The sequence below is a fragment of the Neoarius graeffei genome, chromosome 2 (assembly GCF_027579695.1).
Source record: "Neoarius graeffei isolate fNeoGra1 chromosome 2, fNeoGra1.pri, whole genome shotgun sequence".
Lineage (NCBI taxonomy): Eukaryota > Metazoa > Chordata > Actinopteri > Siluriformes > Ariidae > Neoarius > Neoarius graeffei.
In genome coordinates, this window is record NC_083570.1 from 13,294,918 (window position 1) to 13,428,845 (window position 133,928).

General features: G+C 44.3%; 1 protein-coding gene and 1 pseudogene across 6 annotated transcripts; both read left to right on the top strand.

The window, feature by feature from the left end:
- Nucleotides 1-8,911: 8,911 nt before the first annotated feature.
- LOC132881194 (tripartite motif-containing protein 16-like) lies at nt 8,912-18,531 on the top strand (annotated as a pseudogene).
- A 40,831-nt stretch (nt 18,532-59,362) lies between these two features.
- dtnba (dystrobrevin, beta a) lies at nt 59,363-121,607 on the top strand. Of its 6 annotated transcripts, XM_060913836.1 has the most exons (21): nt 59,363-59,576; nt 77,694-77,742; nt 91,354-91,421; nt 92,832-92,912; nt 95,232-95,445; nt 95,619-95,704; nt 98,037-98,191; nt 98,308-98,413; nt 100,478-100,644; nt 105,964-106,088; nt 107,033-107,107; nt 107,496-107,582; nt 107,721-107,811; nt 107,950-108,023; nt 108,108-108,221; nt 108,616-108,712; nt 108,934-108,954; nt 109,110-109,284; nt 109,427-109,516; nt 109,614-109,664; nt 116,884-121,607. In XM_060913836.1, exons 3-21 carry the CDS (start codon nt 91,355-91,357, stop codon nt 116,970-116,972), a joined length of 1,965 nt encoding a protein of 654 aa, XP_060769819.1. In that variant the 5' UTR covers nt 59,363-59,576; nt 77,694-77,742; nt 91,354; the 3' UTR covers nt 116,973-121,607. The 6 variants fall into 6 exon arrangements, with proteins under 6 accessions (XP_060769819.1, XP_060769818.1, XP_060769820.1 ...); XM_060913835.1 differs by lacking the exon at nt 77,694-77,742; XM_060913837.1 differs by lacking the exon at nt 77,694-77,742 and having other exon boundaries at nt 98,311-98,413.
- The last annotated feature ends 12,321 nt before the right edge of the window (nt 121,608-133,928 follow it).

The window sequence follows — 133,928 nt, forward strand, 5'->3', positions numbered from 1 at the left end:
AGTGAACATCCATAAAGTTTCCAGCTGCCCCGGAGTCTAACAAGGCTTGACAAGAGTGGACGGACTCACCCCAGGAGATGGAGACCGGGATGTAGACTACTTGGCCAGGGAGTTCAGGAGAGAGGGTAGGCCCGGTCACAACCCTCCCTCGGCTGGACGGGGCGGTCCTTTTCCCGAGAGCTTGGGACATGATGCTCGGAAATGGCCAGGCTTGCCACAGTAGATGCAGCACTTGTCCCTCCTTCTGCGCTCTCTCTCAGCTGCAGAGAGACGAGTACAGCCAACTTCCATGGGCTCTGGACAGTCACTGGAGGAGGTAGACGGGCTCCAGGTCGAGGCAGTGAGGCCGGGGAAGCTCAGGACTCGGCGGCGCTCTCTAATCCTGTTGTCAAGATGAGTAGAAAGTGAGATCAGAGTTTCGAGGTCACTTGGGCATCCGATAGAGGCCAGGCCGTCTTTGATGGGGTCAGACAAACCATGGTGAAAGGCTGAAACCAGGGCTGCTTCATTCCATCCGCCGACTGCTGCGAGCGTCCAGAACGTGATGGCGTAGTCCGCGACGCTTCCTTCTTGCCGGATGGACATGAGCTTCCTGGCTGCGTCTTTACTGGTGTCTGCCTGATCGAAGACACGAAGCATCTCCTCCATAAACAACTTGAAATCAGAGCACTCGGGTCCCTGTCTCTGCCAAATGGCCGTTGCCCAAGCTCGTGCCTTACCAGCTAACAAGGTTATCACAAAGGCAATCTTGCGGCGATCCGTAGTGTAGGTAGTAGGCTGAAGCTCAAAGGTGAGTTGGCACTGGGTAAGGAACTCCCGGCACTCACCGTGCTTGCCGTCATACCTCTGTGATGCAGGAAGGCTGGGTTCGCAAGGTGAAGGAGGCAGCATGGCGGGAGGCACTGGAGCGGGAGCAGATGGTGGAGCAGGAGCCGGATCAGGATGAGGAGATGCAGGCAGAGGAGTCAGCTGTGCCAGGGTTTTCCCAATTTGCTGAAGCAGTACCTCGTGGCAAGCAAGGGCCTCACGTTGGCTTGTAAGTGTTTGTCCATGAGTGTCCATGGTAGCTCCGAAGTGTGTTAAAGAAGCCATAATTCCCTGAAGACACCTCTGCTGAGTTGGTCATGATGGAGTCTTTCTGTTAGGGTTTTGCTGGGATTCAAACCCGGGTCGTTGGTGTGATAATCCAGCAAACCCCCACTAGGCCACCAGGGGGATGATTCAAGTGCAGAGGCGTGAGGCGAAAGTAGAGTATCAAAAAAAAGTTTATTTACACTATTTACAATCCAATGGAAAAAAACGAAAAGAAAATCCAAAAGCTCAGAAGATAAACCAAAATAAAAATATCCAAAGGTAAAATGTCCAAAAACAAAAGGAAAGGCAAAATGCTGAACGCTCAGAAGATCAAAAAGGTACAAAGTCCAAAGAAAGCAAAAATCTCAAAAACACAAGGGCACAGGCAAGATACGTGGGACAGAGGAAACTAGCACTAGACAGCAGAGCATAAAGACTCCGTGACAAGGGAACAAACAGAGGGGTATTTATACACAAACTAATTAAGGAACAGGGCGGGGCAGGAAACAGGCAATCAAGACAAACACAAAACACAGTGGCGGCCTCTAGAGGCCAAAACAAACATGACAAGATAAACATAACAGCGGCCTCTAGAGGCCAAAACAGTCCCAGTCCTAACAGCTGAAGCATGTCAAGTCCTGCAGGAAACTTAGGAAATTTGATGTGGGCAACCAGGAGCTGCAGCAGTCCGATGACAAGCTGGCAGTGGGGCCTGCAGTCAGATCTCGCCTGGTGGAGCTAGAGGAAGACCTGGATGCCAAAACTGTCCAGGTCTTCTTCTCCTCTGTCAGAGGATTTTATGAGGCTGCTGCCAGGAAGATGATGGATAAATTTCCATTTGACAGTGAAGTGTTGGTCAATCTTGTAGTGTTAGATCCATCTAAAAAGGATGACCTGGACTATAGTGGTGTTGTCAAATTAACTTCCTCTTTTGGCTTTTACGTGGACCTGGAGCAGTTGAAGGAGGAGTGGGAGGACTTTCAGCTTATACCAGATGATGTTGTGCCATGCAGGGCAAATAATGGCAAAAAAAGTACCAATAGATGTTGTAGTACGTTGAGTGGGTGGGTGGAGCACAGAAGTACGACAGGCCAGAACTGAGTTTGCAAAAACTCTTTATTTTCAGCTTTTCAGCTTAATACTACTCCCAGTCACACAAACAGGCACACACACATCAGTTGCCTGGTAGGGGAGAGAGCTCCCTTCCTCTGCTTTCTCTCTCTCCTTATATAGGGCGCGGGCACTGGGGAAGACACACAAACACAGATTAACCAATATCAGGTGCAGTGATTCTGCCACTTCCCTTCCCTGACTCCACCCTCCAGTCACAGACTGATACTTGACCATGCCCCCACTGCCACATACCCCCACCGCCCGACTCAGGCCAGGCAGCCATCCGGCCCGCAGTCGATTCCCCCCCCTCGACGGGAGAGGAAGTCCACCATGACCATCTGCGTCCCCGGCCTGTGCATCACCTTGAAATTAAAGGGCTGGAGTGCCAGATACCAATGGGTGATCCGCACATTGGTATCCTTCATGCGGTGGAGCCACTGGAGGGGTGCGTGGTCCAAACAGAGGGTGAAAGGGCGCCCCAGGAGGTAGTAGCAGAGGGCGAGGACTGCCCACTTGATCGCCAGGCACTCCTTCTTGATGGTGCTGTAGCGCCCCTCATGCACCGACAGCTTCCTGCTTATGTACAGCAAGGGGTGGTCCTCCACCTCCTGGGACAGGACGGCCCCCAGCCCTCTGTCCGACGCATCCATCTGCAACGTAAAGGGGAGAGAAAAGTCAGAGGAGTGTAACAGTGGCCCCCCGCACAGTGCAGCCTTCACCTCAGAGAAAGCCCGCTGGCATTGCTCCATCCACTGGACCAGATCTGGTGCTCCCTTTTTAGTGATATCAGTCAACAGGCTGGTGACATCTGAATAACTAGGTATAAACCTACGATAGTAGCCAGCCAGCCCCAGGAACTGTCTCACCCCCTTTTTGGTCTTGGGCCTCGGGCAGGCCGCAATCGCTGCTGTCTTATTAATTTGGGGACGCACCTGCCCATTGCCCAAGTGGAAGCCCAGATACGGTACTTCCACCTGCCCAATTGCACACTTCTTCGGGTTGGCTGTGAAACCCGCTCGCCTCAGCGACCCAAGGATGGCCCTCGGGTGTTGCAGGTGCCGCGGCCAGTCATTACTATAGATTATGATATCGTCCAAGTACGCGGCCGCATAGGAGGTGTGGGGACGGAAGACCCTGTCCATAAGCCGCTGGAACATAGCAGGCGCCCCAAACAACCCAAAAGGAAGTGTGACAAATTGGTGTAAGCCAAACAGTGTGGAAAAGGCCGTTTTTTCTCGGGATAGTGGAGTCAAGGGGATCTGCCAATAACCCTTTGTCAAATCCAGTGTCAAATAAAAGCAAGCCGTGCCCATGCGAGGCATTTGGTACGCATCGAATTTAGACACCGCGTTGACTTTTCTATAGTCCACACAGAACCAGACCAACCCATCGGCCTTGGAAACCAAGACCACCGGGCTGCTCCAGTCACTGCGGGACTCTTCGACGATGCCCATTTCGAGCATGGCCTTGAGTTCTTCCCAAACCACCTTTTTCTTGTGTTTGGGCAGCCTGTAAGGGAGGCTGCGCACTACCACCCCCGGGGGCAATTCAATGTGGTGTTCTATGAGGCGGGTGCGGCCAAGCAGGGGCGAGAACACATCCAAAAATTCGGTCTGCAACTGGGCAACCTCCATGAGTTGGGTTGGGGAGAGGTGGTCTCCACAGGGGACCGGAGAGGTACACGATGCCAATGTTCCCTTTGGAACCTCCGGCCCCAGCTCTGCCTTCTCTGGAACCAACGACACCAACGCCATGGGGACCTCCTCGTTCCAGAGTTTGAGCAGATTGAGGTGGTAAATCTGTAGCGCCCCGCCCTGTCCGTCCACCTCACCTCATAGTCAACGTCCCCGACTCGCCATGTGACCTCAAACGGTCCTTGCCACTTGGCGATCAATTTGGAGCTCGATGTGGGCAACAGTACGAGTACTTTATCTCCCGGTGCAAACTCCCTAAGGTGCGTACCTCTGTTGTACAGGCGGATTTGCTGTTCTTGTGCCTGCTGCAAATTCTCCTGGGTTAGGTGAGTGAGTGTGTGGAGTTTTGCATGCAGGCTGATAACATATTGAATTTCATTTTTGCTCGGTGACAGTCCCTCCTACCAATTTTCCCGCAGTATATCTAGGATGCCGCGCAGCTTACGCCCATATAATAATTCAAATGGGGAGAACCCCATGGAGGCTTGTGGGACCTCTCGCACTGTGAATAACAGGGGTTCGAGCCATTTATCCCAATTGCGTGCGTCCTCGCATACAAATTTTTGAATTATATTCTTGAGGGTGTGATTGAACTGTTCGACTAAACTGTCCGTTTGTGGGTGATAAATGCTGGTGCGGATCGGCTTAATTCCCAGTAGCCTATACAGTTCGCACAGTGTGCGTGACATAAATGAAGTGCCTTGATCAGTCAGAATCTCTTTGGAGATTCCGACTCAGGAGATGACGTGGAAGAGCACTTCCGCAATACTACGTGCTGAGATATTGCGAAGAGGCACTGCTTCCGGGTATCGCGTTGCATAGTCCACCAGAACTAAAATAAAGTGATATCCTCATGTTGACCGATCTAATGGCCCACCGAGATCCATCCCAATTCTTTCGAATGGGGTCTCGATTAATGGCAGAGGGCACAAAGGTGCTTTTGGAATGGCCACTGGATTTGCCAACTGGCATTCACGGCATGCCGTACACCACCTACGGACATCGCCCCGAATCCCTGGCCAATAGAACGGGCCATTATTCGGGCTAGTGTCTTATCCTGCCCCAAGTGTCCAGCCATGGGATTAAAGTGAGCCGCCTGGAATACCAATTCCCGGTGGCTCTTTGGGATCAAAAGCTGCGTGATCGGCTCCTTAGTCTGAGTGTCCTGCGTCACTCAGTATAATCTATCTTTCATAATGGAGAAATAGGGGAAGGACGGGGTGGCGTTTGGCTGGAGCATTTGACCATCGATTACTCTCACTTGGTCAAACGCATGCTGCAGAGTCTCATCTCGCGACTGCTCTAACGAAAAATCCGCGAGGGAATCCCTGAGAGAGGGAGGAGGAGCCTGCGGCTCCTCACTCTGACGCGGAGATGACGTAGATGGCTCTGTGACAGCTGCTCCCGCCCATGCCACACCGGGACCTCCCCCTGCTAAACTATGGCAGGACCCACTCTTCACTAAATGTGCCATTAACTCCCAAAATCCTGGCCAATCAGTCCCCAAAATTATCGAGTGGGTAAGGCGAGGATTAACTGCCGCCTTTACACTAAATTTCTCCCCTCAAAATAGAATGTGGACCGACACTAAAGGGTAGTTGTGAACATCCCCATGCACACACAACACCTTCACCAATTGTGCTCTCCCCAATGCCTCGTCTTGCACCAGGCTTTGGTGGATTGAGGTCTGATTACATCTGGAGTCCACCAAAGCCTGATACGTATCCCCTTGGACACTCATTGGTATGCGATACGCTCCGGCCCGATCGAGGGCAGTTCCTGGTGCGTCTGGGATCCGGACCACCGCGCCCACCTCCCTTGCCAAGCACTGATGCTGGAGGTACCCCAGTTCCCCGCAGCGCCAGCAAACCGGCCCGGGCTCTCTGTCTGCACTGGCGCTCTGGGGCTCACTCACCTGAGGGGGGGGAGAGACAGACACGGAAGCGGGAAACGGGAGGGCACCACGGGTGCGGCGGGCCGGCTGGGGTGGAGCCGGCCCCCGCCTCCCTGGTGGGGGAACGGGGCGAGGACGAGACACAGGAGGGGGGGTAGAGAGAGAGAGAAGGAGAGAGAGAGAAAGAGGAGATCTGCGATCCTGCCGTGGGAACAGCCGCCAAATGATCCTCCGCCAACTTGATGGCCTGATCCAGCGACGCCGGGCGATGGCACTGGACCTACTCCGCGGTTCCATCAGGGAGTCGTGTGATGAACAGTTCCAGTACCACCAGATCGACGATTCCCTTGGCGTCGTGGTTGTCAGCCCTCAGCCACCGCCGGCAGGCATCCCAGAGTTGCTGGCCAAACGCGAACAGCCGGCCAACCTCCTCTAGGCGTGGAGCGCAGAAGCGCTGGTGTTGTTGTTCAGAGGTGTGCCCCACACACTGGAGGACGGCCCGGTGCAGGTCTGCGTAGACCAGCCGGCTGTTGGCGGGGAGCTGTAGCATGGCCAGCTGCGCATCGCCCGTTAGCAGGGGGAGGAGGCGCGCCGCACGCTGTTCCACCGGCCAGCCCCAGGCCTCTACTGCTTGCTCGAAGAGCACTAGGAATGCCTCGGGGTCATCGTGCGGGCCCATCTTCTTTAGGGGGAGGGGGGAGGGCCTGCGGCGGTGGAGGTGGTGGACCCCACCGACGCGAGGAGGTGCCGGAATGTCTGACGATCTTCTTGTTGCACAGCAACAGGGCCTCGAACATTTGCACTTGCTCCTTTCAGAGGGCAACCAGCGCCTGGTGCTGGCTCTGTTGGGCCGTGGCAAGGGCGTGGATCAGGTCCGCGAAGGGGGAGGACTCCATGGGGCTGTTCTCCTCTGTGCTCCCGTCCCAGGTTTCAGCACCACTGTAGTATGTTGAGCGGGTGGGTGGAGCACAGAAGTACAACAGGCCAGAACTGAGTTTGCAAAAACTCTTTATTTTCAGCTTTTCAGCTTAATACTACTCCCAGTCACACAGACAGGCACACACACATCAGTTGCCTGGTAGGGGAGAGAGCTCCCTTCCTCTGCTCTCTCTCTCTCCTTATATAGGGCGCGGTCACTGGGGAAGACACACAAACACAGATTAACCAACATCAGGTGCAGTGATTCTGCCACTTACCTTCTCTGACTCCGCCCTCCGGTCACAGATCAATGCTTGACCATGCCCCCGCTGCCACAGATGTATATTGGGGAAAGGTCTTCGATATAAAAACTGCTCTGGGTGTTGCCAGGTTTCCAATGCTGAAACAACTTTTTACTGCTTTGCTGTGCCTCCCACATAGCAATGCAGATGATAGTGAGAGGGCTTTTTCATTGGTTAGGAAAATTAATACGGAGTCCAGAAAAAATATGGCTGCAGACACATTAACTGCATATCTGCAAATTAAAATGAACTGCGATGAGGAGCTACAATTGCTGCCCAAGCAGTGATATAGCTATATATCTAGTATAGCTAGTATCTAGTATTATAGCTAGTGCCAAATCTGCAACATCTTTGTACAACAAAGAACACTCCAAAAAGGAATAAGATTTAAATTTTTGTTGTAAATTACTGGGAAGATTTTCAATTTAACTTCATTACTTATTCATATTTTCACTTATCCTTGTTTACATAATATACTTGACGTGGTTCAGTCATCCTTAGTTGACTTAATATTGATTTAATATTAATACATTTTATTTGCAAAATTTACATCAATAATTCTGGTATTACTGATACAATGTATATGAAATAATTAAGTTTATAGTTCAGTCATTCGCTTGAGTAGATAATTGTTCACTTGACTGTACATATACTCCTTTTTAATTCAGTTGTTTTCTCTGGGATCTAAAATTTCTTTTTATTCAGTACATTACAATAGGAGTGTATAATGTGGAATAAAACAATTGGTGCTTTGGATACTGGATTTTTTTTCTCGTGTTTCAGGGCTCATGGGTGTATGTAAGGGAAAAGTACAGATTTTGTAAGGGCATGGGTAACTAAAGGTTGACATGTATGTAATAACCCTCTTAGATCTGTAATTCAGGGTTTTAGTGGTGATTCGAGGGAATTTGGGGCCCCAGGCAGGACAATGCAACAGGTTCTCCTGCTATTTTTTCCTTCTTTATTGTAATTTTGTGATCCAGATGCCTTTATAAAGGATCAATATGACTAGGCAACTCCAGGATAAGGCGGCACGGTGGTGTAGTGGTTAGCGCTGTCACCTCACAGCAAGAAGGTCTGGGTTCGAGCCCCGTGGCCAGCGAGGGCCTTTCTGTGCGGAGTTTGCATGTTCTCCCCGTGTCCGCGTGGGTTTTCTCCGGGTGCTCCGGTTTCCCCCACAGTCCAAAGACATGCAGGTTAGGTTAACTGGTGACTCTAAATTGACAGTAGGTGTGAATGTGAGTGTGAATGGTTGTCTGTGTCTATGTGTCAGCCCTGTGATGACCTGGCGACTTGTCCAGGGTGTACCCCGCCTTTCGCCCGTAGTCAGCTGGGATAGGCTCCAGCTTGCCTGCGACCCTGTAGAAGGATAAAGCGGCTAGAGATAATGAGATGAGATATATTTTGCTGCTGTAACTATGTAAATTTCCCTTTGTGGGATAATAAAAGGCTATCTTGTATGGTGGGAAATACAAGTGTGTCAGTTTTATTTCAAATTCAGCAGAAGTTGTGCTTTAGCCAATGAGAAGCCTCCACTGGGCAGCCAATCAGAAGTCTGTGTTCAAGCAAACGTCCTTTTAAAATAATATGAACAGGAGCCGCCATTTTGTTTTGGGGCGCTTCTAGGGGTGGGTTCCTTGTAGTGGGACAGAGTTTAAAAATGACTGGTGGAAGTTTAGACTTCAGTGTGTATCCTGGATATCACTCAGTGCTCAAATTGTTTTACACAATAAAAGAAAAGCGCTTTAATGTGACTTCTTTCATGTCAGTGTATTTTTGGCTACGTTTCAGGTTCAGATTTCCACAACATAATCACGTCATGAAGGAAACCACCAATCACACATGATCTCTGGACTCCTCCTCCTTCTCTCTCTCTCATTCTTTCCCCCTCCCTTTCTCTCTCCACAAGCAGGAAGTGACTCCTCATTTCAACGAAAACAAAACGCAGTCGCGTTCTCTCACTGTGTGAGCTCAGGAAAATGGCCGAGGCCAGTATTTCAATGGACCAGTTCATTTGTCGAGTGTGTCTGGATCTACTGAAGGATCCAGTGACGATCCCCTGTGGTCACAGTTTCTGTAAGGTGTGCATTAATGACTTCTGGGATCAGGATGATAAGAACAGAGTTTATTGTTGTCCTCAGTGCGGAGACACTTTCACTCTAAGGCCTGTTCTACGCAGAAACAACATGCTGGATGAAGTGGTGGAGAAACTGAAGAAGAAGACTGAAGTCCAAGCTGCTTCTCCTGCTCACTGTTACGGTGGCTCTGGAGATGTGGAGTGTGATTTCTGCACCAGGAGAAAACGCAAAGCCGTCAAATCCTGTCTGGTGTGTGTGGCTTCCCTTTGTGAAACTCATTTAAAACCTCATCTTGAAATTCCTGCTTTGAAAAAGCACAAGTTAGCCGAAGCTTCTGGAAATCTGCAAGAGAAGATCTGCTCTGAGCATGATGAAGTGTTGAAGATCTACTGTCGTACTGACCAAAGCTTCATCTGTTATCTGTGTATGACGGATGAACACAAAAGCCACGACACCGTCTCAGTTAAAGCATACAGAAGTGAAAAACAGGTGAGAAATGCAAGTCTAATTTATTCAGAGGCAGCGAGTGTGGATACAGTAAAGAAACCCGTTAAGTTGTTTTCTGATGGTTTCTGTCCTGTGCGGGCCACCATACCAGTCTTTTATAACTTCCGGTCATCAACGCCGCCTAGTGGTCAGTGTTAGGAATTGCCAGTCGTACACGCCGCCGAGTGGCGAGTGTTAGTAGTAATTACCAGTCATACACACGCCGCCTAGTGGCCAGGGTTACTAGTAATTACCAGTCATATACTTCTGTTATGCCGCTTTTCCACTACAAACGCGGCTGAGCCGTGCCGTGCTGAGTTGGGCTGAGCGGTGCTGTTGGAGTTGCATTTCGACTACAACCGCGCTGAACCGTGCTGGCTGGAAGTGGGTGGACACACTGGGTGGAGTTAGCGAAAGTGGGTGGACGTCAGGTGATGTCGTTAAGCAGCGCAAACAGTGACATCAGTTATCTTTTAAGCGGTAGTCTCACAACCCGAATAGTAAACAATAAACATGGAGGACATGGAGTCGTTAGTGTTGCTGGTCTTGGTGCTGTGGCTTGTTGTCACCGACAACGCCAACAGATACTGGCAAGAGCGTATAGATGAGGCGAGGCGCATAAGGCTTCAGAAATTCTCGTAATTCGTAATTCTTCTCCTTCCGGGTTTGCGGTGTTTACAGATCCCAGCGCGCTCGCGGGGTGTGTGTGGGTATGTGAGGACACTCCTCCTCACCAATCAGTGCACAGGGGAGTGTCTGCTCACGCCCCCAACCTCAGTCGGCTCGCTTTGGCTCGCTTCAGCCCCACTCCAAAACGGTGCGAGTTTTAGGGGCTAAGCAGGGCTGAAGCGAGCTGAGTCGTGCTGGTTTTTGGTAGTCGAAACGCGAGCCGTGTCGGGCTGAAGCGAGCTGAAGTGAGCTGAAAAAGGGTAGTGGAAAAGGGCCATTAGTGGCCAGTGTTAGTAGTAATTACCTGTAATACACATGCCGCCTAGTGCCCAGTTTTAGTAGTAATTACCGGTCATACACGCCGCCTAGTGGCCAGTGTTGGTAGAAATTACCTGTAATACACATGCCGCCGAGTGGCTAGTGTTACTAGTAATTACCCGTCATACACTTCGGTTAGTGGCCAGTGTTAGTAGTAATTGCTAGTCATGCACACGCCGCCTAGTGGCCAGTGTTGGTAATAATTACCTGTAATACACATGCCGCCTAGTGGCCAGTGTTAGTAGTAGGGCTGTGCGATATATCGAATATACTCGATATATCGCGAAAATTCTGTGTGCGATACATAAAATTATTATATCATAACTATCGAGTATTTTATGGTCATCTTCCGACTTGTGTTTGTTTAAAACCTTTTCTGGTGGTTTTCTCCCTGTCCCTCAGGCAGTAACGTGAGAGGCTGCCTAAGGGTAAAGAAAACAGTAACGTCACGCACTCGCCAACCAATCCCGGGTGACATCTCGGTGCTGAAAGGAACTTCCGGGAAGATTTTCTAGTTTCGGTTGTGTTGCCAGATTGGGCGGTTTTAAGTGCATTTTGGCGGGTTTTGAACATATTTTGAGCTGGAGAACGTTAGCAGTATCTGGCAACACTGCCGGCGGGAAGATTTCCTGGTTCCAGTTTACAGCGCTGACTCAGTTCGTGCAGTCGCTGGTGTTGCATAGGCTACCGTGTAAGCTCTGTCAATTTCAGCGACAAATTACTTCCTAAAAGAACTAGTAAGGGGTCAGTCAACTGGCATTTTTTGGATATTGCGAGGAGGACGTGGATTAGCAAATGCCAGTTTGTAAAGTGTGCAAAAAAAAAAACCCTGTCATCACGAAAGGCAGCAGCACTACAAATATGTTCCATCACCTGAAACTCACCCGGTACAGTATGAAGAGTCTCTTAAACTCCGAACTACTTGCCCACGAGCTAACCCCCCAACAAATGACCATAGCGGCCTCGTTCTCCAAAGCCACCCCATATGAGAAAACGAGTCAGAGATGGAGAGCTATAACGGATGCAATCACTAACGTCATTGCCGAAGACATGATCCCAATTAGTATAGTGGAAAAACCAGGCAATTACTAAACACACTCGATCCCAAACATGAGTTGCCTGGTCGCAGACATTTTACAGAGAAGGCAATACTGGAATTATACACATCTGAGAGTCAGAGCCAGAAAACATTCAGTTCAAAAGTGTGCAAAGAGAAAAATTGTTTTGCAGATCTCTCTCTTCTCTCCCCCAATCTCTCTCTCTATTGTGAATGTTCCAGTAGTTCTCAGTAGTCAGGTTAATAGCTTGGAGATCTATTTTTTTAAAATAATTTAATGAATGAGCACTTTTCTTATTTAGGTTAAATGTCTTTCTCAGTGTTGAGCTTGCACTTTATTGGTTTGAGCTCTGAGCAGCTCTGTATTGTATTGCCCCTTTGTTGCAATTTTCAAGATTGTTTTTGCAGTTTGTGCCACATCTTTGTTGAATAAAAGTAGTCTTATTTCAACTCAATTGTGATTAATCACTAACATGAAAATTTACAATGTGTTGTTGAAAACCACCTGTAAAGTTAACCAAAAATGTTATTTAATCTGTAGGGATTGTAGTGAAAACAGTAAAGAGTAAAAGTTAGATTTCATGGGGTCTTTTAGAGGAGATTTAAATATATCGAGATATATATCGTATATCGTGAAATGGAGAAAATGTATCGGGATATTCATTTTTTCCCATATCGCACAGCCCTAATTAGTAGTAATTACTAGGGCTGTAACGATACACCCAACTCACGATTCGATTCGTATCGCGATTTTTGACCCACGATTCGATACGCCCACGATTTTTTTTTTAAATGTTTTTTTAAAGTAGTAAATTTGACTTATTAACATTTACTTACTTACATTAACTATTTAATAACAAATAATTCAGACCACTGCAGAGAATGAGTAATATGTATGCAAAAATGAACAAATGTATATCCAAAGATTGTTTTATTTCTCAAAATAATACTGTTGAGCCGGAAGCTCTGTTTTTTTCGGTTCTGAAAAAGTCATTTTTCCAAATTGTGTAAATCCGTTAAGATTTTTTTTTGGGGGGGGGGGGGTATAGGGGTGGCTCTCTCACTGTCTCACTCTCATAGGGCCAATGATTTTCTGTGATCGCGGAAAACAGATGGAAATTACGGAATTTTTATGGTGAAACATTGCTCGCGTGTCAAAATGTAACTGCCGCAGAAGGCTTCCGCCCAAGCAGACATGCCTTCAGTGTTGCCAGATATTGCTAACGTTTTCCATCCCAAAATATGTTCAAAACCAGCCAAAAAGCACCTAAACCTGCCCAATCTGGCAACACTGCATGCCTTTCCGGTCAAGTGATTGTGATTGGCTTGTGGCACACCTAGCCAGCCAATGAGCTGCTTGTTTACAGATTTGCTCCCCGCGTCGCAACCAGAATGGCAACCGCTTAAAAGAAATGAATGCTCTGCCAGTGGCGAGTGTGGACGTTGCGTGACTCGCAGAAGATTGTCGCAGGTCGGCGAAAAAACGACTTACTAATAGATATAAAAAAATCAAAGTAATTTAAGTAAGTTTAAAATGTAATTTAAATAAAAAGTTAAGTATTCATAAATTGAAGTTTGGAAGCGCCTTTGTTTTTGGGCTGAGGAGAAGTTTGAAAGGGTGTACCGCGATTCTGCCTTCTTGTATCGCGATACGGATCGTGGCTCTGCGTATCTCGATTTCGATACGCATATCGTTACAGCCCTAGTAATTACCAACCATACGTGCCGCCGAGTGGCCAGTGTTACTAGTAATTACCAGTCATACACTCCACCTAGTGGCCAGTGTTAGTATTAATTGCCAGTCATGCACACGCTGCCTCGTGGCCAGTGTTAGTAGTAATTACCTGTAATACACACGTCGCCGAGTGGCCAGTGTTAATAGTAATTACCAGTCATACATGCCACCTAGTGGCCAGTGTTGGTAGTAATTGCTGGTCATAAAAGCTGACTAGTGGTCAGCATTGGTAGAAATTGCCTGTCATACATGCCACCTAGTGGCCAGTCTTGGTAGTATTTGCTGGTCATGCACACTGCCGAGTGGCCAGTGTTGGTAGTAATTGCTGGTTATACACGTTGCCTCGTGGCCAGTTTTGGTCGTAATTGCTGGTCATACATGCTGCCTAGTGTCAGTGTTGGTAGTGATTGCTGGTCATACATGCCGCCTAGTGGCCAGTGTTGGTAGTAATTGCTGGTCATACGTGCCTTTGTGGCCAGTGTTGGTAGTAATTGCCGGTCATGCATGCCGCCTAGTGGTCAGTGTTGGTAGTAATTGCTGGTCATACATGCCACTGAGTGGCCGTTGTTGGTCGTAATTGCTGGTCGTATGCTGCCTTGTGGCCAGTATTGGTAGTAATTTCCAGTCATACATGCCACCTAGTAGTCAGTGTTGGTAGTGATTGCCAGTCTTTCACGCCGCCTAGTGGCCACTGTTGGTAGTGATTGCCAGTCATCCATGCCGCCTAGTGGCCACTGTTGGTAGTGATTGCCAGTCGTGCATGCCGCCTAGTGGCTACTGTTTGTTTTTAATCGGCAGTCCAAAGCACCGCCTAGTGGCCAGTGTTGGCAGGTCAGTAAATAAAACAAAAGAGGCTGGCTATGATGTAAGAAAATTCTGCAACCCAGAAACGGATGGGGGCTCCGCTTTTAGCCAGTACCTAAAGCTCTATATTATTGTTTTCATTTTTAATCTTAAATGTCTGATGGTTTTCACTCTATGCAGAAGCTGCACCTTATTTCAGTTTTGTTTGTTTCTTTCAGTTTCAGTTTTGTTTGTATCTTTAAACAACTGATGAGTTTGATCGGTTCTGGCTCTTGATTGGTTGGGATGAAAATCTGCTCTTTGGGGATTAGATTGGATGACGACCTGCTTTACTCAGATTTAGGATGATATTTTTATCGTAATGATAATGTTGAAATGAGTAAGTTAATTGTGGAGTTGTTGATGCAAAGCAACATGATATTCAGACAATCCTGTCAACGGACTCAGTTTTAGCCATAATAAAAAACACATCAAGGAATAAATGTTGTTGCTGTTATTTGTGATGTAACCCAGTGGTTCTCACTCATAGTCCTGAAATACTAAAATACATTTGAGTGTTTAACTTCAGTGAACTTTCAAACCCCCAACATCCAGCCTTTTACACTTTAATAAGGTGCTCCGTAGAACCCGAGTGAACTCTAACCCTTTATCTGCAGTTAATATTCACCCACTGAGCTCATAACCTCATCATGTATAAACAGTGAAATGGATTTTATTTGTTCTCAGAGTGAGTTAAAGGAGGAGCAGTTGAAATCCCAGCAGAGAATCCAGGAGAAGCAGAAGAAGGTGCAGGAGCTGAAACAGGCTGTGAACACTATAAAGGTGAGCAGAGACAGAGCTGCTCCTAAAAACACACAACATGGACAACAAGTCATTTACAGTCCCAGTAAGAGAGGGAATGATAGATGAGCTTTAAATCGTGTGTGTGTCCTAACAGCTCAGTGCACAGACAGCAGTGGAGGACAGTGAGAGGATCTTTACTGAGCTGATCAGCTCCATGGAGAAAAAGCGCTCGGAGGTGACGGAGCTGATCAGAGATCAGGAGAAGGCTGAACTGAGTCGAGCTGAACGGTTCTTGGAGCAACTGGAGCAGGAGATTGCTGATCTTCAGAGGAGAGTCACTGAGCTGGAGCAGCTTTCACACACACACGATCACATCCATTTCCTCCAGGTAACACTCACAGTCTGATCTACAGAGCCAGCTGTTCCTCTCACACACTTGAAAACACTGCTGATTTGCTCTGATGTTATTCGTTCCTTTGGTACACTTTTTAACTTCATGATGTTTTTTCTTTCTCTCTGTAGAGTTTCCAGTCTCTCTGTGTCTCTTCTGGACGTGAGGACTCACCCAGCATCACTGTCAGTCAACATCTCTCATTTGATGGAGTGAGGAAATCTCTCTCTGATCTGAAAAAGAGACTCGAGGAATTCTGCCAGGAGGAACTCATCAAAATCCCTGAACATGGTAAGAGGATCTGTTCCTGCTGGAGTGAGGGAAGTCTTTACTTGCTTGGTGACAGTGATGTCGAGGTGTCAGTCTTCATTCCTGAGCACCAAAGCACTGCAGAGTTTAGAGTTTTTAACACTCACCTGATTCGAGTCTTGATGATGAACTGCTGATGTGAATGAGTTTGTGTTCGAGCTGAGAAACTCTGCACTCTGGTGCTTCAAGACTGAAGTGTAATTTCTGATCTCCACACATTTCTGATCTACACACAAGTGATGATTTACACAAATGTCTGATTTTATGGGTTTTACCATCAGACCATTTTATTTTTGTCTCCACAGTTGAAGACGTTCAGATTTTACTCTCGGAGCCAGAGAGCAGACACGAATTTCTCAAATGTACGTCTACAACACACACACACACACACACGTCTACAAGATGACCATTTTATTTCTGTCTCCACAGTTGAAGGCGATCAGATTTTACTCTCGGAGCCAACAATCAAAGATGAGTTTCTGAAACGTACGTCTACAATACACATGCACGCATCTACAACACACGCTTCTGTCTACAAGATGACCATTTTATTTCTGTCTCCACAGTTGAAGACAATCAGATTTTACTCTCTGAGCCAACGAGCAGAGACGAGTTTCTGAAATGTACGTCTGCGCGCACACACCAAACATATGCACACGTCTACAAGATGACCATTTTATTTCTGTCTCCACAGTTGAAGACGATCAGATTTTACTCTCGGAGCCAAAAAGCAGAGATGAGTTTATGAAATGTACGTCTACACACACACACACTCCACATAAATCTGTGCTGTGATTTAATATCTAACATGTTCTCATTTCTCATGTGTTTAGATTTCTGTGATCTGACTCTGGATCCCAACACAGTAAATTATTATCTCATTCTGTCTGAGAACAGAGTGGTGGCGTGCAGTGAGAGAGAGCAGCCGTACTCTGATCATCCAGAGAGATTTGACTCCTGGTTTCAGGTGTTGTGTAAGGAGAGAGTGTGTGGACGCTGTTACTGGGAGGTGGAGTGGAGCAGTAAGAATTATGTGTACATATCAGTCTCATATAAAGACATCAGAAGGAAAGGATGGGGTGATGAGTGTGTTTTTGGACGCAACAATCAGTCCTGGAGTCTGTGGTGTTCTTCTTCTTCTTCTCTCTCTTTCTGTCACAACAACATTAAGACTGATCTCAGAGTTCCATCCCCCTCCAGAATAGGAGTGTATGTGGATCACAGTGCAGGAACTCTGTCCTTCTACAGCGTCTCTGACATGATGAAGCTCCTCCACAGAGTCCACACCACATTCACTCAGCCTCTATACGCTGGGTTCTGGCTCGACTGGTGTGAATCAGGGTCAATTGTGAGGTTGTGTGATCAAAAAAAGTCATGAGTTTTTGGTGTTTTGTAGTCACTAATTTGTCAATTAAAAAAAAAAAAAACTATGCACATTTCCTTATTAATCCTTCAATGTGAAAAAACTGTGAACATTAAATCATATTAAAAACACTTAAATGTTAAAACTCTGCATTTAGCCTCAGTCTAGAATCATCAGTTACAGATATAAAGGAAATTAAATGGTAAGATCTGAATGTACGGGCAAAAAAAAAAATAAAACCTCCACTGATTTTCTGAAATTAGTGCAGCAAAATGTCTGAACTTTCTCTAAAGTCTGCATTTATTGGGTTTTATGTTTGTAAATATAATAATTTGTAATTTGGTAATAATGCTTTGGTTAAAATGTTTACAGACTCTCATAAGCCCTTAAAATGTGGATGTTTCGCTCAGAAATATTTCATTACTAATAACCTGTTTTCGTCTTCAGAGATCTGGTTTGTTTTTTCATGTTACATGACTTATTGATTCTCTACACATTTCTATGTACAGAGCGTCACCCTGTGTAGTGTTTTAAACAGTAAATCTGCCAGTCTGTGGCATATATGGATGTTCTCATCAAGCAGGTGGACAAAAGTTCAGATTCTTCAAGGTTCTGATGAATTGGAGCTCTGAGACCCCGATATGATCTGAAGAAAGGCGGAGGTTCTGGAAGGCTGCCGTTAATTGTAAGGATATCACAACCCAGGAGAAGTTGGAGTGAACCATCTTCTGTTCTCAGAAATGAGGATTTCATTTGTGCTTGAACAATACTTCGGTTCCGCTATGATGTGCGGAGTATTCAACAGGTGGCGCGCGCATCACTGGGTCGTTCAACAGTGTCAACAACGGTGGACGCCGCACAGCCCAGACCAACAAAAGTAAAGTGTTTTGTGGTTTGTTTTAAGTTTGATAACATCTTGTAAATTTTAAAGATGCAGAGCCATCAAGTAAATGTTTTTCGTGATGAAAATAGTCTACTTTTTTTTTTGTCTACATTGTTTTTCGTGATGAAAATAGTTTACAGTTTTACATTTACATGTAGCATGTGTATAGGTTGACCATGTTGACAGGGGGTCACAAATTTTGTGAAATACATGTATTTTACCCCAGTGCACATTTATACAGGTCACATGTATAATTTCTTCACAAGAATGAAAACATGGGATGTATGTTAATATAGTCACAATACTGTTATTTGTGATATGTGAATGACCTTGAAATTGTGATGTAAATTTTTTGGAGAAGGTATGTTGACCAGTATGTGTTGATAATGATATGATGCAAGATGAACTTAAGTATTCATGGTATTTAAGTGAATGAAACTACAGCAAACAAACTACAGCATTCTGTTTGATGGTAAAGGTTATTTATATGCTGAGGTTGCTAATGATATTTAATTTTACCATTAGGTTAACAGGGTGACGCATTTTATATTGCTTTTTTTATTTACAAATGTAAAAGCCAAAGTTCATGTTATTGCTTAAACATGTTAAATGTGTTTGAGTTTTCATACATCTTATTTAATAAAAATGCCTATTTATTCATCGTTTCTGTGTGTAATTGTCTACATACATGTATATACATTTTATAATCAAAAGGAAAATGGATTTTGATTGACAATGTGGAACAGTCAGCTTAACAAACTTTGACTCTCCAACAAAATTTGATCATCAATAATAACTGCTAAATTCCTTCAAAACTACATGTACATACCATAGAGTGACAATTATTTGGTAAAGTTGTTTGACTGTGAATAGTACAAACATTATAAAGAAAACCTTACTCAACATTTAAACATGACAAGAAAAATATCTGCTTGGTGGCAACTGGGGCCAAAAACAAAATACTATAAACCCATCTATATTCATGGCCATTTACTTTTTTTCAAATCATTCAGGCCAAGCCTCAAATAACTATAATGCCCACAAAAACCATATTATTGTTATATTAGAGTTCAACAGCCAATTTAGGCATGTGTGTTAATTTCTGTTGCCAGAATTCTTATCCCTAAATATATGAACTATAGACCCTTTTCAGTCACGTGACCTTCGTAAACGCGACCACCATTCTGGACATGTAGCGGACTTCGGCTCGAATTGGTTTGAATGCGAGGAAGGCGACAAACGGAGAACATGCAAGAAAAAGGAGCGAGATGCAGAAAACACCTTCGCTATCCAGCGACGTAGGGCATTTACAGGGTGAGCAGAGGGAGAGGTATTTGCAAAAATTGAGGTTAGCAGGCTTAGAGAACGACGTTTATCTGCTTCCGCCTGGATTGTTCACTGACGTACAGAAGGACACGAAGCCCTCGTCTTTACCTGACTTCGGCCCACATGATCTGTATACCCATGTCGTTAAAAACCCATCGCCATACACAGGTATTGATCTGAAAACTCTTGTTTGAACACTTTTATTTGTAGGCAGTGCTTAATTTGTAAAGTGGGAGGTCCCGGAGCGCAGAGGATGAGCAGCTCCGGTGCGGGGAAAAAAAGAGGGGGAGCACGGCGCTGCGCTTCTGGGCATGTTTTGTAATAACACTGCAAATTAAGTTCATCTGCAGATATTTTGTGGATGTCGTTTCATGAGAGAAATCACCAACAAGACGTATCAAAATCAGACATTAACACTAAATAAACTTGCATTTTTTTAATTTTTTTTTTTTTTTTGTTACATAGTCAAAAGAGGTGTCGGATCACCGGATCCAGTGTAAATAGCTGCCGGAGCCAACGCTCGAGGTTCCGGAGTGCGCTCCGGCTTGCTCCCCCTCAAATTAAGCGCTGTTTGTAGGACACTGCCTCTGATCTGTCCTACAGTCTACCAACAGCAAAGGAACACAACGCTAGCTAATGTCGTTAGCTAATAGCTACTACAGAAGAACAAAGCGGTTACAATGGGTTATTTTAGCCTATTTGGTTACACACTCGCCGCCACAGAATGTTAACAGCAATGTAATGCCTTTTCTGGCTAATTTTATTCGTCTTACCTCCAACAAAGTGGTCACTGCACAAGCACTGGTATGCCGAGGGCTGCCAATCTTTCCTGTTTATGGCCGCTATCCATCTACCGGGATCCGATAAAATGATAACCCTTGCCTTGTTTGTTGATGGTTACTACATCCAGGTGCACAACAATATAGTGGCATGATGGAAGTCTTGCTGAAAATAAACACTTTCTTTACTGCCGTTCCTCAGTGTTGGCTGTGGTAAACTACTGGTAGTACATGTCCAAAATGGCGGCCGCGTTTGTCGTGACGTCACGTGAAAAGGGTCCATAGAGGTTTTCGACCCACGTGACCGTTGCCATGTCAACAAGTAGCCGGCGCCATTTTGACGGTCACAAATATGGCGACTACCGGTAGCGATACACTGTTGATCATGACGAAGTCTCATTGTCGAGTATTTTATCCGGCCTAGATGACGCGAGTAAGAAGCGATATCACCAGAAAATCAATGATGCTGGTGTACGTGATCCGTACACATTACCAGGCTTTTTCTGGCTTTGCAGCGCGGGTGATCTTCCTGACCTGCAGTCAGGCGTGTGGGAAATACCAGGGAAAAAACATAAAAGAAAAAGGAGCGAGATGCAGAAAACACCTTCACTATCCAGCGATGTAGGGCATTTACAGGGCGAGCAGACGGAGAGGTATTTGCAAAAATTGAGGTTAGCAGGCTTAGAGAACGACGTTCTCATCCCAGCCTGCCCGAGCTAGCGCGCTCGCTCCCAGCCTGCCCGAGCGCGCTAGCTCAGTAAACTAGTAAATACAGTAAAGGAAAAACTTGAGACTGAAGGGTTTTAACAGTCATCCAAATGACTGAACGTAAACATTGCTACAGTAACATACCAGCTACTGTTGTTGACATTAGCTAGCTTGACCTTCAAAATGGCGGACACCGGGGCGTCACGTCACCTGTGACGTCAAGTCGAAATCCTCTATACACCAGTATAGAATCAGCACTCATCAAAATTTAAATGTATGCATTCTTTTGCTCTGTATGCATTCTTTTGAGAAAATATTTGTTTGATTATTCAAGTATGTGATTAATATAAAAAAATCAAACGTCATTATGATTTCACAATAACTGGCCCATCAATAAGCATGATAAGCACAAATATATCTTACAGGCCACGTGAAGTAGACGTGGTTACCCAGACCACAAGCCCTAACTTAAGCACAATAATGGATGTGGCATGGGTGATAATTTGAGTATTTGTACGTTTGACAACATTTTATAAGCATCTATTCCAGTTAAACATCAATAAAATGTATTAATTCTATCTTATTTCAGCGAAATAAGTATCTGATCCAGCCCTGCGATGACCTGGCGACTTGTCCAGGGTGTACCCCGCCTTTCGCCCGTAGTCAGCTGGATAGGCTCCAGCTTGCCTGCGACCCTGTAGAACAGGATAAAGCGACGAGAGATAATGAGATGAGCTGAGAAGTATCTGATCCGATAATGGCAATCGTTTGCAAAAGTTACATAAAATGCTGTGAAAACTTGTCAAAATATTGTTTTGGCTGGGAATGACCCAGAAGTGGAGGACTGATCACAGCGCCACCTGCTGAATACAGCTAAAATGTTGGGATAGCGGAATCGAGCCATTTGGAGAGATTTTTAACTGAAATTTAAAAACTGGCTGGAAAATTTCTGAGAACTTGGTGACCTGCTGGAATTAATGAAGATGGAGACCAAAATAAAGCTTTCCAGGAATTTTCAGGATCATCTCCATGTCTTCATGTCTGTTCTTTTTTATGTCTTTAGGGCATCGCCTCTCCAGAATACAATCACAATGACAAACTTTACACAATCCGAAATGTTTTAAGATCCATGTGAATAAAAAGATGTCTGTCCTCCTTGGTAATGGGTTCTAGAAACTGTAGTTACCTGCTATGGCCACTATGGGGCAGTGAAAAAATATCTTAAAGGGTCACTGCGCCAAATATGGCTTTGTGTAGAGTGGAGGCTTGGTGTAATTTGGGAACTTAGGATCAGACACACACACACAGTTTGTGTATGTGTAACTATTTATAACCTCCCACTGAGTTTTAGTTAATGATCTACTGTTAAAGGGAAAGTGTGTGAGTGGAAGAGAGGGCTCAGAAAATAAAGTAGCTCATGAGTGTGGAATGTAACAAATGGAGGAACACAAACTAATCAGCCTTAAACAGATATGTGAGTCGGGGCAGTGAGGATTATTTTGGGGTGGCAGCTGCCACCCTATTTAACCCCTGAGGCCACACCTATTCATCCTATTCATAAATACTTTCCTCTAACTCAAAATGTCAAGCTAAGAAACTGTATTATACTTTGTTTTGAGATCATGTGAACATTGGTCATGTGGGAGGTTTTGTGTAATTGGTCACATGACCCCAGATCTGCTTTAGATTTCTATAAAAGTAAGAGAGCTAGATGTTGAAATAAAGATGCTGCCTTATTTTGTGTCTATATAACTTACTAAGATTCTATTCTTGAGATATTTTAATAAAATTTTCCACAGTTTTATATCATTCTCAGAGAAATTGGAAATATGACTATATGTCGACCCTTGTAGAGAATAAGAAATTTTTGAAAAATGGTACTTTTTTGTGTTAAATAAATATAGTTACTTTAACATATTATGCAAAAAAAAGTAAAAGTATATGAGGCAAAATCTAAGGCAAGGCACTACAAGTGAATGTCATTGAGGAGGTTTTTTTTCCCCCCAGAAATCAACTGTTATTCATGCAAACAAGGCCTTGTCTAATTAATTATCCATATATTTACATACTTAAAAAATATAAAATCTTTGCAATATTTCACAGAATAGACTCTCTTTCATCAAGGAAATACATGTTTTGTTTTTTTTAAATCAGTCGTTTTGATGTGATTTTTTTCAGGATAAAATCTTTCATAAATCCAAGAATCAGTGAGGGGAAATGAGGCCGGACCGGCGGACAGTGACTGGTAATTTTCGTGTTTGTCCATCTGTATTTCAAAAGTATCAGAGCGGATGGCTCATGAAAAAATGGTAAAGATATGGGTCTAATCTACTTCTGATTTTCTTCCAGAGGTTACACTGGGCGAATACATTGTCGTAACACGGCTTGTAAAATGGGGGCCCCTGTGGACCCAAATTAAAAAATTTATAACTTGGCCATAGATAGTCCTAGCCCCACCAAAATTTACAGGCATCTCCCTCTCCCTGAGCCCTTTCAAATGACCACAGGGAGAGGGAGGTATTACAATCCTGCCTCGGCCTGTTATTCACCTCTGAAACCCCAGCACAAGCGCTGCTCACCGAAAACTTTAATATGAGCCCTGGTTTGAGCCAGCCTTTAAAAATTCATAACTCAGCCACCGATGGTCCGAGCCCTGCCAAAGTTTACAGGCACATCCCTCTCCGCAAGTGGCACACTAAATAAGACAATAATAACACACTCGATATTCAGTGTTGTTTTTATTGCACGATGCAGTTGAACTCGTGTTTTAGGGTTGACAGTATCTGATTGATCGTCAGTTGATTAAGAGTTCAGTTTACCTGAAACTTTGCAGTACAGTATTATGTTAAGTGCCAAACTACCAATCAGTGGTTATGTTAATATTGTTATTATGTAAGGAAGTAAACTGTGGAAGAAGAGCTGGAGTCCCTAAGGCAGCCTGTCATTGTACACAGCTTTGTCCTGGCAACTCCTGTGACGTCACTGGAACCATGCATACTGGCTTCTGCCTTTCCTATGGACCCTTTCAGTGACGTGGAGAGGGGAGATCTGTTGCATGGGTAACAGCCTGTCTTCCATACTCATCTACCCAGGCCCTGCATACTGAAGAGGTCACTTCAGCTTTGCTACACAGCGTCGACAAAACATGGGAAGCAGCAGATACCAGTTATAAGTCTTCTGCTTGATTGGCATAGAGCTAGATGCCAGGGGCTGCTTCCGACGGTGAGGGGGTCATCGAGCCTCATTGGGCAGCTACCGCCTGCCTCAAGCTGGGCAGCCCCCAGCCAGTAAGGTGCTGCCTTGCCACGGTCCGTTAGCCTCACTGGGTGCATGGGGCTTAGGGTGAAAACCAACAAGTGGATCAACAACTGTGCACCAAGCAACAAGCCAACAAAGAAGAAAATCTTGGCCCTCAAACTGGACACCTGGAACATGAGAACTATGACACCAGGTTTCTCTGACAACCTTCAAGATATCAGCGACATTCGCAAGACCACAGTCACTGACCAAGAGCTGAGCAGACTGCAGATGGACATTATCGCCCTCCAAGAAAAAGAAAGAAAGCAAAAGAAAGAAAGCACAACTTTATTCATCACACACTTGTGAAATTCCTCTCTGCATTTAACCCATCTGAAGCAGTGAACACACACATGCACACATACGTGAGCAATGAGCAGACACACATACCCAGAGCAGTGGGCAGCCATGTGAACAGTGCCTGGGGAGCAGTTGGGAGTTAGGTGCCTCGCTCAAGGGCACCTCAGCCCAAGGCTGTCCCATATTAACCTAACTGCATGTCTTTGGACTGTGGGGGAAACCGGAGCACCCGGAGGAAACTCACGCAGACACGGGGAAAACATGCAAACTCCACACAGAAAGGCCCCCGCCAGCCACTGGGCTCGAACCCAGAACCTTCTTGCTGTGAGGTGACCATGCGGCACGGTGGTGTAGTGGTTAGCACGGTCGCCTCACAGCAAGAAGGTTCCCGGTTCGAACCCAGCGGCCGGCGAGGGCCTTTCTGTGTGGAGTTTGCATGTTCTCCCCATGTCTGCGTGAGTTTGCTCCGGTTTCCCCCACAGTCCACAGACATGCAGTTAGGTTAATATGGGACAGCCTTGGGCTGAGGTGCCCTTGAGCAAGGTGCCTGACCCCTGACTGCTCCCCAGGTGCTCTGGTGTGGCTGCCCACTGTTCTGGGTGTGTGTGCGTGTGTGTTCACTGCTTCAGATGGGTTAAATGCAGAGGATGAATTTCACTGTGCTTGAAGTGTGTATGTGACAAATAAAGGTTTCTTCTTTCTTCTTCTTAATCACTTACACCACTGTGTTGAACCAGAATCCCGGACTCTGGATCTGTGAGAGAGAAAGACTTCACCTTCTTCTGGTAAGGGAAACCAACTGACAAGACCAGAGAGCATGGAGTGAGGTTTGCTGTCAGAAACAGCCTGTTGGGTTCTATCATCCCACCCTTAGAAGGAACCGAGCGAATCTTGTCTCTCCAACTCAATACCCCAGCTGGACCCACCAACCTCATCAGCACTTACACCCCAATGCTAATTTCACCTGCCGATGCCAAAGACAAATTCTACGATGAACTCAACACAGCCATAAGCCAGATCCCTGAGAAAGAGTTCCTGTTCATCCTTGGCGACTTCAATGCCAGAGTGGGCACCAACTACAACTCCTGGCCTATATGTCTCAGGATGTTCAGCACCAGGAGGATGAACAAGAACAGACAGTGCCTGGGATTCTGACCACTCTTTGATCAAGCTGCGCACGAAGAGACTGTGCCATACTAAAAAGGAGAGCAGACCTCGCATCAACACCAGCAAGACCGCCAACCAAGGAAAGGTTGAGGAATTTGCCACTGCTCTGGAGAAATCTTTGCCAGGCCCACCATCAGCAAATGCCTGTGACAGATGGGAATATTTCAGAGATGCAGTGTATAATGCCGCTATGGACACCTTTGGCAGAAAGACCAGCAAATCAGCTGACTGGTTTGAAGCCCACACTGAAGACCTGAGACCTGTCATTGAGGAAAAGAGGAATGCCCTGGCCATGTAAAAAGCCAGCCCTAGCAAGAGAAATCTGTAAGTCCTTCAGGCTGCCCACAGCAAAGTCCAGCAGACCACTAGGTGTTGTGCCAATGACTATTGGCTACAGCTCTGCTCAAAGATCCAGGTTGCAGCAGACACCAGTAACATCAGGGGGATGTACAATGGCATCACCCTGGCCCCAACTCAGAAGAAGACTGCCCCCTCAAGTCCACCACAGGCGAGATCATCCAGGACCGGACCAAACAGATGGCGCGCTGGGTAGAGCACTACTCCAAGCTCTATGTCAGGGAGAACGTGGTCTCCGAAGACACTCTGAACGCCATCGAGTGCCTGCCCATCCAGGAGGAGCTGGACAGAAAACCAACAGTCAAAGAGCAGAACGAAGCCCTGGACTCTCTCACCCCACCAAAGCACCTGCGAAAGATAGCATCCCCACCGAAGTCCTCAAATGCTGTAAAGAGACCCTCATTACCATGAGAGACACTAACATCACCCTCTATAAAAACAAAGGCGACAGAAGTGACTGCAGTAACTACTGCGGTATCTCTCTCCTCAGCATCGTGGGGAAGCTGTTCATCCAAGTCGTACTGAAGAAACTCTAAGCCCTGGCAGAGAGAGTCTACCCCAAATCTCAGTGTGGCTTCTGCACAAACAGGTCCACCATCAATATGATCTTCTCCCTATGACAGCTGCAAGAGAAATGTGGAGAGCAGAGGCAGCCACTCTTCATCGCCTTCATTGACCTGACAAAGGCCTTCGATCTGGTCATCAGGGACGGCCTCTTCAAAATTCTCCCCAAGATAGGATGCCCACCCAGAGTGCTCAGCATCATCAAGTCCTTCCACGACAACATGAAAGGCACCATTGTCTTCGACGGCTCAACATCCGAGTCCTTCAGTATCCAGAGCAGGGTAAAATGGCTGCATCCTTGCGCCAACATTGTTTGGGATTGTGGCAGTGGGGGCGTGGTCAAGCGTCAGTCTGTGACCAGAGGGCAGAGTCAGGGAAGGTAAGTGGCAGAATCACTGCACCTGATGTTGGTTAATCTGTGTTTGTGTGTCTTCCCCAGTGACCACGCCCTATATAAGGAGAGAGAGCAGAGGAAGGAGGCTCTCTCCCTGACCTGAGGACTCATGTGTGTGTGTGTCTGAAAGAGTGACTTTACTGAAAAGTACTAAATAAAGAGGTTTTCTTGGGGAACTTAGTTCTGGCCTGCTGTCTTTTCTGTGCTCCACCCCTATGAACTGCTACAGTGGTGCTGAAACCCGGGAATCGAGCACAGGAAAAAGAACAACCCCATGGAGTCCTCCCCCTTCGCGGACCTGGTCCACTCCCTCGCCACAGCCCAGCAGAGCCAGCACCAGGCGCTAGTCACCCTCCAAAAGGAGCAGGAGCACAGGTTCGAGGCCCTGGTGCTGGCACAGCAGGAAGACCGACAGGCGTTCCGGCACCTCCTCGAGTCGGCGGGGTCCACCACTTCCACCACCACGGGCCCTTCTCCCCTCACCCTCACTAAGATGGGCCCGCACGACGACCCTGAGGCCTTCATCATGCTCTTTGAGCAGGCAGCAGAGGCCTCGGCCTGGCCGGTGGAACAGTGCGCGGCGCGCCTCCTCCCCCTACTAACGGGTGAGGCGCAGCTGGCCGCGCTACAGCTCCCCGCTGACCACCAGCTGGTCTACGCGGACCTTCGCCGGGCCGTCCTCCAGCGGGTGGGGCGCACCCCTGAACAACAGCGTCAGCACTTCCACGCTCTGCATCTGGAGGAAGTCGGCCAGCCATTCGCGTTTGGCCAGCAGCTCCGGGGTGCCTGATGGTGGTGGTTGAGGGCCGACAACCACGACGCCGAGGGGATCATCGATCAGGTGGTACTGGAGCAGTTCATCGCCCGCTTACCAGAGGGAACCGCGGAGTGGGTCCAGTGCCACCGCCCGGTGTCGCTGGATCAGGCCATCGAGTTGGCGGAGGACCATTTGGTGGCTGTTCCGATGGCAGGACAGTGGACATCCTCTTCTTCCCTCTTCTCTCTCTCTCTCTCCCCCCCTCTCCTCCTGTGTCTCGTCCTCACCCCATTCCCCCACCACAGAGGCAGGGGCCGGCCCCACCCCAGCCGGCCCGTTGCACCCGCGGTGCCCTCCCGTTTTTCCCTTCTGTGTCTGTCTCTCCCCCCCCGGTCAGGTGAGTGAGCCCCAGAGCACCAGTGCAGAGAGGAAGCCCAGGCCGGTTTGCTGGCGCTGCGGGGAGCCGGGCCACCTCCAACAGCAGTGCTCGGCAATGGAAGTGGGCGCGGTGGTTCGGATCCCCGACGCGCCAGGAGCCGCTCTCAATCGGGCTGGAGCATATCGCATACCAGTGAGTATCCAAGGGGATACACATCAGGCTTTGGTGGACTCTGGCTGTAATCAGACCTCAATTCACCAAAGCCTGGTGCAAGACGAGGCATTGGGGGGAGCACAGGGGGTGAAGATGTTGTGTGTGCACGGGGATTTACACAGCTACCCTTTATTGTCAGTCCACATTCCTTTTCGAGGGGAAAAATTTAGAGTAAAGGCGGCGGTTAATCCTCACCTCACCCACTCTATAATTTTGGGGACTGATTGGCCGGGATTCAGGGAATTAATGAGCCATCTAGTGAAGAGTGGGTCCTGCCGTAATTTAGCAGGGGGAGGTCCCGGTGTCACTTTGGCAGGAGCAGCTGTCACAGACCCGTCTACGTCATCTCCGCGTCAGAGTGAGGAGCAGCAGGCTCCTCCTCCCTCTCTCAGGGAATCCCTTGGGGATTTCCCATTAGAGCAATCGCGAGACGAGTCTCTGTGGCATGCGTTTGACCAAGTGAGAATAATCAATGGTCAAACGCTCCAGCCAAACGCCACCCCGTCCTTCCCCTATTTTGCTATTATGAAGGATAGGTTATACCGAGTGACGCAGGACACTCAGACTAAAGAGCAAGTCATGCAGCTTTTGATTCCAAAGAGCCGCCGGGAATTGGTATTCCAGGCGGCTCACTTTAATCCCATGGCTGGACACTTAGAGCAGGATAAAACATTAGCCTGACTAATGGCCCAGTTCTATTGGCCAGGGATTTGTGGCGATGTCCGTAGGTGGTGTACGGCGTGCCGCGAATGCCAGTTAGTAAATCCAGCGGCCATTCCAAAAGCGCCTTTGCGCCCTCTCCCATTAATCAAGACCCCGTTCGAAAGAATTGGGATGGATCTCGTTGGGCCATTAGATCGGTCAACACGAGGGTACCGCTTTATTTTAGTTCTGGTGGACTATGCAACGCGATACCCGGAAGCAGTGCCTCTTCACGATATCTCAGCATGCAGTATTGCGGAAGCGCTCTTCTGCGTTATCTCCCGAGTTGGAATCCCAAAAGAGATTCTGACTGACCAAGGCACCTCGTTTATGTCATGTACACTGCACGAACTGTATGGGTTATTAGGTATTAAGCCGATCCGCACCAGCGTTTATCACCCACAAATGGACGGTTTAGTTGAACGGTTTAATCGCACCCTCAAAAATATAATTAAAAAAATTCGTAAGTGAGGATGCACGTAATTGGGATAAATGGCTCAAACCCTTGTTATTTGCAGTGTGAGAGGTCCCCCAAGCCTCCACGGGGTTCTCCCCATTCGAATTGTTATATGGGCATAAGCCGTGCGGCATTCTAGATGTGCTGCGAGAAAATTGGGAGGAGGGACCTTCGCCCAGTAAAAATCAAATTCAATACGTTATGGACCTGCGCGCAAAACTCCACACACACACCTAACCCAGGAGAATTTGCAGCAGGCCCAAGAACGGCAAACCCACCTGTACGACAGGGGTATGCGCCTTAGGGAGTTCGCACCAGGAGATAAAGTTCTCGTACTGTTGCCCACATCGAGCTCCAAATTAATTGCCAAGTGGCAAGGACCCTTTGAGGTCACACGGTGAATCGGGGACGTCGACTATGAGGTGAGGCAAACGGACAGGGGTGGGGCACTACAGGTTTACCACCTCAATCTGCTCAAACTCTGGAACGAGGAGGTCCCCGTGGCATTGGTGTCGGTGGTTCCGGAGAAGGCGGAGCTGGGGCCGGAGGTTCAAAAGAGAACACTGGCATCGCGTACCTCTCCGGTCTCCTGTGGAGACCACCTCTCCCCGACCCAACTCGCGGAGGTCGCCCAGGTGCAGATCGAATTTTCGGACATGTTCTCACCCCTGCCCGGCCGCACTGACCTCATAGAGCACCACATTGAGATGCCCCCGGGGGTGGTAGTGCGCAGCCGCCCTTACAGGTTACCTGAACACAAGAAAAAAGTGGTTCGGGAAGAACTCAAGGCCATGCTCGAAATGGGCATTGTCGAGGAGTCCCACAGTGACTGGAGCAGCCTGGTGGTCTTGGTACCCAAGACCAACGGGTCGGTCCGGTTCTGTGTGGACTATAGAAAAGTCAACGCTGTGTGTAAATTCGATGTGTACCTAATGCCTCATATTGATGAGTTGCTCGATCGACTAGGCACGGCTCGCTTTTATTCGACACTGGATTTGACAAAGGGTTATTGGCAGAGCCCCTTGACTCCATTATCCCAAGAAAAAACGGCCTTTTCCACACCGTTCGGCTTACACCAGTTTGTCACACTTCCTTTTGGGCTGTTTGGGGCGCCCGCTACATTCCAGCGACTGATGGATAGGGTCCTCCGCCCCCATGCCACCTATGTGGCCACATACCTAGACGATATCATTATTCATAGTAATGACTGGCTGTGGCACCTACAACACCTGAGGGCCATCCTTAGGTCGCTGAGGCGAGTGGGTCTCACGGCCAACCCGAAGAAGTGTGCGATTGGGCAGGTGGAACTACAGTATCTGGGCTTCCACCTGGGCAACGGGCAGGTGCGTCCCCAAATTAACAAGACAGCAGCGATTGCGGCCTGCCCGAGGCCCAAGACCAAAAAGGGGGTGAGACAGTTCCTGGGGCTGGCTGGCTACTATCGTAGGTTTATACCTAATTATTCAGACGTCACCAGCCCGCTGACTGATCTGACTAAAAAGGGGGCACCAGATCCAGTCCAGTGGACGGAGCAATGCCAGCGGGCTTTCTCTGAGGTGAAGGCTGCACTGTGTGGGGGGCCACTGTTACACTCCTCTGACTTTTCTCTCCCCTTTATGTTGCAGACGGACGCGTCGGACAGAGGGCTGGGGGCCGTTCTGTCCCAGGAGGTGGAGGGGGAGGACCGCCCCGTCCTGTACATAAGCAGGAAGCTGTCGGTGCGTGAGGGGCGCTACAGCACCATCGAAAAGGAGTGCCTGGCCATCAAGTGGGTGGTCCTCGCCCTCCGCTACTACCTCCTGGGGCGCTCTTTCACCCTCTGTTCAGACCACGCGCCGCTCCAGTGGCTCCACCGCATGAAGGATACCAACGCGCGGATCACTCATTGATATCTGGCACTCCAGCCCTTTAATTTCAAGGTGGTCCACAGGCCAGGGGCGCAGATGGTCATGGCGGACTTCCTCTCCCGTCGGGGGGGGGAGTCGGCTGCGGGCCAGACGGCTGCCCGGTCTGAGTCAGGTGGTGGGGGTATGTGGCAGTGGGGGCATGGTCAAGCGTCAGTCTGTGACCAGAGGGCGGAGTCAGGGAAGGTAAGTGGCAGAATCACTGCACCTGATGTTGGTTAATCTGTGTTTGTGTGTCTTCCCCAGTGACCACACCCTATATAAGGAGAGAGAGAGCAGGGGAAGGAGGCTCTCTCCCTGACCTGAGGACTCGTGTGTGTGTGTGTGTGTGTGTGTGTGTGTGTGTGTGTGTCTGAGAGAGTGACTTTACTGAAAAGTACTAAATAAAGAGGTTTTCTTGGGGAACTTAGTTCTGGCCTGCCGTCTTTTCTGTGCTCCACCCCTATGAACTGCTACAGGGATATGCTTTGCAGTCATGCTTAAGCACACCTTCGGAAACGCCAAAGAAGGTATCTATCTTCGCACCAGATTGGACGGGAAGCTCTTTAACCTCTCCAGAATAAGAGCCAAGTCCAAAGTCCAGCTGAAATGTCTTCGAGACTTCCTCTTTGCTGACAATGCTGCCATCACCGCCTACTCAACCGACGACCTTCAGCAACTCATGACCCGGGTCAGCCAGGCCTGCCAAGACTTCAGCTTTAGAATCAGCCTGAAGAAGACACAGGTCATGGCACAAGATGCAGAATTATCACCGCACATTTGCATCTCAAACCACAAACTGGACATTGTCCACAACTTCATGTACCTAGGATCTACCATTTCTGACTCCCTCTCTCTCAACACTGAGCTCAATAAGTGGAGGCAAAGCCTCTACCACCATGGCCAGACTGACAAAGAGAGTGTGGATGAACAGCAAGCTGACAGAGTACACCAAGGTTCACGTCTACAGTGCTTGTGTTGTGAGCACCCTCCTGTATGGCAGTGAGTCTTGGACCATACGAGCCCAACAGGAATACAAGTTCAACACCTGCAGCATGCGCTGTCTTCAACACATCCTAGACATCAAGTGGCAGGACAAAGTTCCCAACACCACTGTCCTGGAGAGAGCCAGAATTCCTAGCATGTACAGCCTGCTTAAACAGAGACACATGCGCTGGCTCAGACACATTGTGCGTATGGGCGATGGCCGGATCCCAAAAGACCTCCTGTATGGCGAACTGGCACAGGGAAAACTGCCCATAGGCAGACCCCAGCTGCAATACAAAGACATTTGCAAAAGAGACTTGAAGGCCTTGAACATCGACACAAACATCTGGGAAACCTTGGCTTCAGAGCAAACAACCTGGAGACAAGCAGTACACAAAGGACTCTCCAGCTTTGAAGAGACATTTGCCCAGCAGTCCGAAGCCAGGAGACAGAGACGGAAAGCCTCCAACCAGACTGACAGACCGTCCTCAGTCTTCATCTGCCAACTGTGCCAGAAGGACTGCCATTCCTACATCGGACTTATTAGTTACACTCGACACTGTTCCCCATCCTGATTGACAACCAGAGTGCAGACCCATAGTCTCCCGAGACTGAAGGGTGCCTACTACCTACTACTATTATTATGTGCAATTTTTTTTATTCATAATAAGAATGACAGTCAGTCATATGCTTTGTAGGATGTAGATTTATATTTTAATAGTTTTTAAAATAATTTTCTTCTATTTTCTAAGTTCTAGTCCAGCAGATTTTAGTCTGAATGCCAAATTACATAACCATGTCAAGCTTTGAGTAATTTTAAGTAATTTTTTACAAAGTTACTTGGAATCTCAGACTCAAAATTTTAACTCCATTATGTAAGAATAGTTGTGTTGTTAATGACTAAATTTCTTATAGACTTATTATAAACATTGTATAAAAATAGCCATTGTTGACAATGTTTCATGAGTGCTATTATAGTATTGTAACAGATCCCTGATGTGGGTGGAGCACAGAAGCACAGAAGGCGGAAATTGATTTCACACACTCTATTTTCTTTTGCTTTTCAGCTTTAATCAATTGCTGCTCATACATAGTCAGACATGCCACACACACACACACACACACACACACACACACACACACACACACACACACACACACACACGTGTTCTGGTCAGGAGAGACTGATTCTCTGCTCTCCCCCTCCTTTTATGTTCCACCATCCCTGCAATAAACACACACAAATTGACATCAGGTGTAATGACAGCCACTCACCTTCCCCGGCCCCGCCCTCCATTCACAAGCTGATGCTTGGCCACGCCCCCACACCCACATACCCCCACCGCCCAACTCAGGCCGGGGAACCGTCCGGACTCCCCCCCCCCCAAACGGGACAGGAAGTCCGCCACTACCATCTGCGCCCCGACCTGTGGACCACCTCAAACTTAAATGGCTGGAGGGCAAGATATCAACAGGTGATCCATGCATTGGCATCCTTCTTGCGGTGGAGCCACTGGAGGGGCGTGTGGTCTGAACAGAGGGTGAAAGGGTGCCCCAGCAGATAGTATTGGAGGGCGAGGACCGCCCACTTGATGGCCAGGCACTCCTTTTCAGTGGTGCTGTATTTGCTTTCATGCATTGAGAGCTTACGACTGATGTACAGCATGGGATGCTCCTCGCCCTCCACCTTCTGGGACAGAATGGCCCCCAGCCCTCTGTCTGATGTGTCTGTCTGTAAAATAAAGGGGAGAGAGAAGTCAGAGGAGTGTAAAAGTGGCCCCCCACACCGTGCAGCTTTTACCCTAGTGAAAGCCTGTTGGCACTGCTCCGTCCACTGGACTGGATCTGGTGCTCCCTTTTTAGTGAAATCAGTCAGCGGGCTGGTGATGTCTGAATAATTAGGTATGAACCTACGATAGTAACCAGCCAGCCCCAGGAACTGTCTCACGCCCTTTTTGGTCTTGGGCCTCAGGCAGGCCGCAATCGTTGCAGTCTTGTTAATTTGGGGCTGCACCTGCCCATGACCCAAATGGAAACCCAGATACCGTACTTCCACCTGCCCAATTGTACACTTTTTTGGGTTAGCTGTGAGACCTGCACACCTCAGCGACTCTAGGACAGCCCTAAGGTGTTCCAGATGCCGCGGCCAATCATTACTATAAATGATTACGTCATTAAGGTATGTAGCCGTGTAGGCAGCGTGAGGGCAGAGGATCTTGTCCATGAGCCACTGGAACATAGCGGGTGCCCCAAATAACCCAAAAGGGAGCATGATAAATTGGTGTAATCCAAATGGTGTGGAAAAGGTCGTTTTCTCTTAGGATAGCGAAGTCAAGGGGATCCACCAATATCCCTTCGTTAGATCCAGTGTCGAATAAAAGCGAGCAGCACCTAACTGATCAAGCAACTCATCAATGTAAGGCATTGGGTATGCATCAAATTTAGACACCGCGTTGACTTTTCTATAGTCCACACAGAACCGGACCGATCCGTTGGTCTTGGGAACCAAGACCACTGGGCTGCTCCAGTCACTGTGGGACTCCTCGATTATGCCCATTTTGAGCATGGCCTTGAATTTATCCCGAACCACCTTTTTTGTGTGTGTTCAGGTAAGCAGTAAGGGCAGCTACGCACCACCACCCCCAGGGGCGTCTCAGTGTGGTATTCTATGAGGTGGGTGCAGCCGGCAAGGGGCGAGAACATGTCGGAACGTTCCTTTTGCAGTTTGGCCACCTCCATAAGTTGGGCCAGTGAGAGGTGGTCTCCACAAGGGACCAGAGTGGTTTGAGATGTTATTTTTTTGACTTCCGGCCCCAGCTCCATCATCTCTGGGACTATCGACGCCAACGCCATGGGGACCACCTCATTCCAATGTTTTAACAGGTTGAGATGGTAAATTTGCAATGCCCCACCCCATCTGTTCGCCTCACCTTATAGTCGACGTCCCCAACTTTCCAAGACCTCGAAGGGCCCTTGCCACTTGGTGATTAATTTGGAGCTCAACGTGGGCAATAATACAAGCACTTTGTTTCCTGATGTTAACTCTCTAAGGCACATGTCCCTGTCATACAGCCAGATTTGACGTTCTTGTGCCTGCCATAAATTCTCCTGGGTTAAGTGTGTGAGTGTGTGGAGTTTTGCACGCAGAACGAGAACATATTGAATTTCATTCTTGCTAGGCGAAGGTCCCTCCTCCCAATTTTCCCATAGCACATCCAAAATGCCACGCAGTTTACACCCATATAATAACTCAAATGGTGACAAACCTGTGGAGGCTTGCAGGACCTCTCATACTGCAAATAACAGAGGCTCGAGCCATTCATCCCAATTACGTGCATCCTCACTTATAAATTTTTGAATTATGTTTTTGAATGGGCGGCACGGTGGTGTAGTGGTTAGCACTGTTGCCTCACAGCAAGAAGGTCCGGGTTTGAGCCCCGTGGCCGGCGAGGGCCTTTCTGTGTGGAGTTTGCATGTTCTCCCCGTGTCCGCGTGGGTTTCCTCCGGGTGCTCCGGTTTCCCCCACAGTCCAAAGACATGCAGGTTAGGTTAACTGGTGACTCTAAATTGACAGTAGGTGTGAATGTGAGTGTGAATGGTTGTCTGTGTCTATGTGTCAACCCTGTGATGACCTGGCGACTTGTCCAGGGTGTACCCTGCCTTTCGCCCGTAGTCAGCTGGGATAGGCTCCAGCTTGCCTGCGACCCTGTAGAAGGATAAAGCAGCTAGAGATAATGAGATGAGATATATTTTGCTGCTGTAACTATGTAAATTTCCCTTTGTGGGATAATAAAAGGCTATCTTGTATGGTGGGAAATACAAGTGTGTCAGTTTTATTTCAAATTCAGCAGAAGTTGTGCTTTAGCCAATGAGAAGCCTCCACTGGGCAGCCAATCAGAAGTCTGTGTTCAAGCAAACGTCCTTTTAAAATAATATGAACAGGAGCCGCCATTTTGTTTTGGGGCGCTTCTAGGGGTGGGTTCCTTGTAGTGGGACAGAGTTTAAAAATGACTGGTGGAAGTTTAGACTTCAGTGTGTATCCTGGATATCACTCAGTGCTCAAATTGTTTTACACAATAAAAGAAAAGCGCTTTAATGTGACTTCTTTCATGTCAGTGTATTTTTGGCTACGTTTCAGGTTCAGATTTCCACAACATAATCACGTCATGAAGGAAACCACCAATCACACATGATCTCTGGACTCCTCCTCCTTCTCTCTCTCATTCTTTCCCCCTCCCTTTCTCTCTCCACAAGCAGGAAGTGACTCCTCATTTCAACGAAAACAAAACGCAGTCGCGTTCTCTCACTGTGTGAGCTCGGGAAAATGGCCGAGGCCAGTATTTCAATGGACCAGTTCATTTGTCGAGTGTGTCTGGATCTACTGAAGGATCCAGTGACGATCCCCTGTGGTCACAGTTTCTGTAAGGTGTGCATTAATGACTTCTGGGATCAGGATGATAAGAACAGAGTTTATTGTTGTCCTCAGTGCGGAGACACTTTCACTCTAAGGCCTGTTCTACGCAGAAACAACATGCTGGATGAAGTGGTGGAGAAACTGAAGAAGAAGACTGAAGTCCAAGCTGCTTCTCCTGCTCACTGTTACGGTGGCTCTGGAGATGTGGAGTGTGACTTCTGCACCAGGAGAAAACGCAAAGCTGTCAAATCCTGTCTGGTGTGTGTGGCTTCCCTTTGTGAAACTCATTTAAAACCTCATCTTGAAATTCCTGCTTTGAAAAAGCACAAGTTAGCCGAAGCTTCTGGAAATCTGCAAGAGAAGATCTGCTCTGAGCATGATGAAGTGTTGAAGATCTACTGTCGTACTGACCAAAGCTTCATCTGTTATCTGTGTATGACGGATGTGGTGCGGATAGGCTTAATCCCCAATAACCCATACAGTTCGCGCAGTGTGCATGCGGAGAGGCACCGCTTCTGGATATCGCGTTGCATAGTTCACCAGAACTAAAATAAAGTGATATCCCCGTGCTGACCAATCTAATGGTCTGACGAGATCCATACCAATTCTCTCAAAAGGGGTCTCAATTAGAGGGAGAGGGCGCAATGGCACTTTTAGCGTGGCCGCGGGATTTACTAATTGGCATTTGCGGCACGCAGCACACCACCGACGGACATCCCTGCAAATCCCTGGCTGTAGTACTAAGAGCGGGTGGGTGGAGCACAGAAGTACGGCAGGCCAGAACTGAGTTACAAAAACTCTTTATTGTGACACTTTTCAGTCGTCCACAAACTCCCAGCCACACAGTTGTCTGGTTGGGGAGAGAGCTCCCTTCCTCTGCTCTCTCTCTCCTTTTATAGGGCGCGGTCACTGGGAAGAAACACAAACACAGGTTAACTAACATCAGGTGTAGTGATTCTGCCACTTACCTTCCTGACACACAAACACAGGTTAACTAACATCAGGTGTAGTGATTCTGCCACTTACCTTCCCTGACTCCACCCTCCGTTCACAGACCGATGCTTGACCACGCCCCCGCTGCCACATACCCCCACCGCCCGACTCAGGCTGGGGAGCCATCCGGCCTGCAGCCGACTCCCCCCCGCCCCTTGACGGGAGAGGAAGTCCGCCACGACCATCTGCACCCCCGGCCTGTGGATCACCTTGAACTTAAACAGCTGGAGTGCCAGATACCAATGGGTGATCCGTGCGTTGGCATCCTTCATGCAGTGGAGCCAGTGGAGGGGCACGTGGTCCGAACAGAGGATGAAAGGGCGTCCCAGTAGGTAGTAGCGGAGGGCGAGGACCACCCACTTGATGGCAAGGCACTCTTTCTCTATAGTGCTATAGTGGCCCTCATGCACCGACAGCTTTCTACTGATGTACAGCACGGGACGATCCTCCCCCTCCACCTCCTGGGACAAAACAGCCCCCAGCCCTCTGTCCGACGCGTCTGTCTGCAAAACAAAGGGGAGAGTGAAGTCAGGGGAGTGTAACAGTGGCCCCCCGCACAGTGCAGCCTTTACCTCAGAGAAAGCCTGCTGGCATTGCTCCGTCCACTGGACCAGATCTGGTGCCCCCTTTTTAGTGAGATCAGTCAGCGGGCTGGTGATGTCTGAATAATTAGGTATAAACCTACGATAGTAGCCAGCCAGCCCCAGGAACTGTCTCACCCCCTTTTTGGTCTTGGGCCTCGGGCAGGCCGCAATCGCTGCTGTCTTATTAATTTGGGGACGCACCTGCCCACTGCCCAAGTGGAAGCCCAGATACCGTACTTCTACCCGCCCAATCGCACACTTCTTTGGGTTGGCTGTGAGACCTGCTCGCCTCAGCGACCTAAGGACGGCCCTTAGATGTTGCAAATGCCACTGCCAGTCATTACTATAGATTATAATGTCATCCAGGTATGTGGCCGCGTAGGTGGCGTGGGGGTGGAGGACCCTATCCATAAGCTGCTGGAACGTAGTGGGCGCCCCAAACAGCCCAAAAGGATGTGTGACAAACTGGTGTAAGCCAAACGGTGTGGAAAAGGCCGTTTTCTCTCGGGATAATGGAGTCAAGGGGGTCTGCCAATATCCCTTTGTCAAATCCAGTGTCGAATAAAAACAAGCCGTGCCTAGTCGATCAAGCAACTCATCAATACGAGGAATTGGGTATGCATCGAATTCAGACACCACATTGACTTTTCTATAGTCTACACAGAACCGGACCGACCCGTTGGCCTTGGGGACCAAGACCACCGGGCTGCTCCAGTCACTGTGGGACTCCTCGACGATGCCCATGTCAAGCATGGCCTCGAGTTCTTCCCGAACCACCTTTTTCTTGTGTTCGGGCAGCCTGTAAGGGCGGCTGTGCACTACCACCCCCGGGGGCGTCTCAATGTGGTGTTCTATGAGGTGGGTTCGGCCGGGCAGGGATGAGAACATGTCCGAAAATTTGGCTTGCAACTGGGCAACCTCTGTGAGTTAGGTCGAGGAGAGGCGGTCTCCACAGGGGACCGGAGTGGTAGTCAGTGTTCCCTTTTGAACCTCCGGCCCCAGCTCCGCCTTCTCTGGAACTAACGACACCAACGCCACGGGGTTCTCCTCGTTCCAAAGTTTGAGCAGATTGAGGTGGTAAATCTGTAGTGCCCCACCCCTGTCTGTTCGCCTCACCTCATAGTCGATGTCCCCGACTCGCCGTGTGACCTCAAAGGGTCTTTGCCACTTGGGGATCAATTTGGAGCTCGATGTGGGCACCAGCACGAGTACTTTATCTTCCGGTGCAAACTCGCTAAGGCGCGTACCTGTCGTACAGGCGGACTTGCTATTCTTGGACCTGCCACAAATTCTCCTGGGTTAGGTGCGTGAGTGTGTGGAGTTTGGCGCGCAGGTCGATAACGTATTGGATTTCGTTTTTGCTTGTTGAAGGTCCCTCCTCCCAATTTTCCTGCAGTACATCTAGAATGCCCTGCGGTTTACGCCCATATAATAATTTGAATGGGGAGAACCCCGTGGAGGCTTGTGGGACTTCTCGCACTGTGAATAACAGGGGTTCAAGCCATTTATCCCAGTTGAGTGCGTCCTTGCTTACGAATTTTTTTATTATATTTTTGAGGGTGCGATTAAACCGTTCGACTAAGCTGTCCGTTTGTGGGTGATAAACGCTGGTGCGGATCGGCTTAATTCCCAGTAACCCATACAGATCGCGTAGTGTGCGTGACATAAATGTAGTGCCTTGATCAGTCAGAATCTCTGTGGGGATTCCAACTCGGGAGATGACGTGGAAGAGCGCTTCCACAATACTACGTGCTGAGATATTGCGAAGAGGCACTGCTTCCGGGTATCGCGTTGCATAGTCCACCAGAACTAAAATAAAGCGATACCCTCGTGTTGACCAATCTAATGGCCCGACGAGATCCATCCCAATTCTTTCGAATGGGGTCTCGATTAATGGCAGAGGGCGCAAAGGTGCTTTTGGAATGGCCACTGGATTTACTAACTGGCATTCGCGGCATGCCGTACACCACCTACGGACATCGCCACGAATCCCTCACCAATAGAACTGGGCCATTATTCGGGCTAGTGTATTATCCTGCCCCAAGTGTCCAGCCATGGGATTAAAGTGAGCCGTCTGGAATACCAATTCCCGGCAGATCTTTGGGAGCAAAAGTTGTGTAATCGTTTCCTTAGTCTGAGTGTCCTGTGTCACTCGGTATAATCTATCCTTCATAATGGAGAAATAGGGGAAGGACGGGGTGGCGTTTGGCTGGAGCGTTTGACCATCGATTATTCTCACTTGGTCAAACGCATGCCGCAGAGTGTCGTCTCGCGACTGTTCTAACGGGAAATCCGCGAGGGATTCCCCGAGAGAGGGAGGAGGAGCCTGCTGCTCCTCACTCTGATGCGGTGATGATGTACACGGCTCTGTGACAGCTGCTCCCGCCAATGCCACACCAGGACCTCCCCCTGCTAAACTATGGCAGGACCCACTCTTCACTAAATGACTCATTAACTCCCGAAATCCCAGCCAGTCAGTCCCCAAAATTATCGAGTGGGTAAGGCGAGGATTAACTGCCGCCTTTACACTAAATTTTTCCCCTCGAAACAGAATGTGGACCAACACTAAAGGGTAATTGTGAACATCCCCATGCACACACAACACCTTCACCAATTGTGCTCCCCCCAATGCCTCGTCTTGCACCAGGCTTTGGTGGATTGAGGTCTGATTACAGCCAGAGTCCACCAAAGCCTGATACATATCCCCTTGGACACTCACCGGTATGCGATACGCTCCGGCCTGATCGAGGGCGGTTCCTGGCGCGTCGGGTATCCGGACCACTGCGCCCACCTCCCTTGCCAAGCACTGATGCTGGAGGTGCCCCGGCTCCCTGCAGTGCCAACAAACCGGCGCGGGCTCTCTCTCTGCACTGGCGCTCTGGGGCTCACTCACCTGAACGGGGGAAGAGACAGACACGGAAGCGGGAAACGGGAGGGCACCACGGGTGCGGCGGGCCGGCTGGGGTGGAGCCGGCCCCCGCCTCCATGGTGGGGGAACGGGGCGAGGACGAGACACAGAAGGGGAGGGGGAGAGAGAGAGAGGAAAAGAGGAGATCTGCGATCCTGCCATGGAAACTGCCGCCAAATGATCCTCCACCAACTCAATGACCTGTTCCAGCGACACCGGGCGATGGCACTGGATGCACTCTGCGGTCCCTTCTGGAAGTCGGGCGATGAACTGCTCCAGTGCCACCAGATCGACGATTCCCTCGGTGTCGCGGTTGTCAGCCCTCAACCACTGCCGGCAGGCGTCCCGGAGTTGCTGGCCAAATGCGAACAGGCGGCCGACCTCCTCGAGGGGTAGAGCGCAGAAGCACTGGTGTTGTTGTTCTGGGTTGCGCCCCACACGCTGGAGGATGGCCCGGCGCAGGTCCACGTAGACCAGCTGGCTGTTGGCGGGGAGCTATAGCGCGGCCAGCTGCGCCTTGCCCGTTAGTGGGGGAGGAGGCGCGCCGCGCGCTGTTCCACCAGCCAGCCCCAGGCCTCTGCTGCTTGTTTGAAGAGTGCTAGGAAGGCCTTGGGGACGTCGTGTGGGCCCATCTTCGTTAGGGTGAGGTGGGGAGGGCCCGCAGCGGTGGAGGTGACGGACCCCACCAACGCGAGGAAGTGCCAGAACACCTGATGATCTTCCTGTTGCGCCAGCACCAGGGCCTCGAACCTTTGCGCTTGCTCCTTTCGGAGGGCGACCAGCGCCTGGTGCTGGCTCTGTTGGGCCGTGGATCAGGTCCGCGAAGGGGGAGGACTCCACAGCGCTGTTCTCCTCTGTGCTCCTTCCCGGGTTTCGGCACCACTGTAGTACTTAGAGCGGGTGGGTGGAGCACAGAAGTACGGCAGGCCAGAACTGAGTTACAAAAACTCTTTATTGTGACACTTTTCAGTCATCCACAAACTCCCAGCCACACAGACACACACACACATATCAGTTGTCTGGTTGGGGAGAGAGCTCCCTTCCTCTGCTCACTCTCTCCTTTTATAGGGTGCGGTCAGTGGGAAGAAACACAAACACAGGTTAACTAACATCAGGTGTAGTGATTCTGCCACTTACCTTCCCTGACTCCGCCCTCCGTTCACAGACCGACGCTTGACCACGCCCCTGCTGCCACACTGGCCAATAGAACTGGGCCATTATTTGGGCTCATGTTTTATCCTGGCCTAAGTGTCCGGCCATGGGATTAAGATGAGCTTCATGGAATACGAGTTCTCTACGGTTCTTTGGGATCAACAACTGGGTTGTTTGTTCACCAGTTTGAGTGTCCTGCATCACTAGGTACAATCTATCCTTAATAATAGCAAAATATGGGCAGACTGGTGTCTCGCTTGGCTGGAAAGTTTGAACATCGATTACTCTCACTTGGTGAAACGCATGCCGCAGAGTCTCATTTTGTGACTGCTCTAACAGGAAATCCTCAAGGGAATCCCCAAGAGAGGGAGGAGAGGCAAGTTGCTCCTCACTCCTCGTATCACCCTGATGCGGTGCTGACGTAGACAGCTCTGTGACAGCTTCCCAAGTCAATGCCACACTGGGATCTTCCCGTGACGTACTTATGCAGGACCCACCTCTCATTATGTGTTCCATCAATTCTTTAATGGGCGTCACTCACCTTAGGAGGAGACAACACAGACACGGAAGAGGGAGATGGGAGGACATCATGGGTGCGACGGGCCAGCTGGGGAGGAGCCGGCTGCCACCTCCGTGGTGGGGGAATGGGGTGGGGAAGGGAAAGCGAGAGAGAGGGGGAAAAAGGAAAGAGAGAGAGAGAGAGAGAGAAAGAGAGAGAGAAGAAGCAAGGAGAGGTGCCTCATCTGCCTGCCATTGGAACCACCTCCAGATGGTCCTCCGCCAACTCGATGGCTCGTTCTAGCAATGCCGAGCGATGATGCTGGACCCATTCCACCATTCCTTCTGGAAGTCAAGAGATGAACTGTTCCAGTGCCACCGGGTCGATGATCCCATCGGCATCTTCCACCCTCAGCCACCACCGGCAGGTGTCCCAGAGTTGCTGGCTGAATGTGAACGGCTGGCTGACCTCCTCCAATGCCAGCGTCTGGATGTGCTGGCGATGTTGTTCCAGGGAGTGGCCGACACGCTGCAGAATGGCTTTCTTCAAGTTGGCGTACATCAGTTGGCTGTCAGCAGGGAGCTGCTGCACTGCGAGTTGCGCCTCGCCAGTCAGAAGCGGGAGGAGGCGCGCCACATGCTGCTCGAGCAGCCACCCCCATGTTTTGGCCACTTGTTCAAAGAGGGTGAGGAACACTTCCAGATCGTCCTGTGGGCCCATCTTCATGAGGGTGCCTGCTGTGGTGACGGTCAAAGCCCCTGCTGATGCGAGCAGACGCCGGAACGCCTGGTGAGCTTCCTGCTGGACCAGCATCAAGGCTTCAAAGCATTACTCTTGCTCCTTCTGGAGGATGATCAGCTCTTGATGCTGGTTCTGCTGGGCAGTAGCAAGGGCATGGATGAGCTCTTGGAATGGGGAGTTGTTAAGACCAACAACAATAACAAGACCGCGAAAGATCGCCATTTTTAAGCATCGAGAAGCCGCAGCTGTACAAACGCGAAGTCATCCATTATTATTATTATTGTTGTTGTTGCTGCTGCTGCTTCTTCCGTGTTGTTTTTGCTTCGATATTCGCGCCAAGGTTTAAGCAAACGTAGCGACGTAACTGACATATACAGCGACGTAATGACGTGGCACCGCGAGCGATGGAAAAGCAAACTGGTTCTCAGCTGGCTCGCAAGTTGAACGAGTTGTGAACCAGCACCAGCACTGGCCCCGAACTAGCCCTGGAACTGATTTGGTGGAAAAGGGGTAACACGCACACACGTGTTCTGGTTGGGAGAGACCTCTTCTCTGCTCTCCCCCACCTTTTAGGCTCCACCATCCCTGCAACAAACACACACATTAATTGACATCACGTGTAATGACTTAGCCATTCGCCTTCCCCGGCCCCACCCTCCATTCACAAACTGATGCTTGGCCACGCCCCAACCACCACAAGTACCTATATACTGTATGAGTACCAGTAACTTGTAACCCACTGGAACATCCTTGGCCCCCCCCATACTTTTTTCTAGACATGGAACTGACCTGTGTGTGCTACTGTTTTCTTGGGTAGAACTTTAAGCATGTTTTTCTTGAATCTTCTGACACTTTCTTGTAAATTAGATTCAATTTGTAGTGTAATTAGCAACTAATGTCTAGTGTAATTTGGCCTTTGAAGATCACAAAAATCTCATCTCATCTCATCATCTCTAGCCGCTTTATCCTGTTCTACAGGGTTGCAAGCAAGCTGGAGCCTATTCCAGCTGACTACGGGCAAAAGGACAAGTCTCCAGGTCATCACAGGGCTGACACATAGACACAGACAACCACTCACACTCACATTCATGCCTACGGTCAATTTAGAGTCACCAGTTAACCTAACCTGCATGTCTTTGGACTGTGGGGGAAACCGGAGCACCTGGAGGAAACCCACGTGGACACAGGGAGAACATGCAAACTCCGCACAGAAAGGCCCTCGTTGGCCACGGGGCTCGAACCCAGACCATCTTGCTGTGAGGCAACAGCGCTAACCACTACACCACTGTGCCGCCCGATCACAAAAATGTGCTTGGAAATAACTGAGAAGCCATCTCTAGGGATCTCAAGCCCTTCAGCTTCCATGACCCACCTTAGACCCCCAGGCATTCGGACAGGCTGAAATTTGGATGGACAGACAACATTTCAGACTTGTCTGCTTAAAATTCCTTATTTCCCACACTGAAGAATGGTTAATACATATTTTGGAGAAATTCTTCACTAATAATCTTTTAATTTGTCTCTGGAATGAACCTGTCGAAATTCATGAACGCAGGTTATCGAGAAACTGAGATTTGAAGTTCTGAAGGTAGAAAAAATTATTTTGAGAAGAACTATTGTTTAACATCAATGTGATTTTCTGTATTTATACATACGTTTTATTAACAAATTGACATCTATACCAAGAAAACAAGGAATCGGAATTATTTATTTCAGGGAATATCTGAGATATGAAGTGATTGTGAAGTGGGCGAAGCTTCTATAAAGTTGCTAAGTTTCAGATATTGTGGTTGCTGCGAGTGAACAAAACTTTGACTACTGCTACACTTTTATTACTACAGATAAGTGAAGACATGTCATTAGATGCAATTTATCCCCCCCAAAAAATCTAAATTCTGTTGTATCTTTGGTTTATGGTTGTTTATTGGCACAGTAATGAAAAAATGTAAATGGAGACATTTTAAACAACTTATCAGTGATTTATTTTCCATCTGTCATAATGACAATCAAAAATTAAACTAGCTTTTACCAATAATTTTAAAATAATGTTTGTGACACAATTTATGTACTGCTCTGGCTGACACACTGGTCTGGAGCATGAGGTGGTGTGTTGTATTTTTGGCTGCTGTGCTGGAATGAAATCATGAAACATTGCTCTGCAATCCAAGCCCAGCATGATGAGATTACAGGCTACGACGGTCTCTCAAACAACAGTCTGGACACGGTGTCCCAGACAGCCGACGAGTCCCAGCCCACACACACTGGCATTGAAATAGCAGTGAAGTAGGCTTACTCATCCAAATCTGGTACTGTATCTCTCTTTATCTTCATTTTATCCGAATACACCTGCTGTTGCAAAGAAATTAATTCACACAGCTGCTTTGGGATGTGATGGAATTATTTCTGAACCAAACGTTCATCTTCAGTCATTGTCCATTTCTTTGGTTAAAATATCCGCCTTCTTTTATTCACAAAACCGCCACCAATTTTAGACATTTCCATAGCAGCCATGACAAAATGGAGAAACTTGAAAAGCACATGCCACCAAAGACATGCTATTTTCTAATTTAATTTATTCAATAATGGTAAATATATCTGATATTTTTCATTGCAGTAAAACATACGCACCAGCATGTCATCCGCAGCGTGTGTGCCCACATCCACCTACACAATGCCCACTGTTTATGCAACATGCTTTTCACAAGGAACCCAAAACCAAATCAGACCACCAACAGCACGGAGATCCATCTACCCGGCACTTTAACATACAACAGAAGCTGTGTGTCCTGCCATTTTCCTCAATTTCACACATATTTGTGAAGAACTAACATTAATCCTATTCTCATTGAACTTCACTATGACTGTATACTGACTGTATCTCCCTCCAAATCAAAGTCCAATTCAGAACAACAATATAATATTATTAATATGGTGTGCTAATTATTATTATACCCCCGCTCAGAAGTGGGAGGGATACTGGTTTACCTCTATCCGTCCGTTCGAAACACTCTTTTTCTTAGCAACTACAAATCATAGCCACTTGGTACCTGGTACCAAGCTTCAGCTTGGGGTTCTATACCGAGTAGACCGTTTTCAGGTCTGTCACACATCGATTTCCTGTTTACCAACTGAATGTATTTACGAAACATACAGCATGGATTTGCAAAATTTTTGCAACACTCTTCTCAGCAACTACAAATCACAACTGCTTGATATTTGGTGCTGAGCTTCAGCTAAGGGTTCTATACCGTTTATACCATTTTCAGGTCTGTCGCACATCGACTTCCTGTTTACTGACTGAATATATTTACGAAATATATAGTGTGGATTTACAAAGTTTTTGTAATATTTTTCTCAGCAACTACAGATCACAACTGCTTGATATTTGGTGCTGAGCTTCAGCTTAGAGTTCTATGCTGTTTATACCATTTTCAGGTCTGTTGCACATCAACTTCCTGTTTACCGACTGAATGTATTTACAAAAACATAGCATGGATTTAAAAAGATTTTGTAACATTTTTCTCAGCAACTAAAAATCACAACTGCTTGATATTTGGTGCTGAGCTTCAGCTTAGGGTTCTATACCATTTATACCATTTTCAGGTCTGTCGCACATCGACTTCCTGTTTACTCACTGAATGTATTTACGAAACATATAGCATGGATTTACAAAATTTTTGTAACAATTTTCTCAGCAACTACAAATCACAACTGCTTGATATTTGGTATTGAGCTTCAGCTTAGGGTTCTATACCATTTATACCATTTTCAGGTCTGTCGCACATCGACTTCCTGTTTACTCACTGAATGTATTTACGAAACATATAGCATGGATTTACAAAATTTTTGTAACATTTTTCTCAGCAACTAAAAATCACAACTGTTTGATATTTGGTATCGAGCTTCAGTTTAGGGTTCTATACCGTTTATACCATTTTCAGGTCTGTCGCACATCAACTTCCTGTTTACCGACTGAATGTATTTACGAAAACATATAGCGTGGATTTAGAAAATTTTTGTAACATTTTTCTCAGCAACTACAAATCACAACTGCTTGATATTTGGTACTTAGATTCAGCTTGGGGTTCTATACCATTACCATTTTCAGGTCTGTCCCACATCGACTTCCTGTTTACCAACTGAATGTATTTACGAAACATATAGCGTGGATTTACAAAATTTTCATAACATTTTTCTCAGCAACTACAAATCACAACTGCTTGATATTTGGTACCGAGCTTCAGCTTAGGTTTCTATACTGTTTATACCATTTTCAGGTCTGTCACACATCGACTAAATGTTTACCACCTGAATGTATTTATGAAACATATAGTGTGGATTTACAAAATTTTCATAACATTTTTCTCAGCAACTACAAATCAGAACTGCTTGATATTTGGTACCGAACTTCAGCTTAGGGTTCTATACCATGTGTACCGTTTTCAGGTTTGTTGCACATCGACTTCCTGTTTACCGACCGAATGTATTTACAAAACATATAGCGTAGATTTTGATGCAATTTCAAGAAGCAAAATACTCTTTCAAAATGATAGTTTACCAGGATGCTATTTGAAATCTCTGGGGAGAACACTGCTCTTTACTTACTTGTTTCAGGGTTAATTATTTGTTGATGTCAACATTTATAATAAGTGTCCTATTCCTTCAATTGCCTGCATTCTGATATAAGCAAGAGTGTGGGGGGGGGGGGGGGGGGATACGCAAGTGAGCAGTAGCTCACAGTTGATCTTGTCAATACACACATTCTCTACGTCCAGAAAACTAATCCTGTCTAAATACTACCAGATCACCAACATCAGACTCAGGATGGCCTAAATTTGAAAGGCAGGATTTTACATTACAAATGATTCAAATTATAATATCATCAAATTGCATGTATACACAAACAATGTGATGACTTAGACATGAAGCTCCTGTGCTGCTAAAATAGTAGCTATAAGATTCTATCATTCATTTTGATATATAAAATATATTTCCCATTGGTTGATGCAACTCTTCACGACTTACATCTACAATAACCATCATCATCATCATAGTCTGATGTTAGTGCTGCTGTTTACTACACAACTCAAAAGAACAAAAAGCCTACATTTGGCTGAGTGTGTGTATGTGTGTGTGAGTGTTTAAGCATACACACACGGCCTCTGTTTGGTTTTAGCCTGTCATTCAAGTAAACAGTACAATCCAAACATTCCAGTTCGGGCAAAATGAAAATGTACACAATGCACAAGACATTTCAAATGCTTGTAATTCAAATCCTTCCCTTTGCTCACACTATAGTTAGCTAGCAAGATATCTGGCATTAGCTTTGCTTCACAGGTTCCCCTCCCATGCCAGGATATGGTCTTCCCAGGCAATCTCCTGTCCCAGTACTACCCAGCTCTTGAGGCGCATGGGTGTGGCACCGATCTCCGTTTCAGTACCCCTTGGCCTTTTGCCTATTACATAGCTGGATTACAGTGGGAGGCTATTCCTCTGGTAACCACGAGAGTTTCAGCTTTCGTAAGTTCAGCTTTGGTAAAAGGTTAGTTAATGCTTCATTTTTTAAGAATGAAATCAAATTCACCAAGGTTCATGGTAGTGAGTGTTAAGCAATCACCATTGTTTTCCAACAACCAATCACTGGTCAACTTTATTCCCAATGGCCATTAACTGATAATCATTATTCCTAATGATTAATCATTGATCACCATTGTCTTTAATGACCATTCACTGATTACTATTATTCCACTGATCCATCATTGATCACCATGTTTCCTAATGATCAATCACTGATCACAATCGTTACTATGGAGAAACACTGATCACCATTATTTCTCCATCCCATCTTGTACAATTCCATCACAATACATCTTGTAGTTCTCTCTTCTTGGCGATATTTACAGTTATACAGCCAGTTATTCCATTTCTTTGAGGTCTATTTCTAGATTCTTCAATACAAGTGCTTCAGTTTCTCAACATTCTTAATATAAAGTCGAAGGGCACTTGGCAGAGTAGAGCGTATACCTCCACCAAGCAACATATTATCAACATCAAAATCAGATCACTTGAACCTCGGTGAACCTCGGATAATACTAAAGCTGTCCACCAAATTTCATCCAAATCCATTCACTACTTTTTGAGCTACATTGGGAACAGAGATTTAAAAAAATATATCCTGAATCCATATACATATCTGGATTTGCATCAAAATCATTCCTTGTCCCATGGCTCACCTTTCCTCCAAATTTCATCCAAATCTGTTCACTACTGTAGCGATTCAGTATTGGTGGGTGGAGCACAGAGGACGACAGGACAGAGATCAGGTTCACAATAGCGTTTATTGCTAGACTTTTCAGTTTCACAATTTCCCACACTCAAACAGACACACACAATTGGCATCTTGTTCAGGGCTGAGCTCCTTCCGCTCTCGCTCTCCCTCCTGATATAGGGCGCGGTCACTGGGAAGACACACAAACACAGGTTAATTGCTCTCAGGTGTAGTGATTCTGCCACTTACCTTCCCTGACTCCGCCCTCCTGTCACAGACCGGCGCTTGACCACGCCCCCGCTGCCACATACCCCCACCGCCCGACTCAGGCTGGACGGCCGTCCGGCCTGCAGCCGACTCCCCCCCCCCCCCCCCCCCCCTTGACGGGAGAGGAAGTCCGCCATGACCATCTGCGTCCCTGGCCTGTGGACCACCTTGAAATTAAAGGGTTGGAGCGCCAGATACCAACGGGTGATCCGCACGTTGGCATCTTTCATGCGGTGGAGCCACTGGAGGGGCGCGTGGTCCGAACAGAGGGTGAAAGGGCGCCCCAGCAGGTAGTACCGGAGGGCGAGAACCGCCCACTTGATGGCCAAACACTCTTTCTCTATGGTGCTGTAGCGCCCCTCACGCACCGACAGCTTCCTGCTGATATACAGGACAGGGCGGTCCTCCCCCTCCACCTCCTGGGACAAATCCGCCCCCAGCCCTCTGTCCGACGCATCGGTCTGTAACATAAAGGGGAGAGAAAAGTCAGGGGAGTGTAGAAGTGGCCCCCCACACAGTGCAGCCTTTACCTCCGAGAAAGCCCGCTGGCACTGCTCCGTCCACTGGACCGGATCTGGTGCCCCCTTTTTAGTGAGATCAGTCAGCGGGCTGGTGACGTCCGAATAATTAGCCAGCAGGTGTCCCGGAGCTGCAGGCCGAAAGCTCCCCGCCGACCGACTTCCTCCAACCGCAGCACGCGGAAGCGCTGGCACTGTTGTTCCGGTGTGCACCCCATGCGCTGGAGGATGGCCCGGCGGAGGTCCGCGTAGGCCAGCCGGCGGTCGGCGGGGAGCTGTAGCGCGGCCAGCTGTGCCTCTCCCGTTAGCAGGGGGAGAAGGCGCGCTGTGCGCTGCTCCATCGGCCACCCCGAGGCTTCGGCGACCTGTTCAAATAACGTGAGGAACGCCTCGGGGTCGTCCTGCGGGCCCATCTTGGTGACAGTGAGGGGAGACGGGCCCGCGGCCGGAGCTCTGGTGGGCCCCGCCGACATGAGGAGATGCCGGAACACCTCGCGATCTTCCTGCTGGGCCAGCACCAGGGCTTCGAAGTGCCGCTCTTGTTCCTTTCGGAGTGTGACAAGTGCCTGGTGCTGGCTTTGCTGAGCCGTGGCGAGGGCGTGGACCAGGTCGGCGAACGGGGAGGATTCCATGGGGCTGCTGGGTTGGTGCTCCACTTCCTGGGTTTTGGCACCACTGTAGCGGTTCAGTATTGGTGGGTGGAGCACAGAGGACGGCAGGACAGAGATCAGGTTCACAATAGCGTTTATTGCTAGACTTTTCAGTTTCACAATTTCCCACACTCAAACAGACACACACAACTGGCATCTTGTTCAGGGCTGAGCTCCTTCCGCTCTCGCTCTCCCTCCTGATATAGGGCGCAGTCACTGGGAAGACACACAAACACAGGTTAATTGCTCTCAGGTGTAGTGATTCTGCCACTTACCTTCCCTGACTCCGCCCTCCTGTCACAGACCGGCGCTTGACCACGCCCCCGCTGCCACAACTACATTTTGAGTTACGTTGGGAACAATGAGGAAACAAACAAAGACGTAAACATGACCTCCTGAAACAAATTTGACAGAGGTAATAATTGTTGTCAATGCGTAAACAGTTAGGTTCTGGTGCCATGACCCCAAAAAAATAAAATAAAATAATTTCTTCTCTCTGAAATAAATAAATAAATAAATAAATAAAAGCATTTCACAGAGTCTCAATGCTCTAACAATAAAAATAATAATTATATGAACAAATAATAAATCAGAACAAAAAAGCATACGTATATTAGTGTTTACATGTATTTAAAAATTATGAAAACAAATTAATTCAAAATGGCTAAAGTTCCAAAATTAAAAAAAACCCGTAATGTAATATAATAAAAAGTAATAATGTTCATATTTAAATGATATTGGCTGGCGTTGAGTGGTATATCAGATATATTCCATTTAGCTAGCATGATATTGAACGTGTTGAAGACATGTACGAAATATAGCATAAAAAAGCCATTATTATTATTATTATTATTATTATTATTATTATACATACACCTTCCTTTCGGGTGTTCAATGCGTCTTTCTCTTTCTAAATTCTCTCAAAATCTTTCGTATTTAACGATGCAAATCTGGCAGCCATGCTTGTTTGCAAATTATCACTGTCATTTGCTAACGCGTAAGTTTTATGTCTCCGATGTGTCACGTCATATTGTCTTGACAACCATGCAATATCATAAACCATATTCAATGCTGGGCGGCACGGTGGTGTAGTGGTTAGCGCTGTCGCCTCACAGCAAGAAGGTCCTGGGTTCGAGCCCCGGGGCCGGCGAGGGCCTTTCTGTGCGGAGTTTGCATGTTCTCCCCGTGTCCGCGTGGGTTTCCTCCGGGTGCTCCGGTTTCCCCCACAGTCCAAAGACATGCAGGTTAGGTTAACTGGTGACTCTAAATTGACCGTAGGTGTGAATGTGAGTGTGAATGGTTGTCTGTGTCTATGTGTCAGCCCTGTGATGACCTGGCGACTTGTCCAGGGTGTACCCCGCCTTTCGCCCGTAGTCAGCTGGGATAGGCTCCAGCTTGCCTGCGACCCTGTAGAAGGATAAAGCGGCTAGAGATAATGTGATGTGTGATGTGATATTCAATGCTCATTCTCCAGTGGGTATGCTGGCGTAATACATGTAGGATAAGTGATATGCTAACAATATTGCATGCTGTCAAACCAAATGAATGAAACCCGCTAGAAAGCAATAGAATACATGTTTTTTTCCCATGGAAAAAATGTCCTGTATGTATAATAATATTATTATACATACAGGCCACTTTTCCATGGAATAAAAACATACATGCTATTCCCTTCTAGCGGGTTTATTGATAGCATGCAATATTGTTAGCATATCGCTTATCCTACGTGTATTACGCTAGTGTACCCAATGGAGAATGAGTGTGCAATATTATTACAATATTGCACGTTGTCAAGACAACACAATGTCACATGTCGGAGATGTAAAACTTCCATGTTAGCGAGTGACAGTGACAATTTGTCAACAAACATGGCCACCAGGTTTGCGTCATTAAAAACGGAAGATTTTGAGAGAATTTTGGCTGCCAGGTCACTCTGTTGTGTGGAGTTGTTGAGGTTGATTTTAAAAATAACGAAGTAAATTACACAGGGAAAATAATAATAATAATAATAATAATAATTGGCTTGACTGTGATAGCATTGGCCATTGCTAAAGCTACACTGGCTGGAAGGTAACTGGACTGCCGCGCTAACAACACTGAGTAGTGGGTAAGCTAGCGTCGGCCTTTGCTAATGCTAGTGTTATGCTGGCTAGAAGGTAACTGGACTGCTGCACTAACAGCACAGAGTTGTGGGTAAACTAGCGTCTGCCTTCGCTAACACTACTGCTTTGCTGGCTGGAAGATAACTGGACTACCGCGCTAACAGCACCGAGTCACGGGTAAGCTAGTGTCGGCCTTCACTAATGCTACTGCTATGCCGGCTAGAAGGTAACTGGACTGCTGCGCTAACAACAACGAGTTGTGGGTAAGCTAGTGGCAGCCTTCGCTAACACTACTGCTATGCCGGCTGGAAGATAACTGGACTGCCATGCTAACAGCACCGAGACATGGGTAAGCTAGCGTTGGCCTTCACTAACGCTACTGCTATGCCAGCTGGAAGGTAGCTGGACTGCCATGCTAACAACACTGAGTAGCAGGTAAGCTAGCATTGGCCTTCGCTAACGCTACTGCTATGCTGGCTGGAAGATAACTGGACTGCCGCGCAACCAGCACTGAGTCATGGGTAAGCTAGTGTTGGCCTTCGCTAATGCTACTGCTGTGCTGGCTGGAAGATAACTGGACTGCCGCACTAACAACAACGAGTTGTGGGTAAGCTAGCGGCAGCCTTCGCTAATGCTACTGCTATGCCAGCTGGAAGATAACTGGACTGCCGCGCTAACAGCACCGAGTCATGGGTAAGCTAGCATCAGCCTTTGCTAACGCTACTGCTATGCTGGCTGGAAGATAACTGGACTGCCGCGCTAACAACAACGAGTTGTGGGTAAGCTAGCGGCAGCCTTCACTAATGCTACTGCCATGCCAGCTGGAAGATAACTGCCGTGCTAAGTCTACCCATGCTAGCTTACCCATGCCGAGTCATGGGTAAGCTAGCATCGGCCTTCAAGAATGCTGATATGAAGAGTAATAATAATAATAATAATAATAATAATATGGGCGGCATGGTGGTGTAGTGGTTAGCGCTGTCGCCTCACAGCAAGAAGGTCCGGGTTCAAGGCCGGTGAGGGCCTTTCTGTGCGGAGTTTGCATGTTCTCCCCGTGTCCGCGTGGGTTTCCTCCGGGTGCTCCGGTTTCCCCCACAGTTCAAAGACATGCAGGTTAGGTTAACTGGTGACTCTAAGGTGGGGTTTACATTAGACCGTATCAGCGGATCATCAGATTAACGTTTTTAAAAACGATTAGTGTGCACACAGCAACGCCAATACATGATTTGCGTGCACACAGCAACGCCAATACATGGATACGCTAATCACATGACTAATTCGGCACGTAAGTTGAAATGTGTCAGTGCGGCTCATCGCTTCCTCCTCAGCAGCTGCGCTCCAAATCACTCCGCCCTGAACAGCGAGTGCCCTCTGGAGGGTGCGCACTCCGGCCCTGCACAGCTCACAGAGCGCGCGAGTGTAGTGCACGAGCAGTGATTCGGGACTGAGCCGCTGTGCGCAAGTCACTTACCACTTGCAAGTGGAAGGATGGCAAGCCTAAAGACCATCATAACTACACAATGGGCAGTATTTGCATCAGTATTTGCAGTATTTTCATACTTTTATACTCTTTAATGAAAGGTGATACAAGGCGGAAGTCCGCGCCGTTTTTCAGCAGTCGCGTCACATGACCAACGCCAGCGAATCAGGAAGGTGGATGTCACAGTGACGTTGTCCAATGACGACGCCAGCTAGAGCTCAGCACAGCGTATCCGCGTATTCTCAATGTTTACACAGCACCGGATCAGACACGATCTGGATTGAATACGTGGACCCTGGCGGATTCCCGTTTCCCGGCGTTTTAATGTAAACGGACAGTGCATCTGCGAAGAAAACGAGACAGATACGGTCTAATGTAAACTTGGCCTAAATTGACCGTAGGTGTGAATGTGAATGTGAATGGTTGTCTGTGTCTATGTGTCAGCCCTGTGATGACCTGGCGACTTGTCCAGGGTGTACCCCGCCTTTCGCCCATAGTCAGCTGGGATAGGCTCCAGCTTGCCTGCGACCCTGTAGAACAGGATAAAGCGGCTAGAGATAAGGAGATGAAATGAGATAATAAAATTCTATTGTATTCTATTGTTATTCACCTCACACGTTTTGATATGCAAATGAACTTGGCGATACAATGAATATGCAAATCAGTCGAACGATGTCACCTGGTGACTGTTTTTAACTTGTGGGCGCGTGCTCGTTTCTCATGAAGACAGTCACGCACCTCAGAGCAAAACTGTAAATTTAACAGTCGTCGCCGAGTTTGATGGTTCTGGTGTAGAGTTCAGTCAGGGTTTGTTGATGGTTCTGGTGTAGAGTTCAGTCAGGGTTTGTGGTTGATGGTTCTGGTGTAGAGTTCAGTCAGGGTTTGTTGATGGTTCTGGTGTAGTGTTCAGTCAGGGTTTGTTGATGGTTCTGGTGTAGTGTTCAGTCAGGGTCTGTTGATGGTTCTGGTGTAGAGTTCAGTCAGGGTTTGTGGTTGATGGTTCTGGTGTAGAGTTCAGTCAGGGTTTGTGGTTGATGGTTCTGGTGTAGAGTTCAGTCAGGGTTTGTGGTTGATGGTTCTGGTGTAGAGTTCAGTCAGGGTTTGTGGTTGATGGTTCTGGTGTAGAGTTCAGTCAGGGTTTGTTGATGGTTCTGGTGTAGAGTTCAGTCAGGGTTTGTTGATGGTTCTGGTGTAGTGTTCAGTCAGGGTCTGTTGATGGTTCTGGTGTAGAGTTCAGTCAGGGTCTGTTGATGGTTCTGGTGTAGAGTTCAGTCAGGGTTTGTTGATGGTTCTGGTGTAGTGTTCAGTCAGGGTCTGTTGATGGTTCTGGTGTAGAGTTCAGTCAGGGTCTGTTGATGGTTCTGGTGTAGAGTTCAGTCAGGGTTTGTTGATGGTTCTGGTGTAGTGTTCAGTCAGGGTTTGTTGTTGATGGTTCTGGAGTAGAGTTCAGTCAGGGTTTGTTGTTGATGGTTCTGGTGTAGAGTTCAGTCAGGGTTTGTGGTTGATGGTTCTGGTGTAGAGTTCAGTCAGGGTTTGTTGATGGTTCTGGTGTACTGTTCAGTCAGGGTTTGTTGATGGTTCTGGTGTAGTGTTCAGTCAGGGTCTGTTGATGGTTCTTTTGTAGAGTTCAGTCAGGGTTTGTGGTTGATGGTTCTGGTGTAGAGTTCAGTCAGGGTTTGTTGATGGTTCTGGTGTAGTGTTCAGTCAGGGTTTGTTGTTGATGGTTCTGGTGTAGAGTTCAGTCAGGGTTTGTTGATGGTTCTGGTGTAGTGTTCAGTCAGGGTTTGTGGTTGATGGTTCTGGTGTAGAGTTCAGTCAGGGTTTGTGGTTGATGGTTCTGGTGTAGAGTTCAGTCAGGGTTTGTTGATGGTTTTGGTGTAGTGTTCAGTCAGGGTTTGTTGTTGATGGTTCTGGTGTAGAGTTCAGTCAGGGTCTGTTGATGGTTCTGGTGTAGTGTTCAGTCAGGGTTTGTGGTTGATGGTTCTGGTGTAGAGTTCAGTCAGGGTTTGTGGTTGATGATTCTGGTGTAGAGTTTAGTCAGGGTTTGTTGATGGTTCTGGTGTAGAGTTCAGTCAGGGTTTGTTGATGGTTCTGGTGTAGAGTTTAGTCAGGGTCTGTTGATGGTTCTTGTGTAGAGTTCAGTCAGGGTCTGTTGATGGTTCTGGTGTAGAGTTCAGTCAGGGTTTGTTGATGGTTCTGGTGTAGAGTTCAGTCAGGGTTTGTTGATGGTTCTGGTGTAGAGTTCAGTCAGGGTTTGTTGATGGTTCTGGTGCAGAGTTCAGTCAGGGTTTGTTGATGGTTCTGGTGTAGAGTTCAGTCAGGGTTTGTTGTTGATGGTTCTGGTGTAGAGTTCAGTCAGGGTCTGTTGATGGTTCTGGTGTAGTGTTCAGTCAGGGTTTGTGGTTGATGGTTCTGGTGTAGAGTTCAGTCAGGGTTTGTGGTTGATGGTTCTGGTGTAGAGTTTAGTCAGGGTTTGTTGATGGTTCTGGTGTAGAGTTCAGTCAGGGTTTGTTGATGGTTCTGGTGTAGAGTTTAGTCAGGGTCTGTTGATGGTTCTTGTGTAGAGTTCAGTCAGGGTCTGTTGATGGTTCTGGTGTAGAGCTCAGTCAGGGTTTGTTGATGGTTCTGGTGTAGAGTTCAGTCAGGGTTTGTTGATGGTTCTGGTGTAGAGTTCAGTCAGGGTTTGTTGATGGTTCTGGTGCAGAGTTCAGTCAGGGTTTGTTGATGGTTCTGGTGTAGAGTTCAGTCAGGGTTTGTTGTTGATGGTTCTGGTGTAGAGTTCAGTCAGGGTTTGTTGTTGATGGTTCTGGTGTAGAGTTCAGTCAGGGTTTGTGGTTGATGGTTCTGGTGTAGAGTTCAGTCAGGGTTTGTGGTTGATGGTTCTGGTGTAGAGTTCACTCAGGGTTTGTTGATGGATCTGGTGTAGTGTTCAGTCAGGGTTTGTTGATGGTTCTGGTGTAGAGTTCAGTCAGGGTCTGTTGATGGTTCTGGTGTAGAGTTCAGTCAGGGTTTGTGGTTGATGGTTCTGGTGTAGAGTTCAGTCAGGGTTTGTTGATGGTTCTGGTGTAGTGTTCAGTCAGGGTTTGTTGATGGTTCTGGTGTAGAGTTCAGTCAGGGTTTGTTGATGGTTCTGGTGTAGAGTTCAGTCAGGGTATGTTGATGGTTCTGGTGTAGAGTTCAGTCAGGGTCTGTTGATGGTTCTGGTGTAGAGTTCAGTCAGGGTCTGTTGATGGTTCTGGTGTAGAGTTCAGTCAGGGTTTGTGGTTGATGGTTCTGGTGTAGAGTTCAGTCAGGGTTTGTGGTTGATGGTTCTGGTGTAGAGTTCACTCAGGGTTTGTTGATGGATCTGGTGTAGTGTTCAGTCAGGGTTTGTTGATGGTTCTGGTGTAGAGTTCAGTCAGGGTCTGTTGATGGTTCTGGTGTAGAGTTCAGTCAGGGTTTGTGGTTGATGGTTCTGGTGTAGAGTTCAGTCAGGGTTTGTTGATGGTTCTGGTGTAGTGTTCAGTCAGGGTTTGTTGATGGTTCTGGTGTAGAGTTCAGTCAGGGTTTGTTGATGGTTCTGGTGTAGAGTTCAGTCAGGGTATGTTGATGGTTCTGGTGTAGAGTTCAGTCAGGGTCTGTTGATGGTTCTGGTGTAGAGTTCAGTCAGGGTCTGTTGATGGTTCTGGTGTAGAGTTCAGTCAGGGTTTGTTGATGGTTCTGGTGTAGAGTTCAGTCAGGGTTTGTTGATGGTTCTGGTGTAGAGTTCAGTCAGGGTTTGTTGTTGATGGTTCTGGTGTAGAGTTCAGTCAGGGTTGGTTGATGGTTCTGGTGTAGAGTTCAGTCAGGGTTTGTTGTTGATGGTTCTGGTGTAGAGTTCAGTCAGGGTTGGTTGATGGTTCTGGTGTAGAGTTCAGTCAGGGTTTGTGGTTGATGGTTCTGGTGTAGAGTTCAGTCAGGGTTTGTGGTTGATGGTTCTGGTGTAGAGTTCAGTCAGGGTTTGTGGTTGATGGTTCTGGTGTAGAGTTCAGTCAGGGTCTGTTGATGGTTCTGGTGTAGAGTTCAGTCAGGGTTTGTTGATGGTTCTGGTGTAGAGTTCAGTCAGGGCTTGTGGTTGATGGTTCTGGTGTAGAGTTCAGTCAGGGTCTGTTGATGGTTCTGGTTTAGAGTTCAGTCAGGGTTTGTTGATGGTTCTGGTGTAGAGTTCAGTCAGGGTTTGTGGTTGATGGTTCTGGTGTAGAGTTCAGTCAGGGTCTGTTGATGGTTCTGATGTAGAGTTCAGTCAGGGTTTGTTGATGGTTCTGGTGTAGAGTTCAGTCAGGGTCTGTTGATGGTTCTGGTGTAGAGTTCAGTCAGGGTTTGTTGATGGTTCTGGTGTAGAGTTCAGTCAGGGTTTGTTGATGGTTCTGGTGTAGAGTTCAGTCAGGGTTTGTTGATGGTTCTGGTGTAGAGTTCAGTCAGGGTTTGTTGATGGTTCTGGTGTAGAGTTCAGTCAGGGTTTGTGGTTGATGGTTCTGGTGTAGAGTTCAGTCAGGGTTTGGTTGATGGTTCTGGTGTAGAGTTCAGTCAGGGTTTGTGGTTGATGGTTCTGGTGTAGAGTTCAGTCAGGGTCTGTTGATGGTTCTGGAGCAGCTTGTGTGTGTGTGAGTGAGTGAGAGAGAGAGAGAGAGAGATGTGTGTACTTCCCTCAGAGCGCCGCGGTGTTGCACAGAGAGCATGGCTGAGCTCGCAGACGCTCCACCGCGGTGATACCGGAGCTCTCGGGAATAAACCCGTATTATTCTGTTAGAACGCGGGTTCTGGGATGTAAACTCTCCTGTTTAACGGCTCTTTTTCGCTCTCTGATGCTGGTACCTGTGGAAATTCTTCGCTGTCGTGAAGTGAGTCTCTTTCTTTCCTTCCTTCTCTTTGCTCTTTTACTTTACTCACACAACAGACGCTGCTTCCTGACATTCATGCTGTTTTATAGGTTCAGCTCTTCTGCTAAAATGCCTCGTGTTAATGCTTATTTACTTCAATGAAAACAAGTTTCACGGTAGTGAGCGGACCGGGCAAGAAAGAGTTAACATTTCTTTCCAACATGGCCGCCCGCTCTCGGCTCTGCTGCTCTCGCGCTTCCTGAGAAACAGTCAAAGAAAAAGTAGCTCGCTCGCGCACTACACAGCACGAGCCGTCATATGGTAACCATGGTGAATTTTCGAGCACAGCTAATGAGAGTAGCACGCGCTTTTCCTTCAAAGCAGTGCTTCTGAGCGCGAGCGAGCTCGGGTTTGCCTCTGCGCATGCGCGCTGTTCTTTCTGTGGTTTGAACTACTAAAGTTCAAACTTCATTTTTTTCTCCCCCAAATAAACAACCGCACAGCTCGAACCGAACCGCGTTTAGGAAAAACAAAGCACTGAATATCTCTTATTTACGTTCATTATTTTCTTATATTAAGGCTGTGGAAGGTTAAAAGCTTGATAATTTGGTGTGGAACATTTGAAGGTCGCATTCGATTCTGTTCACACATCGATACGATACCATACGATATACAGTAGCAGTCAAAAGTTCGGAAACACCTTCAAATTCGATGCTTTTATTTATTTATTTTTAAATTATTTCCCTACATTGTAGAACAATACTGAACTCATAAAAACTATGAAATAACATATGGAATTATCTCATCTCATCTCATTATCTCTAGCCGCTTTATCCTGTTCTACAGGGTCGCAGGCAAGCTGGAGCCTATCCCAGCTGACTACGGGCGAAAGGCGGGGTACACCCTGGACAAGTCGCCAGGTCATCACAGGGCTGACACATAGACACAGACAACCATTCACACTCACATTCACACCTACGCTCAATTTAGAGTCACCAGTTAACCTAACCTGCATGTCTTTGGACTGTGGGGGAAACCGGAGCACCCGGAGGAAACCCACGCGGACACAGGGAGAACATGCAAACTCCACACAGAAAGGCCCTCGCCGGCCCCGGGGCTGGAACCCGGACCTTCTTGTTGTGAGGCAACAGCGCTAACCACTACACCACCGTGCCGCCATATGGAATTATATGGTAAACAAAAAAGTGTTAAAAAAAAGTTTCGTCTTTTAGATTCTTCAAAGTCGTCACTATGTACCTCGATAACAGCTTTGCACACTACTGGCATTATCTGAACCAGCTTCATGAGGGAGTCACCTGGAATGCTTTTCAATTAACAGGCGTGTCTTGTCAAAAATGGAATTTCTTGCCTTCTTAATGGATTTGACACCATCAACCAGTAAAGAGTAAATAATAAAAATACAGTAAATGGCCCTGTTCGACAACTGTAGTAATCCATATTATGTCAAGAACCACTCAACTAAGTAAAGAGAAATAACAGTCAGTCATTACTTTAAGACTCGAAGTGTCTTTTAGTTAAAGGGGTACCAAATATAATATATACAGTTGCTGATGTGACAAAGTAACGTATTCTTAAGTATTCTATCAAATTTATATACTAGAAAACAACTAAATATCTTGGTAATTGTAAATATAATAGTCGGTACGCTAAACGGCACAAGAGTCGCCATTTTTAAAAGACCGTGACGTCAGCCCTACCCACTGCACTAGGAGAGAAGCGTGTAATCATGGCGTCGGGCGCATCAAGTGAAAGCGACAGCTCTGTCGAATCATACGAAGAGATCCCGCAAGACACACTGCAAGCAGGCTATGGCTTAGAAGGGTACCAGTTTGAACCTAGGAGAGGTACTCTCGACTCCGGTGATGACGAAAGAAGAGAAGAAAGCTCGAACTCGCTTGGTGTTTTTCAGCAGAAACGAGTGAAAAGACACGTCTGGAGGATCGTTATGCTTTCCATCGGTCCTGTTATTACACCCGAAAGCAACACACTGTGGCATTGTGTAGCCGATCACTTACAATTCCTCCTACTTTCCGATTCACACGTGCTATTCCCAACCTCAATGAGCCAACACAACTGGGCACATACATACGTCATGAGTGTTACGCAGAGAAAATGAACATGCATTCTGATTGGATAAAATTAATATCATGGCGGGCTGTTCAAACTGCGGAAATAGTTTGCTCGAGCTACTTTCAAAACACTATAACTTTCCAACCTTAGAAAAAAAAACTTTTGTAAGTCTTGAATAAGGTTCGTTAATGTGTGTTTTATTGTTATATTTACTCTATATATTGCCCTCTGTTCCCCTTTAATTAAAATAAAGAAAAAACATCGAACTTGAAGGTGTTTCCAAACTTTTGACTGGTACTGTCTCATCTCATCTTATTATCTCTAGCCGCTTTATCCTTCTACAGGGTCGCAGGCAAGCTGGAGTCTATCCCAGCTGACTACGGGCGAAAGGCGGGGTACACCCTGGACAAGTCTCCAGGTCATCACAGGGCTGACACATAGACACAGACAACCATTCACACTCACATTCACGCCTACGGTCAATTTAGAGTCACCAGTTAACCTAACCTGCATGTCTTTGGACTGTGGGGGAAACCGGAGCACCCGGAGGAAACCCACGCGGACACGGGGAGAACATGCAAACTCCACACAGAAAGGCCCTCGCCGGCCACGGGGCTCGAACCCGGACCTTCTTGCTGTGTGGCGACAGCGCTAACCACTACACCACCATGCTACCTGTATTTCAAATATATATATTTCAAATAAACAACCGCACAGCTCGGAGTTAAACTGTGTTTGGAAAAAAAGAAACACTGAATATCCATTATTTACGTTCATTATTTTCTTATATTAAAGTGCATATCCTGGACCAATTTCGCTTTTTTTTTTAATATGAAAGTATGTCCCTTTACACACTCATCCAGAAGGGTAATTTTGCACAAGGCCATCTGTCTACAGCAGAAAAAAATAAAATAAAAAACGCATCTGGAAAAATCCCAAGGGAGTCTGGAGCCAGATTCGTGACGTTACCTGCGGGAGCTTTGCACAGTTTCAGTGCACAGCCTGTGTAGACCAAGCGCTCCCATTTCTGTCTCATTGTCCGGTCTTTTGGGAAGCGATGAGTACTAATCCCATCAAGATTGGCGTTGCTACACCCTCCTACGATACATCTGTTAACCATTTTAATAATTACGCGATAACGTTGAAGAAATTTACAGAAAACCACCAGGTCATTTTCTCATAAACAAACCAGCGCTGACGTAGGATTCAGAGGGAGGCGTCCCGCACGCACCGTCACGAAAATCAATATTTGCCGGGAAATCCAAATGCCAAGTTTTTTCAGAGGCGGACCAATTCGCCTCAAATGGCTTGATTTCAACTGAATGTTTCTGGTATTGCGCAAGGTAAAAAAAATTGCAGAGAATGCAGAATGTTACAGATATTTGACCAAAGTTTAATATAAAATAGGAGAATTACATTGATCTTGCGCCTGAATTTACCCGTGATACGCACTTTAAGGCTGTAGAAGGTTAAAAGTTTGATCATTTGGTGAGTTTGGAACATTTGAAGGTCGCATCTGATCCTTTTCACACATCAATATGATACGATATCAGTGTTTTCCCCAGAAAAAAATTAAAGCCCTAAATTCTGGCATGATGATACACAGACAATCGAGCGCCAACGGTGCGAAGCGAAACTAGTGGGGTGCGGGGGCACGGCCCCCCCGGAAAACATTTTGAAAATAGATGCTCTCAGGTGCATTTTCAGGGTCTCAGAGAGGTTTTAGATAGATGATTATAGGATAGATTTTACCAGTGTTTCAATGATGTCTGACCTAAATAGTATTAATGTAAACACATTTGAAATTTCACCTTAAAGTTCAACATGCAACTTAAACTGTTTTGTTCTCGATTCCTGAGGTCTATGATAGACTGAAAATCTACGGCAATCCCTTAATTATCTCTGATCAAGTAGCGTTGGAACAAAAATGTGCATGAAAATATGACCAGTGGTTTGCGCAATCCAATGAAGAGACTCGATCATCATGACCTCCTGTTGGGATCTGAACCTAAGACCTGCCACCTTAAAATAAGTTGCTGTATTACTATAACTGTAATGGTTTAGAATGTTTCGGATGCAATTACCGTAATATATGTATAACTAAGATACACTGAAAAGAAAAGTAAGGCGACTGCGTATTATAAAGTTTAAATTTTGGCACTTTATTGAACAGACTACCTTAAGATTAAAACATATTTAAAGGAAAATAAAACTTAATTCATACATTTAAAGTTTGCAGAGAGATTATGTACTTATAAACACATTCATGAATGATAATAGACGAGGTCAAACTTTTGTGATTAAAATCAGTCGGCTTTGTCCGTCTGGTGCGGGACGACATCGGCAGCCAATGAGATCGCTTATAATGAATCGGAAGCTTGTGGGATGTCTGACGTTTTCTTTCGATATTTTTATTGGACGGTTTGAACGCGTGATCTTGACATAGCCAACAGATTACAGTTTGTTTACATCATACCACACGAACATATTACTTTGGCGGAACCAACACAAACATTGGGAAAAAAGACGGCTTGTTTAACACAAATATCAATCAATATGTAAATGGGTCTGTTATTTTTTTCTCTTATGTATCTAGTTACTTGTGGGCAGGAAATTTAACGCATCTGTATAAATCTAAGCGTGTCAGATTTTAACTAAAGCGACTAAGCGTATCGGCAGGCAAACCAAGCGTATCGGGCCCGACACGCTAACACGCTTTGGGGAAAACCATGCAATATATTTCAGATAAAACATCTCATCTCATCTCATTATCTCTAGCCGCTTTATCCTTCTACAGGGTCGCAGGCAAGCTGGAGCCTATCCCAGCTGACTACGGGCGAAAGGCGGGGTACACCCTGGACAAGTCGCCAGGTCATCACAGGGCTGACACATAGACACAGACAACCATTCACACTCACATTCACACCTACGGTCAATTTAGAGTCACCAGTTAACCTAACCTGCATGTCTTTGGACTGTGGGGGAAACCGGAGCACCCGGAGGAAACCCACGCGGACACGGGGAGAACATGCAAACTCCACACAGAAAGGCCCTCGCCGGCCCCGGGGCTCGAACCCAGGACCTTCTTGCTGTGAGGCGACAGCGCTAACCACTACACCACCGTGCCGCCCCCAAATAAAACATATAATAAAAAAATTTAAATACATTTCATTTTTTTAAATAAAAATTTATATATATATATATATATATATATATATATATATATATATATATATATATAAAATATATTTCATATTTAAAAAAATAAAACAATAAAATATATTTTTAAAAAAATATATATTTTTTTTTTTTAAAATAAAAAACCGCACAGCTCAGTGTTAAACTGCATTTGGAAAAAAAACCACTGAATATCCGTTATTTACGTTGGTTATTTTCTTATATTAAGGCTGTGGAAGGTTAAAAGCTTGATCATTTGGTGAGTTTGGAACGTTTGAAGGTCGTATACGATTCTGTTCACACATCGATATGATATGATACGATGTATTTCAAATGAAACGGTATCCAATGCCGCACACTGACTGATGCTGAAAATATTTTTGATAAAAAACTAAATGCGTTCTTATAACATAAACAGGTGGACAGGTTACAGCAGAAAATGATTACAGGTGGAGGAACAGCTCGTTATGCCATATTACCAAGGAATATAATTATAGATTGTTGCTATGCACCGGACATTAATTTTTTTTTTTTTAATGCTGATATTTTATGTGTATGTGAATAAGCGCCTCGTAAATATGGCGTAAGGTAAACGTAGGTTATCGGCTGTGATTCAGACAAATGTGAATGCTCGTTCTTTTTCTAGGGTGCCATTACTTTTGTCCTAACTGAATGGCTGGGTAATCCTGTTCGTTTTTAATTAAGGGATCTGTTTTGGAGCTCTTTCTTCTTGTCAGGTTATTAACACAAAGCTGTACGTTGGTGCGTAATTGAAATAAATAATTGTAGATAAAATTACGATGAATGTATGCTTTGAAGAATGTCAGTTGATTTTTATGTTAATGAGTCTCCTTATATGTAGCAAGTTAAGACTTTATGTACTTTTGCTTCATGAAACACGCTGTATGTTGTTTGTTCCGCTTGGGGAGGCTAAAGCAGTGTGTGTGTGTGTGTGTGTGTGTGGTTCGCTCTGTTTCAGACCACTGGATATTTTTGGTCAGTCACTCTCGGCATCCGCGCCGTTCTGAAAATAATCCACTGCCGAAATAATGTCTGATCATATTCCCTGATGCTCTGGGTATTTTTTTTTTTTTTTTTGCCGCATCCCCTCATCGTGCTACCTGTTGTAAGCATGTGTAGACACACACACTCACACCTTCCAGATGGAGATAGATGTTTATCTTCTTTTCAGATTGAATCTCATGCAGAGGAAACCGGGCCAAGAAGCTCCATAGCTGTAATTCTGATCATTTTTGGTGTGTTTATGAAGTTTTATGATCTGTTTTTTGTGCAGTGCTTGAAGTTTGAACTTCGTGTGTGTGTGTGTGTGTGTGTTAGTCAGTAAGCAAGGCTATTTGAGGTCACTTTAATGTTAAGATATGAGTCATTACAGCGTGACCAACCATGGGAAACATGTTTGTGTGTGAGAAGTCAAGATTAATCACAGATCCCTGAAGCATGTAAGAAAGCATGACACCCTTCAGTCATGTGATGCACAATTGACTCTCACACTCACTGTCACTCTCTCACACACTCGCTCTGTCTCTCACACTCACTCTTACTCTCTCGCACTCTCTCTCTCCCACACTCACTCTTACTCACTCTCTCGCACTCTCTCTCACACTCACTCTTGCTCTCTCTCATTCATTCTCTCACACACTCTCTCGCTCTCTCTCTCACACTCTTACTCACTCACTCTTACTCTCTCATTCATTCTCTCACACACTCTCTCTCTCACACTCACTCTCTACTCTCTCTCACTCACACTCTCTCGCGCTCTGTCTCTCTCACTCACTCTTACTCCTCTCGCACTCTCACACTCTCATTCATTCTCTCTCACATACTCTCTTGCTCTCTCTCTCACACTCTTACGCTCTCTCACTCACTCACTCACTCTCTCACACTCACTCACTCACTCTCGCACACTCTTACTCTCTCTCTCGCACTCTCACACTCACTCTTACTTTCTCTCTTTCATTCATTCTCACTCACTCTCTCGCACTCTCACACTCATTCTCACTCTCTCTCATACTCACTCACACTCTTACTCTCTCACTCACACTCTTACTCTCTCACTCACACTCTTTCTCACTCACACTCTTACTCTCACACTCTCTTACTCTCACACTCACACTCACTCTTACTCTCTCACTCACACTCACTCTTACTCTCTCACTCACACTCACTCTTACTCTCTCACTCACTCTTACTCTCTCACTCACACTCACTCTTACTCTCTCACTCACACTCACTCTTACTCTTTCACTCACTCTTACTCTCCCTCTCTCACACACACACACACACTCTCTCACTCACTTACTCACTCACTCACTCTCACTCACACTCTCTCACGCTCTCTTACTCTCTCACTCACTCACACTCATTCTCTCTCTCTCTCTCTGTCTCTGTCTCTCTCTCTCTCTCTCTCTCTCTCTCTCACACACACACACACACACACACACACACACACACACACACACACACACACACACACACACACTCACAACACAGTGGTGTAGTGGTTAGCACTGTCGCCTCACTGCAAGGAGGTTCTGAGTTCGAGCCCAGCAGCCAACAGGAGCCTTTCTGTGCGGAGTTTGCGTGTTCTCTCCGTGTCTGTGTGGGTTTCCTCCGGATGCTCCGGTTTCCCCCACAGTTCAAAGACATGCAGGTTAGACTAATATGCAGCAGCCATGGCCTGAGGTTGGGCTGAAGCGCCCTTGAGCAAGGCCCCTAACCCCCAACTGCCCCCCGGGTGCTGTAGCACTGCTGCCCACTGCTCTGGGTATGTGTCTGTGCTCAGTGCTCACTTGTGAGTGCATGTGTGTGTTCACGGCTTCAGATGGCTTAAATGCAGAGGACGAATTTCACTGCGCCTGAGTGCACAAATGACAAATAAAGGCTTCTTCACTCTCTCTCTCACACACACAGTGGAGTCGATACTCAAGCCCCCATTCTCCTCGTCTCACTGTGACCTGGGGAATGTATGGAATGTTCGTTCTCTCTATCTGACATGCACCCTACCTGACACACACGGTGTCATTGCAGACGCACACTGAAACTAGCGTCATTAATTACTTGACTAAACAGAGTCTGTTTAATATCTGATTATTCATGCATAATGACAATATGTGAATAATCCGACTAAGATCCTCGTGTAATTATTTCCTTAACCTGATATCCATGTTCATATCTGTGCTTCAGATTAGAGCCAACTTGAAGAAGCGCTACACGCCACTGCAAAACCTCCTGAGTAAATATTTACAAGGGGGAAAAACAAACAAAAAAAACCCAGTTTTAGCTTCCTGCTGAGCGACTGATGGACTAAAAATATGTAGGTTAAGAAAATTAAATGTTTCTAAACGGTAAACACGCTGCTCAGTGCTGGTTATTGACTGACTCTGGTCTCACAGGTGTAACAGGAAGTTTTGTGTATCTGAGCGTTGGTGGGACGTGTGGTATGAGAACATGCTGATAACGGTGCAGCGTTCGTGACACAGAGTTTTAGAAAGGCTCATCATGCAACGAACAATCTTCCTTTTCAGACGAGTCCAGAATCAAGGCCATTATTAAAAAATGTTCCGTTTCCGGTCCACCGGCCGGGTGAGTGCCATTTGTGCGGTTGAAAATTTTTTTTAACGCCGGTTTTTCTACATTTTTTTTGGGTTCGTAAATCTAAAATCGAACTTGACATTTACGCATTCTCAGGGCTTTCCACTAAAGGCCTCTGCATGCTCGTGTGACAAGGCTTTCGCAGATAGCTTTTCGCAGACAGTTGTAATTTATTGTTGAGCGGGAGTAATAGGCGTGCGCGATGTTATTCACCGCCACAACGCAAGGGGGCGCGAAGTTGCGAAATCGCTAGGAGTAGTTGGTGGGTGTGGTTAGTGGAGTGTTTATCCTCCGGTTACTTATAATGACTAGAACTGGAGTCGTATAGATGTACGTACTTCCTCACTTCCTCGATCAACCGCTCTTCGTGCTGCTCCATCTTCGCTCGTGTTTTTAAAAATGGCGGTCGTGAAAATAAACCAAACCGGGAAAGTAGGGAAGTGGAAGTGCGTGTACAGCGGATGTAGAGTGGACCGATCAGAGCCCTCTTGTCTGCGACGCTGTCTGCGAGGCTTCTGCGGTGGTCACAATTTTTGGGAGGTGCGCGCAGAGCGTCTGCGAAGGTGGGGGGGCTACGCAAACGCTATCTGCGGCGCCGTCTGCAAGGACTGGGTTGTCAGCATAAATTGGCCTTAAAGGAACAGTCCACCGTACTTCCATAATGAAATATGCTCTTATCTGAATTGAGACGAGCTGCTCCGTACCTCTCCGAGCTTTGTGCGACCTCCCAGTCAGTCAGACGCGCTGTCACTCCTGTTAGCAATGTAGCTAGGCTCAGTATGGCCAATGGTATTTTTTGGGGCTGTAATTAGATGCGACCAAACTCTTCCGCGTTTTTCCTGTTTACATAGGTTTATATGAGCAGTGATATGAAACAAGTTCAGTTACACAAATTGAAACGTAGCGATTTTCTATGCTATGGAAAGTCCGCACTATAATGACAGGCGTACTAACACCTTCTGCGCGCTTCGGCAGCGCATTGATACGGAGCTTAGATATCAATGCGCTGCCGAAGCGCGCAGAAGGTGTTAGTACGCCTGTCATTATAGTGCGGACTTTCCATAGCATAGAAAATCGCTACGTTTCAATTTGTGTAACTGAACTTGTTTCATATCACTGGTCATATAAACTTATGTAAACAGGAAAAACGCGGAAGAGTTTGGTCGCATCTAACTACAGCCCCAAAAAATACCATTGGCCATACTGAGCCTAGCTACATTGCTAACAGGAGTGACAGCGCGTCTGACTGCGTCTGACTGACTGGGAGGTCGTGCAAAGCTCGGAGAGGTACGGAGCAGCTCGTCTCAATTCAGATAAGAGCATATTTCATTATGGAAGTACGGTGGACTGTTCCTTTAAGGCTCATACTAGCCAGCCATGACAAATAAGTAGCCAGCTGGGGGGGGAGTAAACACAAAATAAACTCCTGTGCACGCAGTTCCCAGGATTAAATGTATTTTCCACAGACCATTTATTTATTCACTTGACTCAAATACAAAGTAAAATGGCAGTAAATCTTCTTTCTTTTCTTGCGTTTGCATCGTGAGGCGTTCCTGGCTTGTAAATCTCTTATTTTCGGTGCATGACACATTCACGCAGCTGAGCATGCTATGAATTAACAACGACAACGGTCTGCAGTGGGGCTACACAATTAAACACTCAGCGAACATTTCTCCATTTGTGTATGAAAATACACTCCAACCACTCAGTTTGGTTTCATTTACAACCAACGGTGTCTTTTGATGCCAGCACGTAATTGAACGAGAGAAGACTGGTTTACCGGAGACAAAATAAGCGTCCTCTCTGCTTCTGTTCCCTCCGACACACTACTGCCTCCGCCGAGTGCGCACGCACTCTGAACTGACTCAGCTCCGCGCATGCGCCGTGCGGCACAAAAAAATGTCAGCCACCATGAAGGAAGGAGATCCGGAGTTTTCAAACATTTGCTTAAGTGTGAAATCGCAAAATGGTATTCTAGCGAACAACAAAATAGTAAAGATTCAGAAAAACAAATCATTCAGTGATCATTTTAATAGTGTAATTTCATCCGAACTAGGTCGATTTAGAACTACAAAAAGTCCGTGTGTCGGACATTTTAAGTACCTTTGTAAAAGTTTTGCAAATGTTGCAGTCAGCATTTAAAATGCTAACTTAAAGTTTTTGTACAAGTTTCAGTTGATTAAACTGTCATTTTATTAAATGTGTCTGCTTTTGTAATAAAAAAATACTGAAAGAAAAAGCAAACAGCATTGCAATTTCTTATCCATCCATATAAAAAAACAAAAAACCCTCCCTCCCGACTGAAAATTCTTTTGCTCACCCGGTGGACAGGAAACGGATTTTTTTTTAAGGATGGCCTTACTGAGAAAGTGTGAAGCGTACACAGCCCTGTTCTGTCTGTTATGAAATGCTGATACTGGAGACTCCTTCCATAAATTATGACACGTTGTTTTGTCCGTTTACGTCACGGGCACGAGAAGAACGTGCAAACTCCGAACAGAAAGGCTAATCATCTGTGTGAGCTGTACTGTATTGAAGGAGAGATGTTTTTAAGGTTTCGATGTTTGTCAGTTTTCAGCTTCTCGAGGGAACAGAGCTTGTATATTAAATAAGGACGACGTGTTCATGTCTGCTTCGTTCCGACGTTCAGCGTGCGAGTTTTGCGTCCGCCGGTCTGCGTTTGCCTTTCTGATCGCAAAGGAAGTTAAGAACCCGAAGAGTGCGAGCTGATCCTGGATCAGTGCTGAGATGTTCTGATGAATCCGAGACTGGGGTGAGAAGTTAAAGGGTTTAAAGAAGGACGCCGTGGTGAAAAGGTGAAAGAGGAGTGTAAAAGGAAGCAGAGAGTGCTGAATGGATGGCGTGAATAGGTGCGGAGAAAGGAAGGGGAGGGGAGAAGTGAAAAGGCCGCGGACGGGCTGGGTTTTCCCAGCCTGGAAGCTTTTATCACGTTCCTCGAGGGACTTATCGGATTTGCTCCGCACTGCCGAGATCAGAGAGGGAGAGAGGAGGAGGGAGAACCGATGGAGAACACGCCGCTTTTATCAGACAGGTCCAGACACACCCGTTCTAGATCCTCAGAAAGAAAAGTGTTGTGGTGTGGTGTGGTGGGGTGGGGTGGGGTGGGTGGGTGGGTTACTGGCTCTGTGTCCGATTTAAGAGCGCTTTCACATCAGCAGTGTTTAGAACGTTCTCCGTCTCGGTGCGGTTCTGTAGGCAGAGCGTCAGAGCGACACTGAACTCTGGTGAGAAAGAGAATCGAACACGTGCTTTGGGTTACAGAGTTTCTTTCTCTTCCTTCCTTCTGTCTGTCCATCATTCCATCCATTCTGTCTTACACGTTCACTCTGAGTCGAAGTGAATCAAACATGACGTGTTTTGGATTGCAGAACTTATTTTTTTTTCTCCTTTAATTCCCTACAGCTTTCATTTTCCTTCCTTGCTTCTATTCTTCCATCTTCTTTCTTTCCTTCCTTCCATTCTTTGTTTATCCTTTCCTTTCTTTTTCCTTCCCTCCCTCCCTGTTTTCTTTGCATGTATCTTTTGCTGTCCTCTTTTTTCCGTCCTTCCTTCCTCTTTTTCTTTGCTGCTACTTTCTTCTCTCCCTTCTTTTTACCTTCCATGTGCCTCTTTCTTTCTTTGCTACTATTCTTTCTTGATCCTTTCCTTTATTTTTCCTTCCCTCCTTCCCTTTTTTCTTTCCTTGCATCTTTTTCCTGTCCCCTCTTATTTTTATTTGCTACTATTTTCTTTATCCTTTCCTTTATTTTTCACTCCTTCTCTCTTCTTTTTACCTTCCATCTTTCTTTCTTTCTTTCTTTCTTTCTTTCTTTCTTTCTTTCTTTCTTTCTTTCTTTCCCACCTCCTTAATTCTTTTTCTTTATTTGCTACTACTTTATCTTTTCCTTCTCTCCCTTCTCTCCTTTCTTTCTTTCTTTCTTTCTTTCTTTCTTTCTTTCTTTCTTTCTTTCTTTCTTTCTTTCTTTCTTTCTTTCTTTCCCACCTCCTTAATTCTTTTTCTTTATTTGCTACTACTTTATCTTTTCCTTCTCTCCCTTCTTTTTACCTTCCATCTTTCTTTCTTTCTTTCTTTCTTTCTTTCTTTCTTTCTTTCTTTCTTTCTTTCTTTCTTACCTCCTTAATTCTTTTTTATTTGCTACTACTTTATCTTTTCCTTCTCTCCCTTCTTTTTACCTTCCATGTGCCTATTCTTTCTTTCTTTCTTTCTTTCTTTCTTTCTTTCTTTCTTTCTTTCTTTCTTTCCCACCTCCTTAATTCTTTTTCTTTATTTGCTACTACTTTATCTTTTCCTTCTCTCCCTTCTCTCCCTTCTCTCCTTTCTTTCTTTCTTTCTTTCTTTCTCACCTCCTTAATTCTTTTTCTTTATTTGCTACTACTTTATCTTTTCCTTCTCTCCCTTCTTTTTACCTTCCATCTTTCTTTCTTTCTTTCTTTCTTTCTTTCTTTCTTTCTTTCTTTCTTTCTTTCTTTCTTTCTTACCTCCTTAATTCTTTTTTATTTGCTACTACTTTATCTTTTCCTTCTCTCCCTTCTTTTTACCTTCCATGTGCCTATTCTTTCTTTCTTTCTTTCTTTCTTTCTTTCTTTCTTTCTTTCTTTCTTTCTTTCTTTCTTTCTTTCCCACCTCCTTAATTCTTTTTCTTTATTTGCTACTACTTTATCTTTTCCTTCTCTCCCTTCTCTCCCTTCTTTCTTTCTTTCTTTCTTTCTTTCTTTCTTTCTTTCTTTCTTTCTTTCTCACCTCCTTAATTCTTTTTCTTTATTTGCTACTACTTTATCTTTTCCTTCTCTCCCTTCTTTTTACCTTCCATCTTTCTTTCTTTCTTTCTTTCTTTCTTTCTTTCTTTCTTTCTTTCTTTCTTTCTTTCTTTCTTTCTTTCTTTCCCACCTCCTTAATTCTTTTTCTTTATTTGCTACTACTTTATCTTTTCCTTCTCTCCCTTCTTTTTACCTTCCATCTTTCTTTCTTTCTTTCTTTCTTTCTTTCTTTCTTTCTTTCTTTCTTTCTTTCTTTCTTTCTTTCTTTCTTTCTTTCCCACCTCCTTAATTCTTTTTCTTTATTTGCTACTACTTTATCTTTTCCTTCTCTCCCTTCTTTTTACCTTCCATCTTTCTTTCTTTCTTTCTTTCTTTCTTTCTTTCTTTCTTTCTTTCTTTCTTTCTTTCTTTCTTTCTTTCTTTCTTTCCCACCTCCTTAATTCTTTTTTATTTGCTACTACTTTATCTTTTCCTTCTCTCCCTTCTTTTTACCTTCCATGTGCCTATTCTTTCTTTCTTTCTTTCTTTCTTTCTTTCTTTCTTTCTTTCTTTCTTTCTTTTTCTTTATCCTTTCCTTTATTTTTCCTTCCCTCCTTCCCTTTTTTCTTTCCTTGAATCTTTTTCCTGTCCCCTCTTATTTTTATTTGCTACTATTTTCTTTATCCTTTCCTTTATTTTTCACTCCTCTCTTTTTACCTTCTTTCTTTCTCTCTCTCTCCCTACCTAACTAACTAACTAACTAACTAACTAACTAACTAACTAACTAACTAACTCAAGAAATGAACAGACTGACTGATTTTGTTTGCATCTTCAAGGCTCTGGACTCGTTTAGCTCCTCCTAAGTCAGGATATCATGGACCCAGGACTTCCAGCCGAGTTCAGCTGAACCGGTAAAAAATCTGGTTTGGGCCCAAAATATAAAATCTCCAGAATCTCTGTTGGATTTGTTTGCAGAAGTTTTCCAACTAAACGGAGCGTGTGGGAGGTGGATAGAGATCTTCATCTCTGAGTGTGTATAGACTGAGGGCGAGTTTTATCTGTGGTCGGTTCATCAGATGAGTGTAGTGTAGATAAATCAGCCGATGTTCTCACTCTGAGCCGAAACGTCTGAAGCCTTCGTTTATACCGTACGTGGTCTGTGTTCTTCCAGTCAACAGACAAACCATCAGACTGTTCGTGTTCACGGCCTCGCTGGAGTACTGCACTGTAATTCTCACTCATTAGAGGTGTGTGAGCTGAGGATTGCCGTGTGTGTGTGTGTGTGTGGGGTTGCCGTCTGATGATCTATAAGCACTCACAGGTGTCGCTGTCAGGCGTTTTCATCATAGAAGGTGTTACCATAGTAACATTGTCCTAATACGTTTGTATAAACTCCTGCATGTCAATTAGAGAGAGAGAGAGAGAAATGAGAATAGGTTCAGCTGTTGCTCAGGTCATGTGGTGTGTGTGTGTGTGTGTGTGTGTGTGTGTGTGTGTGTGTGTGTGTGTGTGTGTGTCAGTCAGTGTCAGGGGAGTTTGTGGACAGGAATAGCAGCCCAGGGGCAACTTTCCATCACCCACCCTGGTGTCAGTCCCTCCCTGGTGTCCTTCCTCCACATATCTCTCTCTCTCTCTCTCTCTCTCTCTCTCTCTCTCTCTCTCTCTCTCATTTTTTTTCTATTTTCTGTTTCTGTCAGACTCTAGGGTCTACCAAAACAACCAACCCAAAAATAATGCATTAAGTCTCTCTCTCTCTCTCTCTCTCTCTCTCTCTCTCTCTCTCTCTTTCATTCTTTCTCAGATGTGTGTGACACATAGACACCAGTTGGTGTTTGCTCTGTCTGTTTGCCTGTTTCTCTCTTTCTGTTTTTCATGAATACATTAAGACGCACTCATTTAACGCGTGTGTGTGTGTGTGTGTGTGTGTGTGGGGTGGTTTTGCAATGACGTAGTTTCCACTTTCGGTCTGACTCTATGTGTGTGATTATAATTGCTGGTTTGCGCGTGTGTGTGTCTGTCTTCAGGTATTTAAGCCTTTGTAAGAACCAAAATCGATCAGATGTCCTCACAGTGTGACACAACCTTTTAGTACAGTTTAGTGAATCAAAAGTTCCTGAATTTATTCAGAGTCCACATGTCTCTAAACAAAAGTTAAAAAAAAAAAGAAATCTTTTCATAATGAAAGCCATGGTGTAATGGTTAGAGAATCAGCTTCAGGACCAAAAGGTCACTGGTTCAATTCCCTGGACCAGCAGGATTAGATGAAGTGCCCTTGAGAAAGGTACCTAACCCCTAACTGCTCATCAGGCTACTCTGGGTATGTTGTACGTCGCTCTGGATAAAAGCGTCTGCTAAATGCCTCTAATGCAGTGATTCCCAACCACTGTGCCGCGGCACATTAGTGTGCCGTGAGAGATCATCAGGTGTACCTTGGGACATTTATCCAATTTCACTTAATTGCTCCGAAAATTATTTCTTTGCTGCAAATAATTTTGTCTTCGTTCGTCTATGCCAGTGACGTATAGTGACCGGCAGAACAATTAAATACTCTTCCAATAGATGGCAGCAGGTAGATAATTAACCTGTGTATCTACCTGTTGCCATTCAAACAATAGAATTAGTAATGCTTCGGGTGTGACAGCGGTGATGGCGATAGATAAATATTTGAAAAAAAAGGTACACAATCCAAACTGGGCCCTGGAGAAAATTCTGACCCAGATGAAGGCCCTAGTATAAGTAGAGGTCAGAAGAAAGCAAAAAAGGTGATTTTCCACAACCTATCTATGCGAGCTGGGCTTTTCAAGCATGACTGCTATAAAACTAAAAAAGGAGAGAGACTCAGAGCTGTTGAAGATCTTCGTGTGTGTCTTTCTTCAATTTCTACGAGTATATCAGCTTTGTGTTCAACTAAACAGGCCTAGGTTTCCCACTAAGGAAATTGTGAGTAAATTGAGACTAGATTATCATATATATAATTTTATTTTATTTTTTTTGTGATATTTTTGTTTGGTGGTGTGCCGTGGGATTTTTCAAATGTAAAATATGTGCTGTGGCTCAAGAAATGTCGGGAAACACTGCTCTAATGTAATGTAATGATGCATTTACATTTAGCCACACCTACAAATCCCCGACCTGGAAATGAGAAAATGGTGAATAAACAGTGTGAATTAGGAATAAAACAGTGTGACTTGTGCTAAATCTTCCAGTAACGCAGCTCAGCCACTGCAGTGCACCAGCTACCACACACACACACACACACACACACACACACACTAAAGAAATGTTCCAGCTTTTATAGGGTGCCAACAGTTTTGCACTGATTGAGTAGCTAGTTTTATGTGTTTTAAATCAAGTCACTAATATCAAAGACGGAACGTTCCACAATGTGTGATTAACAGCGCAATGTGAATATCTGCAAAAAGTCGCACGCTGATTATCCGCTCTCGTTCGTTATACAGAATGTAGGATACGAACCTTCATGGATATTCACGAGCATTGCATTTCTTGTCTAAACACTCCTGTTTATGTATAAATTAGTTTGCATGTTGTTTGATGAATGAGACGAAATGATGGCACGTCCGCATACTGTGTGTATGTGTGTGTGTTTGATGCATCTACTTGACAGGAAGTCTGAGTGGGCGGTCTGCTTGTCCGCGAGCTGCAGTCCCTCCGTGTCTCTCAGCAGACTTCACTGTGTGGGTGAGAACGTGACGGAGAGAACGATGTCTCGGTCACATCTCTGTCGTTGCTGCGCTCTGTTCAGATTTATTTATATTTTGTTGCTCATCACACGCCTCTTATTTTTTCCAAAGCCAGCCCGAGAACTTTCACACACTTTAACACCAGATCACTGAAAAGTACTCCGAGCTGTCCCAGTAAAATCTGAAATGATTTGTGTTTTAAACTCCTCTAGTGTTTACCGAAGCCCCTGGGAGCTCCGCCCCCTTCGCCCACCTTATATGTATGAGTAACGTTTCGCCTGATGCTCGCGTCTTGACTTGATTTTGCCAGTTAATAAAAGATACCGCCGTCACATTGGACGGAGCGGACAAGTGTTTAATTTAACTGACATCGGTTAACTATATTTATAGCGCCGAGCGATCGGATTCTCGAATCTGATTGGTCAGAGGTGTGCGTAATTTTTGTACAATTGTACGTTAACACGAACGACTTGTTTGTGTTTGTTCTATGATGTTATGGTTACTACAGTAATAGCGCATACACAGGACTTAATGATTTAATTATGTTTAATTAATATTTAATTATGATATTTAAGAAAAATCGAATTATTGTCAGCACAAATATAATGGTTCGATTTTTATCCACGGTCTTGGTTTGACCAGGAAGTGCAGCTCTCTGCTGACTGTGTGTTGTTTTATGCTGTGTGGTAGGTTCACATCAGCTTGTGATAACATTCTGTGTGTGTGTGTGTGTGTGTGTGTGTGTGTGTGTGTGTGTGTGTGTGTGTGTGTGTGCGTGCGCGTGTGTGCTGCTTTTCAGACCTCACACTGGCCCTTTTGCACTAGTTAGAGCTCCAGCCGCTAAAGAGGTAAGAAGTGCACCTGCATAGTGTGTGTGTGTGTGTGTGTGTGTGTGTGTGTGTGTGTGTGTGTGTGTGTGTTCAGGTTGTTTTGGGCTTGTTTGCCTTGTGTCAGCTGTGTTTGTTCACAGAGGAATTATGAGCAGCTGGAACTGTGTGCAGGAGCAGGTGTTGAGCTGGAATTAAATGTGTGTTGTTTTCAAACTTTTACACTTAAGTGAGCTGCCCGTCTGTAAAACTATAATTCTTTACTCTGAAAGTGAACTCTGAATCAGTGTTTGAGAGATTTTTCTATGAAGTCTTTTGGCGCTGTGGACAACTCCAGAGGCCACGCCTCCTTCCTCCTTTCCTTGGGACTGACGGCTGCAGAGGCCACACCTCCTTCCTCCTTTCCTTGCCACTGACGGCTGCAGAGGCCACGCCTCCTTCCTCCTTTCCTTGGGACTGACGGCTGCAGAGGCCACACCTCCTTCCTCCATTCCTTGCCACTGATGGCTGCAGAGGCCACGCCTCCTTCCTCCTTTCCTTGGGACTGACGGCTGCAGAGGCCACACCTCCTTCCTCCGTTCCTTGCCACTGACGGCTGCAAAGGCCACGCCTCCTTCCTCCTTTCCTTGGGACTGATGGCTGCAGAGGCCACACCTCCTTTCTTTGCCACTGACGGCTGCAGAGGCCACGCCTCCTTCCCTCGCCGCTGATGGCTGCAGAGGCCACGCCTCCTTCCTCCTTTCCTTGGCACTGACCTGTTCTGTCAGACCCGTTTTAGCCGTGTCAGTGTTTCATTATTAGCACAGTGAGACTGCCTGAACACGCTGCAATGTGTGTTTCTGCGCAGCAGCGAGTTTGCATGTCAGTATGATGTTTGTGCTGAGTTAACATTTCTGCTTGAGCCTGAACTCTCACTGGAGTTGTCTTGGGCCGTTCGCATCTCATGGCTAATCGGTTCTAATTGTGAGGGGATTCTTGGTTGCTGTGGGCTACAGTGCACTGGAATTATTTTCTCAGTGGGGTATTGGCTGGTGTGTGTGTGTGTGTGTGTGTGTGTGTGTGTGTGCTTTTGAGCTGGGTGAGGATTTTTACCCACAGAGACTGTGTGCGCAGAAATTACACTACGTTCACACTGCAAGGCTTAATGCTCAATTCCGATTTTTTTGTGAAATCCGATTTTTTTGTGAGGTCGTTCACATTAACAAATATATGCGACTTGTATGTGATCCTCAGTATGAACGGAAAGCGACCTAAAAGTGTTCCGGATGCGCATTGCAGGATACGATGACGTCACACGCAGTGAGCATGGCCAGTGTTTACGGAAGTAACCTAAAGTTTCCTGTGTATGACAGTAGCCAGCATGGAGTACCTGGCGATGATGCAGTTGTTGTTGCGATGGAGCCAGAACATGCACAATAGCCTGATGTTAAGGAGAAGGTTGAGAAGGAAGAGGGCAAGGGTTTTGGCGCAGGCGTTCTGCGGGGTAGTGACTGCAACCTCCGTTCAAAGGAACATCAAAGCCATGTTGTTGTAACTTTTTTTGAGAGACCCGCCGCCTACTTCAGCGCAGAATAGTGACGTTTGTGGCTTGTTGATGACGTGTAAGTCGGATGAATGCAACCTGGCGGTTCAGACTGAAGTCGCATATGAAAAGATCGGATAGGAATCGGAATTAGGACCACATATCCAAATGGCCTGGGTCGGATTTGAAAAAATCGGATCTGTGTCGTTCATCTTGTCAATAAAAGATCAGATACAGGTCACATATGGGCGAAAAAATCGGATTTGAGTCCCTTCAGCCTGCAGTGTGAACGTAGTGTTACATTTCCTTGATATTGTGTTGGGCAATTCCATGTAAATGTCAACCTCACCATGCAAAAATAAAGCAACATGTAATGCATCAAAACCACTCCCAGAGATCTCACCTAGGCCTGTATTTTACAGATGTGAATAAGTTGAACCAATTTGTAACCAACCTAATATGTCACTGTCAGTCTTTCTTTCTTATAATGTAAAACCCAAGCTAAAATCAACTTTGATCATGTACAATTCTATATTATTGCCACAAGCCACAGAAATGTATGCTAAAATCCACAAAACAGAAAAACAATAGCCATCCTAAATATTATTTAAGAACTTGGATAGTTTTAGCTGATATTTAGAGAGTTTTTCAAAGGGTTATGGTGGTTAAATTGCTGATTTTCTAAACATATGCCATGTCTATTTCAGACGCGTCACATCCATAACGGAATTTCGTCACATCCATAACGCTGACTTTTCCTTCCGAAACTCTGCATGAAATACAAAATATTTTAAACAAAGATTTTTTTTAATATTCACCTTGGACCCCTCTATCAAATGGATATCTCCATTTCGACATTAGGTTTACAATTTCACAGAGTTTGATAAAAATGTACAGTCACCCAAGAAAAGTGATACTTTTTCTGTCACATCCATAACGCATCTTTTATTGGCATTTTCTGGCATGCCCTAGATGTACTATGGGAATTGTTCTTGTTCTATCACTTCTCCAGTATGGTACAGCCTTAAAATATGCAACACCTGTTTAAATACTGGGAGACAATAAAACATGCACTGGGTCATTTGTTGCCATTTTGAGTTCAAGTGTCACGTCCATAACGCTGGAATTGCTCTGTTGTTGTTTTTTTTAACTCAGACATGTGACTCGGTAAGCCGCTGACGTCATGATCATATTGTGAATGAGGAAAATAATCAACAACAGCATGGTGTGATGAAGTAGAGTCACTGTTTCCACTCAGAATTGGATCATTTTACTGGAACAGCACACCCTGAAGTGTTTTATTCCTCTCACACCACAGCAATTTGTCAATTTATAGTTGCGTTCAACAGCCATTCCGTCAGCACACCAGACTCTCTTTTGAAGTTAATAGGAAAAAAAAAACAGAAATGAGAAACTACAAAGCGTAAACTCTTCTGTCCTGGTGATGATGGAAAAGGTCAAATTTTCAGAGCAGTGTAAGTCTGAATTGAAACAAGGGAATGATTCAACACCTTCCGACCTTCTTTCAGCTCATAAGAAAGAAAGGAATGAATGAACGCAACACACACACCAGAGCTCGAAATTCGCGGTGGTCCGGTCGCCCGTGGCGACTTAACTTGTAATTTGGTGGGTAATTCCTGTCACTAGCCAGCCCGGCTGGCTAGTTGAAAATAAAAAATATATATGAAGTGAAGATTCAGACATACCATCAACTAAAGCCGCCACATATTAAGCGTGTGCTGTAGGGTTGGGCGGTATTACGGTAAGAAGGTATCCCGAGGTATCCAAAAGTACCAACGGTATCGGTCTCATTACCGTCATTTTAAAAAAATATATAATATCTAAATAAATATGGAGTACATGAGGTCATAATATAAAATAATAAATTGAAGATCATCCCGAATAACTGTGTGATCGTATTTTCACTAATTCTATCAATTTCCTAAAGAAGTTCTCATCGCGTGCAGGGTTGTTTATGTCGTTACCATGGCAACCCTGCGTGACATTTGGAGTCTGACAGAAAGCTTCGCAAGAGACTGAGACCGCGGTTGAAAGATGGCAAGTCAAGATAACGAGTTAGTGGCAAAAAAAAAAATACAACATCGGCAGTGTGGCAGTATTTTGGTTTCAAACCAAACGAAAAGGAAGAGCCAGCAATAATGTAAATGACCGCGCAAAATCGAAAAAAATCTAATATGTCCCCTAAGGCACACCATAGCCTGGGGTACTCCACTTCCATGAGATCTCTCCAATGAGTAGTGTTTTGAGTAGGTTACATGAGTAACAACAAGGTAAAATAATATAACGTATGACATTTGGGATGTGGGTAATAAACGTTTGAAATGTCATCTACTGAAGAAACGGAAGAAAACATCGTAGCGTAAACTGTTAGGTTTCTGGTGGGAATTAGCAATGCGCTTGCTATCTTTGTTGGGTGTGTTAAACCGTATGGATTTAAGTGGAATAATTGTAAGGAGTTATGTGATCAAGGCAACGTTTTAAGCAAGGTAAGGCCATTTGATTATTAATTTCCCCGCCATGGCATGACGTGGGCCCATATGATTTTGCCTTGTGCAGCTATCACGCATTTGAATTAGGTTCGCCTCATTTGCGCTGAAGAATATGGTTTATCGCGCAGTCTAAACGGACTTGGGTGTTGGTTGATTCTTTTTCTTTTCTTTTTTTATTTCCCATGCTTGAAAGGGTATGATCCTGCTCATCGTGTACTTTTTTTGATGGAGTAGGTGAAATAGTGCTGCAAATGGCGTTTCAACGCAGACATGTGTAAACGACAGTTGAATGCTATTTTCAAGGTGAAGGAAGAGTTGCGTGATGCTTTGAAATATCTCTTAATCCATTCATCAATGCACAAAATTCGCTTTGCTGCTTAATCCATACCACAATGCACATAATTCGCTATGCTGCTTTTAAATAGTACATTTGAGGCATAGGCGCAGGTCTGGACAAGGTCCGCCGGTATAGGCGCACGTTACACAGTAGGCCGAAACAAAATATTATTTTTTTCTCGGTAATACCGTATACCCCGGGAAAACACAGAGACAGTTTAAAGGTATCAAAATTTGGATACTGCCCAACCCTAGTGTGCTGTGTCCATACATGAAAATCCCTCACCTTTCGGCGAAATTCGCTGTTTTGAAACCAAAATGGGTGACCTACGTGAATCGTGTAGATCCGATGAGAAAAAAAATTGGGGGGGGGGGTGTTGATATTGACCCAAAGGGCAAGGAGGTCGCTTCGCACCCATAGACAGTTCGTGCCGGTTTGTGCCTCCTCCTCCTGCTTTGATATTGACGCCATAGCGACGAGTACATCTCGCTGCGAAGGGCAAGCAGCATCATTTCGCGCCTCTTCTCCTGCTGGCCAGAGCGTGCACACATCAGTCAGAGTGCAGACCAGACCACTGGAAGCTGGATTGAGTCATCGGACTGAATTTCCTACTTTTTTCAAACTTTCCTGATCGCTATCAAAACAAACAAAACTTCCGGCTTGATTACGTCAGCATTTGAAAGAGGGCGCGCGCGTCTTTTGACAATCCCTGTGTCCGAAATTGCTCGCTACTCACTATAGGGCACTGTATAGTGGAGATGCCATTTTGTAGTGTTGTCCGTGCTGAAAGAAATCAAATTAAAAGTCTCAAATTTGATTTAATAAAAGACAGCAGCAAAGAAGAAAGTATTCAGCCTTGATTTAAAAAGAACTGAAAGCTGCAGGTACTTCCATATCTTGGGAGGCTGAGTGGTATGCTGGGGCACCTCTTGCCAGCAGACCAGGATATCCAGAGGGAACTTGTGTGGTTCAGTGTTGACCTGACCATCCCCAGCTTCAAGGAGGGAGAGAGCATCGTGGAGTGGTGGGGTCATGTCTTTGACAAACCAGACAAGTACCCCTCCCTGGGTGCACTGGTTAAGTGTTGCCTCTCCATCTTTCATGGACCTAGAGTCGAGTCCTCATTTAGTCTGATGAATGATGTAATTGATCAAAGGAGTGGCAACATGAATGTGGAAACATTTAATGCAATACAGATGGTCAAGTACATGCTGATGTCCAGGGGGAAGACAGCTATGCAGCTCTTTAGAAGGGAGGACGTGGACAGAACATTGTGCAAGAACATTAACTCTGCAGCAGCCACATACAAACACCAGCAGAGGGTGAACAAGGAGGAAAAGCAGCAGCAGCAGAGCAAGTATGGCTCTCAAGCAACTTGCAGTGCTCAGCAGGCCAAGAAACTGACTGCTGAAGGAGAGAAGCGGGCAAGGCTGAAACATGTGGCAACTCGGCGAAAGTGGGCCACGGAGACACTGGTGGTCCAGGCAAATAAAAGGAAAAAAAGATCACTATTCCTTGTGTGTTCTCCAATTTCTTCGTTCTATTATTCGCATTTTTTTCCAGGGCATAATTTCACTATAACTACATGTATTTGAATTTGTATTTGTACTGTATGTCCTTGTGCAAATGTCAATACAGTATACTTAGTAAGGAGGCTATAATATTTATTCTGGGGGAGGACCCCCCAAACAAAATAAAACAACACCAGAGGCCACGTCACCACTCGCGCACCCTTCCCACCTTTTTCACCCCTGACCCGTTTTCATGCCTGATTTGGGCAACAACAGACAGCATGACTATAACATTAACAGTCCTAACATAAAGTCAGCTTCGTTGATGTTATAACTCTTCATTGATGGAAACTTGAGTGCAAAACTGTTCATGACAACTGCAGTCCTAAAGTTAGCAAGTCAACTGTAGTCCTCAGCCATAAAAGCATTACTGTAAGTGTCCAGAGCGTCCTCCAGGTGTGACTTTCAACTGTCCTCATGGGGCCGTCCTCCACAGGAACGATGCGATAAAACTCCAACCAGACACAGGGCACCAGGATGGATCAAGCAGGTCCGAGGGGCAGAAGAGGTCAGCAAATTTGTCATTTGGCGGGTAATTCCTGTCACTAGCCAGCCCGGCTGGCTAGTTGAAAATAAAAAATATATACGAAGTGAAGATTCAGACACACCGTCAACTAAAGCCGCCACATATTAAGCACGTGCCGTGTCTGTGTTAATCGATGTGTTTATCGGCAGGATGGAAAATACCGAAGAATTCCGAATCATATTGTGTACGAGTCAGGCTGTCGGTTTTTTCACTACTGCGCATGCATATAACGCATCTCGTTGAATATCGCTGTCACGGGCTGAGCTGTGACGCTGACATAGCGTGCATCGCGCAGGCAGCCATTTGCCAGCATTTTTAAATCACTGCTGTCCTGTCCTGTCGCTAAGGCCAAAAAAAAAAAAAGTGTGTTTCCGGTAACCCGACCGATCGAGAATTTCTGCGTCGAAATTGCCGACCGTAAAGTTTTTATTACAAATTTCCCTCGATATTTTAGTGTAAGCGGCGTTAGTTTGTCATAATATTTTGTTTCAACGCATTCAAGTTGTGAAAGAAACGATAAAAAGTAAAATGTTTCGCCACTTATATCAGCCCTCCTGCATAAACATGGAAGCGCACTTGTATACTGAAGGAGGAAGGGACAACTGAGCCGAGACGCCATTTTGAATCCTCATTCAAGGCTGTAATGCAAATTGCTTCCTCTTCAGTATACAAGTGCACTTCCATGGCAGGGAAAAACACTACATTTTGCCGCCTGTGTAGTCTCCTATTTATACAAATAGGACTCATTCAGGATTCAGCCATGTTTTTGCTCGGTGTTTTTGCTCGACCCAAGTTCTACAGTAGGCTAGGCTAGGCCGTCTGCTTTTAATGGAAGTAGCCTAGCCTAGGACGTTATTTTCACGTTATTTCTTGATAAGGCGTTTTCACGTTATTACATGAAAATATCATGAAATAACGTGATAATTTCGTATCATGAAATTACGTGATGTTATTACATGATAAATATATTGTAAAAACGTGATAACTTTGTTAACAATATCTTTTCACGTAATTACTTGATTCTAAGCCAATTTATTTGAGTGTGGCAGCAATACGCTTCCGTAGATCATAACTTGAACTCTCGCAATATTTTTTTTTATTCGTTTAAAGATTTAAAACACTTTTATTTTATTGTGATGTGTGGTATAAAGGATTCTGTGCCAAAATACTATTTTGTAAGATGTTTACTTGTGAGCAATTCCAGCGTTATGGACGTGACACTTGAACTCAAAATGGCAACAAATGACCCAGTGCATGTTTTATTGTCTCCCAGTATTTAAACAGGTGTTGCATATTTTAAGGCTGTACCATACTGGAGAAGTGATAGAACAAGAACAATTCCCATAGTACATCTAGGGCATGCCAGAAAATGCCAATAAAAGATGCGTTATGGATGTGACAGAAAAAGTATCACTTTTCTTGGGTGACTGTACATTTTTATTAAACTCTGTGAAATTGTAAACCTAATGTCGAAATGGAGATATCCATTTGATAGAGGGGTCCAAGGTGAATATTAAAAAAATCTTTGTTTAAAATATTTTGTATTTCATGCAGAGTTTCGGAAGGAAAAGTCAGTGTTATGTATGTGACGAAATTCCGTTATGGATGTGACGCGTCTGAAATAGACATGGCATATGCTTAGAAAATCAGAAAATATAATTATTTTAATATATCAACTCAAAATGAATTAGTTTTGCGCAAAGTGTGTGTTCTGTGTTGCATTTCATACAGATGTATAATAAGAACTTAAAAAAAAAAAATGTTACGGACGTGACAGCACCTGTCCTGTAAATCGGTGTCGCATCAACACGGCTCCACGGTGACGATGAAATGCGAAATCATATACCTCATTTACAGTTTGCTTCAATAACCCTATTGCGTCCTGAAAGGATGCTGAACATTGTTGTGGGCGAATATATGTATCATATTTTGGTTGTTGAAAAAAGTACTCAATTGTGCATTGAAATCAACAAATTCTTGATTGTCATTAGCTAAACTAGTGAAGGTGAAGGGAACAATTCTTGTGACAAATTGGTTCAACTTATTCACATCTGTAAAATACAGGCCTAGGTGATATCTCTGGGAGTGGTTTTGATGTTACTTTATTTTTGCATGGTGAGGTTGACATTTACATGGAATTGCCCTTGTGTTAATTTTTTCGAACAAAATAAAAAAAAATTAAGAAAAAAAAAACTTTTTCCTACCCACCGACCTTATTTTAGTATTTCATATTACCGGAAACACACTTTTTTTTTTTTTTTTTGGCCTAATCTCATTGCCACCACCGTATGCACTGTTTAAGATCTCTTTCATATTGTAATTAATCACCATTTGCCATAGATTAATTCCGCAGGGCCAAACTTAGTGTTTAGAGTGCAGGGAAAGGCCTACCGGCACTTCTAGATGGCTATTGTTTGTGCATCTGACTCATTCAAAATATTCGCTTGAAACATATTGTCATTTTCATTCTTCATCTGTATAATCTTTGTCTAGTATCAAAAAGTAAAACAATTCACACTGGCTGTTAAAAACTTCATTTATTGGTTAAAGCTTTTGTTATTTCAACTCCGGTAGCAATTCACTCACCAGGCATTCAAACCAGTGTTGCCAGATAGGAAATATGCAAGTATCGTACCAAAACCTCAAAATTATCGTTTTTTTGTGAGAAATTATCATACACAAACAAAACGCATACAATATAGTTATTTTAGCTGTATTTTAATTTCCAAAGAATATTACTTAAATTTTTAAACAGTAATTCGCAATATTCCCGTAGTAGAGGGAAAACTATGACACAAAGAGAAAGTAAATGCGCAATTACCGTAAGACTAGAAAGATTCGAATTCAACCTCCAGGTCGCTGTCGTCATCCAATGCCACGCTCACTTGTGCAGATGTTGTTGGTTGGGTAATCCTGTCACGGTAGAGATTGGATGCCGTCATGGACCGCAGCATGGTGTTCGTCGGTTTGAAGTCATGGCACCCACCAGCATTCCTCACACACTCTGATGTGTGCACAATAGGGATGGCGAAAACTAAAAAAAAATCTTGACTGACCACCGAGCCTCATTAGCCGGTTAAAGTCGATTAACCTATGAGTTTAAAATTCTAGAATTGGAATTATTACAGGGATGCAAACGGCGCGCCTTTTGGCGGATGCCGCCTTTTTCACGGCTGAATCGCGCAGATCCGATTTTTTTTTTTTTTTTTTAAGGGGGGCGTTGGAGTGTCTGATTATAATCTCATCAAAGTAAATTCTGTATATAAGCAAATGCCGTTACAGTCCATGAAACATAGGAAGTATAAGTATGAGAAGAAAACAGTAAATCAGAAAGCTGCGCACGTTTGCGCAGCTTTCGCGCAAACGTGCACAGCTTTCTGATTTACTGTTTTCTTCTCATACTTATACTTCCTATGTTTCATGGACTGTAACGGCATTTGCTTATTTAGTAATTTTAATACAGAATTTACTTTGAAATTATAATCAGACACTCCAACGCCCCCCCTAAAAAAAAAAAATCGGATCTGCGCGATTCAGCCGTGAAAAAGTCGGCATCTGCGCCTTTAGTTTGTGTGGAGAGATATGATCTGCAAGAACATGCATTGTTGGCTACAGACCGAAACATACTTTCAGAATGCACTGGCCAAGGCAGGACTAAACTCGATGTGCCTTCTAATAATAATTAAAAAAAACAGAATAGTAATTTCTAAGCTAAAAAGCCTGTCTCTACACTTTTCTTTCGCCGAGTGTCAGCTGTCTTTAACTGGGGTGGAAGGGCGGGACATGACTGAATGGGTGTTTTCTGATTTGTCAGCTGTTGTCCTTACACCACATGGCATGCCCCAAGCGTTTACAACACAGATTTCCAGGTTCTCCGCTCCAAAATCGGCAGCTTCAAAAGGATTAATTTTTTTTTTTTAACTGACAACCAAAAAAAAAATTAACAGGTTGACGTTGATTCGGTCAACCATCGGTCAAACGGTCATCGGTTAACATCCCTAGTGCACAAGTCCATTCAGAGTGTCTGTAATGAGCCGGTTTCGTGATTTTGTTTTTATGAGATTGACTTTGGAAAAAACTCGCTCGCATGATGCATTGGAGTGGGGAAACACAAGCACACCCAGGGCAAACTTTCCAAGTTCACTGAACACGGCAATCCCCTGTAAATTCTCCACCAATACGTGGTTACGTGTGTGCGTTCTGTGTATGTCTTTTGATGGCGCCTGAGTGGAAAGCCTGCGAAATGATTCTTGGGGGTCAGAGAGAGAGAGGGATGCGTGTTTGGACAACCAACTGAAAACTTTGAAATTATCGTACATTTCAAAATTTTTCCCATTATTGATCGTACATCATACAGAGGGCAAAATTATCATACAAATACGACAATTATCGTACATCTGGCAACACTGATTCAAACCGTACTTCCGCGTCTCGTTTGGGGAAACAGATGGACTGTTCCACTGGGGGGAAATAGAGGGGTTTCCCGGGTTCTTTGTGGGGCAGCCCATTGTGATGGGGGTGTTTTAGGGGAAATGACTTAAAAGCCATTTTGAGGGTTCAAGAAGGTATTTTTGTGCATGTCAGTTATTGTATGTATTTTTCTGTTATGTTTTTTTCTTATTTGATTTATTATTTGGTAATAATTATGTTGTTGTTTAGTTAATTGATTATTTTTGACAGTGGGGCTATCCAGTGGGTGGGGCTACAGTTAGCAATGCTCTAGATTAGGCCCAAGAGCCTCAGTAGGTGAGGGTTGACGGTGAAGTGAACGTGTCTTGTTAATTGAAGTTGCTCTTGATAGTAGTTCAGGGTCTGAGGACTTAGCCTGGCTATTTATGCTTGTTTATTTTCCTTTTGTACAGTTTTTGTATATTTTTTCATGCACGCTTGTCATTGTAAATATTTGCACGTTTGAAAAAGAAAGAAAAAAATAAACGAAGCCTTTTCGTTGAAAACTATTTGGTCTCCTCCGTCTTCTCCGCTGCTGTGGCTATCCTGCCACAATCGCGGTAATCACGGTATCAAATTCAATAGATGTGTCCACATTATCGTCCATTTAAACACGTTTTTGTTGTTGTTTACATCTACATCTACCAAAGCTCCGTTGCGATATGGAATTTTCTGAAAGGTGTACAGAAACTGCCAGAGACGGGGACAAAGCGACCTCGGTCTGAAGAGGAGAAAAAGGCCACCGATAAAGCGTACGAGAAGGAGAAACGACAAAGGACTTATAAGTAAACGTGGGAGCAGGGTAGGCCTTGGCTGCAATACGATTTTTATGGAATAATTAATTTTTTTCAAGTTGATTCCTGGTCAATATGAAGCTCCTAATGCTTTCTCTCTCATAAATGGTTAAATACAGAAAGCATGTTGGACATATTTTGGGTGCTATAGTCATGATAGTAAGTGTATTTGTTTTCAATACTCATACACCAAGCTTCCAAGTTTTCCAATATATTATTATTTGTTGATATTATATTATGGTGCTCTGTGTTGTTCTCATTTATGTATTTAACAACAGTATCAAAATACTCGGGTCTTGAAATAAATGCATATTAGTCATGAACAATGGTAACTACTCTCTTTTGTTATTTTTGACAGAAGTAAAATTCATACATGAACAAATTTTGGCGAGTTGATTTTCTGTTTGGCGAGTTACTTTGGAAGGGAACTAGTCCGGCTGGCTGGTGAAAAAATATATGAATTTCTAGGCCTGCGCGCGCGCGCCACACACACACACACACACACACACACACACACACACACACACACACACACACACACACAAGCAGCTTATATTATTGAGGCTTTTTTAAAGGGATTTTTATGCCCAGATTCAAGATTTACATAAAAACGGACAGAGATTATATACACTACCGTTCAAAAGTTTGGGGTCACTTTGAAATGTCCTTATTTTTGAAAGAAAAGCACTGTTCTTTTCAATGATCACTTTAAACTAATCAGAAATCCACTCTATACATTGCTAATGTGGTAAATGACTATTGTAGCTGCAAATGTGTGGTTTTTGGTGCAATATCTCCATAGGTGTATAGAGGCCCATTTCCAGCAACTCTCACTCCAGTGTTCTAATGGTACAATGTGTTTGCTCATTGCCTCAGAAGGCTAATGGATGATTAGAAAACCCTTGTACAATCATGTTAGCACAGCTGAAAACAGTTGAGCTCTTTAGAGAAGCTATAAAACTGACCTTCCTTTGAGCAGATTGAGTTTCTGGAGCATCACATTTGTGGGGTCGATTAAATGCTCAAAATGGCCAGAAAAATGTCTCGACTATATTTTCTATTCATTTTACAACTTATGGTGGGAAATAAAAGTGTGACTTTTCATGGAAAACTACACAAAATTGTCTGGGTGACCCCAAACTTTTGAACGGTAGTGTACGTGTGTGTGAGCAGAATGAGTGCAACAGCTTGAGTTAAACACTAAAGAACTGAGGAGGTGATTGCATCAGTAAATGAATAAACGAGTGACAGAAAGCCACTGAGTGGATAAGTGAAGGTGACTGATGAAGGTGTGTGTGCGCGCGTACGCTTTTCACAGTGCTGTTGCGAGTTCATGTGTGCTTCTTTGTCCCTGGTGATTATAAGTAAGGCTCTTGGGAAACTTAAATCCCTTCAGGAATGTGTGTGTGTGTGGAGTAAAGATTTATCACCAAGCAGTTTTTGAAGGCACACAGAGAAACAGGAGCGTTCGCTGATGTAAGCGTGAGATAAAAGCTTCAGTGCATCGTGCCCCAACACGAAACCAGTTCCTTTACACCGCTGTTAAAGATTAATGCCGTGAATGAAGTTACAGCCTGACCTCTGACACTGGAGACTCCTTCCATAATTGTTCCATCAACATCTCTTCCTTTGAAGAAACTTCATGCCAACGTTGAGTATCAACCTGCAGCAGTCTCGGTGAATGAGGCGTTACTATAGAAACGGTGACGCGTTAATATAAACCTGCACCACCGTCAGCGCTGCTGTTGGAGAAAGTTAACCAGCACCTTCCGACCAATCAGAATCCATCCCTGTCGTGAGATGTGTAGACAGCTGGAACAAAGAAATAATTTTCCATTTATGAATTTCAAGAAAAATCTGAACGTGTGAGGGGAAGAATTGCGATTTCTTACACTTATTTTCCGCATTTTTTTTTTCTTTCAGGATGATTGAAGACGGAGGGAGGAGAGGAAGGACAATGGCCGACAAGAGGCAGATCTTCACAGAGATGAGTGAGCGATCATTTTTCCACCTCACTAGCTCCTCCCTGAACTCGGAAAGACGGGAATATATTTGAATTGTATGAGCGCACGCAAGAATTAAAATTGTCATGAAAATGTCAAATGATGTGCTTTGTTTCAGTTCCGTTTATTTTATTATAATTTTATTTTTAAATTGTAAAATCGCGATATCTGCAGGCTTTCGTCTAAACCGGGGAACAGGGGCGCTGTGCCCTCTTACCGAAATGCCGATTGAACCCCAAGTCACACTTAGGCCATGCACTTATATGCTACTGCGCAACATGCAATCTTTCTCAAAACGATCTTTTCTCCGTGAAAACATCCCAGCAACACCACGTGACAATGTGTCTGATCATCAAATACGTTATAATCACTCCAAAAATATTCCAATCGTAGTAGATACACCGCCAGACGGTGCAAAAACAATCCGAATTGGCGTTTTCCAGACTGAGGCGCCATGTTTAGTTGTCGCGGCTGCTCTCGCGAGATTTGACATGGGTTACATACAAGGTCAGCTGACTTGTAGAGCGAGATTTCTCGAGACTGAATGACCTTTCACCCACCGGCGCGGGAGCTTTTGACAGAAGTAGTTTGCGAGTTGTTTTTGTTGACACTTGGGCATTTAAAGGATGTCATCCCGCGGCACGAAGCGGAAGAAAGCCAAAGACTGTCCGGGGCAGAAGATGATTACTTCTTTCTTTTTCAATGTTGACAAACAATTTGTCACAATTTCCCTCTCAGATAGCCTCAGAATGTGCCATTGTAGCCTCAATTTTTCAAAGGCTTCGCACAGCGGGGGGGGGGACAATCCCCCCCCCCCCAGTCGCTTCGCTCTCTCGCCATGGTGAGCGCCCTCATACTAAATTTTTCTAGAAAAAACCCTGATCTGATGAAAGTATATTGCGACATAACTGATCACGATGACGATATTGCCTCATACGTATCATCATCATCATGTCACCTGACACTACTGTGCACTATTCTAGACAGTCGTTGAGCATCAACGTTAAATAATTTACTTCTTATTGTTAACGTTCGAGTTGCGCAAATCTCCTCTTGTATAGCCGTCGAAGCTAGCAGGAAAGTTTTGTCATGTTCTAAATAAGTAAATCCGTTTCGTTTTGTTTTATTTGAAACAGCCTGTAACAGTTAGAACGACGTCAGAAAGTTTTAGAGAAACTGATAGCTTGTTTAGGAATAGGTTGGCGTGGTAACCGTGTCAGCTCAGACCTGCCCTCTAGTGGATTATTATTATGTCCAAAACAGACGAGGACGTGAACAGTGCTCACATTTTAACAAACACAGTGTCCGGCCTGACTGTTTATGGAAGCAGCATTGCATTCTGGGTATTGTACTGTAGTGTTTCATTGTACAGTGAAAACATTTAAAAATTTGTTTCAGAAGCGCAGAATTTCGACTCCATCCGGCTCTCCACGTATCGCACAGCCTGCAAACTCCGCTTCGTCCAGAAGAAATGCAACCGTGAGTATGACTATAAAATTAAAAAAAGTTTTGTCCCCCCCCCACTGTTTATTTCTAATCACAACCACCAACTCGCAAACAAACAGGCAGGGTCAAAGAATGCTTTAAGCTCCGCCCACCTCATGATATCATGCCATGTCATATATCCCTGAAAAAAAAATTCCACGTTGTACTTTAAAGCTAATTTTATTTTATTTTTTAAATTATATTTGAAACCGGATGTTGCAGTTTCTAGTTGACCGTCTTTCATTTATAAAATGTTTCTTTCCGTCAATACTTCAAAGAAAATTCGAGAGGAGGTTGATTTAATGTTTTATTATTGGAATAATTACATATTTAAATAATATTGGCTGGCATTGAGTGGTCTATCAGATATATTCCATTCAGCTAGCATGATACTGAACGAGTCAAAGACGAGTTGCTGAATGTAATATATCTGATATACCACGAAAAAGCCTATTATTATTATTATTATTATTATACATACACATTCAATGGAACAATTATAGATTTTATAAAAAGTTAAGAACAGGGCGGTAACTTACCAATATCGAATGCCGATTCTGATCGAATGTAATTCAGTGTTCTGTCGATCCAATGTACAAAGTCAAAGTTCTAACAGTAAAAATGGTACGAGTCCAAAAAGCCTGAACAACAACCCAACTCATATACAAGCTACACTACCATTCAAAAGTTTGGGGTCACTTAGAAATGTCCTTATTTTTGAAAGAAAAGCACTGTTCTTTTCAATGAAGATCACTTTAAACTAATCAGAAATCCACTCTATACATTGCTAATGTGGTAAATGACTATTCTAGCTGCAAATGTCTGGTTTTTGGTGCAATATCTCCATAGGTGTATAGAGGCCCATTTCCAGCAACTCTCACTCCAGTGTTCTAATGGTACAATGTGTTTGCTCATTGCCTCAGAAGGCTAATGGATGATTAGAAAACCCTTGTACAATCATGTTAGCACAGCTGAAAACAGTTGAGCTCTTTAGAGAAGCTATAAAACTGACCTTCCTTTGAGCAGATTGAGTTTCTGGAGCATCACATTTGTGGGGTCGATTAAATGCTCAAAATGGCCAGAAAAATGTCTTGACTATATTTTCTATTCATTTTACAACTTATGGTGGTAAATAAAAGTGTGACTTTTCATGGAAAACTACACAAAATTGTCTGGGTGACCCCAAACTTTTGAACGGTAGTGTATATCCAGGTTGACGGTTCGAGTTCAGTTATTTTTGGTCGTAATTCATTGTTCCATTGCAGTTGTTCAAAACTAAAGGGCTTTGCTGAGTGAAGTCCACGAGTGACGTCCTCTTGTAAAAGCCTCCGTCGCTTTTCCTCACCTCCAAGTAGAACTTTGACAATATTTCCACTGTTGCTCTCTCTTCCAGTTTTTCGATGTCCGTTGGTGTGTTTTTCTCTTGTGAAGAATATATAATGAAGTTTCGGTAGCCTTTCAGGTGTTCAGCACATCTTTAGTTTCAGTTTTCAGTTTATTTATTTAGTGCTTAATCCGAGCACTGGATTAACCCCTTCTTCTCTCTCTCTCTCTCTCTCTCTCTCTCTCTCTCTCTCTCCCGGCCGACAAAGTAAAGATTGTGCGGAAAAGTTTTGTCATTGGATCTTCGCGTGTGACATCGTGTTGTCTTGGCAACGTGCAATATTATAACAATATTGCATGCTCATTCTCCATTGCGGAGAGTGGCGTAATACACGGAGGATAAGCGATATGATAACAATATTGCATGCAATCAATAAACCCGCTAGAAGGGAATAGAGCACGTTTTTATTCCATGGAAAAAGTGGCCCGTATGTATAATAATTGTTTTTCTTTTTAAAAACAGTGAAGACGTGATATTTCCAACGTCTTACTCTTCACAGTGAAATAAATGCCTAGATATTTGGACTTGCTTCTGCAAATTGTCACATACTTAATGCGAATGAGGCTTCATTTAATTAATAATAAATGTACATTTTTATTAATTTCCAGTGCACAAAATAGTTCACCCGATTTTTTTTTTGTTTTTTTAAATCTTGCATTAAAGGAGAGATTTATTATTCTTTGTCGTGTTGTTAATTCTTATTGTATATTAAAGGTGCAATATATGATATTTTTATGTATTACGTCCGAGCCGGAATGCTTGCTTGTGTTTGACAGGAGGAGCGTCCAGTCATTTTATAGACCGTCTGTAGGTCCTGGGGGCAGAGCTTCCTAACTGTCAGTAGAAATAGAATGGAAAATGGAAGTGAAAAACTGACCTTACTTATTATACCTTTAATTATTTATTGTGAGAGATATTGAATGTTTCAGTGCACCTGGTGGACGTGTGGAACATGATCGAGGCGTATCGGGACAACGGCCTGAACACGTTGGAGCACAGCACCGAGCTGAGCGTGTCTCGGCTGGAGACTATCGTCTCGTCCATCTTCTACCAGCTCAACAAGCGTCTGCCCACCACCTACCAGATCAACGTCCAGCAGAGCATCAGCCTGCTGCTCAACTTCCTGCTGGCTGCGCATGACAGGTCTGCGTATGGACGTCGCCTAGCTGCTTATTGGGGTCATTTGTGATGTGCAAAAACAGACGACTTATAAACATTTTATACCAAGCTTGTAGGGTTAGTCTTGGAAGATCTTTGAAATTTGAAGATTTGGGAAATAAAGGAAGATGAAAATGCAATGTGTGTGTGTGTCGCAGTGAGGGTCAGGGGAGCGTGACAGTGTTCTCCATTAAGGTCATGCTGGCGATACTGTGTGGAGGGAAGATCGTGGATAAACTGCGCTGTGAGTGTTTCCTTCATATCAATCACAACACTCTGCCTAAAGCAACCGCGCCCCCTAGTGCACAATATGAGCAATTACTTACTTTACTTCAGAATTTGTTTCAGCATCCAGCAAAGCAAGTTAAAAACTAGATAGAACTCGACGCCAACGGTGTCGATGGGGATGCCTCTGCCTGGTAGACTACATGCCTTATTAAAGGGGTGTTCACATGACACATATTTGCATCGATGCTGCACCGATGTATTTTGTTGCGATATATCTTACACCGGTGTAAATTTTGTGGAGCGTTCACATGTCACAAACCTGCTTACTAGAGAGAAGCGTGTTAGCACCGGTGCAGCCCCACTTGCGTTCACACGGCAGTTTTTGCGACCGTGCTATACGATAGTAATAATGCGAAAATGAAATATGCGCATGCGTGAAAATGTACTTCCTTTTCCCAGTTGTCATGGCATCACCAAGCGCCGGGAAAACAACGTGGATGAAGACACCAGTGTTGCCAGATACTGCTGACGTTTTCCAGCCCAAAATATGTTCAAATCCGCCAAAATGCACTTAAAACTGCCCAATTTGGCGACACTGGAAGACATGCAGTTCTGTTGTTGTTGATATTCGCCATTTTGGAAGCGCAAAATACCAGGATGCAAATTATGCAGTGCCCGTATGTAATCAACTCTCCTCATGCGTAGCGAGTCTACCCCTGTAGCCTTCAGACGTCCCATTTTATATCAGTGCTGCCCCGCAAACTAGCATTTACTCCGGAGTAAATTTCTTAAACCACCTCCCGAGCAGGGTTAGATTTGCACCGGTTTAAGCAGCTTTCAGGGGCTACACCGGTATAACTTTGTACCGTGTGAACGCTCTACCGGGGCAGCCCCGGTGCTACACCGGAGTAAAAGTTGCCGTGTGAACATCCCTTAAGTTGTGATTTAGGGATGGACATTTGACCTCACAGTAATCGTGACCTGGTGAAATTACTTGTATCAGCCTTGGAGACATTGAGTTCACAAGGTTTTCGGACAGACATTTGACCTCACAGTGACCTTGACCTTAGACCTTTTGATCTCAAAATCTAATCAGTTCATGTTTGTCCCAAAGCGCACAAATGGTGAGTTTTTGGTGAAATTCCTTTCATTAGCCTTTGAGATATCGCGTTCACAAGGTTTCGGGACGGACGCACGGATGGACAACCCGAAAACATAATGCCTCCTGCACCTTACAGTGGCGGAGGCGTAATAAACACTGAAAAGAAAGTTTAAAAAAAAAAAAACAGTTTTAACTCATTCCCTACGGAAAGCCGGTACTATCGGCTTTGGTGACGTCATACGGAATTCCTTCGGAAACTCCCATAATAAAGCAGTACACGTGAATTTGACCAGTCAGAGCTGTAGAGGACTGCACATAGACCACATTTGGATATTATAATTAGCGGGAAACCCGCGTAGGGAAGGTTTATTATAGCAGGGATAGACTGCTATAATATTATTATAGTATCTCATGTTATTATCTCTAGCCACTTTATCCTTCTACAGGGTCGCAGGCAAGCTGGAGCCTATCCCAGCTGACTACGGGCGAAAGGCGGGGTACACCCTGGACAAGTCACCAGGTCATCACAGGGCTGACACATAGACACAGACAACCATTCACACTCACATTCACACCTACGCTCAATTTAGAGTCACCAGTTAACCTAACCTGCATGTCTTTGGACTGTGGGGGAAACCGGAGCACCCGGAGGAAACCCACGCGGACACGGGGAGAACATGCAAACTCCGCACAGAAAGGCCCTCGCCGGCCACGGGGCTCGAACCCGGACCTTCTTGCTGTGAGGCGACAGCGCTAACCACTACACCACCATGCCGCCCATTATTATAGTGTTATAATATTAAAATATAATATTATGACTGATGCTTGTGAAACCTACCTACTTCAGAATTCTACAAAAATAATTCCATATTTAGAAAGGATAGGTTTCAAGGACTCGGTAAATGTATACTTTTCTACCTCTAAAATAATTTGTTATGGAGATAGAGACATTTAACTGAATGTACTTATTAAATTTGTGATTTTCACAAAAAGTATTCGTCAAAACATGACTGAAAAAAATTGAAGTATGAGCTAAAGATTTAGTAAAAACAGACTAATAAATTTGCTGCTTCTGATCAGTTTGTAATTATTCGGGAAAAAAACCCGATGAATATCTATTTAAAAAAAAAAAAGGTATCACAATATCTGTGATATTCATGATATTAAACAGTTTTTTTTTGTTACATTTTGTACAGTATTTTCAAGGATTACCATTTCTCCTTCAGTTATCACCTGTGTGTGTTAGATATTTTCTCTCAGATCTCCGACTCTCACGGAGCGATGACTCTCTCCAAGTTCGACCTCTTCCTGGTGGAGGTGCTTAAACTGCCGTCCGCTGTGTTCGAGGGTCCGTCCTTCGGTTACACACAACATTTCGCCCACTCCTGCTTCCCACAACAGGTTCTCTCTCTCTCTCTCTCTCTCTTTCTTTCTTTTATATGTCTGTGTACCATAAGGGCTAAAATCTGTGTGTGTGTGTGTGTGTGTGTGTGTGTGTGTGTGTGTGTTTTTAACAGAAGAAGGTGATGTTGAACACGTTTCTGGACACGATGATGGCTGATCCTCCTCCTCAGTGTCTCGTCTGGTTGCCCCTCATGCATCGCCTCGCTAATGTAGAGAACGGTATCTCACACACTTGACGACAGTGGCCACGCTTTCAGTTTCACGAAGGATTTTTTTGCTGTGATGTACAACCCCGATTCCAAAAAAGTTGGGACAAAGTACAAATTGTAAATAAAAACGGAATGCAATAATTTACAAATCTCAAAAACTGATATTATATTCACAATAGAACATAGACAACATATCAAATGTCAAAAGTGAGACATTTTGAAATTTCATGCCAAATATTGGCTCATTTGAAATTTCATGACAGCAACACATCTCAAAAAAGTTGGGACAGGGGCAATAAGAGGCTGGGAAAGTTAAAGGTACAAAAAAGGAACAGCTGGAGGACCAAATTGCAACTCATTAGGTCAATTGGCAATAGGTCATTAACATGACTGGGTATAAAAAGAGCATCTTGGAGTGGCAGCGGCTCTCAGAAGTAAAGATGGGAAGAGGATCACCAATCCCCCTAATTCTGCGCCGACAAATAGTGGAGCAATATCAGAAAGGAGTTCAACAGTGTAAAATTGCAAAGAGTTTGAACATATCATCATCTACAGTACAGTGCATAATATCATCAAAAGATTCAGAGAACCTGGAAGAATCTCTGTGCGTAAGGGTCAAGGCCGGAAAACCATACTGGGTGCCCGTGACCTTCGGGCCCTTAGACGGCACTGCATCACATACAGGCATGCTTCTGTATTGGAAATCACAAAATGGGCTCAGGAATATTTCCAGAGAACATTATCTGTGAACACAATTCACCGTGCCATCCGCCGTTGCCAGCTAAAACTCTATAGTTCAAAGAAGAAGCCGTATCTAAACACGATCCAGAAGCGCAGACGTCTTCTCTGGGCCAAGGCTCATTTAAAATGGACTGTGGCAAAGTGGAAAACTGTTCTGTGGTCAGACGAATCAAAATTTGAAGTTCTTTATGGAAATCAGGGACGCCGTGTCATTCGGACTAAAGAGGAGAAGGACGACCCAAGTTGTTATCAGCGCTCAGTTCAGAAGCCTGCATCTCTGATGGTATGGGGTTGCATTAGTGCGCGTGGCATGGGCAGCTTACACATCTGGAAAGACACCATCAATGCTGAAAGGTATATCCAGGTTCTAGAGCAACATATGCTCCCATCCAGACGACGTCTCTTTCAGGGAAGACCTTGCATTTTCCAACATGACAATGCCAAACCACATACTGCATCAATTACAGCATCATGGCTGCGTAGAAGAAGGGTCCGGGTACTGAACTGGCCAGCCTGCAGTCCAGATCTTTCACCCATAGAAAATATTTGGCGCATCATAAAACGGAAGATACGACAAAAAAGACCTAAGACAGTTGAGCAACTAGAATCCTACATTAGACAAGAATGGGTTAACATTCCTATCCCTAAACTTGAGCAACTTGTCTCCTCAGTCCCCAGACGTTTACAGACTGTTGTAAAGAGAAAAGGGGATGTCTCACAATGGTAAACATGGCCTTGTCCCAACTTTTTTGAGATGTGTTGTTGTCATGAAATTTAAAATCACCTAATTTTTCTCTTTAAATGATATATTTTCTCAGTTTAAACATTTGATATGTCATCTATGTTCTATTCTGAATAAAATATGGAATTTTGAAACTTCCACATCATTGCATTCCGTTTTTATTTACAATTTGTACTTTGTCCCAACTTTTTTGGAATCGGGGTTGTACATTTAAACGCACCACACATTATTTTTTTTTTAAACGAATCGACAATATACAGAACATCGCATTGTATAAAGACTCGATTGTAACCCCACTACTCGAGTGTAAAATAAAAACCTAACATGCATGACTGAGATTCAAAATCTCGAATATAACGTCTCATATTCAGCTTATTACATTTACAGTGAGCCCAGTTCAGGCATGTAACGATATATCGTGCGACAGTGAAAATTTATGACAATTCAAATTGATAAAAAAAAAGATTATTGTCATAAGGCTGCATAATCTCATTTCTTTCTCTCCCCCTTGTTTTCCTGCCTTTTGTCCCTCCCACATTCTGTCTCTCTCATTTTCTCTTAATTTCTCTCTTGCTCTCTCTCGGTGTCCAGTCTTCCACCCGGTCAGCTGCTCGTTTTGCCGCAGTGAGAGCATGGTTGGTTTTCGGTACCGTTGCCAGCAGTGTTTTAACTACCAGCTGTGTCAGACGTGCTTCTGGCGTGGCCATGCCAGCGGAAACCATAGCAACCAGCACCAAATGAAGGAGCACTCATCCTGGGTGAGGCTCTGTGATCCATTACACACACATGCGTGTGCGTATGTCATTATATCCGCATAAAATGGTGTGCATAACGTGTAACGTTTTAATTATCAGGGATGAGAGTTTTCTGCTTTTTCTGAGTAAAAAACGACCTTTTTATATTATGCCAAATCTGTTGAGAAATTTTTTTTATTAATTTCAGGGGGTTGGGGTATGTTCCTTCATGCTGTTCAAACTTTATTAACTCCAACGATGTTTATACATTATTTGTAAGTCGCCATCTTTAGTCTCGTTGAATGTGATGTAAAATTCGTGTTCTCTACATTGTTATTGGTCAAAACATCGATGTCGAGACCATAATAGCCAATCAAAACAGTTTTTACAAAGACACCCACATCCGCTTTCTTTTATCAAAACTTGCACGTGTTCGTGAGCTGCATATCAAAAATACTTTCCTCTAATCGACGTTTTTTTCTCAAGATGCCGAATACTATTGACAAGCGAGGTGAAGCGAAGGTACGTGAAATTGATGCTGGTATAAAAAACAAGTTTAGCAAAGCAAAAGGAAAGCAAGAGAGGAGTGTGAGAGAGAGAGCCAGGTTAGAGCATGTAAAAACACAGGAGGCGCTGGCTAATGAAAGAAAAAGGAAAAAAAAGAGAGGACTGATGAGCTTTTGGCTTTGGCCAAGAAGCTGAAGAAGGATTCTAAATGATGTAATGAAAAATTTTTTTCAAAAATAACTGGGAACTGTAAACAACTGAACTGTAAAAAGTGTGAATAGACACATGGTCTTCCTTTTGAAGAAAACATTTATTTTTGAAACAAATTTTCATTACATCATTTAGAATTCTTCTTCAGCTTCTTGGCCAAAGCCAAAAGCTCATCAGTCCTCTCTTTTTGTGATGTGGACAATAAGATAAAGACAGTCCCCATAAAATATGCATTTGTTTGATTCAGTACGTTGAATATATGATAATTTGAATTATAGCTGACAGTGTTGATAACTGTGTAACTTTAAAGTTTAAATAGACATTGTGAAGAAATCATATACAAGTAATGTGGACATTAGGAAAAGGTCAGTCTCGATAAGATATATAAATGTTTTTACTTAATTCAATATATTGAATATATGTGGGCAGCACGGTGGTGTAGTGGTTAGCGCTGTCGCCTCACAGCAAGAAGGTCCGGGTTCGAGCCCCGTGGCCGGCGAGGGCCTTTCTGTGCAGAGTTTGCATGTTCTCCCCGTGTCCGCGTGGGTTTCCTCTGGGTGCTCCGGTTTCCCCCACAGTCCAAAGACATGCAGGTTAGGTTAACTGGTGACTCTAAATTGACCGTAGGTGTGAATGTGAGTGTGAATGGTTGTCTGTGTCTATGTGTCAGCCCTGTGATGACCTGGCGACTTGTCCAGGGTGTACCCCACCTTTCTCCCGTAGTCAGCTGGGATAGGCTTCAGCTTGCCTGCAACCCTGTAGAACAGGATAAAGCGGCTAGAGATGATGAGATGAGATGAATATATGAAAATTAGAATTATTAATGGAACTGTAAATAACTCTGGATTTTAATGGACATTTTTTAGAAAAACAAGTGATGTTGACAATGAGTAATAACCAGTCCCCATAAAATGTAGATATTGTTTTGAATTAATGCAATACACATATTGATTTTTTTACATATTGTTCTATATCAGGGGTTTTCAAAGTATGGGAGAGTCAGCCCCCCCCTCAGAGAGCAAATAAACAACAGCGCCCCCCTTACAATTTTTGTTGTTGCTATAGAGATCTTGCAGTCACGTGACTGGAATGTAAACAGCCGCCATCTTGTCGGTAAAAAACACCGCTGAATATTGCTGCACTCGTGTACAAAATGGATCAATTTCAACCGACGGACTACACGGCTCATTTTTCTAATGAACAGATAATTAGATATATGTCTAAAATAAACGACCTACAGATTAGTGACCCTTATCGATTACCGGACGTAGTTTTCACGACCGTGTCAGTGGATATTGAACTGCCAGAGGTGGAATACCCAGACGTGTATAATTACCTCATTAACTTTCCGTCGCTGTTCAGTGGTGAAGCACTGCGTGCTTATAAATCTCTGGACAGTTATCTTTACAGAAATTCAGGATTTGGCAGCCGCCCTCAGATGTGGCATCTTGTAAACAAGAAAATAACAATCCTCATTGGACAGGTAAGTCACTTAAGTATTACTAGTACTGATACTAGATATATCAGTAGTATCTAGTATAGCACTGACCAGCCGATTATAGAATAGAATAAGGTAATTCCAGCTATAATTCCAGATCGTCCGTCTTGTTTACCATGGATCTGGCGTTGGAGAGGTAGAGGCTTGGCAGTGGAGGCTTGAGTGGCTGTTTTCTGAGCTTAGTCAACAGGCCGGCTCTGCCTGCAGCCTTGCTTTTGCTTCCTCTCCCAACGCCGCCTCCTTCGCCTGCCAGACCCGATAACAATCCACGGAGACCCCGCTGGTCTCGCTATGTCGTCCGGAATGTTGTGCATGCGATGGAAATCGCTACAAACCGTCATTTTCTGCTGGAAACCAATGTCCAGTAAGTCCATACGGTTGTAGTGGGTATTGAAGTCCGGTACAGACGAACAACACGCAAAAATACACACAAAAAACATAAACGTGCACAGGTAGGGAGAGCTTGTAGCCGCAGCTGTTGTAGTAGAATTGTATATAGTAGGGTTTTCCAGAAGAAAACCAGTAGAACCAGAAGTAGAAGTAGAAGGCGGAAATATGGCATTTGACCGACAAGATGGCGTCTGTTACAATCTGGATTGGCTGTGACGTCACATGCAAGATCTCTATACTTAATGTTCCATTCGTATTTAAAAAAAAAGGTTGTTGTACACTTTTTTTTTCTTTTACACATTTTAAACATCTGTGCTTTTTGAAAACATCTTTTTTACACATTTAAAACATATGAGCTTTATTAAAACATCTTTTTTTTACACATTTTAAACATCTGTGCTTTTTTAAAACCTCTTTTTTACACATTTTAAACATCTGTGCTTTTTAAAGCATTTTTTTACACATTTTAAACATCTGCTTTTTTAAAACATCTTTTTTTACACATTTTAAACATCTGTGCTTTTTTAAAACCTCTTTTTTACACATTTTAAACATCTGTGCTTTTTAAAGCATTTTTTTACACATTTTAAACATCTTTGCTTTTTTAAAACATCTTTTTTTACACATTTTAAACATCTGCTTTTTTAAAACACCTTTTTTTACACATTTTAAACATCTGCTTTTTAAAAACATCTTTTTACACATTTTAAACATCTGTGCTTTTTTAAAGCCTCTTTTTTACACATTTTAAACATCTTTGCTTTTTTAAAACATCTTTTTTTTACACATTTTAAACATCTTTGCTTTTTTAAAACATCTTTTTTTTACACATTTTAAACATCTGCTTTTTTAAAACATCTTTTTTTTACACATTTTAAACATCTGCTTTTTAAAAACATCTTTTTTTACACATTTTAAACATCTGCTTTTTAAAAACATCTTTTTACACATTTTAAACATCTGTGCTTTTTGAAAACATCTTTTTTTTACACATTTAAAACATATGAGCTTTATTAAAACATCTTTTTTTACACATTTTAAACTTCTGTGCTTTTTTATAACCTCTTTTTTTTTACACATTTTAAGCATCTGTGCTTTTTTTTTTAAAAAAACATCTTGTTTTACACATTTTAAACATCTCATAGCATCGTTAGCTAGCACCTCTTGGCAGACAACACAATCAGTGCGTTTACATGCACACAGAGAAAATCGAATTTCTGCCGTTGCTCGACTGAAATCGAAGTTCTAAATGCCATGGAAACACCTTAGCTCGGCTGAAATTGAACCAAACTTGATTTCTCGTAATCAAGCTACACGACCTAGATTATGCGATTTTTGCCGAGCTACTTAGTGCATGTAAACCCTATCGAGCTACGTAGTCGAGCTACTTACTTCAGCACTGCCCCTTCCGGAAGTGACGAGTGACGAGACCACAAGCGGGAAACACGACAGCCTCGGTCGGCATGACAACAGTAGTAGCGAGCAGCAGAAGAGGTCAGGAGGAACAAACGAAGAAGAGAAAATGGCGAGCAGAAATGTGCACTTCTGGAGCAATGAGGAGACAGAATTCATGCTCATTCAGCTTAAGGAGTTGAATATATTAAAATTCATGGATGGGAGAAAAACGTGCAGTGGAGAACACGGAACTGATAACTTTATTTACACTCTTGAATAGCTCTTCTTCATGACGACAACCGGAAGTGTACCAACACGATGGGGCGTGTAGCGCCACCTGTGGCTCGGGTGCACAATGTACCTCACACAATAGCTCGATTTCCTTGTGTGCATGTAGGATTGGATTTCTCTGGCACCCCTGCTGGGACCCTTTGCTCGATTACCGACAGCAGCTCGATTTGGATGTGCATGTAAATGTACTGACTGTGGCAGTGGAGCATCTTCAGATCCAGTCCATGAAAATCCAAACTTTAAATCATCGTGGTCATACTTCCTTCTTTTTTTGCTTGGCCCAGACTCTGTCTCCTCACTCACTGTAGCTTTAGGTACTAAAAATCGATCCATTTTGTCTCTGGCAAAGGCTAGCTGAAGTTCGCTAAATGTCCGCAATAGTAACTTATTCTGGTTTATTTTTCCTCACGTTGCGCCCCTCCCCGAAGAACTCTGGCGCCCCCTAGGGGAGGCGCGCCTCACACTTTGAAAAGCCCTGTTCTATATAATAGTGTTTTTATTTCAATAAGTATGAAAATAGGCATCAGGTGTTTGAATTAACTACAGCTCAGATTGCAGGAAATAGGGTGTGTAAGGCCCTCAGGACATTTTACAGATTTTCTGCTTTTTTCATCAGGACCCACTCTCATCCCTGAATTATGCGTATCTTCTCACTTCGTTCGTTCTACTTTTGGAGCTGCCGCAGCGTCAGTTTCTCCTCCGGGGATCAATAAAGTTTATCTTTATCCTGTCTGATCTTACAGTCCATTATAATCCATCACTAACCGCTTTTATCCATTAGTTATTGAACACTTGTTCACTATTACAAGGTGTTATTACAGTATAAGGAGCTTCCGGTACGCTGTTCAGTAATACAGGAATTCGCAGCGGTGCCAGCAAGGATTTACCATTTTATCAGTTGCTATTACGATGCAGAGGACACTTGGTGTTTTGTGGGTCAAACTGAGTTATTCCTCTCTGTCTAATGGGATTTTCTTTAAACTAAACCCAAGTGTGTGTGTGTGTGTGTGTGTGTGTGTGTGTGTGTGTGTGTGTGTGTGTGTGTGTTGCAGAAATCTCCTGCTAAGAAGTTGGGCCGTGCCATTAGTAAATCATTTGGGTGTGTACCGAGCAGAGAACCTACTCACCCCATCTACCCTGAGGACCCAGAAAGAACACTCGACCTCTCAAATATTGTGTAAGTGTGTGTGTGTGTGTTTAACAGAAAATGTTCTAGGAGTGCCTAGTCTACTAAAGAAAGAGTTTAGGCCCAATCCCAATTCTAATTTCTACCCCTCCGCCTTCCCCTTGGCCCTTCCCCTTGAAACTGAGCTACAAGGGATAGGGCTTGAAATTCAACCCTTACGTATTGGGATAGCCCTTCAACGATCGCATACGTCATCGCGTACCTCCGTCAGCGTTTACGTTAGCAAAACGCGACGCGTCATTGGCTGCGACCAGCCGCTACAGTCAGAGCCAGAGGCAGAAATCTCTGCTGGCAGGGTGTGATTTGTTAACTAACACCACTGAATGGGATATCTTTGGCGCTTCGTGCACCACATCCGACAGAATGAGGTGTCAGAACACTCATGTAAACAATAAAAGCGAGAATAACAGAACAAAACGTACGCAGTAAAGCAACCGAAAACAATACTCACTCCCAAAGCTTTTTAGCAGCAGCTTGGATTTCAGAAATCGCTGCTCATTCTCAGCTCGAAAGCGAATCAAGCGGCGTGTTTCCTCTGGATAACAACTTAAAACACGTAAATAATGGAGAAAATACATTTATGACAATCTTTCGCCGCGGGAACCGCCATCTTTCTGAAATCCGCATGAAATCTCGCTGAAATCCGCATGGCATTGTGGGAAATCACTCAAACCCCTTCTTTCGGAGTCTGCTCCAGGAAAATCTCCGTTTGGAGGGGTACAGAAGCCCTACCCCTTCCCCTACCCCTCCGCGTTAACTGGGATTGGGATACCCCTACCCCTTCACGTGAACGCGCAAAATGGAGGGGAAGGGCTAAGGGGTTGGTCCAAGGGGTGAAATGGGATTCGGCCTTAGTCTCTCTCTCTCTTTGCTACATAAAAGCTAATAAGTACCTCTGGATGGTGTGTGTGTGTGCGTGCGCGCTCTCTTTCCAGTCCACCCCGTCCTGTTCCAAACAACCTGATTGTCTCAGCCCCGCCCCCTTCTGTAAGCCCCACCTCCAACCAAAGGTGAGTTAACCTGACCTCGACACCTTCTCCTGTGGGTGGGTTGTGAGTTGTGGGTGTGGTTATTGTTTAAATACATTACTAAAGACATGACCGAGGAGATAAAAGCATGATCACACACGAACACTAGTTAATTGTTAATACGTATGTGTGTGTGTGTGTGTGTGTGTGTGTGTGTGTGTGTGTGTGTGTGTAAGTTTGTGCATATTGTGTTAACCTTTCGAAATTGTGTTCTCATCCATCTGACCAATCATGTGCTCATGGGTTAATGTTTATGTTGAGAGTGAGGACCCCCCTCAACACACACACACACACACTTGCATACTTCTGCTGTGCTTCATTCATCATGTTCATTCACCCGTTTGCTGTGTGCATGCATGTGTGTGTTTAGGGTGCAGGGTGTATCTGCTGCTCAGCGTCTGAATGAAGAACACACATTAATTGCAGCTTATGTGAACAAACTGCAGTCGAGCCCACGGTGAGAGAGAGAGAGAGAGAGAGAGAGAGTGTGTGTGTGTGTCAGAGAGAGACTGACAGTGAGTTAATGAACATGGGAGGCACAGACAGTGATTTTTTTTTAATACCTGGATCATTCTGTCTGTCTGTGTCTGTGTAGTTCTCTGGACAGTCCCAGCCGAATGGACGAGGAACACAAGCTCATCGCTCGATACACAGCTCGGTTAGCGTTGGACCCGTGCAACAATGCTGTAAGACACATACACACACTGCATATAACTTGGCTTAAGTGTCTGACTTTTAATCGTGTTACTGTAGTAACAATAATGCCATTTGCAGCTGCATTTCTGTCAAAGCTTCTGACCAATCACATACTGTGTTTTCCTCAGAGATCTCCACAGCTGGACTTCGACAGTAACAAGCATCAACGACGGCTCATCGCAGAGCTGGAGAACAAAAACAGGTACACACTCGCAGCTGATGATGATTTCTCTGCAACGGTGTGTTTAATTCCTTATATACTCCGTGTGTGTGTGTGCGCACGCAGGGAGATCTTACAGGAGATTCAGCGTCTGCGTTTGGAGCACGAGCAGGTGTCCCAGCCCAGTCCGGAGAAAGCTCAGCACAATCCTACGCTGCTGGCTGAACTGCGTCTGCTCAGGTCGCACTCACGCTTCTCTCTCACACACACACACACACACACACACACACACACACACACACGTTCATCACACTTTCTTAATAGAGCTGCACTAATGTAAGTAAATGTAACTTCTTTCACAGACATTATACAACATTAGACACACACAGATAGATAAAAAGTATGATGTGTCATTCTTTAATTAAAAATTAACAGTGGTATAAGAAGTGTGTGTGTGTGTGTCTCTCTCTCTCGCTCTGTCTTTCTTTCTGTTTCTCTTCGAAAAATTGTTAAAAACTCTCTTTCAGTCTCACGTTCATACTCTGTTTCTCCCTCTCCATCGCTTTATTTTCCTTGAACAGTGTTTTATTCTTTAGATAATTGTGTGTGTGTGTGTGTGTGTGTGTGTGTGTAGGCAGAGGAAGGATGAGCTGGAACAGAGGATGTCTGCTCTGCAGGAGAGCAGGAGGGAGCTCATGGTGCAGTTAGAGGGACTGATGAAACTACTGAAGGTACACACACACACACACACACATCTATATCTGCATTAGACAACCACTAGAGGGCAGTATCTCTCTTCCTCTGTTCTTGTTTTGCCTTTCACACCTCTCTCTCACAAACATTTATGAATAACAGGCGAGATCTTTCCTGTCTCTTGTTCGTTCACTCATTTTTTTTCCCTCTCCTCCTCCTTCTTCTTCTTCTTCTTCTTCTTTTCTGCTGCATGCTGTAGGAAGAGGAGCAGAAACAGGCTGTAAGTTTTTTCACTCGGAGTCTGTGTGTGTATTAGCGTATGATTCACACTTGTTTGTTTGTGTTCTTTAGTTCTGCACAAGTGCTAAGTATCAGCGTGTAATAAACACTTTTTATTTTTCTGTGTGTGTGTGTGTGTGTGTGTGTGTGTGTCAGGCCCAAGCAGCAGGCACTCCTCAGTCCTCTCCCAGCCACGCGGCCTGTCGTCCAATCCCCATGCCCGTTCGCTCCACAGGCTCCACACCCACACACACTGGCCACACCCCCTCACATATGGTTCAGGACTCTCTGGCTGGAGTGGGCGGAGACGTGCGCGAGGCTTTTGCTCATGGTGAGAAGGAACGTAAATATTCATAACGTCGGTCTCTCTTGCACTACCTCATGCTCTTTTTCTCCCACTGACCCTCTCTGTGCAACTGTGTCCGTCTCTTTCTCTTGGTTTCTCTTCCTCCCTCTCTCTCTCTCTGTTTTAGGAGCACGCAGAAACCTGCGTAATGATCTTCTTGTAGCAGCTGACTCCATTACCAACACCATGTCCTCCTTAGTTAAGGAGCTGCACACTGGTAAAACACACACACATGCTTTAAACAGCACAGAGTGACTTTATACAAACGCAGTTTAACCACAAAACGTCTCACTCCTGTGTTTGTGGGTGTGTAGAGGAGGATGGAGCAAGGGAAGACGAGAGACTGCGGAATGGGAAAGACCGAGGTACACCCCACCACGCCCTCCACATTGACTGCAAATATATTATTAACACCTCCAAGCCACTTCACGTACACATCACTTATACCACAGAGAAATATTACACGTTCACTCGTCTTCAGAAACTTCAGTCTCCCAACCAAACCTGGAAAGGACTATTCTGGAAAAACGGTTCACCTGCGCGGGAAGAAACGATGCAGTAGTACATATTAAAATCGGCTACAGACTACAAGAGCACTTCATAAATAAGCAAAGTTCTGGCTCTGTGCTCCAGGGTGGTGTCTGAAATGTAACCATGACTGCGCCAGTGAAGCGTCTTATACAACCCCGATTCCAAAAAAGTTGGGACAAAGTACAAATTGTAAATAAAAACGGAATGCAATAATTTACAAGTCTCAAAAACTAATATTGTATTCACAATAGAACATAGACAACATATCAAATGTCGAAAGTGAGACATTTTGAAATTTCATGCCAAATATTGGCTCATTTGAAGTTTCATGACAGCAACACATCTCAAAAAAGTTGGGACAGGGGCAATAAGAGGCTGGAAAAGTTAAAGGTACAAAAAAGGAACAGCTGGAGGACCAAATTGCAACTCATTAGGTCAATTGGCAATAGGTCATTAACATGACTGGGTATAAAAAGAGCATCTTGGAGTGGCAGCGGCTCTCAGAAGTAAAGATGGGAAGAGGATCACCAATCCCCCTAATTCTGCACCGACAAATAGTAGAGCAATATCAGAAAGGAGTTTGACAGTGTAAAATTGCAAAGAGTTTGAACATATCATCATCTACAGTGCACAATATCATCAAAAGATTCTGAGAATCTGGAAGAACCTCTGTGCGTAAGGGTCAAGGCCGGAAAACCATACTGGGTGCCCGTGATCTTCGGGCCCTTAGACGGCACTGCATCACATACAGGCATGCTTCTGTATTGGAAATCACAAAATGGGCTCAGGAATATTTCCAGAGAACATTATCTGTGAACACAATTCACCGTGCCATCCGCCGTTGCCAGCTAAAACTCTATAGTTCAAAGAAGAAGCCGTATGTAAACATTATCCAGAAGTGCAGACGTCTTCTCTGGGCCAAGGCTCATTTAAAATGGACTGTGGCAAAGTCGAAAACTGTTCTGTGGTCAGACGAATCAAAATTTGAAGTTCTTTATGGAAATCAGGGACGCCGTGTCATTCGGACTAGAGAGGAGAAGGACGACCCAAGTTGTTATCAGCACTCAGTTCAGAAGCCTGCATCTCTGATGGTATGGGGTTGCATTAGTGCGTGTGGCATGGGCAGCTTACACATCTGGAAAGACACCATCAATGCTGAAAGGTATATCCAGGTTCTAGAGCAACATATGCTCCCATCCAGACGACGTCTCTTTCAGGGAAGACCTTGCATTTTCCAGCATGACAATGCCAAACCACATACTGCATCAATTACAGCATCATGGCTGTGTAGAAGAAGGGTCCGGGTACTGAACTGGCCAGCCTGCAGTCCAGATCTTTCACCCATAGAAAACATTTGGCGCATTATAAAACGGAAGATACGACAAAAAAGATGTAAGACAGTTGAGCAACTAGAATCCTACATTAGACAAGAATGGGTTAACATTCCTATCCCTAAACTTGAGCAACTTGTCTCCTCAGTCCCCAGACATTTACAGACTGTTGTAAAGAGAAAAGGGGATGTCTCACAGTGGTAAACATGGCCTTGTCCCAACTTTTTTGAGATGTGTTGTTGTCATGAAATTTAAAATCACCTAATTTTTCTCTTTAAATGATACATTTTCTCAGTTTAAACATTTGATATGTCATCTATGTTCTATTCTGAATAAAATATGGAATTTTGAAACTTCCACATCATTGCATTCCGTTTTTATTTACAATTTGTACTTTGTCCCAACTTTTTTGGAATCGGGGTTGTACACTACAGTACAATAAAGAAATCATCCACGTAGTTTATCTTCTTCACATGTTTCATACCTTTTTAAAAGAATAAAACAAACATATAAACGTTGCACAGATTCTCCGATTACCTGTATGCACCACCCCCGTTGCGGTTTGAGTCCAAACTTCGGTGATCTCTAGTCCTCGTGATCCTCTTCACGATCCACATCAGGTGCAGGAAGGAAGTTATCTGCACTTGTAATACCGTACTTACTCCACTGTTGACGAGACACACCTGTTAATTGAAACTCGTTCCAGGTGACTACGTTGTGAAGCTGGTTAAGATAATGCTAATAGTGTGAAGTTTAGTAGGCCGCATCTTAAACGTGTTAAAAATTTTTGTCTTGTCATGTACAGTTAGGTCCATAAATATTTGGGCAGAGACAACATTTTTCTAATTTTGGTTCTGTACATTACCACAATGAATTGTGAACAAAACAATTCAGATGCAGTTGAAGTTCAGACTTTCAGCTTTAATTCAGTGGGTTGAACAAAATGATTGCATAAAAATGTGAGGAACTAAAGCATTTTTTTAAACACAATCCCTTCATTTCAGGGGCTCAAAAGTAATTGGACAAATTAAATAATTGTGAATAAAATGTTCATTTCTAATACTTGGTTGAAAACCCTTTGTTGGCAATGACTGCCTGAAGTCTTGAACTCATGGACATCACCAGACGCTGTTTTTCCTCCTTTATAATGCTCTGCCAGGCCTTTACTGCAGCGGTTTTCAGTTGCTGTTTGTTTGTGGGCCTTTCTGTCTGAAGTTTAGTCTTTAACAAGTGAAATGCATGCTCAATTGGGTTGAGATCAGGTGACTGACTTGGCCATTCAAGAATATTCCACTTCTTTGCTTTAATAAACTCCTGGGTTGCTTTGGCTTTATGTTTTGGGTCATTGTCCATCTGTATTATGAAATGCCGACCAATCAGTTTGGCTGGATTTGAGCACAAAGTATGTCTCTGAATACCTCAGAATTCATCCGGCTGCTTCTGTCCTGTCTCACATCATCAATAAACACTAGTGACCCAGTGCCACTGGCAGCCATGCATGCCCAAGCCATCACACTGCCTCCGCCGTGTTTTACAGATGATGTGGTATGCTTTGGATCATGAGCTGTACCACGCCTTTGCCATATTTTTTTCTTTCCATCATTCTGGTAGAGGTTGATCTTGGTTTCATCTGTCCAAAGAATGTTCTTCCAGAACTGTGCTGGCTTTTTTAGATGTTTTTTAGCAAAGTCCAGTCTAGCCTTTTTATTCTTGAGGCTTATGAGTAGCTTGCACCATGCAGTGAACCCTCTGTATTTACTTTCATGCAGTCGTCTCTTTATGGTAGATTTGGATATTGATACGCCTACCTCCTGGAGAGTGTTGTTCACTTGGTTGGCTGTTGTGAAGGGGTTTCTCTTCATTCTGCGATCATCCACCACTGTTGTCTTCTGTGGGCGTCCAGGTCTTTTTGCATTGATGAGTTCACCAGTGCTTTCTTTCTTTCTTTCTCAGGATGTACCAAACTGTAGATTTTGCCACTCCTAATATTGTAGCAATTTCTCGGATGGGATTTTTCTGTTTTCGCAGCTTAAGGATGGCTTGTTTCACCTGCATGGAGAGCTCCTTTGACCGCATGTTTTCTTCACAGCAAAATCTTCCAAATGCAAGCACCACACCTCAAATCAACTCCAGGCCTTTTATCTGCTTAATTGAGAATGACATAACGAAGGAATTGCCCACATCTGCCCGTGAAATAGCCTTTGAGTCAATTGTCCAATTACTTTTGGTCCCTTTAAAAACAGGGTGGCACATGTTAAGGAGCTGAAACTCCTAAACCCTTCATCCAATTTTAATGTGGATACCCTCAAATGAAAGCTGAAAGTCTGGACTTTACGTCCATGTCCATTATATAACTACAACTTGAATATGTTTCAGTAAACAGGTAAAAAACCAAAATTTGTGTCAGTGTCCAAATATATATGGACCTAACTGTATATTTAGGCCTGTTTGAGTATTTTTCGCAATATCTTAATACATTTTCTGTTAAAAGGAAGACGTTTGTCTTTCCTTTTTTTTTCACAAGGAGTGGATATTGGGCGATAATAATATCGGTTATCAAAAGTCACAGACCTGTTTTATTGTTTTTGGTATCGCTGCCAAAAAACAGGCCCAATCTAGCCTATCGTCATCAAACAAAAGCCAACATCGTTATTGATTCAGTTCTAATTAAGTGTCCTGCTGCTTCCAGACTGAAGTGTAGTTAAACCTGCGCTGTGATGTTTACAATCTATAGTGTGTGTGTGTATTGGAGAGCTCTTTATGCCTTAATTACCGTACTTGTTAGTATCAATGAGGGAGCCGTTTATGAGTACAGAGGAGTCGTGTGGGATGTGGAGTGATTTATTTATTCCCCCCCATATACTTACTTCCTGTCTGGTCAGAAGAGAGCTCACCTAGCGCTTTATAGTCCAGCTCTGACTGTGAACCAGCCTCATTATATTATACTGGATAGAAGTCTGTCTTTTAACACTCGCACTCCTCGCCGTCTCACCAATCCCACGTGTATTCAGTTTAAACAGCATCTCAGTATAAAGCAAAGTTTTCATTTAGGCATGAAGTAAGCACCGATTCAGAACGACTTGCATTACATTCCCATCACATCACATCTGGAAGCGGGTTATTCCTCTTACATCACGCCAATTTGTCAGCAATTGAGTTTTTTTTTTTTTTTAATTAAGAAAAGAACAACGTGGCGTCCTAGTAACCATGCTGTTAAAAGAAATGCCAAGACTCCTCATGTAAGAGTTTTACTGTTTTCTTTTTTGGTTTTTTGGGGTTGTTGTTTTTGTTTTTAATTTATTCATTTATTTTATTTCTCCTGTATGCTCTGTTTTATAAACTGAGCTGATTTCATTGCTGTTTTCCTCGATTAACCCAAAAGAAAAGAAAAGCTAGTAATGCCAAACAAGCGGTCTCGGACTATGAATTGTCTAAATTTATTGGTTTTCCTCCCCTTATGAAATTCTGTCTCTCAAAAAAATTAATATTAAACTGCAGTGCAGGACATGAATAAGTGGAGAGGGAGTCTGTTGGTTTTGGCTCTCTATTCCACACTGCGCATGTGGATTTGGAACACAATAAGAGCTTTATAGGAGCACGTCGCTGAAAAAAGAAATAACAAATACGCCATATAAACAGTGAGTCGATTCAGAGTTGAATCGGTATCTCGCTAGAGTTCATTTCCTGCAGTGAATTGATTCAGAGTCATATCGTTTTCTAAATAGGGTTCACTTCATGCAGCGAGTCGTTCAGAGTCGAATCGCTTTCTCAGTCGAGTTCACTTCATGCAGTGAATTGATTCAGAGTCGAACAGCTTTCTCACAAGGGTTCGCTTCCTGCAGTGAATCGATTCGGAGTCGAATAACTCTCTTACAAGGGTTCGCTTCCTGCAGTGAATCGATTCGGAGTCAAATAGTTTTCTCACAAGGGTTTGCTTCCTGCAGTGAATCGATTCGGAGTCAAATAGTTTTCTCACAAGGGTTCGCTTCCTGCAGTGAATCGATTTGGAGTCGAATAACTTTCTTACAAGGGTTCACTTCCTGCAGTGAATCGATTCAGAGTCGAATAACTTTCTTACAAGGGTTCGCTTCCTGCAGTGAATCGATTCGGAGTCAAATAGTTTTCTCACAAGGGTTCGCTTCCTGCAGTGAATCGATTCGGAGTCAAATAGTTTTCTCACAAGGGTTCGCTTCCTGCAGTGAATCGATTCGGAGTCGAATAACTTTCTTACAAGGGTTCGCTTCCTGCAGTGAATAGATTCGGAGTCGAATAACTTTCTCACAAGTGTTCGCTTCCTGCAGTGAATCGATTCAGAGTCGAATAACTTTCTCACAAGGGTTCGCTTCCTGCAGTGAATCGATTCGGAGTCGAATAACTTTCTTACAAGGATTCGCTTCCTGCAGTGAATCGATTCGGAGTCGAATAACTTTCTCACAAGTGTTCGCTTCCTGCAGTGAATCGATTCGGAGTCGAATAGCTTTCTAACAAGGGTTTGCTTCCTGCAATGAATCGATTCGGAGTCGAATAGCTTTCTCACAAGGGTTCGCTTCCTGCAGTGAATCAAGTTGAATCACCTTCTCATAAGGGTTCACTTCATGCAGCGAGTCGTTCAGAGTCGAATCGCTTTCTCAGTCGAGTTCACTTCATGCAGTGAATTGATTCAGAGTCGAACAGCTTTCTCACAAGGGTTCGCTTCCTGCAGTGAATCGATTCGGAGTCGAATAACTCTCTTACAAGGGTTCGCTTCCTGCAGTGAATCGATTCGGAGTCAAATAGTTTTCTCACAAGGGTTTGCTTCCTGCAGTGAATCGATTCGGAGTCAAATAGTTTTCTCACAAGGGTTCGCTTCCTGCAGTGAATCGATTTGGAGTCGAATAACTTTCTTACAAGGGTTCACTTCCTGCAGTGAATCGATTCAGAGTCGAATAACTTTCTTACAAGGGTTCGCTTCCTGCAGTGAATCGATTCGGAGTCAAATAGTTTTCTCACAAGGGTTCGCTTCCTGCAGTGAATCGATTCGGAGTCAAATAGTTTTCTCACAAGGGTTCGCTTCCTGCAGTGAATCGATTCGGAGTCGAATAACTTTCTTACAAGGGTTCGCTTCCTGCAGTGAATAGATTCGGAGTCGAATAACTTTCTCACAAGTGTTCGCTTCCTGCAGTGAATCGATTCAGAGTCGAATAACTTTCTCACAAGGGTTCGCTTCCTGCAGTGAATCGATTCGGAGTCGAATAACTTTCTTACAAGGATTCGCTTCCTGCAGTGAATCGATTCGGAGTCGAATAACTTTCTCACAAGTGTTCGCTTCCTGCAGTGAATCGATTCGGAGTCGAATAGCTTTCTAACAAGGGTTTGCTTCCTGCAATGAATCGATTCGGAGTCGAATAGCTTTCTCACAAGGGTTCGCTTCCTGCAGTGAATCAAGTTGAATCACCTTCTCATAAGGGTTCACTTCATGCAGTGATTTGATTCAGAGTTGAATCGCTTTCTGGAGCACAATATGATCCTTATAGGAGCACTTCACTGGGGGGGAAAAAGGAATATACGCAATTTTGCCTTTTGGTGAGGTGTCTGACGTTATCTATTAAAAAAAAAGAAAAAGTTGTAGCTCTGTCTTCCTTTTTCAGTGTATGCTGTCATTTGATGTCAGAATTACTCAGATAGAAGGCGTGGTCTAAAGTTTGACAGATTATTTCTTGACCCGATTCTGTCCTCTTTTCAGGTGCAGCGGTTGGACAGGTGCGAGCGATCACTCAGCAGACTCCACCCAGAGAAACGAAGCGCTCTGTTCACACCCCGCTGTCATCATGATGATGACGACGACGAGGACATTGTAGGAAGAAGCACGACAATGATCTGATGGTCTCACATCATCCAATCAGAGAAGAGCTTCAGGAGCCACTGTTTATAACTGATTATAATTTTTGAATGGAAGATCCTGTTGGTTTTATTTTTTTTCCTGTTTAGGTTTGGTTTGTTTGTTTATTAATAAGCTCTGTTTGATTTTGCTGATTGATTTGTTGAAAGCTAAAAAAAACTACTGATTAGGCCCCCGTTTTGGACTGCGGACGAAGGACGAGGAGCTGCTTCTAGTGAGGGTTTGAAGTTTTTATGGTTTGGAGAAAGTAAAGAAATGAAGGTGAAATGAAGGAGGAAAGAGGGATGAGGTGGGAAAGGTGCTGAAGGTGAAGGAGAAAGTGCTGCGATGTGAAGGGTGAATCGTGCAGGTCGTCGTTATGTGGTTAAAGAGAGGATCTGTTAGCGTGTGCTGTGTTTAAGGAACGTGACTGAACCATTTTGTGCTGTTAATTTATTTTTTTCCTTTTGATGTTTGTGATTTTTATTTATTTTCATCGGACAGCTTTTCAGCTCTTGCAGGCGTATGTGTCAGAGGACATCTTCATGATCGTAAATCTTTGGGCAAAAATGAGGCCTAGTTTTAGACTAAATTATTTGTATTTTAAAAAAAAATTTTTTTTTTTTTAGTCAAGGGCTAGACTTCATCTGCGTTCCTTTATGGATCGACGTGTTTCATTGGGCAGCCTGTTAACAGGAAATCGACACCCACTAGGCATCATCACCAATCGTGTTCATCTTTACTTGAAAATAGATTCGAATCTAGTGGCAGCTATTTTTTGGTGCTGAACACAACTAGACTACTCTTGGTGTGCTCTCACAACTATTCATCTGTTTGTAGAGTCTGAATCAGCGCGCAGTTGATTCTTTTGATTCGTTTGCTATTTGGTTTGGCTTCACACTTAAATGAAGCGTGTATAAAAAAAAAACATCGCCTGAAGGGAGTGTAGAGCTGAAGACGTCCTTGTAAAACTCTCTTCAGAAATACTTTGATAGATAAAGCTTAAAAAAAACAATCAAGTACCCAAGCAGGAAGAACACAGAGCTGACACAAAATAAGTGACAGCATATTTCTATAAATAAGTTTAAAATGTTTTTCCATATTTCTTTTCTTTTTTTATTTGTTCTTCAGGCCACATAACATTTCTGTATGCACTACAGCGCTGTCTCAGTTCAAAGCATGTCTGATTCACTTCACACAGTGAGTCGGTTCAGTGTCAAATCACTTTCTCAGTTTTGTTTTCCTCATTCAGTGAGCCGGTTAAGAGTTGTGTTTGATTCAGAGTCGACTCACTCTCTCTCAATCATGTTTGCTTCATTCAGTGAGTCGGTTCAGAATCGAATTGCTTTCTCAATCTTGTTCGCTTCATTCAGCGAGTCGGTTCAGGGTCGAGTCGGTTCAGAGTTGAATCGCTTTCTCAATCGAGTCCGCTTCATGCAGTGAGTCGGTTCAGAGTCGAATCACTTTCTCAATCCTGTTCGCGTCATTTAGTGAGTCGGTTCAGAGTCGAATTGCTTTCTCAATCGAGTCCGCTTTATACAGTGAGTCGGTTCAGAGTTGAACCACTTTCTCGATCGAGTCCGCATCATGCAGTGAGTCGGTTCAGAGTCTGAATCGCTTTCTCAATCCTGTTTGTTTCATGCACTGAGTCGGTTCAGAGTCGAATCACTTTCTCAATCGAGTCCACTTCATACAGTGACTTGGTTCAGAGTCGAATTGCTTTCTCAATCCTGTTCGCGTCATTTAGTGAGTCGGTTCAGAGTTGAATCACTTTCTCGATTGAGTCCGCATCATGCAGTGAGTCGGTTCAGAGTTTGAATCGCTTTCTCAATCGAGTCCACTTCATGCAGTGAGTTGGTTCAGAGTCGAGTCAGTTCAGAGTTGAATCACTTTCTCAATCGAGTCCGCTTCATGCAGTGAGTCAGTTCAGAGTCTGAATCGCTTTCCCAATCCTGTTTGTTTCATGCACCGAGTCGGTTCAGAGTCGAATCACTTTCTCAATCGAGTCCACTTCATGCAGTGACTTGGTTCAGAGTCGAATTGCTTTCTCGATCCTGTTCGCGTCATTTAGTGAGTCGGTTCAGAGTTGAATCACTTTCTCGATCGAGTCTGCATCATGCAGTGAGTTGGTTCAGAGTTTGAATCGCTTTCTCAATCGAGTCCACTTCATGCAGTGAGTTGGTTCAGAGTCGAGTCGGTTCAGAGTTGAATCACTTTCTCAATCGAGTCCGCTTCATGCAGTGAGTCAGTTCAGAGTCTGAATCGCTTTCCCAATCCTGTTTGTTTCATGCACCGAGTCGGTTCAGAGTCGAATCACTTTCTCAATTGAGTCCACTTCATGCAGTGACTTGGTTCAGAGTCGAATTGCTTTCTCGATCCTGTTCGCGTCATTTAGTGAGTCGGTTCAGCGTTGAATCACTTTCTCGATCGAGTCCGCATCGTGCAGTGAGTCGGTTCAGAGTCGAGTCGGTTCAGAGTTGAATCACTTTCTCAATCGAGTCCGCATCATGCAGTGAGTCGGTTCAGAGTCGAATCGCTTTCTCAATTGAGTCCACTTCATGCAGCGAGTCGGTTCATAGTTGAATTGCTTTCTCAGTGAAGTTCAGTTTGACTTGAAGCAGACCAAGGCTGAGCTCACACACCAGGGTTCTGTTCAAATGGACTACGTGAAGGCACTCTTAGCTAGCTAAAAAACCGACAGAGTTAGCATTTTTGAAGCAACTCTGTCAGAACTGTTTTGAATTTCTGAAATATTGAAGACGCTACCATTTTGATAGCACACAAAAATCCTGCCTGCCTTGTGTTTGGAACGCAGTGTTTGGAAAATTTGCCCTTTGAAGTATCTGATCATGAATTCGCTCCTTTTTGCTGGAGTTTGTGTAAATATTAAAAGTTGTAGATGATTTTAGTTTTATAGAACTTGCTTGAGGTACAGACATAAAGAAGGACAGCAACTCGATATACGTGTACTGTGTTCCGAACAGGACCCGTCCCCATGATCCCAGACTCTGTTTATAGTTTTTATTTGAGCACTATTTGTAGTTGGGCACACACACGTGCGCGTACATGTCCGTGTATATCTGACCTACCTTTTCTTTTCTTTTTTAAAAAACAGGGTGTGCGTGTGAGTGAGTACATAATGCTGGACTGTCACTATAATGAAGCTGACTTTTATTACCCGAGTCTCAAGTGGGATTGTGGGAAATATTTAGTATTTTTAGCCTTTACCTGTTTTTGGAGGGGGGGGGGGATATCGCATATAATTCTGCCAGAATGTCTTGCCAAGTTTCCTGTGTGTGTTTTTGGTTTATAGGCTTTATATATTAAAAAAAAAAACAACCAACCAAAAAAAAAAAAAAGCAGCTGCGCCTTTTTTTTCCAGTATAATTTTGCTGTGACTTTTTTTTTTTATATGCACATGCGTGCACATGCATGTCTTACAATACTTATGAGGACCTTCCATTGATAATTTTTAATGGAAGTAATTAAAACTATGCTAAACCTAACACCAAACTTAACCTCCGTCACCAAAAAGGAATTTATTTTCGTTGTTATTTTTTTTTTTTTTTACATTTTTAAAATAAAAATGTTTTCAGGATATCAAACTTGCCAGGTAATCCTGTCCTGATGGGGACATTTTTGGTCCCTACCAAGATTTGGAAATTGCTATAAAAAATTAAAATCCCCCCCCAAGATTAGCACGATGTGTTTTAGAAATCACGATCTGGAAAGAAAATATTAGAACACGGAACGCCCAAAAGACAGTCAGATATTTTCAGTTTACGCTTTTCATTTCTAATACAATTCACTTGTTAGGTTTTTGATGTTGCGTTTGCATACATCAATAACTCCTCCTTTTTTTTTCACACTTAATAGTAAACTGGTTGTTAAATATCATTCATGTTTTGTTGTTGCATTGCTTTTATTGTTTGTTTGAACAAAAAGCAGAGGAAAAGTGCCTGTGTTCGGCTGCCACGCCAAGCGATTGCGAAGTAAAACCATGAAAATAGAGTTTATAGACTTTATAGTGTTTATAGAGATGATGATTTATTACTAAACAGAACGATGCGTAAATGCAGTCTGGTTGAAAGAGGCTTCTGAACTCTGAACGTAACCACTTTCATTAAACAGCTGTTCAGGAATCCTCTTTTGGTTTGCGCTTTATTCACATTTGTGTGGTTGTTAAAAGTAAACAAATCCCTCATGATGTGCCATGGATGGATGGCTTGAGGGGGGAAAAACTTTTATTCGTTCATCCGAAACCTTGATATTGCGATGGAGGTACAGAAAACACTTTGTGGCGTTTCATGTTTAATTTTCACCTTTTATCATGATTTAAAAAACAAACCCATTTCTACCAGTTTCCACTGAGTGCTTTATTGATAAATAGAGTTTCATATTCGTGTGTGTGTGTGTGTGTGTGTCGGGTTCGGGGGCTCATGGTGCCGGTAACCATCAGTTTCGTCCTCGTCCTGCTCGAGTCTCATGACTGCCGTACAGACTGTGTTTCATATCAAACGAATCAACTCCGTCTCTGTTTTTTTTTTTTTTCAAATGTATCAAGAATAAATGCTATTTTTAAAAGGAAATATTTTCAGTCTCTTTCTTTATTTGAAGCCGTTCATTTTTATTTCTTCCTCTTTCTCCCAACAGTTGTGGTTAAAGGGGAACTGAAGTCATTTTTAAACTTGCTTTATTTCTTAATTAACGTGTTATTCAATTACCTTTTCGGTTTTAGTAACCTTATATCGTGACTCGTATTGGCAACTAATCGCAATTAAATATTATACTTATCGGCCTATTCGGTTTTTAGCCGTGTTGAATTTAGTTCGTTTGGTCCACAGCAGGCGTCGCTTATCCACGTGATCTTCACGAGACTTGTGCGAGACTTCAAAATGTGAAGCGTCAGCCAGGTGTCAGCGCCACCATTTTGAAAACTGTTTTCCAAACGAAGTATTGCACAAAAACGAGTTGAAATGACGATTACTGCCTACTTTTTTCAAACTTTCCTGATCGCTATCAAAACAAACTAAACTTCCAGCTTGATTACGTCAGCATTTGAAAGACTGCGTGTGCGTCTTTTGACAACCCCTGTGTCCGAAATCGCTCCCTACTCACTATACAGGGCACTATAGACTGACGACGCCATTTTGTAGCGCTGTCCGAAACCTTAGTGAGGATTATTTACACCCTATATAGTGCACTCAAAGTATCCCACAATGCATCACGAAAAGTAGTGTACAACGATGGTGACAAACCAAAGCAATATATCCCATCATGCATTGTGGTCATGCTGAAAGAAATCAAATGTGAGTTAATAAAAGGAAGTGGCGAAGAAGAAAAAGTGTTCAGCCTTGATTTAAAAGAACTGAAAGCTGCAGGTACTTTGTATTGATTAATGTTGGAAATGCGCTCAGTATAATATGGATTTATCACAAAAAATCATGCATGTTTATTATTTTGAAACCCACCAGCCGACTGATCTGGCACGTTTTAATTGTGCGACAGTAATGATGTAAATACCAGCGCAACGGAGTAGTGTCCGAAATCATTTTTTCATTTTACCAATGAGCTCACTGTATAGTCCTCTATAGAGTAATTCCCTATATAGGGAGTAGTGAACGAGTGAGTGATTTCGGACACAGGGAATGTTGGCAAATGTCGGTCGCTTTGATTTCCGCTGTACGTTTTACTTCCGTCCTACGATGTCTCGCACAGGCCTCAACGAATCTTGTTTACGGCCGTCGCTTTGACATATAGACTGATATATTACAGAGCATATTTCAAACACTCATAACTTGCTATAGCAGCGACAAAATAGCGATCAAAAATGTGTTCGCGTATTTAATAAAATGAGAGAAATAGAATATTGATAATAAAAATTTGCCTTCAGTTCCCCTTTAATGGTGAATGATGACTGACTCGGATGAAACTAGACTTTCAGGGCTTTAAGAGTATATACAGTTTTTCGTAACTAGCCTAAATTTAATGTTTAAATGTTTTTATTGTGGTAGGTGTTTATCGTGTTTTATGATCAAAAATACTTTTTGTGCAGTCAGTTGTATCTCTGTATTAATGTTATTGTGGAAAGGTGTGAATTATTTGCCCGCCAGGCAAATAATTCACTTCCCTCCACTGTCCCATCGCCCTGCTCATCAGCAGCTAAACACAGAGTCACGATACTCTACACACAGGAACCCAGCAGTGTCCTGAACTCTAATAACGGTAAAATTATTAATTTGTTTATCCAGATTGAAAATGTCCAATAAGCTTGTAAATGGTATGGGATGGAGGAGAGAAAGAGTTAAACTCCTCTGTGTCTGGACTCGGGCTCGTGAGTATAATATGGATATAATCTGAATGGAAGCAGATGATATGATCTTGATATTTAATCTTTTTAATATTAAAAATGGTTTGTTTTTATTTTTAAATTTTGTATCTTTTTAGATTTTCAAAAACTCGCTTAATTTATTAAGAAATGTATTCTCGAATTACTGTAAAAACTAAGGAACAAAATTCACAATTTTCTTCGATATTTTATTCCCTATAATTAAAATCTAGCAAACATGTATTTAGATGTGTATCATGTTGAGTAGAAGTACAGCGGTCAGGATGCGAAAATTAAACGACTTCACACAGGAAGCAGAATAAGTGTTGTATAGTCAAAAAGGAAGGGCGTTGATCATTAGCTCATCCTGTGACCTGTTAGAATTAAAACGGCAGTATGTCAATTCTGTCCGTGAGGTATATTGCAATATAAACATTTACAAACCAAATCATTTCATCCGTCTTGTCCATGTGTGTGTGTGTGTGTTGCCTTTTAGAGAGCAGAACAGCACTGTTATGAATGGAAGCAGGGCTTATTTCAGGGCCAGAAAAATACAGCTTGAAATGAAACAAGAAAGCAGATTCATTGCATGGCTGTATCGCAACTCGGAGTGATTTTTAAGGTTTGTGTACTTTGTGTTCAAAATGACGATGGGAGAAACAAAGGAAACATTTTAAGATTTTTATTAAATATGTTATATAATAATAAATTAGTATACCCAATGAGCTTTGGGTAATGACCGAAAGAACAAGATCGCAGATACAAGCGGCCGAAATTAGTTTCCTTCGCAGGGTGGCTGGGCGCTCCCTTAGAGACAGGGTGAGAAGCACGGTCACTCGGGAGGAGCTCGGAGTAGAGCCGCTGCTCCTCCACATCGAGAGGAATCAGCTGAGGTGGCTCGGGCATCTCTTTCAGATGCCTCCTGGACGCCTCCCTGGGGAGGTGTTCCAGGCATGTCCCCCCAGGAGGAGGCCCCGGGGAAGACCCAGGACACACTGGAGGGACTATGTCTCTCGGCTGGCCTGGGAACGCCTTCTTCCCGAGTAGCTGGCCAAGGTGTCTGGGGAAAGGGAAGTTTGGGCTTCCATGCTCAGACTGCTGCCTCCGCAACCCGGCCCCGGATAAGCGGATGAAGATGAGACGTTATATTTTAACGAATTTAAAAAAAAAAAATCCAATGCAATCATGGGACTAACTGTATTCAAACTGGAACCTTATTGTTTTAGCACTTAACAAGTGCCTTAATGAGATTCTTCAATAAATTGCAATTTTAGTTTTTGATAAGTGCATTCCGAAAAAAGAAAAAGAGCTCGTAAGACATTTTAAAGCGACAGTTTGCGTAAAAAGATGTCAAATTGACCTCAAATCTGCTGTTTGTACTGTACTGTGCTTCGGTACAGAACTGTGCGCCATTGTGTGAACTACAAACCTATTAAATAAACAATATTTGAACCACTTTATCATCCGAATCACTTCTAACATACGAAAACCGAAATATTAGGCCACGCCTCCTATCAGAGTCCGAAGCTACACCAAGCTGTGTGTTAAAAGATGGCGCTACATGCATATGGTGTTATATACCATTAAAGCGTGGTACCTTTTTCTTTTTAATCCCCAAGCCGAGTAAAGTGCATATAGGTCAGGAATAAAACACTCCACGTCATGCTGTTGTAGGAAAATAATCAACACCAGGGTGGTGCGACGAGGCAGGCTTACTGTTACTGCTCTCTAGCTGATTACTTTCCTCCAACAACACGTCCTGATGTACCACAGCGATTTGCAAACGTTTCATTACAAATGGATATTTTTTTAAATAGATGACATGCTGCACTTTTTATCCGTTCATAGCTACATTTAAAGATAGACCGCCTTTCAGATTTTTCAAGTGAAGGTCATAAAAATAAATTTCCCCGACACCTAATTATTTTTGTTTAGTGGACTGAAAGCTACTGAGTTCAAATCACAGACTTGCAATTTTATTAGTTAAAAAAAAAAATTATGAATTTAAGGCCACTTGGCCCTAAATTCTCTCCGCTATTTTTTCCTGCTTCATCATGACCCAATACAAGATACTACGTCATGCATGGCATCGCATCGCGTCATGTGGTGGGCTTTCCCCGTTCGCGCAAGGCATTGTGGGATACAGATTTGAAACGGGAGAGGAAAATGGAGGAATGAAACGTGAAAGACCGACTGCAGTAACGGAAAGCGAGAAGAAGAAAAGACGTTATGTTATATACGAAGGAAAGGAAACGCGGGACCAAACTAATAAATAAAATCGGCGCTCAGCGAGCACCTCAGTGTGATCAGCTGTTCGTTTAGCAACAGAATGATGGAACTGTCAGTACACGCTCAAAGGTAAACCTGCGCGCACACATGGACTTCCTCTGTCTGCTTGACTGCGCGATTTCATGCACGTTATTGGCTTTAATCCCATCAAATTAAATAACTTCCCAGCCACAGAATGACCTCATATTTTGTCAGATATTACAGAAATAAACATACATCACAATGACCACATTTCAGAGGGAACTAAATTTCATCGATTTCATGAAATCGAAAAGCAGCCTCGCTTTAAAGTTGACGCTGTTCCCAGATCTGCGCCTGGCTAATGAGTAAATGTGGACGGTTTGGAATTTATTGGGTTTAAATGAGTAACTTCGGGGTCAGGGATTCAGGTTGACCTTTCGGTCTGTACGATCATAAAGATAATCTTGAAGAAACGGTTGTATTTTGTGTGTGTGTGTGGGGGGGGGCATTCTCCCTAGTAACACAGTGACCTATTGAAATGTGTTTTTCAGGTGATTCACATGCATGACTGAGCTTGTGTGTGTGTGTGTGTGTGTGTGTGTGTGTGTGTGTTGCATCTTTATCTTTTTCTGGCACAGGTGTAACGTTAATGAGTCTCCGGAGATGTTTTAGAGCACCACTGCGGGCTCGGCTGTGCTGCGTTCTTTACAAGACGCTCCTACATTCTCATGAGCGACACCGTGAACAGCTCCAAATCAGCGTGGTGTGTAAACGGCATCTTCCCTCCAGCATTCAAACACCACCAACATCTAGAAAGCGTAACAGACTGCGCAATAACGTGTGTTCTCTTCGTAAGATTATACAAAGAACTTTCTCTTACGATTACTACGTTCAGCTTACGCCATCGACATGTCGCGTAAACACAAACGCAAACTTTGATGATGTAATAAGGATATCAGGTTTCTTTAGTGTGGTTTGTCGCTGTTCGGTCAGTTTGCCGTCGTCCTATCGGTCGATTTGAGATGTGCTTGGAGATTTAAAAAAAAATTTCATTTTACGATGTGCGACAGCAAAATCTGGAGGAGAAAAAACCGAACAACATTTGAGCGTATTAGTGTTTGACGCCAGGTTTATCACATGCAACACTGCCATCATGGACACTACCGATTATCCGTATTCTCCGTTTTCCGTTCCGAAGAGTGCACAATTTTGGTGTGGATAAAAAAAAAAAACAATACAATCCTCTGATTCACAATCTATCACCATGTAGCTAAACACTGAGATGTTAATGAGGCGGCCATCTTGTGTAACCGGGATTATTTTTTTTCCTCTAAACTTGCACATTGTATATTAAAAAAAAAAAACCTCCTTGGAATTGGCGATCTGAGAATGATTTGGTGCCCCTGCGATAAAGTCGACAATAAAGTTCCGCTACGATGCACCAATAGGAGGACAGCAAACTGACAGAACGGCTACACATGCGCTACAGAAGTATATCCTGAGATATCGTTACGTCAAACTCGTTGAAGAATGTTAACGTTTATGTAGCTGATTGACGACGATTGTTTTTTTTTAAATCATATGTCTATTGCAAGAGAGTCTTTGGATCATTTCGCCTTAATCCGACCCTCGATTGTGGAATAGTGGTGGGAAAATGTCAAGTTGTTAATACAGTGGTGCTTGAGTTTGTGAACCCTTTAGAATGTTCTATATTTCTGCATAAATATGACCTAAAACAACATCAGATTTTCACACAAGTCCTAAAAGTAGATAAAGAGGACCCAGTTAAACAAATGAGACAAAAATATTATACTTGGTCATTTATTTATTGAGGAAAATGATCCAATATTACATATCTGTGAGTGGCAAAAGTATGTGAACCTCTAGGATTAGCAGTTAATTTGAAGGTGAAATTTGAGTCCGGTGTTTTCAATCAATGGGATGACAATCAGGTGTGAGTGGGCACCCTGTTTTATTTAAAGAACAGGGATCTATCAAAGTCTGATCTTCACAGTACGTATTTGTGGAAGTGTATCATGGCACGAACAAAGGAGATTTAAAGCGTTGTTGATGCTCATCAGGCTGGAAAAGGTTACAAAACCATCTCTAAAGAGTTTGGACTCCACCAATCCACAGTCAGACAGATTGTGTACAAATGGAGGAAATTCAAGACCATTGTTACCCTCCCCAGGAGTGGTCGACCAACAAAGATCACTCCAAGAGCAAGGCGTGTAATAGTCGGCGAGGTCATAAAGGACCCCAGTGTAACTTCTAAGCAACTGAAGGCCTCTCTCACATTGGCTAATGTTAATGTTCACGAGTCCACCATCAGGAGAACACTGAACAACAATGGTGTGCATGGCAGGGTTGCAAGGAGAAAGCCACTGCTCTCCAAAAAGAACATTGCTGCTCATCTGCAGTTTGCTAAAGATCATGTGGACAAGCCAGAAGGCTATTGGAAAAATGTTTTGTGGATGGATGAGACCAAAATATAACTTTTTGGTTTAAATGAGAAGCGTTCTGTTTGGAGAAAGGAAAACACTGCATTCCAGCATAAGAACCTTATCTCATCTGTGAAACATGGTGGTGGTAGTATCATGGTTTGGGCCTGTTTTGCTGCATCTGGGGCAGGACGGCTTGCCATCGTTGATGGAACAATGAATTCTGAATTATACCAGCGAATTCTAAAGGAAAATGTCAGGCTATCTGTCCATAAACTGAATCTCAAGAGAAGGTGGGTCATGCAGCAAGACAACGACCCTAAGCACACAAGTCATTCTACCAAAGAATGGTTAAAGAAGAATCAAGTTAATGTTTTGGAATGGCCAAGTCAAAGTCCTGACCTTAATCCAATGGAAATGTTGTGGAAGGACCTGAAGCGAGCAGTTCATGTGAGGAAACCCACCAACATCCCAGAGTTGAAGCTGTTCTGTCTGGAGGAATGGGCTAAAATTCCTCCAAGCCGGTGTGCAGGACTGATCAACAGTTACCGCAAACGTTTAGTTGCAGTTATTGCTGCACAAGGGGGTCACACCAGATACTGAAAGCAAAGGTTCACATACTTTTGCCACTCACAGATATGTAATATTGGATCATTTTCCTCAATAAATAAATGACCAAGTATAATATTTTTGTCTCATTTGTTTAACTGGGTTCTCTTTATCTACTTTTAGGACTTGTGTGAAAATCTGATGATGTTTTAGGTCATATTTATGCAGAAATATAGAAAATTCTAAAGGGTTCACAAACTTTCAAGCACCACTGTATCCTTCCAGATTATTTTGTAGAATGGTGTTTAAGGAAGGATATTAGCTTCGTCATGCACCAAGAGCTTGGATTAAAGGAACAAATTGCTTTAATCGTCCGGAGTGATGGACAGTAATTGATTAAGTGCGACACGAAGCTTTCTTCTGACCTCCGTAACAAGGGAGTTAGTCAAGGGCATCATCAATCGAGACTAAACTGATGACCTCTGACCTCTCTGCCGCGACAAGACTGGAAAAAAAGCAGTGGGAGAGCAGGAGCAGAGATGGATCGAGTGAGAACATGTATGTGAGGTGTGTGTGTGTGGTCAGACGGCCATCTTGGCGAGCCGCCAACACAAGCAAGGCGCGACATAGAGTGCATTTTAATGAGAGTGAGACAACCTGAGGAGTGTGTGTGTGTGAGCAAGAAAGGCTGGACATGTGTGTGTGTGTAGTCAGGTAAACCATATACTGTATGTTGGTGTGTATTACAGAGATGATGAGGCTTGAATGAAAGTGATGCAATTTGATCCGTGGCCTAATCAGATCACTGTATAATTGGAACAGCTGTGTGTGTGTGTGTGTGTGTTTAAAATAACCAAGCGATGGTTTACTCAAGGACACATTCCAAATCTGCTCCCTTTCCCTTCCCCATTCTCCCTTGTTAAGCCTTCCTCTCTTTCAGTTCCTCCCTTCCTGTTCATTTCTTCTCACACACACAGCGGCTGTGTCCTAAACACCAAAATTCAGGACAAAAACTGTAAAAGGACGCATGGATGGACTTCAGCCCAAGTAGCTGCATTCGTGTTGTACTCAGCATGTGGACTACACAATGATTTAGGGTGGGGTTTCCCCTAAATTTCCCCATATGCTGTATAATAATATCTGTTTCTCACGCACGGTCCTGATGGGAATCCGAGATGAAGAAAATAAACCCGTTTTTGTCCGTGTGGATCTGTTTCTACTGGACTTTCTTAAAGGGGAAACTCCTCCTTTCTGAAACGCGTTAAATGTTATCGCTAGCGCAGCTACAGTGGCGTTTATTAGGAGGAAAAAAAAACTTCGTCAGCAATCTCAGGTTGGGTCTCGAACAAACAAGAGACCTAGAGCTTTTTGCTTCTTTCTTCGTTCACAGAAATCCAAGTCCCAGGATGCACTGCAGCGTTCGACGACGCTGAGTTGCGGCCTGAGACGAGACTCGGCTAGTTAGTGAGATGGTGATGGCGTGAAATTTGAATATTTGAGAGCCAGACATAGTAACAGGTTTAAAGCGTCGCTCTCTTTTTGTCGCGAGGGCTAAATCCCACTGCTACGCTATCAGAACGGCAGTGCGGGTTTTGATCCGTTGGTCGGAAAACATTTAACCAGTGTCGATGAAAAGTTTTCCGTTGAAGTAAACCTGAGACGCTGCTGAAGGTCATATGTTAATTCAAAAGAAGTCATTTGCTTTAAGAACGCTAATTAGATATGCATTCAAATGAGCGTTTTATCCATTTCTACATCTCATAATAATGCATATTGAAGATGATGGTATCACTATCATGCCCGTCTTTATCCCTCTCTTGTTTTACCTCCATAACCCCCCACTGCCTCTGTTTTCCTCTGTGTGAATATGAAACAGCGCTCTGTTCAGTCTCAGCGTTGTGTGTGTGTGTGTGTGTGTGTGTGAGAGAGAGAGAGAGAGAGAGAGAGAGAGACTGAGACCTGCTCATGATGGGAGGTAATTTTGTGGTGAGACGGATTATTTATGACCTCCTTCCCAGTTCATGGGTCTTTGGAGCTGCTTTAAATCACATTTGTGTGTGTGTGTGTGTGTGTGTGTGTGTGTGTGTGTGTGTTGTGCGAGGCAGTAAGTGGGTCACTCCGAGCTCAGTGGAGCCATTTTGGATCAGCTGCGCAGTACTAGTGTGTTACAGAACACAAAAGGAAATGGGGCAATAATAAATGATTGGGCCAGAGTGGATTGGTGGACAGCTGACACCTTTTTTCATTTTTAATCATGATTTAAAATCGACCCGTCGCACTACACACAGCTCATTATTATCTGAACTGAGGAGTAAAACACTCAGCACTGTGGTGTTATAGGAAAATAATCGATGATGTAACGGGATGGATGTGAAGCTCCTGTCAACACCCTGGAGTTCACATTTTTAATCAAACGATTCAATTTTTTTTCCCCAAGAACGACGTTGTTGTACTACTTCTTTTTTTTTTAAAAATCCGTTTATAGTTACATTTAAAGTTGACAAGTTAGTTCCTGTTCTCACTCACGCTCTATAAACAGTTGTTCCTTCAGAAGCCTCGGTATTTTTATCTCGAGGCAAAACAAAACAAAAAAAACCCTGAGCGTATCCTGTTACCGAAAAACCGCAAAGACATTTGTAAACTCGTTTGTCCTGAAGATGCAGGGGAAAACCTGTTGACGGTTACAAAGCGCCGACGCCAGAGACACCGTCTTTCCATGCTGAATAAGCGTCCTTATGGAAAACTTGCCAACATATCAGCGTTGACCTACGGTTTAAAGACGTGTTCATGTAGACAGTGAGCCGTTACTATAGAAACGATGACTTTTTAGAGCTAGCGCATAAGTGTTTGTTTGTGCCGACAAAGGCACATCTTTTCTCAAGGTTTTTAAAGCTAATTCGAAGAACAACACAAGCACCTTTTACAGGTAAAATATACTTCGCAATTATTCCGCGAAATCAAGTCGTACATGAGCTGATGAGGCGCGTAGCTCCGAGTTGGCTATAAGCCATGTACGACCCGATTGAGTGGAATAACTGTTTTATTCTATCCACATTCACTGGATTTTGAGAAACGGCGCATTTGTTTTTATTTTTTGCAAATTCGATAAATAATAACTTTTATACAAAATGTCTGAAATGGGGGCGGCACGGTGGTGTAGTGGTTAGCGCTGTCGCCTCACAGCAAGAAGGTCTGGGTTCGAGCCCCGTGGCCGGTGAGGGCCTTTCTGTGCGGAGTTTGCATGTTCTCCCCGTGTCCGCGTGGGTTTCCTCCGGGTGCTCCGGTTTCCCCCACAGTCCAAAGACATGCAGGTTAGGTTAACTGGTGACTCTAAATTGAGCGTAGGTGTGAATGTGAGTGTGAATGGTTGTCTGTGTCTATGTGTCAGGCCTGTGATGACCTGGCGACTTGTCCAGGGTGTACCCCGCCTTTCGCCCGTAGTCAGCTGGGATAGGCTCCAGCTTGCCTGCGACCCTGTAGAACAGGATAAAGCGGCTAGAGATAATGAGATGAGATGAGATGAGATGAGACGTCCGAAATGTAAACAAACCGGAGAAATGACAGGAGCAATTTGTGAAAAATGCGATGATGATTCTTGGAAAATAAGAGATGTTCTTGCCATCAAATACTTTTATTCCATATTTTGTTGCTTTTTAAAACAAAAAAAATTTTTATCATCCCACGCTGGCTGAAAGGCCCGAAGGGGGATTATGTCGTGGTGATTTCTGTCCGTCCGTCTGGCCCGCGAAGGGTGCTCACCTTCTGAAATCCACTCCTCTCACAATTTTTGGAGGAATTTCACGAAACTTGGCAGGTTTCTTTGTTATATGTCGGTAATCAAAAATCAAAGTCCTTCCCATGCCATGTGGCGCATAGGGCGGCGCCGATCTCCGTTTCCGTAGCCCTCGGCCTCTCGCCTATTACATAGCTAGGGTTACAGTGGGGGGCTAGTCCTCTGGTAACCGCGAGAGTTTGACTCCCCACTCGCATCTGTATTGCAGCGTTCCTTGCCAGACGGCAGTAGATACCATTTTTATGATGGTCTTTGGTACGACCCGGCCATGAGTAGAACTCGCAATCTCCTGATCGAGAGGCGGACACGCTAACCACTAGGCCAACTCTTGGTTATATGTCGGTAATACACATATTGTAATTTCATTCAATTCGGTCACATTTTACCAGAGTTACAGCTCTTGATTAAAAAAATTTATACTTTGACAATTTCACAAGAGTGTGTTTTCCTTCTGAAATCAACTCCTCTCACAGTGTTTGGAGAAATTTCACCAAACTTAACAAAAGGCCTTGTTATATGTCAGTAGTACGCATATTGTAATTTTGTTCAATTCGGTCGCATTTTACCAGAGTTACAGCTCTTGATTAACAACCTTATACTTTCACAGTTTCATGAAGGCGTGCTCGCCTTCTGACATCAACTCCTCTCACAATTTTTGGACGAATTTCTCGAAGCTTGGCAAAAGGCCTTGTTATATGACGGTAATACGCAGATTGCGATTTAATTTAGTTTGTGAACATTTTTCCCAGAGTTTTGACCCTTGATTAAATAACTTGTACTTTGACAATTTCATGAGGGTGTACGTTCTTCGGAAATCAACTCCGCTTACAATTTGTGGAGGAATTTCACCAAACTTGGCAACAAGCTTTGTTATAGGACAGTTATACGCAGATTGAAATTTTGTTTAATTTGGGCAAATTTTACCAATGTCTGTCCATCTGTCTGTCCGTCCCGGGAAGAGCGCTCACCTTCCGAAATCAACTCCTCTCGCAATTTTTGGAGGAATTTCACAAAACTTGGCAGGATTCTTTGTTATATGTCAGTAATACGCATATGCAGTTTTGTTAAATTGGGTCGTATTTCACCAGAGTTCCAGCCCTTGATTAACAAAATTATAATTTGACAATTTCATGAGTGTATGTTCTTCTGAAATCAACTCCTCTCACAATTTGTGGAGGAATTTCACCAAACTTGGCAACAGGCTTTGTTATATGACAGTTATACGCAGATTGAAATTTTGTTTAATTTGGGCAAATTTTCCCAGAGTTATGGCCTTGATGATTATTAACAAACTTTGGCAATTTCATCAAGGCGTGCTTATTTTCTGAAATCAACGTCCCTTACAATTTTTGGACGAATTTCACGAAACTTGACAGAATTCTTTGTTATATGTCGGTAGTACACTTGTTCAATTTGGTCGCATTTTTACCAGAGTTATAGCATCATTGCCGGCGGGGGATATTCTGCTCTTGGAGCGCTCTTGTTTTTGTATATTTTTTAGGGTTTTGTTTTCACATAGTTTTTATTTCGTCCTCGGTTGATTCAGCAA

Bases quoted from the DNA above. Each gene is read 5' to 3' on its own strand.
- dtnba (XM_060913836.1), top strand. From the start codon at position 91,355: ATGATTGAAGACGGAGGGAGGAGAGGAAGGACAATGGCCGACAAGAGG. The intron at 100,645-105,963 runs GTGAGGCTCTGT...TGTGTGTTGCAG, and splicing joins TGAAGGAGCACTCATCCTGG to AAATCTCCTGCTAAGAAGTT. The intron at 106,089-107,032 runs GTAAGTGTGTGT...CTCTCTTTCCAG, and splicing joins CTCGACCTCTCAAATATTGT to TCCACCCCGTCCTGTTCCAA.